The sequence below is a fragment of the Carettochelys insculpta genome, chromosome 10, assembly GCF_033958435.1.
Source record: "Carettochelys insculpta isolate YL-2023 chromosome 10, ASM3395843v1, whole genome shotgun sequence".
NCBI classification, from domain to species: Eukaryota; Metazoa; Chordata; order Testudines; family Carettochelyidae; genus Carettochelys; species Carettochelys insculpta.
Genome location: NC_134146.1, coordinates 51,019,306 through 51,162,892, shown reverse-complemented (window position 1 = coordinate 51,162,892; position 143,587 = coordinate 51,019,306). Strand labels below are relative to the sequence as shown.

The 143,587-nt window shown below is 49.2% G+C and overlaps 2 protein-coding genes and 1 long non-coding RNA gene across 6 annotated transcripts in view; 2 read left to right on the top strand and 1 right to left on the bottom strand.

Moving 5' to 3' along the window:
• The first annotated feature begins 33,470 nt into the window (after positions 1 to 33,470).
• LOC142018246 (uncharacterized) lies at positions 33,471 to 56,381 on the top strand. The gene is made up of 4 exons (XR_012646765.1): positions 33,471 to 33,638; positions 35,123 to 35,267; positions 55,384 to 55,803; positions 56,188 to 56,381. It is a non-coding gene; the product is annotated as an uncharacterized LOC142018246 (long non-coding RNA).
• Positions 56,382 to 56,534: 153 nt separating this feature from the next.
• On the bottom strand, positions 56,535 to 123,456 carry CCDC50 (coiled-coil domain containing 50). 4 transcript variants are annotated; one of them, XM_075003860.1, is made up of 12 exons: positions 123,178 to 123,453; positions 90,815 to 90,877; positions 89,498 to 89,627; positions 81,251 to 81,341; positions 78,194 to 78,311; positions 72,166 to 73,077; positions 69,693 to 69,808; positions 69,038 to 69,082; positions 67,687 to 67,791; positions 65,113 to 65,192; positions 63,344 to 63,453; positions 56,535 to 62,164 (listed from the first exon to the last, which is right to left on the bottom strand). In XM_075003860.1, exons 1-12 carry the CDS (start codon positions 123,224 to 123,226, stop codon positions 62,145 to 62,147), a joined length of 1,839 nt encoding a protein of 612 aa, XP_074859961.1. In that variant the 5' UTR covers positions 123,227 to 123,453; the 3' UTR covers positions 56,535 to 62,144. The 4 variants fall into 4 exon arrangements, 3 of the variants coding, with proteins under 3 accessions (XP_074859961.1, XP_074859963.1, XP_074859962.1); XM_075003862.1 differs by lacking the exon at positions 72,166 to 73,077 and having other exon boundaries at positions 123,178 to 123,447; XR_012646764.1 differs by lacking the exons at positions 56,535 to 62,164; positions 63,344 to 63,453; positions 65,113 to 65,192 and having other exon boundaries at positions 67,713 to 67,791; positions 69,633 to 69,808; positions 123,178 to 123,456.
• Positions 123,457 to 134,595: 11,139 nt separating this feature from the next.
• The window catches only part of UTS2B (urotensin 2B), an 11,267-nt gene continuing 2,275 nt past the window's right edge, over positions 134,596 to 143,587 (top strand). Inside the window, exons 1-4 of the mRNA XM_075003700.1 lie at positions 134,596 to 134,698; positions 137,153 to 137,254; positions 141,334 to 141,371; positions 142,345 to 142,438. Coding sequence (XP_074859801.1) covers positions 134,596 to 134,698; positions 137,153 to 137,254; positions 141,334 to 141,371; positions 142,345 to 142,438 — 337 coding nt within the window. The remainder of the gene's footprint in view (positions 134,699 to 137,152; positions 137,255 to 141,333; positions 141,372 to 142,344; positions 142,439 to 143,587) is intronic.

Sequence of the window (143,587 nt, the reverse complement as noted above, 5' to 3'; positions counted from 1 at the left end):
TCATCCTTTTTGCAGTCATAAGTACGATGGCAAGTTTATTGCCTATCGGCAATTTCTCCAATCCAACCAGTTACGATTCAATTATTTAAACTAACGTGTTGCAATGGTAGAAAAAAAACGTGTCAGAAAATTGTAGGTACTGGGGATCCCTATAACAGTTTTGATTTGACAACGGGGTGCTCTATACGAGAAGGTTGAGAAACGCTGGCTTAGAGGAGAACAAATAGACCAGCTGGGGGAAAAGGCTCCTGCGGAGGTGCATTTCCATCGAGTGGGACCACTCAGAGAAGGACGAGCTTCCTGCCCAGTGCAGGCCCCAGGCCCAACTAAAAGAGGCTTCCCACAGCACAGAGGTTGCAGCTGCAGGAGGAAGTTCTCACTTGAACCTGTTTCCACCTCCTGGAGCTCATGCAATTGAGAACTGGAACCAATCCGTAAGGTCACTGAGTCCCTGCTGCCAGTACTGCCACGCCCCGCAACACTCTGGTCAGAGCTTGGCTAACCTCACGCCAATGATTTAATTGATGAGCCTGCTCTACAGCTCCAGATGCTCTGGGGGAAGGGACCTTCGAACTAATTGTTCTCTGTCTGAAGTGTATCCTACTCCCTCCATTTATCCTCCTGGGTCCCCCTCTCCTCTCCTGTCACGGCATTCATCCAGCGCTGGAACACTTCTCTGGTCCCCGCCAACCCCAGCCTCACCTGCTCTTCATTTAGCTGAGCCGTCCAGAGATGGTGGGAGGGGGTCTTGCTGCAAATGACAGGAGCTCACCTTGGGCTGTGACTCTTGTCAGAGGAGAGCAAACACCAACTGTTCTCTCTGCAGCTGGTCGCTTCAGCAAGGATAGTAACAGAGATGTGGCCGTGTTAGTCTGCATTCCAGCAAAACAAGCCAGCAGCCAGGTAGTACTTTAAAGACTAATAAAATAATGTATTAGGTGATGAGCTTTTGTGGGACAGGCCCACTTCTTCGGCTTGATTGCATTTCCAGTCCAGACTCATTTATATAGCACAAAATAGTCTGGGCTAGAAATGCTGTCGATCCGAAGAAGTGGGCCTGTCCCATGAAAGCTCAACACCTAATAAATTATTTTGTTAGTCTTTAAGATGCTCAGTAAGGACAGTTTGTCCTGCCCCTTTGCCACCACCATCCGTGTGAAAAATATTCTTCTGCTACTCAGTGCCCAGAATCAGCCCCGGGGGGATACAGGCACTTACACAGAGCCAGGTATTTTCTTTCTTCTTTGAGAGCTCTGAAAACAGCTAGTGGCTAAGTTTGTTTATCCACACGTGTGGGGCCTGTCAACTATGGCTGCCGATGAGCTGTCATCAACACCTCTCCCTGGAGCAAATGAGAACAGATGAGAAAGACTGAAGCCTCAGCTGCTGTAACACTGCCAGAAAGTCACCTGGTATCACATGGCTCGTAGCTATTGATTGACTTGGAGGAAGGGAGACGTCTGACAACAGTCGCGGGCAGCCAGCGATGCTGCCTAGCTCACCTTCCAAGGGCAGGCCTCGAAAACAACCTTTCCAAGGTGCTGCAAGCACTGATCAATAAAACAAACAAAGTCTTGTCTTGCTCCCCTCTGCCTTCCCTGTGTCCCTGACAGCCGGCTGTGGAAGAACACAGCATGTTACCGGAAGAGGTCAATTTTGCAGCACACACTTTCAGGAAGACTGAAAAACCCACAGCAAAACCAGTAATATTAGGGCAGCAGCTGCCCCTGCAAACAACTGGGGAGACCTCCCCTGTGGGCCTCCCAAGCTGTGGGGAGAAGCTGGCTGGTTGGGGAAGAGATCTGGGGGGCACTGCAGGTGGGCTAGGCCCTATGACTGAGAGATGTATTCACACACTGAGCCACAGCCTCACATCAAGCATTACCCACATACACACTCTTCTGACCCTCCTGTGATCAGGTGGGAGTGGGGGACATGCCAAAGGTCTGCTTTACTAAATGACCGGTAGCAGGGAAGTGGAGAATTATTTCAGGAGATGGCAGCACCAGTAGCAACTGGCCTGCAGGTATGGCAGAGCAGTGTCTCAGCAAGGGTGAGTCCTTACTCCCTGGCACGACTGGACGGTGGCTCAGCATCCCAGGCCAAGGCACCATCACTGCAGACATGCACGGGAGGGAGGATGCTCCCTGGAATGATCAAGAGCCAGTCCTGCGGCGAGCTCTGCACAGACAGGCCCCTACACCTGTGTGGAGGTCAGTGCAGGACCGGGGCCATTCTGAACATGGTCTTGCAGGCTATCACGGTTCAGGCTGGATTCCCCCCTCCCCATCTGGTCAGTGATTTGTCCAAGCTCAAGGAGCAGAAACTGGGATAACAGCCCAGGTCCCCCCATGGCCTGTTCAGTGTCCTGTCTTTGCACCTTACTAGTGAGGAACTCATGGAGCAGTTGTGTTTGGACGACTTGGAGGCAATACTTAACTGGATCGTTTGAAGGTGGCGGTGATGTCTGCCATAGAAAGAGGGAGGAGCCCTCGCACCCCCAACCCCAACAAAACAAAGTCCATTATAAGGGAAGTATGTGTCTTGGTACCATGGGCAAGTACATACTGCCCTGAACATTGTGATGAATTCCATAATGCAGCCTCAAAGGGAGAATGGCCTATTCTCTCAGAGAGGTCCAGGCAAAGGGAGAGGCTCTCTGACGGGTGTGTTTTAACTTTAAAAACATAAGTAGTTTGTTCTCTTGCAACCCTCTCTCACATGCCTGTTCCTCCCACCATCAAGAACGAGACAAGCTCAGAGGGAGACTTGTCTTCATGATGAATGAGGCATTCAAGTGTAACGAGCATTTTTCTTTGTGTGTCTTATAACTTTAATTTGGCCCCTAACAGACAAGCTGAGAAAGGTATAAAGAAATCTCATCCGAAGGCAGAGTGCTTGACAGAAGTGGACAGGAGTTCTGTTTTTTAACAGTCTCTGTCAAGGGATGGGGAGCTCTCTCTCTCGTTAGGAAGTCAAAATAGCCTCAGTCTTTATGCCAGGAGAACTCCCTCCTTTGCAAAGGCGGGAGCTGCATCTTCCAGTGTGTGTGTGACATACACAGAATGTGGAGAGACAAGGCTGGGGACAGAAATTAGGGGGAATTGCAAGGCAACTGCGTGGCAAGACATATGCAGTCTATGGTAAAAATGGTAAGAAGTCTTCATTGCTAGGTGTGCCCAAATCAAAGGGAAGAGATGAAATATTTTTTCCAACCAGGTCTTCCTTGCAGTCCCCACACAACTGGGTCTGCTTCTTTTGATAGCGCATGTTACAAAAATGGGGAAATGTTCGTTTTCCACAGCATCTTGCTGCCTCTCCAAAAACAGTCAACAGAGAAATTAGAAAGGAGGAAAAGGATGACTAATTGCTGGGATTGCCCGAGTGAATAAGTCAGCTATGATTAAAGCAGGCAAAAGAGAGACATAAAATACACACTAACTCTTTCTCTCCACCTTCTGGGATAGAGTCCTGGCCAAGAACTGCAGTCCAATATCACCTATTGGCTACGTCTACACGTGCACGCTACATCGAAATAGGCTATTTCAATGAATAACGTCTACACGTCCTCCAGGGCTGGCAACGTCGACGTTCAACTTCGACGTTGGGCAGCACCACATTGAAATAGGTGCTGCGAGGGAACGTCTACACACCAAAGTAGCACACATTGAAATAAGGCGCCAGGCACAGCTGCAGACAGGGTCACAGGGTGGACTCAACAGCAAGCCGCTCCCTTAAAGGGCCCCTCCCAGACACAGTTGCACTAAACAACACAAGATCCACAGAGCCGAGCAGACCCTGTGCATGCAGCATGGATCCCCAGCTGCCACAGCAGCAGCCAGAAGCCCTGGGCTAAGGGCTGCTGCACACGGTGACCATAGAGCCCCGCAGGGGCTGGAGAGAGAGCGTCTCTCAACCTCTCAGCTGATGGCCACCATGGTGGACCCCGCTATTTCGATGTTGCGGGACGCGGATCGGCTACACAGTCCCTACTTCGACGTTCAACGTCGAAGTAGGGCGCTATTCCCATCCCCTCATGGGGTTAGCGGCTTCAACGTCTTGCCACCTAACGGCGATGTTAACATTGAAATAGCGCCCAACACGTGTAGCCGTGACGGGTGCTATTTCGAAGTTAGTGCCGCTACTTCGAAGTAGCGTGCACGTGTAGACACGGCTATTGGCTCCCCAGAAAGATGACTCCAACAGTTTGACATTGACACAGTATGAATATGAAATGAGATGTTTTCCAAACCACAAAGTCAGGACGTGATTGAAAATTCTGCAGAGGTTAGGTCTGGGGTTTGATGCATTATCGGGTGGCCACAAGTCACCAGCCATCAGCAACAAGATCAGAAAAGTGAGGTTTTAAACCACCTTTGGGCTTTTGTGTGTTCACACGCACACATGTATAGGTGCACATGAACACAGACTAGGACATGGTCAATGTGTCCAGAGAGAGGGCTTATTGATCGCTCCCTCACTAGTCATGCTACAGAGAAGCAGAGAAATGTAGGGCTGAAAGCCAATTTGCATGTTCATTAAGTCCAGACCTCTGTGGTGAGCCAGGAACTTACCTAAACCATCCCCGGGCAACATCAGGCCCTGCCAGAACAAGAGAAACAAAACTTGCAGACGTACCACCACTGCTACAATCACCAACCACCCCCACAACACACCTTCCCACATCCATGTGTCCTACATGTGCCCACAGCTGTGGTGTGCCTCGTCCAGGGCACTCAGTGCCCCAATCGCAACGATGAAGGAGAAAGCAGACAGTCACTGCACTCCTGAATGAATTCACCCAGCAAATTACATAAGACAAAAACATTCCCTGTTGCATGCAGGTGAACACTTTTCACAGCGTGATCGCTCTACGCCCGACCTCTCTGCCTCAAAGGAAACCTGCACGCCTTGGAAAGATAAGCCGGAGGGCTTAAATGAACAACTCTGCTAGACACCCAAAATCCATGGGCTGAACAGGGACCTCGGTTCATGGCTCATTACAACAATCTGCAACCCACCAAACCCCAACTCTCCACCTCCCTCTGTTTTAGTCCTAGGACTGTAGGGGTGTTAAGAAGAATGGTTCCATAGAACATATGAACTCCTTATGCTAACCAATCTGTTCCTCCTTGTATTAGGCCACGCTCTGAGTACCTGTCTTACTAATAGAAGCTGGTCCAACAGAAGATCTCACCTCACCCCCCTCCCTCTCGTGTCTCTGCTAGCCTGGGATAACTATGGCTACAACAGTGCATACACCATCTCTAACAAGCATTTGTCTAACTCAGTCTTTAAGACCTTCAGTGATGGAGATTCCATACAACCGCCCTTGGAAGCTGATTTCGAAAGTTAACTATCTTTAGAGTTAGCTTTTCCTAATATCTAACCTATATCTCACTGGCTGCTGATTAAGCCATTTACGTCATGTTCCACTCTCGGGAGACATGGAGAACTATGGATCCCTGTATAGAACAGCCCTTATCTTACCTAAAGACATCCGTAATGACAGTAGTCTTTTTGCATCTGCACCATGGCATTGGCTTATATTCAATTTGTAATCCACTGTATCCCCGATCCTTCCTAGCACTACTGTTGCATGGCCAGTGAGTCCCCATTCTGTAGTTGCGTGTTTGATTTTTCCCTCCTATAGGGTGTACTTTGCACTCGTCTTTATTGAATTTTATCTCCTTGATTTCAGACCTGTTTTCCACTTTGTCGAGACTGTTCTGCATTCTACTCTGTCCTCCAATATGCCTTCAGCTCTCCCAGTGTAAAGCCTTCAGCTGACACCCCATGTTAACATAGACAATATGATACCAGCAATCATGTGTTCTGTTCCCTGCTTTGTCACTCATTCTCTGTGTGACCTTGCTCCTCAAAAGAGCAAAGCAATTGTGCAGGTACTTAACTTTAAAACCCCACATGCTTACATGCTTGGCTGAACTGAGGTCTTGCTCTGTGTTTGACTCAGTTTGTCTGTCTGTACCAACATAGCCACACTTAGGTCACAGGAACATAGCTCCATTAAATATCTGTAACTCAGAGAAGTTACATACAGTTACAACATTATCATTAATTGCTGCCTGGAAAAGAGAAGTGTGCCATTCCAAACCTTCAGGCTGCTCATGCTTTTCAGACACTTCCGGAACATGCCAGGCAGTGGGAGGATAATACAGTCTATCCCAGAGCTTTTCAGGAAGCCCCACTGGCCACCAGTATTTGCAGTGTGCTCTAACTGTATAAGGACCATCTCTCTTACCAATATATTTCATTGCAAAGGAAGAAGTTAGACTGCGTCTTGCTCAGAAACTTATTCATCTTGCCTTATCCTGACACATTTTCAGCTTGCAATTTGAGTAGCTACATGCACAAAGTAATTACTGTAGTCTGAGAACATTTCCTGGGCAGAGGGTGGCCTGGATGCATGCATTTACTGCTGGCTTCTGCATGCCACAGCAAATCCTCAAATGTAAACCCTGCACAGCTGAAAACCCGGGGGTATCACCCACAGCGGGAGATGGATGGAACCCTTTCATTTGCATGAGAAGCTGATGTTTCCAAATGAAGAAAGTGTCCTGAAAGATCGAGCCACCTTCTGTCAAGGAAAAGGCCCACAAACTAGAGGGGCAAGAGCGTGGGTTTGACACCCTTCTATTTCTTTTCCCCACCCGGGGAGGGTTGTGTTCTCAGTGGTGGCTGTGGGAGGGGAGAAGAGGGGCTGTTGGACAGTAAAAGTGGAAGTCTGCTGCTTTGCCTAACCAGAGCAGGGCTCAGCAGCAGGGAGCAGCAAAGCAGCCTTGCAAACATGGAACGTACAATCACACTGCACTGCACCAGGTACGGATAATGGAGAGCCAGGCTAAGTCAGTGCCTGACACCGGGGCAGAACCGACTTTCCAGGTGTTGGCCAAATAGGGAAACTAACTACAAAATGAGACAAAGCCGATCTCCCCTGACAGAGAATAACTTGCAGTTCTGACAATGGCAGCAGAGGAGCAGCGCAGGAAGCAAAGACAAGCAGCTGGCTGTATTGATATGGTTAGGTCCCTATCGATGTCGCTGTTGTCGTTAAGTGTCATACTACACTAAACTCTTTCATGTCCGGCAACCATGTGGCCACGAGGTTGCCGGATATGCAAAGATGCTGATTAAGGGAGAGCAGCTGGAGAGGCACAGGCAGGGCTCAGGAGAGACAAAGCTGGGGTAACACCGCTGGGGCTGGGGTAACGCTGACAGAGCCTGGAAGCTGGCTGGGACATCGGGGGAGGGGGGGGATGCTGGCAACTCTGGGAAGCCTGCTGGGACCGGGGGAATTGCGGGAAAAACAGCCTGTTTGTGCCAGTTATCTGAGAGTTCCAGTTAAATGAATACTGGATAAAAGAGAGTTTACTGCCAATACAGCTGTGGCGAGAGGAGGCTTTATTTTTAACCCAGGCACACAGATACACATGCACTGAGGGCCAATCCCAGTCCCAGTCAAGCCAATGGGAATCTTTCCTTTGACTTCCATGAGCTGTGGATTGGGCACTGCTTGAGCCAAGCAGACGGCACCCCCAGATGTTCTTAGAATTCAGAATACCGATCTTATTCTGGGTACTTATTATTATTGCAGCCCACAGTCAGCCTGTGGAACTCCTGGCCAGAGGAGGTGTGCAGACTAGGACTATAACAGAGTTCAAAGAAGCGCTAGATAAATTCATGGAGGTTAGGTCCATAAAAGGCTGTTAGCCAAGGGGCAGGAATGGTGTCCCTGGCCTGTTTGTCAGAGGCTGGAGATGGATGGCAGAAGACAAATCGCTTGATCATTGTCTTCAGTGCACCCCTCTGGGGCACCTGGCATTGGCCACTGCCGGCAGATGGGATGCTGGGCTAGATGGAGCTTTGGTCTGACCCAGTAATGGCCGTTCTTACGTTCTTAGATCTGTGCTCTCCTCCCAACCATCTGCTCATTTGTGAAGCCCTCCTGGCCTCTTGCACATACCGAGAGGACCACAGGCACACAGACTTTAGGATAGTGGTGTCCTACAGTCATGCAGTTTCCAGCTCTACTCCCATCAGCCACTTTACTGCAAACCGGCCCAGATGGTTGCATGGATAGCAGACTTCTGAAGAAAACCCAGAGGGCGGTTTTCCGTCTGAGACTTTGTGTAAGCTGCTGGGCAATTTTTAAGCTGGTGCAAATACCTGGGTGAGATCAATGAAGTACACCAAGGTACTCTTGCTGAGGGTCTGGCTCTACCCCTACATGCTTGTCAGAGAACCCACTTACAACATGATGATAGCGTCTTGACCATGTTACAAACCAAGTTGATTTTGCAGACAGCCCGCACCAAATCGTCGTTTACGCATGCTGGTGGACTCAGGCAGGCAAACAATCATTCCCCTGAGAAACTGGAGTCCCTGACTTGCAGGAAAAGTCACAGAAACTGCAGGTGCCAGTTGTGCAATTACACAGCTCTTCTGTGCAAACAGCGACAGTGGATTTTGTGACTGTGCTGACAAGACAGCAGGGCAACCCGTTTGATGGGATGCCAGCCCTAATGCAAAGAATGACATATCTCACCTTTTACAAACGTGGTTATGCTATCCAGGTCCACATGCCTTGTAACAAAGGGCCTGCCAAACCCATTAATTGGGTTGGGTGAAAATGGGTTTCAACCAGCCATCAGCTTTGCTAAAAGAACATATTTAATCCATGAACAATGCAGCTTGGTGCAAATGTATATTATATTGTCAGCACTCCATGCTGTGAAATTGCCTGGGATTAAAGCCCATTACCACAATACAGTGCATTGAGGAGACGTCTTTAATAGGCCTCCATTAAATTTGTAGGCGTTAATCTCCCTAATCTAATTAAGTATTTGCCTGCAAATTCTACCAGCCAGAGAACTACGTGGCAGAGCAAAGTCAAAACTCCAGCATCTTCTCCTTGACTCAGAGAGAAGAATGTATTGTACCTACTGTAAGATTATTAGGAAATGGTTTTCCCCCATCTTAAAAGAGCTTGCAAGGCGCGTGCAATGGAGAGTTTTCGGTATGCCTAAGAAAACAAACCTTTGAAAGGACAGGCTGCTTGTTGCAGTCTTCCTTTCTCTGTCTTCCCTGGAGATGCACTGTGATGATGTCACTGGGAAGCTTTCAGGCTTCTGCTTCTGCCCTGCGCCATCACACCACCAAACTGTGGCACCAAGGCCTATGAGCAACATTGACTGCCAAGGGATCTGGATCACACTGTGTGTGTGTGTAAAATCAGATCAACATAGACTCCTGGTGCAATGTTGGGTCCTAATGCAATATCGCAGCAAAAGGAATAGTGCTATCCTTGGATGCATTAAAAAGGGGACTCTTGATTAGGAGTAGGGAGATTATTTCATCTCTACATTCAGCACTGGTGCAACTGCTGCTGAAATACTGTGTCCAGCTCCGGGGTCCAGAATTCAAGAGGGACGTTCATAAATTTGAAAGGCTCAGACAAGAGTGACAAGTATGATTAAAGGATTAGAAAACTTGACTTCTAATGCTCATCTAAATAGACTATGCTCATGAGTCTAACAAAGAGAAAGCTAAGGGGTGACTTGCTCACAGTCCAGAGATACTTACAGGCGGGACAAATATTTGATACTGGGCTTTTCAGCCTAGCAAAGCAAGGTCTGGGGGGAATATTGAAGTTAGACCAAACCAGACTGGAAATGAGGTGTAAAGTGCTACAGTGAGGGTTATTAACCCCTGGAACAATCTGTCAAGAGCTGCAGTGGATTCTCCATCACTGGTTTTTTAAATTGAGATGTTTCTCTAAAGGCTACGCTCTGGGGATGACAGTCATTTGGAAAGTTCTCTGGCCTGTGTTCTACAGGAAGTCAGATTATGATCACAGGCAGCTTCTTCTGGCTTTGGGATCGACTGGGTCTTTTCCAGGACCACCGGTGTTGCGGGGGCGGTTGCCCTGGGGCCTGGCTTTTGAAAGGGCCTGGAGATCTGGCCGCTGCCACTGCTACTTTGGTAGCAGTAGTGGCTGGAGCTCCAGGTCCCATTGAAGAGTGGTGGCAGCGCTGCTTCACATGGCTGTGAGGGAGGGGGAGAGGGGCCCAGCATCACGGTCTGGGCAGCACTAACGGCTGACTGCACACACAGAAGGGGTGGGGCAAAGAAAGGCTGGGGTGGGGCCAAGGGCAGAGGTGGGGCACCACCCACCCACCTTGCCCTGGGGCCCACAGCAGCTGTTGGTCCCCCTGGTCTTTACATCAATTACACTCTGAGGCCAGGGCAGACCACGGAACCCAGGACTACCAAGAACCAGTTTGCTGCTCTAACCGCTTGTCTAGTCCTCCTCCGTGGTTTTCTAATAAGGGCTGCAGAGTAGGTTAACAGCAGCAGAGAGCCTACAAAATCCACAGGCGTGCATACATCGGTGGCCCTTCATTATGAACACCATCCCTTCGAAACAGAGACATTGAAATCTAGTGATAAAACTGTAGCAGCTCTGTCCAAAAGAAATGAATAATCTGTCTAATACAGTAAATTTGATGGTACATTGATGAATCCCAAGGAATAAATTTGAAATATTACAGGAGAAGGGGACAAGCCACTATTGATTTATAATCTGTAAACAACATGCATCTTCCAAGACTCAGCAGTGAGGCATTTGCCGCTTGGGGTGGTATGTCATTGTCTAGGAGCTTTTAATTTAGCTCTTTGGCCAAGTTCTTATCATTAGCCGCACTCTCCCAGCCAGAGCAAAATGAATCATCCCTCGTGCTCAACGTGAAAATTAAAAAGCTCGGCAATTTCCCCTGCATTTGCGTCCACTCCGCCACCTTCAGCTGCCTCTTATTTCACTTTTAACTAACCATCAGCAAAGCCAGCACAACAGGCGTATGCTGAGGAAATGTTCCCTCTTATTTGTTTTCCATCTGTGGGCAGAATAAATTTTGTTATGTGCACTGAGGCATGTGAGGATGTGCACAACCAATAGAAACACACGCTGCTGGCTGTGGCCAGCTGTGGGCGCTCTGCTAATCAGCTGGGCAGCTGATGAATCTCTCCTGGTGGCCACCCTTGTGCTCAGCTTACCTGGAACATAGGTAGAGAGTACAGGTTGAACACCTCTAATCCAGAACTCTCTCAGCCACCAACCTTTGTAATCCGGCATGGTTTTAGTCAGCTGGACGACCACTTATCATGGGTGGGCCAAGTTTTCTGTGGTCTCGTAATGCTTATTTACAGCCACCAGTCCTGGCTCTCAGTGGTCTGTGCTGTTGTTTAGCTAGAATTTACCCCTCAATGTCTTCTAAGAGTGCAGTCAGCAGTGGAAATGTTTAATGTGCTAGACAATGTTAACCTCCTGTGGTATGGCAAATTCTCTCCTCCGGCACCAGTCAGGTCCCCAGGATGCCAGATGAGAGATGTTCAACCAGTAGCTCTAACAGGATAAACATCAAGCACCCAGTACTCCAGTGCTCATTCGCAATGCTCCATTGAGTCCTGACCTGGGAGTAACAGCTACAGGAGAGCTGGTTTGAATCTCAGCTCTGAATCTTGACAGCCTCCACTCAGCCCTTCATCTTGAAGCCATTGTTTGTAGGCCTGGCCTGACATTAAACCTGTGCCAGGCCTTGTTTTGTGGAAGAGACACTGAGGAGGCAACAAGACCAGCTGGCTGAGAACAGCATATTAGTGCTGAGATGATGTCAGTGAGCTGAGAGTGTGAACGAGCTAAGCTAAGGGGGAGGGAACACCCGTTCACAAAGAGCAAGAGGGCAATGGACAAAATAATCCGGGAGTGTAAAATTAAAGAGTGGGTTGATCTTGGGCCATGTAGCATAGGGGTGAATTCCTACAAAGCGGCCAAGCCAGTCCTGACACATGCAGTGTGATGGGTGGTCAGTGCAACGCAATGTGTGAATGTGGATAAAGGGAGAGGGTGGCCGTGGCATTGGAGTCTGTAAAGGGGGGGCTGACAGAATTGCTGGGCCCCTGGGCAAGGTGTGTGGGGTAGTTCCACACTCCCAGAAAGGGCGGGGCCTTGGGTGGAAGAGGCGGGCCTAGGGCGCCAGCAGTGATTTAAAGGGCTTAGGGTTCCATCTACTGCTGGCCAGGCACCTCAGGACCTATTGACTTGCCAGGCCCCGGGGCAGCTGCCCCATTTGCCCCCCTCCCACATGGGTGGGCCTGTCTATAACATACCCAGCACCCAGCCCCTATGCTTGAGTCTGGCCAGCTCACCATCCCTTTGCTGGATGCTACTTAAAAGGAACCTGAGTTACACGAATGGGGCAATTCTTGGGGATCTGAGTGGAAGAGGCCTCAGGGGGAACCCAGACAGTCACTAGAACCAGATGGGGGGGCTTTTTTTTTCCGCTCTCAGCATTCTGGGTCAGAAAGTGCCCTCTGACTGCAAAACAAAAATGTGGGAAAATGTATATTTGGATTATGCTTTCCAGCTTTCTGAAGTAAAACCAGAAACCAGGCTGAAAGGCTTTTTTTTTAAAAAAAAACAAAAACCGGGGTTACGTTTTTTTGAAATGTGGGAAATGTTGATGAAAATATAAACATTTGTTTTCATTATTCCCCACAAAAAGTAATTGGTACCATTCAGTTTACTGCCTTAGGATCTTTGGAATGAGAATTACTCTGAAATGCCCCTGTGCCATAAAGGCATCTCTGTGCCATCTGCCCAACAGGCCGTGTGTTCAGAGTCAGACCTGTTGACATTAGTGACAAAATGTATTTCTACTAGGGCAGACAGCCCGGGAAGAGTGAGCAAGATTCTGTGCTTCATGTATCTCATTGGGGAATATGGGGTGTCTGGGGTAGAGGTAGTACCTTTGACTCTCCAGCAGCTGCGCCTTTTCAGGCGGACGGAAGCACTGCTCCTCACCCACCACTCAACTCTCACTGTTGGCTCCTAGCAGCTGTTGTGCATTACAGCGACGCCATGCCCCAGGCAACTGCATCAGCTCACAGGCGAAACACAGTGAGGGGGGTCTGGTCTGTCTCACATACTGACCTTATGGAGGGACTTGTTCCTTCTCCCTTCTAATGCACGGTCTCAACGGCGGACCAGGAGGTGTGGTGCTGCAAATCGAAAACTCCTGTGAAGGTGGAGGAAGATGCCCCAGTGCCTTGTGGGTTATCCTGGGAAGGAGCAAGGCTAAGGGAGAAAACCCTGACAGAAAATCCAGAGGGGAGTCCTAAGGCAGTTCTGTGTCAACTTCTGGCACTGTCCCGGCAACTCCTGCAGCTGAGCTGGTACCAAACGTAGAGGTTATCCTTTCCTTTGGACTATATCAGACTATACCGAGAAGGGGGGCCTGGTGTCTGGGTAGCCCAGGGTCTCCATAAAAATTGCCCAGGCTTGCACCTGGAGAGGTACTCCAGCATCACTTAACAGCGTTGAACCAACATGGGAGGCAACAGATACCGGTTATAAGCTCTTGCTCGATTGGTGTAGAGAACAAGTGCCGGGGTTGCTTCTGACGGTGGGAGAGATGATCGCATCTCATTGGACAGTCACCTCCTGCCTTAAGCTGGGCAGCTCCCAGCCAGTAGGGTACTGTCTCGCCACAGTTCACCTGCCTCACTGGGTACATGAGGCTTAAGGTTCCCAAACCTGACAAGTGGCTGAAATGAGCACCAGACAAACCAACAAGAAAATTATTAAGAAAAGGAAATCATCAAAGTTTCAAGCTTGCTTGTTGGAATGTGTGGACTATGTTGACCAGTTTGACTGAAGATCTTCAGGACATCAGTGACACCCGAAAGACCACTGTCATCAATGAGGAACTGAAGAGGCTCCAAGTTGACATCGCCACTTTGCAGGAGATGCGACTGGTAGCTTCGGGATCCCTAAAGGAACCCAGGGAGCACGGTGTTGGCTTTGCCATCAGAAACACCCTTCTGCAAATGGTGGAACTAGTCACAGGCAGATCAGAAAGGCTCCTTCAGGTCAAACTTCAAACCTGCGCTGGTCCTGTCCACCTGATCAACGCTTACGCTCCAACCCTGAACGCCACATTAGAAGCAAAGGACAAGTTCTATGACAAGCTCAGTGCCGCCATAGTGCAAATACGTGCTCGTGAACAATTGTACCTTTTGGGTGACTTCAATGCAAGAGTTGGAGCCAATCATGACTCATGGTCCTCTTGCGTAGGTCACTTCGGTGTGGGAAAAATGAATGAAAATGGGCAGCGTCTTCTCGAACTTTACACGTACCACGATCTGTGCATCACAAACTCATTTTTCCGAACCAAGCCACAGCACAGAGTGTCATGGAGACAGCCATGCTTGAAACACTGGCACCAATTATACTTGGTCATCACCAGATGCGACAACCTCAAAAACGTCCTCCTGATACGCAGCTACCATAGGGCCGACTGCGATACAGATTATTTGCTAGTCTGCTCCAAGCCCAAAATGAGAACCAAGAAGCTGCACCATTCTAAACCAACTGGAAGGCCCCACATTGATGCCAGAAAGATGGCAAACTCAGAAAAAGCCGAAATGTTCAGAGAGACCCTTGAGGAGAATCTGCGCAGCAGCCCTGGGGGTGTTGATGCGACATCCAGATGGCAGCATTTGAGGGACACAATCTACAATACGGCCTTGTCAGTGTTTGGAAGAAGAGCTGGAAGCACAAACGACTGGTTCAAAGCTAACTTCAGTGAGATGATTTCAGTCATCGAAAAGAAGCGCGCTGCACTTCTGGAGTATAAATGCTCACCGAGTCAGAGTACCCAGCAAGCACTCAGAGTAGCCAGAAAAATAGCACAGCAGACAGCCAGGCGCTGTGCCAGCAACTACTGGCTTAAGCTATGCAGCAGTATCCAGACTGACTCTGGATCCAGTATCCAGTATCCAGACTGTGCTGACTCTGGTAATCTCAGGGTAATGTACGAGGGCACAAAGAAGGCAATGGGACCCATCCAGAACAAGACGGCACCTCTGAAATCCAAATCTGGTGATGTCATCACTGACAAAGCCAAACAGATGGAGCGCTGGGTCGAGCACTACTCCGAGCTGTACTCATGCGAGAACATTGTGGTTGATAACAGCCCTCAACGCCGTCGAGTTCCTGTCAGTCATGGGCAAGCTGGACCAGGAACCAACTGTGTGCGAATTGAAGAAAGCTATTGACAGCACTGCAGTAGGAAAGGCCCCAGGCCAGGATGGTATACTAGCAGAGGTAATCAAGTGTGCCGTGGACACACTCCTGGAACCCCTACATGAGCTGCTGTGCCTGTTCTGGAGAGAGGGTGAGGTTCCACAGGATATGTGGGACACCAATATTGTAACCCTGTATAAGGACAAAGGAGACAGAAGTGACTGCAACAATTACCGTGGAATCTCCCTCCTAAGCATCACTGGTAAATTGTTCGCTCGTGTCATCCTCAGCAGACTCCAGAAGCTCGCTGAGAGGGTGTATCCTGAATCCCAGTGCGGATTCTGCACCGAGAAATCTACCATTGACATGATCTTCTCCCTGAGGCAGCTGCAGGAGAAATGCAGGGAGCAGAGGAAGCCACTCTATGTCACTTTCATCGACCTGACCAAGGTTTCGACTCGGTCAGTAGGGATGGACTGTTTAAATTGCTCCACAAGATAGGCTGTCCACCACAGCTACTCAAGATGATCCAGTCTTTCCATGAAGACACGAGAGGAACCATCCAATATGACGGCACATCATCGGATGCCTTGAGCATCAGGAATGGCGTCAAACAAGGATGCGTGCTTGCTCCGACATTGTTCGGGATCTTCTTCGCGCTCCTCCTTAAACACGCCTTTGGATCCTCAACAGAGGGCATCTTTTTGCACACAAGATCTGACGGGAAACTGTTTAATCTTGCAAGGCTGAAGGCTTAGTCTAAGGTGCGGGAAGTGCTCATTAGAGACATGCTGTTTGCAGACGACGCTGCTGTAGTGACACACATAGAAAGCCAGCTTCAAAAACTGCTGGATCAGTTCTCCAAAGCACGCAAGGACTTCACGCTTACCATCAGCCTAGAGGCGACAAGAGTACTTGGTCAAGAAGTTGCTGAAGCTCCATCAATCAGCATTGACAATTACATGCTAGAGGTCGTCCACGAGTTTACTTACCTCGGGTCCACCACACCCTGTCACTGGAGACTGAGCTAAACAGGAGGATCGGAAAAGCAGCCACAACTCTATTCAGACTTAGCAAGAGAGTGTGGAACAACAACAAGCTGTACACTCACACCGAAAGGCAAGTCTCCAGAGCCTGCCTCCTCAGCACCCTCCTCTACGGCAGCGAGTCTTGGACACTGCTCCCTGCTGCTGCTAGCCATCCTCCTTGCAGCCAGACCAGCTGTGGCTGCCCTGCCTTCGGCTCTGGCCACTGGTATGGCTGGCCCCTCCTCCTCCCAGCCCCAGACTCTGGTCCTGCAAGATCCATGGTCCTTAGCTGAATCACATTGGTGACTCATATTCACTTTTTGGTCCACTATAGCCCTTCTGTACGATTTTCAGCTGTACTCTTGCACGGCTAATTAGTCTCCATTTTGTAGTTACGCATTTGATTTGCCTTTCCTTTTTGAAGAACTTTGCATTCGTCTGCCTTGAATTTCATCTTGTTGGTCTCATGTCAATTCACCAGTTTGTCAAGATTGTGTTAACTTTACTCCTATGCTACAAAGTGTTTGCAACGATTCCCAGCTTGGCATCCTCCACAAATTTTATAAGAGTCCTCTCCACTCTCCATTATTCAAATTATTAAAGACAATACTAAATAATACTGGACAACGGTCCCTCTATTTTTTCCCCCATCTGTGTGTGGAATAAATTTTGTTATGTGCACTGAGGCATGGGTGGCTGTGCACCACCTACAGAAACATATGCTGCTGGGTGTGGACAGCTGTGGGTGCTTTGCCAGTCAGATGGGCAGCACCTGAATTTCTCCTGGGCAGCTGCCCAAGCGCTCAGCTTACAGGGAACACTGGTATTGGACCCAGCACTGACCCATCTGGGACCCTACTACATACATCCTCCAGTTTGAGAGCAAACGATTTTAGAATGACTTTTTGAATACAGGCTTTCAACCGGTTTGGACTCACCTTACAGTAATTTCATCTAGACCACGTCTTTACTTTGCTTATGCAACTTGCATGCATACTATGTCAAAAGCCATAACAAAATCAAGATATATCATGCTGACAGATTCCTAAAATCCACTAGGCCAGCAACCCTGCCACAGAAGGAAATTAAGCTGATTGGCACGATGTTTGACAAATCCATGCTGGCTAGTCCTTATACTTGTATTACCCTCTGGGGGCTCACAAACAGGTTGTATAATAATTTTTTGCAACATCTGGGTATTAAAGTTAGATTGACTAGTCTATAATTCCCCTGGTCCTCTTAGTTCCCCTGTCTTAGAGATAATTGCTAACCCTTCTCCAGTCCCCTGGGACCTCACCCATTCTCCATGAGTTCTCAAAGTTAATTGCTTACAGCTCCAAGATGGTTTCAGCTAGCTGCTTAAGCATTCATGTCAGCATTCAATGTTATAAGCAAAGTAATACACCTGGCACGGAGTGATCTGCTCTGCTCCTACACTGTACCTGAGTTCTAAAGTAACTCTTTACTCAGGAAAAAGGCCCCAGCACCGCTGTTGAAAACACATGTCCATGGTAAAAACACAAATCCAAATGCTACATAAGGGAAACAGCTAAAACGTACAGACGTCATTATGCAAGACAAAGGTTCGTTCTCACACAGATTACTGGATTCAGCACTCGGCACTGTACAACACAGAAGAGAAAACAGTGTTTGCCTCAAAGGCCTTACAGTCCAGGTATAAGTCAAGAAACGGACTGATACAGACGTACAGTCTGGAACCCTACCGAAGATGATTGGTTTTGCCTCAGGATGGGTAGAAGGGTGGACAGAGAAGGACAACATGAAGACAATCGGGCTATAAAGGTGTCCTGAGAGCAGAAATTGGTCTGCAGAACCCATCTTGCCGGTGATGATGGGGAAGGGAAGGTTCCTGCTTGACCCCCAGGTTTTGTTTGCAGTGCTGGTAGTGAGAAAAAATAATTTAAGTAGAAATAATTTTCACTTGAACACTGAGCACGTGATCCAGAGCCAGTGGGCCATAACAACACGGAATTCCACATTGCAGCTTATACACACTTGGTCAGATTCTGGGAAATTCTGAGCTTCTTACCCCCCTGCTTAATTGGGGAAGAAAAACCAGGTTTTTATGAGAAAACTCAAAAAATATATGGTATGCAGAGCTTTTCTAATGTGAATGAGACTCACCTTTGCAGAGGAGATCAATCAGCACTTTATACATTCATCAATGTGTTTGCAGGGATTTGCTGCACCCCCTGCTGAATAGCAGCTGATTCTAGGATGGCATATAGCAGCTGTTCAACAACACACACAACATGGCACTGCATTTTTTAGGATACAATGTGAACAACAACAACAAAAAGCCCACTTAACTGAAAGTAAAGGGAGACTTTGAGGTTTGCAGAATATAATGAACTCCAGTGGAATATGCCCAGTGAACATCCTGTTCTTGGGGAAAGCATCACGCGGCCTTTAATGCCCTCAGAGTTGGGAAGGTCTCAGTTTTAGAGCTCCTCTCAAAGTGAGCATCTAGGACCAGAGAAATATCATCGTCTGCTAAGAGATACCCAGGCTAGTTAACACACAAATCAGTAAAGTAGTGTATTGCTAGTCTATGGAGTAGCACGGCTCTCTCTCTGTTACTAATCACCAGGCTAGTTACTGGACTTGTTGATGGAGAACTAATTAAATGGAAGACTCTTGAATGTGCACAATATGGGGAGCTCCCTCTTAAACACCATGGGCTCCCCCATCTGTGTAACTCATACCAAGAGGCCAACTTACAGTGCAGACACGTAATGAACTTCCAGGCTGTAACAGGTCTGAAAAATTAAATGACATGGTGCCAAGTCCATAGGCAGACACTGTGGGAAGCAATATACCGGGGTTGCCATGGCAACATCACAGAGTGACTTTGATTTTCTCAAGGCCAGAGCAATGTATGCATTTTAGACAAGCAGCTAAATGTCCAGCTCTCTACTTAATGCGCGCCAACTGGGCAGCCTATTTTTGCTAAATGGCTCACTCTTGGAGTTGTGCGGCCTCCAGCTACCATTGACATATTTTGCATTCATACTTTGTACAAATTCCTGGTAATGCTTCCAGCTAAGGTTCCTAAATACACATTAAATTTATATTTAATGTGACAGTTAGTGTTAGTTAAGCAAATGAGAGCTGGTTAATTAAAGCATCTGTTGAGAGGATTGTGAGGATTAATTAGTTAATATGTGCAAAGTGCTTTGAAAAATATATGCACCTAAGTTTTTTATTACTATTCCTGAGTCCAAGGGAAGAGACACAGGCTCACTATTACACAGCTGTTAATCTTTGGTGTCTAAATGGTTAGGTGCATTAAGTTTTCTCAGCTGTTACGTTGCTATTAATGGGGTAAATCAAGAAGTACAACATCATTTTGCATTGCATTGTTACAGAGTTAAGACTGAGGGAAAATTGATTTATGTCCTCAGAGTCTGGCCCAATAGGTAATGAATAACTTACCTGAGAGAGGCAGTGTGGCCGAATGCAGTGTTTCTCAACCTTTGTGATGAAGCACACCTTTTAAAAAAATGTGTAAGTACCCTCAGACTTCTCTCATGTACCCCAAAGGGTACGCACACCACCAGGGGAGAAACGTGGGCCCAAGGTAACCTGAGGTCTTGAAACAAGTGCCCTTCAACCTTTCCAGAGTACTGTCCCCTTTGCAGGAGTCAGATTTGTTTTGCATCCCACCAAGTTACACCTCACTTAAAAACTACTTACCAAAACAGGCAAAAATATCACATAAAATGCCTACTGAAAATGCTGACTTTCTACCATCTTATTTTCAAAAAAATGGATTGGAATAGAAATATTGTACTTACATTTCCGTGTAAGGTATATGAAGCAGTAGAAACAAGTCGTTGTCTGCATGAACGTTTAGTGTTCTGATTTTACTAGTATTTTTATAACAGCAGCGAAGGGTCCTGTGGCACCTTATAGACTAACAGAAAAGTTTTGAGCATGAGCTTTCATGAGCACAGACTCACTTCATCAGATGTGCTCACGAAAGCTCAGGCTCAAAACTTTTCTGTTAGTCTATAAGGTGCCACAGGACCCTTCATTGCTGTTACAGATCCAGACTAACATGGCTACCCCTCCGACAGTATTTTTAAATAGCCTGTTGCAAAACTAGGCAAATATCTAGATGCGCTGATGTACTTCCAGAAGACCTCAGTGTACACCCAAAGATACACGTAACCCTGGTTGAGAAACACTGGTCTAATGGCGCCTGCTTGGGCTGGTGGGGAAGGAGTCCTTATCTTCAAATGCCATCTAGGCCTGAGATTTACTGTAGGGCCTGAAATAAGGAGAACAAATTTTCCTAATGTAGCTACAAGTTGGGGTAACTCAGCGTTTGTATGGGCAGCAGCAGACTCTTAGGGCCAGAAGGTCAGAGCGGAGGGTACCCACAGCACTGAGAAACGTCAGCCCAAAGCACCGGGGGCTCAGCACCTTCAAATTCAGACCGCATGTATCTCAGGTGAAGGATTCAAAAACCTAAGACATTCGTTAATGGACAAGGGGCTTTAGCTACTCTACGCCTCAGTTTCCCCACCTGTAAAATGAAGGTAGTGGTAACTCCTCATCTCCTAGGGGGGTTCATTGGTATTCTGGCAATCCCCTGATTGCAAGGTGCACCACACATACCTTTAACGGTTGTTTTGTTAGCTGGTCAGTGAACAAACAGAAGGTTCAGACCACTAGTCCTACTTCTGCAACTGGCCTGCTGGGTGACCGTGGCCAGTCACATCCTCTCGCTGTGTCTCAGTTTCCCCAGCTGTACGGTGGAATGGGGAGCTCCTTCATAAAGTGCTTTGAGATCTGCTGATGAGAAGAGCTAGGTGAACTCATCACTGGTGCTCACACATCACCAGTACGCAATCACAGCACTCCTCTTTCGCAGGAGCCACTCCCAGGACAGGCAGTCACTTTTCACGCCTGGTCTCAGACAGTCGCCTTCCCCAAGAAGTGGAATCAATGGGAAGCTGACAAGCAGCAGCCCAAACAGAGGATCATCACAGAGGACAGTGGCGGGTGAGACGGGACAGCCCAGGTGGGCACACAGTGGTGTACATGGGTGTATTCCCGAGCAGGACTGGGGCGAATGAGGGTGCAGGAAATCTTTACCCGGCAGCAGGAAAGCAGCCCTCGGGCAGCCAGACAAACTCCCAGAGGAGTCAGTGAGATCAGTCATGTGCTTCCAGTTAAGCGTATGCTCGAGTGTCAGAGGTTCCTGGCCTGGCGCGGCGTCCGATGGCCCGGCTGGAGCAGCATGCCAGGAGGAGCCTGCTTTGGCCTGGTCTGACCCCATTCCCCGACTCTGTTTGGCAGCTTCCATACCGCCTCGGGCTGTCTCTCCCCACGGGCTGGCAACGGAACGCGCCTCTCCCATGCAGCTGGGGCTGCAGCTGTTAAAAGAAGGAGGTCTCCCAACCCTGGGCTATTCCAACCCTTCTCTTCACACAACTCCTTTAAATGCCCAAGGGTTTGGCAAGCTGCCCGCCAGAGCTGGGGAGCGGCAGGGGAGCTTTCTAGCCATGTCTGCCTATGGAGACACGAATCTGCTTGGCTGGTGTTAACCCTGCTGCTCCTCTGTGACCAACATTGGACTACTGGGTCATCGTGATCCTGCGCTTGCCAGTATAACCTTTGCATGGCAGCTTGGCACATGTCGTCCTGTTCTGTGGGTACCTCCCTCGGCCCTCTGCCAGGGCTCCAGGAGATGCGATCTGTGACGGAGAGAACTGCGCTGGCCCCAGCCGATAGCATACATACAGTTAGACCAGCCCTCAGGAATCCCAGCAGCACTGCTCCACCCACAGACGGGTGCTAGGAAATGACAACACATCTGGCTGCACAGCTGTATGTGCTCCCCTCCACCTTCCATGCACCAGGGCTGGAGGACCGGATGCAGAGGTACTGGAGAGAAATTCATGGCACAATGGAGACAGGAGACCCTGGATTCTGCCCTACCCACCCCAACTCCCCTCCCCAATTCCTCATCTGCAGGCCGGGTGACGGGTGTTTAAAACCTCCTGTGTTCAAGTCAGGCCACTGGAGAAAGACTGCAGGATGAAGAGAAACACGGATCTCGCCCCTGCTCCGTCATGCTCTGAACTAGGTTTAATTGACACAAGTCACGCTCATGAGTGGATCACCTTTAAAGCAAGGACTCTGCTGCTAGTGCCACCCTATGGCAAGTGCCTGCCCTGCACAGTGCAACCAGTGCTGTGCCTGAAAGGCAGAGGCATAGGACATCCCCTCCTGGCTGTGTTTTCGGTGACAGCGGAGGGAAATCCTTGCAATCCCGACTGCTGGTGAAAGAATCGGAGCCTCTGCTGAGGCCTGGGCAGGCTGCTGCCGCTCAGCCTATTTTCAGCCTCAAGGGCAGGGCGGGAACCTTTTCTGGGGTGGGGGGCCACTGATCTACGAAAAATCAGTCCCGGACCGTACAACTGAAAGTCCCCTCCTCCCCCACAAACAACCCTCAAGTGAGCTGCTTCCCTCCCTGGCTCCCCAGCCCCATGGTGGGACAGAGACTTGCGGGAGAGGAGGCAGGGAGGACCAAGCTTTGGGGCTCCCGACAGGCCAGATTAACTGTGTTGGGGTTCCAGGCTTAGTGGATTTTGTGAGCCCTGCCCGGGCTCCGAGTGAGGGAGTAGGATAGAGATGGGGGTGGAGGTGGGGTCTGGGTGGGAGGTAGGGTGCAGGAGCAGGCTGGGAGCAGAGGTCTGCCCAGGAGGGAGGGTGCTGGAGCAGGTTGAGGGTGGGAGGTCTGGGAGGCAGGGAAGGTGCAGCAGTGGGCTGGGGGTGGGGCCTGGCCAGGAAGAAGCGCAAAGTAGCAAGGGAGGGGTCATGAGTGGACTGTGACTGGGAGAGCTGGGTTGGAAGGGCTCCAGGAGTGGACCGGGGCTGGGAGAGCTGGGCAGGAGATGGGCGAAGGAGCAGACTGGAGCTGGGTTTGCTGGGCAGGAGACGGGCACAGGAGCAGACCGGGGCTGGGAGAGCTGGGCGGGAGAGGGATGGGGGTGTGGGCCACGGGGGGAGGTGGGGGGCACTCACCTGGCTCTGCACTCCCAGCTGCTCCCAGGTACCACCCTCCGCTGCTCCCACTGGCCAAAATCCAACCCAGAGAAGCAGCAGAAATCCATCCCATGAGCAGTTTCTGACATGGAGTCCCCAGCAGCACGCAGAGTCCCACTTTTCCCCCCTGCACGCTGGCTCAGGCCAGAAGGCTTGGGGTTGCCCACTCCCGCTCCTGCCCTGGGCCAAATGCCGGGGAGGGTAGCCCTGAGCCCCAGGGCCCGGATCCAGGCAAGCCGTGATCTGGATCCTGACCACAAGCCAGGGGATCCCCACCTCAGGGTTACAGCACGTCTGCCCAGAGCTGGCTGCTGGTTTGTTCCCTGGCGTGCAAACCAGTTAGCTCAAGACCCCCTCTCTCCAGGCTTTGCTTCTGTTGCGGGAGGGTGTGGAGCCCATTCTGCAATGCACAGGCCCTTCGCTGCCTCCCCCAGGGAGCCCTGTTCCACACCTGGGTGCTCCAGCCAGCACCCCAAGAGACAGCTGAATGGCTAAGTGGCAGCTGGAGAGCTCCGCTGCAGAACCGCCCCGCCCCCAAGGTAGTCTGGGGGATCATAAATTGCTCATAACAACGATGATTAATGTTAGGCAGGTCAGACAGCTACAATTTTAGACCACTTAGTCCTAATAATAACACGGCTGCTGTTTGTGTGGCTGCTGCCCATCTGCTGCAAAGGCAAAACAAGGTATTTTATTCTTCTGTGACTAGGTGGGCCTGATTTGCTCTCAGAGCAGGCACGCCAGGGCGAGCGTGTACCTGGAGGGGTCTTTCCATCAGTCTGCAAGCTGGTTAGTAGCAGGGCTGTTGCACGCGGAGACAGAGAGAAGCAGCCAGGCCGCAGTGAGCTACAGTCTTCGAGGGCCCAGTCTGGCTTTCAGAAGGGCAAAGGGTACGTGGCCATGTCTCACTTGCGCGTGTGCTGACGCTCGCTGTGGGGCGTGTATCTCAGGCAACTGTACGTGCAAGTAGATGTCATCGTTCCTCTTGGAAATCTCATGACCTGCCTGCACAACTGTGGCATCTGCACCCCAGCTGGGCCCTCAACCAGGGCTCCCTCTAGTTTTTTCCATCCACAGGCAATATACATTTTCTCACGTGCACCAAGGCCTGTGTGAATGTGCACCGAGGCCAGTAGAAACGCACCCTGCTGACTCTGGGCGCTCTGCTGATCAGCTGGGCGGCATCTGAAGCTCTCCTGGGCAGCTGCCCAAGCGCTCAGCTTACAGGAACACTGCCCAGAACATGTCTGCATCTGTGGCCCAGAGCAACTACCCTGGATGCTGCGGGGACGACATGCGCGTGGTGATCTGACGTTCTTCAGGTGCCCAGCACGCTGGACAGGATCCTGCTCTGTAAAGGACTGCTTGATGATTTACTCAGCTGCACCTTTGTACCACACATCTTCCTGCCCCCTCTGACATAGCTACTGCATTGCAAGGGAGGGTAACACTAGAGAATGCTCATTTGGAGACAGGTGCTCCAGCTGCTTAGGTCTTTGACATACCCCCCGCCAACTGGCAATGCAAATACAAGTATGGGTTATAGTTTTCCTTGTGCACAAATTGGAGGGAACCAGAACCGGCCAGCAGGCTGGAGACAGGTGGAGCTATGACAGTGGTCACTACTCAGATGGATTAAGCTCTGGGGACCGGGTGGTCCATCTGGAATTTGCACAGGTTGCTGCTCTGGGTGGGGTGGAGGGTGATTTTATTGAACACAAGTCCCTGTTAAATGACAGCAGAGGGCTCATTCTTCAAGATTTGATTTAGTGCTTACACCTAACAGTGATCCCCACTGACAAGCCATGGCTAGACTGGAGCTGTAAATGACATTTCACTACTCAAGATTTCAAACCACTTCACGCCCCAGGAAAGCACTCCCACAAGTCTCTTAGGTGTGGGGAGCAAGCACTGTAGTGGCCGAGGTGGCTGTGATGCAAGGCACAGCAATTCACTCTGCTGGATTATGAAATGTGCATCTGCTGCTGAATGTATTGGCAGGATGCTATGGCGTCCATGCAAAAGAAATTCACAGCAAAGGAAACTCAGCTTCCTGGGGCAGTTTAATAGGAAAAAGCCTGACGAAGCAACTGACGAGTGATCTGGCCAGCGTCCCACAGCACCCAGAGGCAGGAATCAAACTGTGCCCAGACTGTTTCCTCTAGGGTCTGACCCAAAGCTCACTGTAGTCAATGGGAGTCTTACCACTCACTTTAAAGAGCTTTAAATCAGGCTCCCTACCACCTCCCCGGTCCCCACTGGACCGTATGTCCTATCAAGATAACAATGAGCACCATGCAGAGACTTGCATTCAGTAAGATACTGCTCTGAATGTCAGCTCACTGCTACCTTTTTAAAATTCTCAGCAAGATACCATACATATTGCAATATTAATCAGTCACATGGCACATCCACACTAAAGAGCAGGACCAAATTTCACTGAAATCTTTTGTCTGCTCATTTCGCTGGACAAGATATCCCCTTCAAATTACCCAGATAACTTAGAGATACACCGAACGGCTGTTCTGACTTTGGTTGGCCGAAGCGACAAAATGAGGATTTCCTTCAGTACTTTTTTCCTTTCTGGTGTGCTTCAATTTCCCTCTGGCGTTGCCCATTGCTGCACGTGGAACGTAAAGGGTTTAAACAATGAGGAGTCCCTGTGGCACCTTAAAGACTAACAGATCTATTTCGGTATCAGCTTTGGCCTCTGACAAAGTGGAGTTTTGCTCACAAACGTATATGCCCACATAAATGTTAGTCTTTAAGATGCCACAGGACTCCAAATGCAGACTCATACAGCCACCCCACCAATACTTGTAAAGGGTTTCAAGGATGTTCTTCAGCCAAAGAAGACAGGAGGTATTGGTCATAAAACTGTATGGGGAGCTCTGCTTAGCCCAGGGCCTTGTGGAACAGCTTCTTAATGTGTCTGGGGATGGGCCACTGACCCTCCTTGCGCATCTCCATAGGTGCTCAGACAGGTACACTTTAATCCTTCTCACAAGGTTACTGGGAAGGCCTGGCTAATTCTGACTTCCTTCATAGAACACCTTTCCATGCCTAGCCACCAATAAGAAATCTGGAGTCATGGCTCCACAGAGCAGTGCAGTATACCAACCTGGCTTGTGCCCACATTGAGTCAGCATCTGTTCCTTTTCAATTCTCCTTATTCTAAGCAGACAAGTATCTCTTTTTGCAGCCTAGAGGAACCAGGGAAAGGAGCATTAAGTCACTATATGATAGCACAAGCTGCTCTGCCATACCTGGAGCACCCCCGCCCCCCACACACACTTCCTTCTGCAGGCTGCTAGGGAAAGGGAAATTTTCACTGACCCAGCAGATCAGGGAGTAGAAGCACACCGTGACTGAGGGAGACACAAAGCCCTGATAGCACAACCGTGCTGCTATGCTTGCCTCACTCCCACCCACCACCCCTTTCTTTCCCCATGTGCCTGAGGGAGGGGAAAGGCTCGGTGCCCCAGAAAAGGGGAAGGAGAAGTACAGCAAGTGATACTAATACAGCCCCTAGGACTCCCCCACCACCACCACTGACTAGCATGAACAGCAGCAGAAACGGCTTTTGCAATCACAGGCTTGGAAGCACGCCCCAGTCTGTGCCTTACCATGGCTGGAAGTGAACCATGTCAAGCAGGTCCCTTTAGATCTCTGTGCCATGCCCGCCGCACAGAGGATGCTTAAAAGCCAAAATCTGGCCTTGCATGGAGAACATCCCTGTTGTGATCCACAGAGGTTCTTTCATGGGATTCCGTGGTGTGTTGTTCAATTTATCTACAATAAATGTATCTCCTTAATGTCTGGACTTCATCTATGTCTTGTTGCAGCGCATGCCACAGCAGGATCTTTGACCACCCCTTCTCCCAGCTGTTAGACTGGCAGAGATCCATGGGGAAAACGAACGTGGGAAGATATGTTCCTAGAGCACATGGAAGCCGCTTGCAAGGACAGACAGAGTTAAATGAGTGGGGGAGAACCACTCTGGAGGAGAGCCCTGCGACAGCGTGAACTAGAGAGCCAGGTGGAGATGGTGCAGCTGATGAGATGGCAAACAGAGCTCCTGTGGTGCCTGGTACAGGAGCACTGAGTCCCACTGCAGCCCATGCTGAACCACACACCCTCCTCACCACGTTCCCTAATCTCCCCCCATCGGCACCCCAGGATGCAGGGTGGGAAGTCAGGGGCAGCTGGCATTCCGCTCCTAGGGGCTCTTCTGAGAGCAGAAGGCTCATGTTCCACCACCTGTGATGGCAAAATTCCCTTGCTTACCCACCCCCCAGGCACCCGCCATGAACTCCTCTTCTGCCCCCTGACTAAAATCATTAAGCTCGCACAATCAGCAGCTTTAGTGCTCGTGGTGCATGGCGGGTGGGTAGTGGGGATCTAACAGGCTTTACAGGCAGGCACGCATTCAGGGCCCAGCTCTTTAAGAGCAGACATGAGTGTCATGTCACTGTCTGGTCATTCATAAAGCTGTTTTGCAAAGCCTCACTGACGGGGCTCGTCCTAAAGGCTATTTAAAAGCTGGGATATAGCCTGGAACTAGGGGATCTGAGGTAGCTTCCACTCCCAGTGATTAGCTTTTTTGTAATCAGATAGGTCCCTTCATCAGAAATTGTTCAGTCAAGATGGGTGCAGCAATCCCCTGAGATACGTGCATTTTGGAGGCGTGTATCTCTCATTTACGCAAGAGGGGTGTGGGGGTCCGTGCCAGTGGGGTGGGGAGAACCTGCAGCCCCGCAGCTGGAGCCTTCCCCCTCTATCCCCCAACTGCATGGCTGGCAGACAGCTGAACACCTGGGTGACAGGAGGGAGAAGATTCTTAGCCCAGTTCACAGCTCCCCAGTTGCAGGAACTGGGAAGCTGACCAGCCATGAGCTGGTCAGTTTCCTGGGTCCTGCAAGAGACTGGGAGCAGGGAACCACATGGCAGCCTCCTTCGTGTCTTCCCCCCAACTTGCATGAAAATTTGAGGAATGCAACCCCCATGTAACTGGAGGGTTTACTGTACTTTACTGGTCTGCATGTGCTCTAAAAGGGCAATAGCTGGCTTGGCTTCTAAAAGAAATCACAAAGTTCAGAAGCAGAGACTCAGGCTGTGTCTACACTACGAGAGAATATTGACGTTAAGTCATTTAGCTGGATATTTCCAAGTGCCTGTCTTCACTGTAAATTCCATTAGCTTGATGTAAGGTGCACTGAAATCGACGTAATACTGACATCATAATATCGCAGTATCCTGACGGGTGTAGCGTTCAGTTTGAATTTAAAATTCCAAATGAAGGGTAGTGAGGACGCACCATGTCTTTAAATCGAATTCATTCGCCTCCAGACATGTCCTGTATGTGCCCCACAATGCCCCACAGTTCTCCACTCTGGCCTCTTCCATCATCACTGCTCTCAGGTGTGGAGGAATTAGGCAAAAGGAAGACCGTTTCAATTCGGCACCTGGAAGCCCGTGGCTGTAGGGTCATGAAAGGCTGAAAAATCTTTTAGTCTTTTAGCAGCCCCAAGCCGTAACTGTTTCAATGATTCATTGAGGTTTCAGTGCAGCACCCGTGTCTACTTAAACATATTCTTCTTCTCGTGTCATCTTTTCCAGGGGGTCTAAATCCAGGTGCAGGTCCAGACCTAGATCCAAGCCTAGGCACGCTGTTAATAAGGGCAGGTGGCAGGTCTCCCTCGGTGGTCACGATTTTCAGGTGCTGGCTTTAGCCGGGGTTTTTTCGCTGCCCCCATCCGTAACTGTTTCAATGAAGTCAATGTAGTAGCTATACAATTACCACAGTTCTCAAAGTAAGACTTGCAGCGCGAATATTCTTGTTCTGAGGGTCCTCTTTGCCAGTTCCAAACCTGTCTATAGTCTGGGGTCTTTTAGCCACCTCAGCTGTAACTGTTTCAATGATTCATTGCTACTTAAACAAATTCTTGTTCTGAGGGTCATCTTTGCCAGGAGATCTAAATCCAGAGCCAAGCTTGCAAAGATCCAGTCCTTTTGCATTGCGTTTTCAAAAACCAGTTGGTTGGGAAACCCAAATCTTTTTTCTAACCATTCCTAAGCACTTTACTACCCCTCCCTTCCCCTCGTTATAAAAAGCATGACTCTTATACAGGCAAGCCTGACCCCATCTGGGAAAAGGGATTAGCTCATTCTCTGGGGATGGACCACCGTGTTTGGTTAACACAGCAGGGGAAAGAGGGGAATGAAATGTGGGCAGATGTCATCAGATACCCACATCCACTTGCAGGGCATTTTTTTTTCCCCATGCTGCACCAGTGAAAATAGCCAGAATGCTACGGGGCTCAGGGAACTGTGGGATAGGTTCCCACAATACACTGCTGAAGCAGTCGATTTAAGCTACTTGTGTGTGGAAGCAATAAGTCGATTTTGTGGGGAGCATGTGGGAATGCGAGGATGCTCAAAATCGAATTGATAAAACCCAGCGTTAACAAATCAATTTTAAGAAAATCGATTTTAGCTCATAGTGTAGACACAGCCTACAGTCTTGGAGAGAACTGCTCTGTCCCAACAGAATGAGCTAATTATTCGAAACATATAAAGCATTAAACCCTTCCCAGCACTTTCTCTTGGAGAACTGCCGCTAGATGGAGCACGAGTCTTTCACAACACATTTGTTATTCAGAATTAATTTGCCAGCTGGTTTCTACATGTCATCCTTGTCCTCACTGGGCTCCTTTGCATGGATTTCACAGCAGGCCTGAGAGCTGAGCTGGTCTGAGAAGAGGCACAGGTCATCTGGTGCAATGTGAATCAGCTTTGTTCTGTTGAATGCAATGGAAGCTCACCAATTTATCCCATCGAGGAGAGGGCACCAGAGGCTTAGCCAGGGGATTTTGCTGTAAGCCAGTTACTGCTTCCTGTCTGTGATGGGTTACAAACAGCTTAGCATATAGGGCAAGAGATCAAGTCTATTAAAGATGAAGGTACAGGGAAATTGCTGCTCAGCAGCAAGCTCAGGGAGGGCCTTTTGCTGCAACAGCATTTGCTCACCTCACTCTGGGTGTGTGGCCCCCTGCTCAATGTAGCTGTTTTATTGCAGCCCCTTGCTTCCTGATTCACTGCATTCTGGACTCCTGACTCATCCGCATGCTTGCCAAGGCACTAGCATACGACAGACACACTCTGCAGTCACTGTACAAGCGTGTCAAAGGAGCCAGCCGGAGACCATATGACGAACAGGCTGCTTCCGATAACAAGCGAGAACAGCACTGTTTAGGAAATTTAGAACAAGGGCATGCGCTCTTCTGGCCTGTTTGTGTTTTACTCCCAGGTGCCTCTGTGCATTTTGACTAAGACACTAATCGATTTGGTGATACAGCAGTGAAAACCTCTTCTCTTGGGAGTCGACGAAGCAAGATTTTGAGGACAGGAGAAGTCTTTTTGTTACATGTGGTCACCAGGCCTGTCAGGCTGAGGTGCGTGTGTCAGTGGGTGGGTGGATGTCTCTGGGCACAACCCAATACAGAATAAGAATAACGGGACTGGAAAATGCCTTTTATGAGACATCTGCAGCCTAGCTTTGTAGACTCAGGATGTTATCACTTTCATCTCGTCTAGAATGAGCCAGATTCAAACCTGTTCATTTCCCAACCTCTGCCCAGCCCAGGGAGAGCACAGAAATGCTGTGTGGGACTTTGCAAAGAGATGGGGATTTGCACACCATCCACACATGGAGCCACACAGCCCCTGTGGAAGCTTTGTGGGGGCATTACAACCTAGTGAAGACCAATTGTCTATCTACTCCCACCAACGTTCTCATCTGAGTCACCAAAGCCCTGCAGCCCATGGTACTGAAGAGTGCTGCCTGATACAACCAGATGGTCAGTAGCAGATTATTAATCACACTCCATCTATATCACCATCAACACTGTCCTTGATTCATGCCTAAAACCAATAGGTAGAAGCCGCTCCTGAGCATAAAATGTAACCACAGTCACTCCAATTGTTCCTTCTTAATAAGGTCCCCCCAAAATGATGTCACAAACTGGGATATAAGCAACAAAGGCATTCTTATCAAGACTTTTCATGGGTAATGTTTGTTTTGTGGAACCAGGACAATTGCTGCCTGGTGCCTGATTTACCTACAGAAACCCCTTCAAGAACAGTAAGAGCACGGACATAGACGCTCCACACCTGGCACACTTCTAACAAAAAGAACTTTGTGTTATTGTGCCTGTGCAATATTTTATGTGCATTATGTTTCTGTAACTATGTGCTCTTTTTATTTTTATCTGCTGGTAAGTTATGTGTTGTATATAAAATTATAGGATCGCAATCTTTCTTATAAAAATCCAAACAAAGAATCAAACACTACACACATGCACGCACAACTAAGATCACACAGCTCCAGTTCCAACTTGATTTGGCTTTGTTTACCAAGGATCACTCCCTATCTAGTACTCTCTGCAGCAGGCAGAGACACCTAGTGGCTGAGATATATAATCTCTCTCTCTCTCTCTCTCGCTCTCTCTCTCTCACACTCACACACACACACACACACACACACAGACACACACACAGACACACACAGATGTTATAGGGAGTTTGTCCACACACACAGAGCTGTTACAGGGAGTTTGTCCATGAACGTTTATGAGAACAGTGGACACACTAAATAAAACAAAATCTGACCCCTGTGTTTAGCAGTACCAATTTATAATGCAAGAGACACAACAAAAGATTAAATTCTACCCCTGACATTTTTCTTGCAGCTAGACATGACAATCTCAATGAGCTCTACAAATCTTTTATTTTTCCTCATTTCAAGTGCTGGTCTGAATTCACTTTTAAAATTCCACATAGTGAGGATATGTCTACTCAGAAGCATTATTTCAAAATAAGCTATTCTGGAATTCTAGAATAGGTTATTTCGAAATAACACTGCTACACACAAAATACATTTCAAAATAGCTGAGCACTGTTCTGAAAATAGAGACTCTAGACAGAATAGAGTTATTTCAAAGTAGAGCCAAAATTGCATGCACTCTGGCTTATTTTAAAATAGTGCTTATTCCGTGTCTACATAGCCCCTATTTCAAAATACGTGCTATTCCCCGTAAAATGAGGTTTGTCAATTTCAAAGTAAGCCAACTGCTATTTTGAAATAATTTTGAAATAGTGGTTTTGTTGCATAGATGCTGGAAAAGATTGTTTGAAATAACAGCAGTTATTTCGAAATAACTTTGCTGTGTAGACTTACCCTTAGAGAGCTGGGTGAAAAATTTTGGCCAAAGCTTTTTTTTCCCCCAAAAAATGCAGATTTGAGACAACTGAAATGTTTCATGAAATTGTGGAGAATTCACTGAATTGTTTCAACTTTGAAAAATAATCTCCAAAATACTGAAACCATGTCATTTCATCAGGTTCAAAACAAATGTTTTCATTTTAAAATGAAATTTCCTTTCAAGATGTACTTTCAGCAATGGAAAATCTTTAAAAAAAAAAAGCTCAAAAGCAAAAGAGCACACCTTCTTTGGGACTCAGCCCAAAGCAAAAAAGAAAAAGAAAAAAAGAAAATCACTTTTCGGTTCACTGAAAAACTCATATTATACATGGATCAACCAGAAACCTTTGTTTTTTCCAGTACTGTCAGCAAACCAAATAATCAGCTATTCACTTGGCTCTAAATGAGTCCTGAGAACATTACACACCTGCTGAGATGAGAACAAAAGCGTTCTGCACATACTGGCCCTGATCCTGCAATTGGACCCATGACAGCAGAGTGGCCATGGCACCAGTGCTGGACCCGATGACCTCCGAGGTCCCTTCCAGCCCTGTGATTGTATGAAGAGAGCTCTCCCAGCATCTAGGTAAACCACCTCCTGGAGGGGAATAGTGAACAGTGCTGGAAGCTTGTGTATCCTGTTGCCTTACAGTGGTGTAACTTGTTGTGCTCGGGGAGGGGAGATTTCACACCCCTGGGAGAGAAAGTTACAGTGCAGTAAAGTGGCAGTGTGGGCAAGCCCTCAGTGGAGCCCAGCTGCAGGGACAAGGTTTCTCATGGAAGATCTCACCCAACTAAGAAAACCGGCTGTGTGACTTTGTTCTCTTGAATTTGTCTTCTCTTCCCCCTTTCCCCGCACTGTTCCTCCCTCCCCTAGGAAGTAAACCGGTTTTTCCTGAGCTCTTGCTGCACTGTTAACAGCAGCACAAAACAAACCAGAAGAAAACCCTTAGAAAAACATAAGAAACATTTGCCGTTGTCGCTGTTCTGGGGAGAACCCTGTTTTTCTCCCAGAAATCTGCAACGCTTTCCCGGCAAAATGCCTCCTCGGCAACTGCTGTTTCCTGAGCTTCCAACTTCGAGCCACAAAGGAGTTCTCTCGACTTGGACAGAAAAGCTGCGGGACCAACAGATGCTGGTAGCTCTGAACTCTGGAAGCATGAGGGTGAGGATTTTTAAAATGACCTGGCTCCAGCAGGTTCAATTTAATTCAATTCATTACCTTAATAGTAAAATATTTAGTATCTTGGCAGGTTAACAATCAGAAGGAAGCAACTCCAGGGCTCTGGCATTAGCACTGTTTTTTAAGTCTAGCACAATGATTCTCAAAGTGTGATCCACAGCCATCTTGCAGGGGGGCATGGGCTCTGGACTAACCCTACACCCTCTCCCTGCACCCTGCAATGGGAACCCCGCCCCCTGGCTTTCCAGCCCTGTGCCCCCCACCCCATGTTACAGCTGTGTATCTATGTTTTTACTCTCCAGTCACCTAATATGAATAATTTGGTATTTCAGATATTTAGAGATCAACAAATGTATGTTCTCATCAGGGGTGGTTGGCTGGGGGAGGGGGCACAAAAGAGTTTGTGCTGAGTAGGGTGGGCCAAGTGCCAAAATGCTTGAGAACCACTGGTCTAGCACATTCCAAACATGGAAGCCCTGATAAGTCTGGAATGGTGTTCACTATTATCGTGTATTATTACTATAGCACCGACAGCGTAGCAGACAGTTTACAGGGGTTATGAAGACAGAGTCTCTAGCCTGAAGAGTTTAGGAGCTGAGCAGACACTGTGCCAGTGGAGGGTAGGGCAAAGACAGACCAAAACTGGCCTAAGCCAAGTCTTCTTGGACTCTTTATTTCTTACTTGTGCCTAACAGGTGAGCTGTTACCCTGAAGCTAATGGGGCCACAGAAGGTAGGTTTAGGTCTGCTCAGAAGTTGGAGAGCTTGGGAAGGTGTCTACCATGTCAGCCAGAAATATAGGGAGCTTATGAAAGAGCTGTCCTCTGCCACCAGAGAGGTGCGGTGTCCAGGCAGCAGCGTGAGCTGCTATGTCAGGGGGTGCTCACAGCTCTGGTCTCCTGTCTGCTGCCCCCTTCTGGACAGTGAGTGCTACAGGGGCTCCAGGAGGAGCAGAGAGTGAGCTCTCAGAGGGTTCTGGCCCATCCAGTCTATAGGGATGAGCAGGTGCCCCCCTTGTCTCCCCTCTAACCCCTTCCATATCAGCTGGCCGGATATTTGCCACATTTGATCAGCACCTGGTGAGCTCAAGGCAGTTCCCTTCCTCAAGCCCTAACGAGGCAGAAGCCCAGAGTGATCAGCTAGTTCTAATGCTTCCTCAGGCCTGTGTGTCCTGCAGAGGTTCTGCTTGTCCTGGGAGATGGTTTCAAAACGAAGGGAGGGGATTTCAGAGAGCAAATGGAGCTCCCAAACTGCAACCTGATGTGCTGCCCTGGTTAAAGGTGGAACAAGCAAGCTCTGGATTTAGCTGCATTAGCAAAATGCAAGAAGTGCAGCGCAGGAGGGAACGGGAGATTAACATCTTGAAATCTGATATTGTCCCTAGAGATATCAGGTTCATAAAGGTTACCAGCGAGCTGCACACTCACAGCCCCACATACATACTTATCTTCCCTTAACCCCTCACAGCGACAGAGAAGGGCCCAAGGCAGCATCAGCCAGGGACTCCAGGTGTGCTGCGGAAGGGGCGTGAAAAGAGAGCTTGGTCCTGTGAGAAAGACACCAGTGTTGGAATCAGGACACCTGAACGCCTGGCCTCCCTGGGCATCATTGGGTAAGTCACTCTAATCACTCTGTGCCTCGGTCGGAGAATGGATTTACTGACACTTGCCTGCCCTTGTGAGACACTTTGAGATGTGAGAGTTTAACAAGTGTCATGTTGTCATTTTTTGCAAACTTAAGTGTCTCAGATCAGTCGGTGTTTGACTATGCATTACTTCGCCCACCACGGATAGGCAGCCGCCTCTGAGGTGCAACATGGCAGCTGTAACAGCAACACTCCACAACAGTCTGTGGGTAGGGGGAAAGCAGAGGTGTGTCCTTTCCAGCAGGATACACCACCATGTTCTCCCTCACTCCATGCAGCCAACCCCGTTTGAGGAAAACAAACACTGCCTCAGACCATTCTCACTAGATCCAATCAATCAAAAAGACCTGAGGCTGAATGAACCTCCCATGCAGAACGAGCACCTGGCTGTCCCTGCAGCTCCCTCCTACAGGAAATTCCTGGTAGGGATAAACTCAGCTCAGAGGTTCCTGCCCAGGGGCCCCTGGCTACTGGACTTGGCTGCTAAGGAAATGCTGGAGTGGAGGAGCCAGGCTTTGCAAGCTGACATGAGGATCCTCCTGTCTTGTGCAGGAAAACTACAGTGGCAAAGACCTCTAAGCTTCAGCAGTGTGACTGAGCGTGCTCAGTCCATGGCTATGTCCACCCCGCAGGCTTTTTGCAAGGGTACTTACTGCCACGTTCCAATTTCTAAATCAGCAATGTCGGAAAATGGCGTTCACGCAGCCCCAGCACTGGGAAGTGGAGCGGTCTCATGTACAGCCAGTTCACAGCCACCGTGTTGCAAAAAGAGCCTTTGCAGGAGCCGATAACAGCTATGCTTTGGTCACACGCATTCCTTTTCCACCCAGGCGGCGGAGGGTGGAGTGTTTGAAGAAACTCGTTTGCAGAGCTGGAGTTATTTCTTCATGGGAAAAGCCCTCCCAGCTTGAATTATCCTGCTTGGTAGTTGAAATGCTTTGCCGGGGGTGGGAGGATTGTGCTCAGGAAAAAAGGGGGAATTCAAAAAAAAAAAACCCACAGAACACAACCCAGTGTAGACAAGCCTAACGTGTGCAAGTTCAACAGAAGCCAAAACAGCAAATGAGGGTGGGGGGGGGGACCATGTGACCTTGTATTCTCTCCTCTCCCCCACCCCCACCACCCTGGGTGCATCACGTCTATGGGAGGCCAGTCACTGTGGACAGGCTAGCAATGGAGTTCTTCTCTCTGAGCTGCAGTGCTCTACCTGGCTGTGCAGACCTGCTCTATACTCCCCACCTGTTCCCAGCAGGCCCAGGAGGTCCCAGAAGCAGACTCTGGTTTAACAGGCAGAGAGGACAGTGTTCCATGCTGAGGCTTCAGCAGCTTCACAGTAGGAACCTTTATGTTCCTAAACAGGTCTTTGCCCACCAAAGCTTATGCTCCAAAATATCTATTAGTCTATAAGGTGCCACAGGACTTCTTGTTGTCTTTATATTCCTGAGACCCGGGTGCGATACCCCACTTGGCCTCCTCCTGAACCAGGCCTTTTCTCCAGTTCTCTACCCTAACACCCTGCCCGTGCTCTGTGCATGCACAGAGCAAGCTCAGAGCACCCACTGTGCTGCAGCCAGAGAGGGGATCTGAGCATGCAGTTCTCTCAAGGGCCAAAATCAGTGAGACTAACCAGCAACAGGGTCTCTCTGGGCTCCTAGGAACGTTCCCAGGGCAGAACTTCTGCTCCATAAAAACCATCGCCCCCAAGTGGCAGGAACTGACCCTTTGCCAGCCCTTTCAGCAGTGAGCCCATGAGCAGGCAGGCCATGGAAATCCAGCCACCCCCATATTCTCCCATGTGGTCCCTCCAGGGCAGAACTGCAGCAGCAGGAGGGAAGTTTGCTGTACTGCTTCCAAGGCTGTCTTCTGGGTAGAAGGAGGCCTCCATTCCCCACAGCTGTCAGCGTGGCACTTCAGCTTGCATACTGGACAGAAGAATATAAAGCTGTCTTGGGCAACTTCTTCCTTTCCTGCCCAGGAGAGGCACCGATGTTCTGCCCAGAGTGCAGCACAGACACAACGTACAGGCACAACAGGCGAATTAGCCTCTACAGGGTCACCGTTGCTCTCAGTTGCCCTTGTGTAGCCTTACTGGGTGGTGCAGGTGCTGCTGTACAAAACCTGTCCCTTTGACAGAGGACCATGCTGGTTGCACTTGGTTCCTTTGGTTGAGGCAAATGGCAGTATACCAGGATGAACACCACAGTGAGAAAGCTCAGTTAACCCCCAGGGAGAGCTGTCCTTCGTCTGCTTCAGCCTGGAATGCAGCTGCTATTGGGGACAAGGAACTTCAATGTAAGTAGATGTCATGAGACCAGCCTGCAGGTGTTTTAGAAACGGTTTTGCAGCGCTTTGAAGGGTTGTCCCACTAGGTGACTTCTGAATATAGTACTCCTGTGCCGATGTTTTGGAAATAACTTTGGCTACTAAGCCCGTGTTTCTTTTATGACTTGTGTACCAATGGCTCCTGCTTCTTTACTATATCAAATCCAAAATTCCTTAATTAAGCAAAAGCCTCATTGAAGTCAGTGGAATTGTTAGCCTGGACAAATATCACTGTCCACCGTTGGCTGCTTGGAAGCTGAGGCAGGCACACTAAGAAACTTGCCCAAGGTCACCCTGAAAGTCTGTGTCACAGTTGGAAGTTGAATGTGGGTCTTCAGAATCCCTGTCCTGGGCATTTAACTGTGATGCTGTCCTGTCACTCAACATCCTAAAGTGGGAAGAAATTCTTGACTTTTCAGTACAACAGACTCACCTGGAGCTATGTCCAGTAAATCAGTCTCCTGTTGGACATTTGTAAATCTCCGCAGACTAATTATCTTCCAGCCAACCCAACTGATTTCCACATAAGCTGGTCAAACTAGGTTAATAAATTCCTCTTTGTGTGGAATGGGTTTTCCTTACTGCCTGGCACAGTGGAGATAACCGGGGCATAAAGGTTCAAGCAAATGCTGAGATCTTTTCAAAAGAGTTATAAGTGAGGGGCATCCTCTGTGATTCAGCAACTACTGGCTTCAGTTATCCACTGCAGTTCTAGGATATCTCCATTGGCTTCCCTGGAGTTTTTCTGCATTAACAGAGTCCAGCCCCAAATTCCTGGTTTAAACAGGAAATCCCTGCGTGAGTTATTGTCCAGCCAATGGGTTTCACTAAGCGAGGTCACTTTGTGCGTTAAAGCACCACTGCAGGCATTGGTCGGAGACGCCAACTCTCACAATACTTTTGGTTCTGCTGTTCTCCAAATATCTCCAAGGACGGACCTTTTCTTTTTTGTCTGACTGGAATGAAATCCAAGCTGAATTGTGGCGTTGCAGTTTCAGGAAAAATAACATGACCAAAAATGGTATCTGTGGTTGTTCCTTTTTTCTTCCTTGTCATGAGGAGTGAAGCAGAAACTTTTTCTTTAACTGGGTAACTTTTTGTCTAAAGACAATGGCCATAGCGACCTTCAGGGAGACGTGGGTGGCAAGACAGGCCAAACTAAAGCCCCCAGGATGCTGTTTCTCATTAGCCACACTGGGTGAAATTCTTATGCAGCAGGCTAGGCCAGGGGTCAGCAGCCTTCCAACACGTGTGCCAAGAGTGGCGCTCAAGCCACTTTTTAGTGGCATGTGGAGGGAGCTCAGCCCTGCCCCTCCACTCCCATGCAGGGGGGGAGCAGAGATTGAGCTGAGTTCCCCCCACCTGCAAGCCAGCCAAGCCTCACCCACCAGCTGGCCAGCGCAGGAGCATGCTCCTGGGATCTGGGCCCGCACTGCCTCCTGGCTCCCACCTCCCTGGGGAGCCATCCAGCCACCCAGCTCTGCTGTAGCCCCCCAGTGCCTCTGAGTCTGAGAGGCAGATGCTCTTGTGTCCATGGACAGGTGGGGGTCAGGGGTGTCTCACGTGTCACCGGCACTCAGACCATATGCAGAGGTCAAAAGATCAAATTTCAGCACACCGCCTCAGTATGGTTGCTGACCCCTGAGCTAGACAAATGTCTGGGTACCCCGAGTCTTTCTTACGGCCTCCAGATAGGACTTACGTAGCGTTCAGGCAGTGCTTGAGCTTGTACTAACCTGCATGGGGAGAGTTTCACCCACTATGAAAGTATGTAGGTCTGCAGGGAAAACACACCCGCAAGATTACAAAGTGAGTTTGAATGTCAGGATGATAATGTTGGATATGTCCACTGCAGTTTTGTATCGTTCCCTTGTGTTTAGCTCCCTGCTCTGCCACGAAAATGTGGCCCCAGGTAGGTTCTCGTGCACCTCACATTACACATAAGAAATATGCACACCAATGTGATGCCAAAACAACTGTGTTACAGGAAATCCCTTCAGCTGCACCTCGCTGGGCTGCTCGCAGCCGCGGGGAGGGCCATGAAAAATTAAGAATGACACAGACCACAAATGGGTTTTGTGCTGAGAGAGCCATTAGGAGTGTGCATGTTTTACAGCACATTTAGGGCATAATTCAAGGCTCATTCATTTTAGATCACTGCCTCACCAAAGTAATGGCACTGGACATCAATATTTCAGTGAGACTCTGTGCTGACCTTGGAAGTAGCCTGCACCCTTCAGTCAGAGGATGCCTAAAAGATCCATACTGGGGAAATTCACGTGCAAAAAGAGGAAGGGGGTGTTCTGGTGCTCAGCAATTCCACAGTGTGCGCACTGACACAGGGTAACTCTAAACCATCGGAGTAGCCTCCTCCGCCCCCCATGCTGCATAGACAGGAGCTGAGCCCACATGTATCCCCAGCTCTGTAACTGTCGCTTTCATTTGCCTGGGTTACACCAGCCAGTAAGCAGAGAAACACACAGCCCCAGCAGACGCTGAAAAAGTCGTGCACAGAACCATAGAATACTAGGACTGGAAGGGACCTCGAGAGGCCATCGAGTGCAGCCCCCTGCTCTCGTGGCAGGACCAAGTACTGTCTAGACCATCCCGATAGACATGTCCTCTCTGGCCATCACAGACATTGGGCTGCTGGCTTCCTTGCTCTCTCCATGTCTGTCTCTTGTCTTGGCTGTTTAAAACAGTTGGGGCCTGGAGCACTTTTACTGTCCTGTATTGTACAAAGCCTACCAGAGAGGAACCCTGAGCCAGAACAGAGGCTTCCCCGAGCTACAGCAATGCAAGTAAACAACGGATAGCAATAATGCTGCATTCTGTCTTTGAAATAGTGACAGCCCTTCCCAGCAGACACTGTTAGCAGGAGGGCAATTTTAGAGTGACACGGCTGCTCATTTCTCGTTAATCTACAGCAGCAGCTTGTAACTTTGCTGTCGGGTATAGCCAGTGCTCCCTCTTAATTTTTGCCATCCTTGGGCAGAATAAATTTTGTTATGTTCACCAAGGCATGTGCAGATGAGCACCACCAACAGACACAAACACTGCCTGCTGTGGGTGGTTGTGAGCACTCTGCTAATCAGCTGGGGAAACAGACCCTCGGGTTTCATGCAGGCAAATTCCCAGCCATGTGATCCTCGCATAACCCAGCCTGAGGTGGAATGAGGCCCCCAGGGTGTGGAGCGATAACGACATAGCAAACAAAACACAGCGCCACTGGCCGCCTCAGTGGGGAAGCCAAGAGTTGGCTGGATGTGGGACTGGGGTTCTTTCCCACTCCTCTGGGTCAGGAGCGAGGTTGCGTGACCATTGCTCGCACTTATCGGCTCTCTGAACCCACAGAGTAATCCCGCACTTCCTGCCCTCCCCGCCCTCCCAGCATTTTGTGGCTGGTGCAAATCGCTCTCCCCCCGGCTCCCTCCCGGAGATGGGGCACGGCAATCAGCAGATCGAGCTGGGGGAGGGAGTGGGGAGATAACCAGCTGATTCGAGGAGCAGGTCAGAGTGGAGCCCTGGGGTGTGAGAGGCAAGGGGGCAGGGCTGCAGGGGGAACCCCACTGGGCTGCTGGCTGCTGCAGCCCACTGACATGAAGGAGGGCCACTTATGTGGCCCACCCGCATTTCTGCTTGCCCATCCCGGCTCCAAGGTGTTCAGCCAGGACTTCCACCCAGCCCATAATTATCAGTAATTAGCAGTAACTGGTTAAAGTGTGTGTGTGCAATGAGAACTTCTCAGGGGGGCACAGATAAGCCCTCGGCTAACAGCCATTCGCCATCAGCTCTGACCGTGGTGGCATGTGCACTTGGAGAGGGAGTGGCCACATTCTGTACCCAGCTGTCTCGGGGAGGTTCCAACAGCCCCAGCATGCAGCTTCATCACCACCCCCCGGAGCTGTGCACCGTGGAAATCCAGCGGGAGCCTTTATTTGCAACACTTACGGCTGCATTGTAGCAGGGCTTTGTGTTCTTGACACAGTCTCCTTCCTGCAGGAGTAGTGTGGTTTCTGCACAGCACCCAACATCTCTGGAGTGGAAACAGCAGAGATGAGCCAAGAGACGGACTCTGCCTCGCGGTGCGAGAGACGCTAAATGACCCCCTTGGTGATCTGAGGTTGTGCGTCCACCTCACCTGAAACCGTGCCTGGAATGACCACATCAATCGATTTCAGTCACTGTTTCAGGTGGAGTGGGTAGCCCATTGTGCCACCTATAGCTTGCAGTGCCCAGGGACACTCCTGGCACGTCCACAGGACGTCCCCACACTGGAAGCCGGTTTTCTCACCAGATGGCAAAGGACCAAACCAATCATCAAAGTGTGAGCCAAGCTCCACTGGCATGAGCTATTGCATGTTGCACTTCCCGAATGGCATAGCTTACCTGCACAGCGGGTACCGGCGGCAGCCCACTGGAATCCGGCCCAGATTTGGTGTCTAGGTGGTGGCCCCTGTGCAGTAAAGTCTCGCGGACTCTCCTCACTTCCTGGTGAGTAAATCTTCACATCCCAAAACCCACTGTCACAGCTGTCAGTCAGGAGGCCAAGAACTGAATGGTCAGCGTAGCCAAGAGCTCCTTCTCTGTGAAGGCAGAGACAGATTGGTGGAGAGCATAGGAGAAACCTGATATGGAACCTTATATTTCTGCACCTCTTCCATAGCTAGAGAGCTGCAGTATCCAGACATGCCTGAAGACTAAAGCAAGCCGCCAGATCTGTGAGGTGTTCCAGCCGATTTTTGCCGTTCTTCACACATAGTTTAGCAAAGGGACTCACTCCAGACAGCTGAGACTGCAGGACTGGCAGGCCAAGAGCAGGGACTGGGCTGTAACTCTGCTCTCAGGAGTAACTTGGAAAGTCCCTGGAAGGGACGTGGGTGTGAAGCTGGGGCCAGGGGAAGCAGGTCTCTCAGGCCTGGAATTTGCTCGAGAACGGCAGGCAGAGAAGGAAGTGGGTGCAAGGAGCCAGCAGCTCAATTGTCCACGACTGCTCCTGATGCCCAGTGAGAGGCAGACGTGACTCCGGGAGAACTCCCAATTCCTTAGTGAATAACAACACAAGATAGAAGAGATGAGAAGAACCAGTCGCATGGTTTTGGCTCAGTATCCAACCTGGCAGCTGCCTGGCTCAGACAAATCCCTCATGGCCTAGTATTTTCCCTGGCTCTGAGTGGAGGCAATACTGGGCCCTGAGGCCCGGTCATCTGAGGTGCTGCGTGCCAGTCAGCGGTTCATTTCTCTGGTGTCTGTAGGCCCATCGGTGGCATCGGCAAGTTCCAAATGCAGCGCGATGGGGAGGAACAGTCAGTATGCTGGTTCTGCACAGTGCCCACAGGACAGACATGGTGCGCATAATCCTGGATTCTCACCGTTTCACTTCTGCAGCCAGAGGGGTGTGCGGTGTGGATGTGAGATTCTCTCACTCCCATTCACTCTCAGGGTTGCTCTACACATTACCAGTGTTGCTAGCATAAGCGTATCAGTAACAGGGGTGATTTCTTACCGACACAGCTGTGCTGGTAGAAGTCCTAGTGTAGACACAGCTAGAATGGTACAAGGCCCTTTAAACTGCACCATACCACAGCAGACTGTGGCAGAAGACTTGTCCTGGTACAGCTGCAGTTATACTAGGGAAGTTTTGTTGCTCTGTCTCTGCTAGTCCCAGGAAAGTAGCAAAGATTTTCAGCACAGACAAGACCCCTTGATAGAGACAAGACCCCTTGGCGGCACTTTATAGTCCCTCGCCCGGGGCGGGGTGAATGGCTCTGGGAAGGGCACAGCAACCGTAGCAGCCCAGGTGAGAATATGAAGCAATATGGGATTCCCTCTCTCCCTGAGAGAGCCCAGCTGCATAAAAGCCAGTGGCGAGAAAGCCCACAGTAATATCTAGTAATAGCACAGATAGCAGTAAGACAGTCACGTTAAAGGCCAGTAATACTGTAATAGTGAGTAGTTAAAGACAAGTGTCAGACTTTGCATTATAGAGAACAGCTGGAGCAGACCAGCTCCCTGCACCAGACGGCTTGGGGCAGCTGCCCATTCGGTGCTCTGCATGCGCTCATCAAATCAAACACTGTTGCTCTAGTAACTCGTCTCCCTCCACAGCCGGGCTGGAGCTTCACCCAACAGGATGTTCTCTGGTGCTTTTGAACAACAGGCCGTCCGTTACCTCTGGCACGGTGGTGACAAGACCGACCCTGCCTCCCTGGCGTCACCTCTGAACGTCTAACGAGGAGCACAGCAGGCCCTGTAATGCACAGATTTGGTTCATGCATAAACAAACCCAGCCAGGTGAGAGCTGCAGGTATTTCCCCCAAGCAGCTTCTCCCACTGCAAACCCCTTTGCTCCCGCGGGGGCGGTTCCCCTTCCACCGCCACTTGGGCCGGTGCGGTGGCTGTTCTCCTGGGAGCGGTCCCAGAGGATGAAGTTGTCGAGTGTGCGGCAGTACGTGGTACATTGCCAGGCCCCCCGATGGGGCGGGAGGGAGCAGTAAGGAGCGCGATTGCCCCGGGCTGCTGTGAGATGCCACAGCAGCGCTGCTCCAGCTGTGCAGGGCTGGGAGGAAGTGGGGGCTCAGCGCCACGGTCAGCGTTGAGGGCTGACTGCCCTTAGCCCCACCCCTTCCATTCTGGGTCCTGCCCTTTCCAGAGGTGCGGAGCTGGGACCCTCCCCCCATGCCCCAGGGCCTGCGAGGGTCGTCTGCACCACTGTACATAGGATAGGACACCGCTTGAGACTGCCACAGAGCAGGCCAGAGCTCCCTGGAGCACAGCAAGAAAATAAGCCACAGAAGGACAAGCCAAGGACGAGCTGCAACGCGGGCACTTTGCATTAATGACTCTGGGGCTGACGACAGACAGGAATAGGCCAGGAGATGTTCTGACGCTGTTGGCACCCACAAGCACATGCCACCTCCCCAGGGAGGGAGAGAAACCGAGCAGCATGCACGAAGCAAAATACTGAGGCACTAGCTGAGAGAAAGGGGCTTGTAGCCTGCAGTAATCAGAGGGCCAGCAGCCATCCCAGGGCTGGAGCCAGCTCTCTCCCCCAGATTTAAAGGGCCAGCTGCCAGCGGAGCCTGCTGGGAAAGGCAGTAAACACGAAGTGCAGGACTCAGGAAGCTCTTTGTGAAAGCAAGGCGAGTCCCAGGTCCAGGGAGTTGGATGAAAGGTAAGCAGATGTTTTCAGGAATCGCAGCCCTGTGTTTGAGCTAGTTTTGCTCATTACCCTGGGTTTGTGTATTAAATATCTCAATTAGGTTCAAACAGCAATTGATTCCCTTACATGAGATTCAATTGTCACTGCATATCAAGGCTTTTCGGGCCTGGGAAACCCCTTATTGACAACGTAGCAGCGGAACAGTCTTCCTAAAAATCTCTGCTCAGAAACCCAGCACAGAAGCTCTGAGCAGGCCTATGCAACCTTAATTCTTCCACAGTGTGCTCAACCTGTGTACCCAATGACACAGGTGTCCTGGGGAAAAATCATATCTAATCACCTAATTAAAAATTGCAGCATGATGCATGCACACACCAGGGGAGGCTTAAGGCTGCAAAGGCAACTTGAATTCTGGCATTTCCTGAGTTTTGGCTGTGTCTACACTTGCAAGTACATTCAGAAAATCCAGCCCTCTTTCGAAAGAGCATGCAGAGCGTCTACACACAAAATCCAAACTCGAAAGAACGCAGCACCATTTTCGAAAGCGTTCCTCTGATCCCATAATAGGAAGCGCGCCCCCTTTCAAAAGAGCAGTCCTCCATGGCGCCAGCCAGCTGGTGTGCAGAGATGTCCTGGCTGGTGGCAGCAGAGCTCTATGTTACCTGTGTCCAACTGCATTTCAAGTTGCATAGACCCAGAAACCCTGTGACAGGAAGCTGAGAGCATGCTAGGAGCAGCAAACCCACAAGCTCCCATAGCATGCCCGCAGTGCAGCAACACTTACTTATGGCCAGCCCAGCCCAGCAGATATGGGGACCACTCACCACCCCCAGGGGGCCCAGAGCAGGAGGGCATGACAGCAGGCTGGTGAGGATGAGGCCACTCGCTGCCAGACAGAGCTGGCAGAGTGGTGCCTCTGCATGGATGAGGCCCACCATGCGTGGCAGAGGGCCACACAGGACAACCTGCTGGGCCACCAGTGGGTGATGCCTGCAGTCCTGCGGGAGCACTCGGGGCTCCTGGCCCTCCTGCTCCCCCACCTGTCCTCCCACCACGCCTGCCCCCACCCCACCATACTCCCCCCATCTCCCTACCTCCCCTTGCCGTCCAGCCCTTCCCAGCCCCACCGGGGACCTCAGACCAGGGGTGGGAGGGGATCCTGGGGCCGACGAGGACTGTGGACACCCACCCCCACAACAGAGTAGTGCGCCCCCCAGTTGAGTGCCCCACCTCACTGCCTCCCCCTTGACCAGCCCCTCATCGTACATAGCTTGCCCTCACGTGTCGCTGTAGGTAGATTTGTGTTGCTGTTTATTCACACCACACAGTTCATAGTTATCACTAAATAGTTTATTTTTGTACCACCCCTGTGTCCTGTGCTTCTCGTAGGGGAATAGAGGGGGGTAGATGTGTGCATGTGGGGGGATGGTGAGTGGTGTATGTGCAGGGGGGGCTCTGTGGGGGTCACCGTGGTCTGTGTGCAAGGCCTCCCGGAGGGCCTCCCTAAAGCAGATCCCATCCCGGCGGGCCTGGCAGCTTGGGGCAGGGGCCAGACTCAGCCGCCCACCGCTGTGAGAACACCTCGCTCTTTCCCTGCACCGTGTTGTGGAGGATGCAGCAGGTGCCCACCACCTGTGGGACCTCCTTCCGCATGCCAACCTTGAACCGCGCAAGGAGGCACTGCCACTGCCCCTAAGATGCCCAAAGGCCCATTCCACCACATGGTGGGCTTGGGTCAGGAGCATGTTGAACTGCTCCTGAGTGGGGTCAGGGTGGCCAGTATAGGGCCACATTAACCAGGGCTGCAGGGGGTAGCTGGCATCCACCAACTTGTCCCCGTGCATGGTGACAGCCCCAACTAGTGCTCCCGCAGTGGGACATATGTCGGAGCCTCCGTTCAGTGGCACAGGCTGGAATTCTGGAACACCTGGGAGTGACGTGTCTAGCCTGCCCAGCCCGCAGAAACATCCCAGGTGCAGCCCCCTGGGGCCACCAGCACCTGGAGCACCCCTGAGTGGTATCTCTTCCGATTTACGGAAGTGCCGGTGCTGTGTTCCGGGGTGCGGATGGGGATGCGTGTCCTGTCCAAGGCACCAAAGCAATTCGGGTGACCACTGCAATCTCGTCCCCCATGTGGATCACCTTGTGCAGCAGCGTGGCATTGACGGCATGCACTCTTGTGAGGGCGTTACGTGGAGTGCCTGGGACCCTGGCCCCCTTCTTGGTGCCCCCAGCTGCCCAGGGTCCCCCTTGCCCAGGAGCTACCCCCCCATGCCAGGTGCGTGCCCTGCGCATGCCTTACCTCCATGGTGACAGCCCAGATGGTGCCCGATTTTTCGAGGGGGAAGGCAGGTGGCACGTGGGCATCCTGGTGTCTCAGGGTGCAGGCGAGCCAGTGGCAGAGCTCTTTGAATGTCTGCCTGCTCATACGGAAGTTCTGGACCTGCCTGGTGTCATCCCAGTCCCCTAGCACCAGCCACGCCCACCTGTCTGTGCTGCTGGGGTGGCTCAAGAGTTGGCGAGGCATTTGTGGGGGGGTGCTGCTGAGATCACAGGTCGAGGGGAACCAGAGCTCCGGCAGGAGGGGTCACCTCCAGAAGAAAGTGGAGGGCAGCCATGAGCACCATGGCCGGCTGGCCGAGCATGGCATTGAGGGTGGCCAGCTCGGCAATGAGGAGCTGCTGCTGGGCATTCATGACAGCTGACTTCCAAGCACAGTCAGGCTCTGCGGGCCTCAGCATGTGCAGGGCGAGGGTGCTTGGGAGGGGCCTTTTAAGGAAGCGGCTGGCGTGGGGCCTGAAAGGGCTTGCCCACCATGCGACCCCATCCGGGGTGTTTCCTGGCCTGTTCTTTCAAAGGGTGCCTGGAGCTGTGTGGACGCTCTCTTTCCAAAGAGCGGATCACAATCTCGACCAGCTTTTTGTGTGCAGAAGAGCGCTTTCGAAAGGGGCTTTCCAAAGCGTGCTGTAGTGTAGACACAGCCTGAGAGTGCTTGGCTGCGCAAGCTACACAAAGCTCTTTTAACAGAGCTCTTTGGTGTGTAATTGTACAAAGAAAACAATGACTGCGCAGGGCTTCGGTGCACTATCACTGAAAAGAAAAGTGGCACAAAACCTTTGCAATTAAAAGTGTTGAGAACTAAACGGTGGTGTTGCTACCCTCTCCCTGTACACCATGTCCACAGGGTGTATGGGAAATACAAGCTCACCATCGCACTCCAGCTGGGGGCTCCAACGGACTCCCAGGGGCAAATTGTCACGGTTCCTGATCATTAGCCATAAGCCTGCAGACATTAAATATGGGACCATCTACCTGCACGTGACTGGTTCAATTACAATTACCAGGAAGCAGTCACAGGCCATTTCCATTGATAGGTATTAAGTGGCATACATAAAATGGCCTCAGTCTGGTTCCCAGATGGCCTTACTCCTCCAGGGTATTATAAACACTGATCTTGCCCTGCAAAACACACGCACAGCCCCCTAACTTCCATGGGAAGATTGAGGTCACTGTCACAATCAGCACAGTTGCTGAATATTTTCCTTTGGCAAACTCCACAGACGGCACAAGGACTGAAGGGCCACAGACAGAACTACTTTGCTGTCACCAGGGCAGCCAGCCAGATCAAATGGGAGGTTATGTTTGTGAAGGGACCCCCTAGTCCAACACCGTCTGCAAAGCAAACCCGGTATGGGATGTCAGCAGTTTGAACCCACAACTTTTCACACTGCAGCATAGGTATCTACCTCTTGATCTAAAGAAGTAACTGTATTCTGTAGTAGGTTGTTATCCTCTTATGCTGCCCAGCCAACAGAGGACATCATGATAAAGTATCTAGTGTAAATTATTCTTGTTAGGTGGACTGAAGACTTCAGCTGTTAATCTAATAACTTTCACTAGAAGAAAAGCTCTTTTGAAAGGAAAGATAAGGGCTGATGTTGCTACCTTCATTTTCTATTTCACAGGATTTGTTTTGAGACAATTTTAATTGCCTCCTCACTTCTCAGTGCAGGAAAAGTGACCACCAGTGCTGGAGTTTCTTGTATCTTGAGATCAGAGATTTGGAAAAAGCCTCTGATTGAACCAGTCCCTTGTGAAATGGTTTACTCCACCAGTGAGAAAGAATGTGAAAACATACTGCAGCAAGCCATAAACAGTGAGCAATGCTCCGATACACACATGCAGGAGGTGCAGAAGGGTGGGTAGTGAATAATTGATGGAATATATTTAGGACAAAGTTTTCAAAAGCACCTAAGTAACCTGGCAGCCTAAATCCACCTTCCAGAAGTGACTGGCGTACTTCGGCCCAGAACCTCAATGGCAGGGAATTATGGTAAATATTTAACTCTCTTCATGAACAGCTCCCTAAAAATTGTAATTTTCTCAGATGAACCTGAAATTATTTGCTGACTCATTTGAGCAAATACCTGCTGTTCTGTGGCTGGCTTGTGAGCAGTGTTTGCTATTCCAACGTCCAGCTGTTTTGACTGGGGAGGTGGGTCACACTGGATTCCTTTTCCTGACTGGATGAGCTAACTCTTCAGCCCAGCTTTCTGGCATCAACACTTCTGATTTCTTTTTTAATTCACCATTTATTTGTGGTCAGTATTTGCAGATTCTGTGAACACGCCAGTCAGTGAATCACCAGAATGTTTCCAAAAAGCAAAGTGGGTGATCACAGCAGAACACGACTTCCTTTTTAAACTTTTGCTGGGATACTCTTTTGGACAAAGCACATAATGAGCCCTCTTGCCCTGCTGAAATCCAGCTGATGGTGTCAACACTCTGTTCACACTGCTGTCAAACTGAGTTTTTTTTGAAGTTCAATTCGGATCAACTAACCTAATTTAAAAAAGCACGTTTTAGCTCGACTGATCTAAGAGTAATGATGAAAGCTCCTGATGTCCTAGGCTAGGCAAGCCACAGCCAAGGAAATGTTTGATTCAACTGTCTGTGTGATTTTACTGGGAACAACTCCTGGTGAAGAGGATACTATTAGGATGCTGTTGTCTCCTTACGTGAAAGGCACAGAAGACATTGCAAGTTGCTGCACAAGCAAAGGTCACCTTCCATCAGTTCCTTCTGTGCTAGGTTCCTCCTGAATGCTTCAGGCCAGATTCTGTACTACAACCATCACCAGTGCAGTTAGTCCAGATTTCCTGGGGTATTAGCGTCCTGGCTGCAAGGTTTTCAGCTGCTAAAATAGTCAAGGGAAGTTTCAGAAAAGGTCTACTCCCTTGTCTTTTTTACAGCAGATCTTTAATGCAAAAGTGAAGAGTGGGCTCATGTATGGATGTGAGATTGTGTACCAAAAAGTCTTCAAATTGCAAGCTACAGACTTTCATAAACAGCTGCCAAGGTACATTCTTCACATCAAAGGGCAAGGCTTTGCCACAGACAAGGAGTTTTGGAATGGAGCAGGACAAGGAGGACTTGATGTTCAAATCAAGAGAAGAAAATGAGGATGGCCAGGCCACACTTTCAGAAAATCATCATCCAGCACAGCCCATCAAGTTCTGAAATGGAACCCACAAGGAAAATGCAAAATAGGAAGACCTTGGACAACATGAAGAATATCCCTGGGATCGAAGGACAACTGGGGTACTCCTGGGGTCACCTAGAAATTTTGTCCTGAGAAAGAGTGACGTGGAGGAGACATGTAGATGTCCTATGCTCCACTCGAAGTACGAGGGTTTCAGTCAAGTAAGTCAAGCACCCTCTGAGTTTGGCCTGTAGCTTGCCAGGTAAATCCCTATTGCCTTTGTCTCAGCTACCCCATGCCACTGCCAGTCTCAGCTCACCTTGAGGCTGCCTGTAGGACCCTGCACCCCTCAGGGCTTCTGCCACACACATGCTTCCCTCCCAGAGACCCACAACAGCTGTTGTGTTGTCCAGGTGCTGTTATTATTCATCCAGTTCTCCCAGCAGCACTTTCCCTTAATCCTGTCCTCTCATCCCATAGTGTGAAGCAAAATGTTGGTTCCTGGCCAGCACTTCTCTGTGTCAGAGGCCCCCCAGCTCCCCACTGTGGGAGATTGTAATACAATAGTACCTCTAAGAAATTTAAATTATTTTCACCTCTGCAGGGTGCTCTTGACAAACCACCCCCGGCCAGCGGCTGCGCATATCTATTTCTTCTTCTTCAGAGGAGCAGAACTTGCTTTTAATTTCAGTTTACGAGCAATACAGACCTGGGTTGAAGTCCACGGTTGGCTGGGTGGAAGCTGCAGCCTAGGTCCCTTCAGCATACACTCTCCCTTATCATCTCCTCTTTTCTTGATTTGTGAACAAGATGCCCCAAAATTCAGCCCTCTGGTAACTCCTCCGAAATAAGCTGAGCTGCGTCAGCCATTCAATTGGTGCATTTGCCCTCAATGAGAAAAGTCACACTGAATCCAATGTATCAGAGGGGTCACCATGTTAGTCCGTATCTTTGAGAACAAGAAGTCCTGGAGCACTTTACAGAGACTAACAGATATTTTGGAGCATAAGCTTTCATGGGCAAAGACCTGCTCGTGGATCTGATGAAGCCGGTCTTTGCCCACGAAAGCTTATGCTCCAAAATATGTTAGTCCGTAAGGTGCCACAGGACGACTTGTTCACTGAATCCAATGGTGCTACAGCACCGCCAAAGTAGCCCCCCAGGGCTTTTCTTCCTGCTTCTTTTATTATTGGCCAGGAGAGCAACAAAGCTTGGGCAGTGGGTAAATTTTTAAACATCTTTTAATCTCTAATTATGCCAGAGCACTAGGAAGCTGTCAGCTCCCATCTCATCCCATTTCTAAGACAGTCCCAAAGGGACAGCTCCATCTGAAAGCAAGGCTTTCAAGCTCTCTGTTGTTGGAGTGACCTCTCGTGGCAGGCAAGAGGTAGAACTCCGGCAGTATTTACATAGAACTAGCATCATGTCACGCTGGTGCAGCTGGAAGTGGTACAACATGCATGCAGTTATATTCCTGTACAGCTCCTTACAATGACATAGTTTATCGTGGGTCAGAACTGAGAATGAACTATTCCAGTGTGTATATCCCCTTTATACCAACGTGACTGCACATGTCCAAGGGGTCAGCGGAGGACAATCTACATAGACTTTTTTTTTTTTTTTTTTTTAAAATCACAATTCTAAAAAGCAGTCAAGTAGCACTTTAAAGACTAGCAAAATAGTTTGTCCCACGAAAGCTCACCTATCACAATTCTACATCTCTTAGGGATACCAGTTCACACACAGGATAGAAGTCAGGCCTTAGATCCAAAACTAAGCCCAAAATATCCAGGAAAAATTGTCAAATGGGGGAACACGCAACCCCAGCCCTTTTAGTGAGCTGCATTGCTGGATTTCTCACTCTAGCATTGAGTCTTCACGACTGCTCTGGGAGGCAAGCGTTACTGAGCAGGAAATGAATGCTAACGTGTTAGCTAGTGGAGTGCTTCTTAAACTGTTCCATGGAACACCTGGTACTCTGTGACCAACTCTCAGGTGTGCCGCCAGTGTTTGGAAAAATACACTGATGGTCTCTATTTTCCGTTATTAAAACCACATACAGGCTACGTCTACACGTGAAGCCAACATCGAAATAGCTTATTTCGATGTAGCAACATCGAAATAGGCTATTTCGATGAATAACGTCTACACGTCCTCCAGGGCTGGCAATGTCGATGTTCAACTTCGACGTTGCGCGGCACCACATCGAAATAGGCGCTGCGAGGGTACGTCTACACTCCAAAGTAGCACACATCGAAATAAGGGTGCCAGTCACAGCTGCAGACAGGGTCACAGGGCGGACTCAACAGCCAGCCGCTCCCTTAAAGGGCCCCTCCCAGACACAGTTGCACTAAACAACACAAGATCCACAGAGCCGGCAACTGGTTGCAGACCCTGTGCCTGCAGCATGGATCCCCAGCTGTCGCAGCAGCAGCCAGAAGCCCTGGGCTAAGGGCTGCTGCCCACGGTGACCATAGAGCCCCGCAGGGGCTGGAGAGAGAGCATCTCTCAACCCCCCAGCTGATGGCCGCCATGGAGGACCCAGCAATTTCGACGTTGCGGGACGCGGATCGTCTACGCGGTCCCTACTTCGACGTTGAACGTCGAAGTAGGGCGCTATTCCGATCCCCTCATGAGGTTAGCGACTTCGACGTCTCGCCGCCTAACGTCGAACTTAACTTCGAAATAGCGCCCGACGCGTGTAGCCGCGACGGGCGCTATTTTGAAGTTAGTGCCGCTACTTCGAAGTAGCGTGCACGTGTAGACACAGCTACAATGTTACTTCTTCATTGCTGTGACACCTAATTCAATTACTATTGACTATTTGATTATTTACAAAAATGCTGGTACAGTTAAAAAAATCCCTTTTAAAAATCAAATAGTCATTTCAGCCATGCCTGGTAGGTGATTTTTAAGGCTGAGAAAATTCACACTGGAGAAGAAAAAGCCAATATTTCCTAGACTGCGTGATTTTTTAAAAATTAAATAGTGTCCTTCTAACATTCCAACCTACTAAAATCAGTCCCAGAGATGTGCTGGTGGTCAAATGGGCATGGTATATTTATTACAGCTGACATTTTATCATGTGGACCTCTCTTCTCCTGACACAAAGCGTATTGAGCATTCCTAGCTGAAAACCCCATGCTGGCTCAGGGATGTAGTTCACAAAGTCACATGTGTTTAAGACAAACCCTGTCACCATACACATCACTGCATTGAGCAATCATAGCACACTAGAACTGGAAGGGACCTCCAGAGGTCAGGTCCAGTCCCCTGCCCTCACGGAAGGTCCAAGCTCCATCTAGACCATCCCTGGTAGATATTTATCTAACCTGGTCTTACATATTGCCAATGATGGAGATTCTACAACTATCACAGGCAATTCATTCCAGTAATTAACCACCCTGACAGTTGGGACATTTTCCTCTCTTCCTGCTAGTTAAGCCCTTTGCTTCTCGTCCTATTTTCAGAAGCTCAGGAGAATATTTTTTCTTCTTCCTCCTTGTAACACCCTTTTCGGTACTTGAAAGCTGCTGTCATGTCCCCTCTCAGCTTTCTGTTTTCCACACTAAACACACACAGTTCTTTTACTCTTCCCTCATAGGTCATATTTTCTAGCCCTTTAATCATTTTTGTTGCTCTTTGCTGGATCCTTTCCAATTTCTCCACCTTTCCTAAAATGTGGTACCCAGAACTAGACACAATACGCAAAGAGGCCTAATCACAGGGCTTAGTGAAGCAGCAGAAGGACTTCTCGTGTCTTGCGCACAACACGCCTGTTAATGCATCCCAGAATCATGTTTGCTTTTTTGCAACAGTCTCACTGGTTTCTCATAGGCAGCTTGTGGTCCAGTGTGATCCCTTACTTCCCTTTCTATGGTATTCCTTCCTAGGCAGTCCTTTCCCATTTTGTGTGTGAAGACATAGCATAGATACACTCATGCGTTGAGGCACATCACTCGAGAAGTGAAAATGGCTGAGAATTGAAAGCTTAGATCCTAACGCACCTCAAATCAGTTAATAGTTAAATAAATAATTGGAGATAGACATCTCTAGGAGCTGAAAGGGACCTTGGAAGGTCATCTAGTCCAGTCCCCTGCCCTCCTGGTAGGACCAAGCACTATTCCTGACATCTATTTGCCCCAGGCCTTAAATGGCCTCCTCAGGGATTGAGTTCACAACCCTGAGTTTAGCAGGCCCATGCACAGGCCACGGAGCTATCCTGCTCCTGTCCCCCACTGTGGCAAGTAGACATTCTGATTTCCTGATTTCACAATTCAGGGCAGTCTATAGGGAAGGTGAGCTCCTGACCGCCAATAGTTATAGGGTGGCTTAAGCTGCAAACAGAACAAGCAGGGAGATTTTAGAACCAATACAAAATTACTCACTAGCAGATTCTCTGCACCAGGTTAATGCAGGAGAGAGACCAAAGGCCTGTGAAGATCGCTAGTACTACACAGAGATAGTTCTGGGTTATTTCCTGCTGTTTGCTTTCCAGTGTAGCCCCCCGCACCCCCATGGCTCCACTGGCAGCAACATCTCTCCTCTGTTTTCCTTCCATTCTATTTTCATGACACCCTCAAAGAGCTTCCCTCTTCCTTCCCATGGCGGACGTCCCCACAAGGCAAACAGCAAAATGCCTGACTGGAGACAGCAGGGCAATTCTGAGATGTCTCGTCCAAACAGTCTAGCTCCTCCATCCACTCCCCTGCCCCCCAGGTATAGTTACACCTTTTGGACTTTATTGCGCCAAGAAGCAGTGTCATATCTGAGCACCTTCCATACAAAAGTGACAGCCATCAAACCCTGCTGGCCTGCCTGGCTCCATTTACACACACCCACACACACTCCTTCCCTCCCCAGGCACAACAGGCTGCAGCTGCAGTTTGCTGCTCCAAGCCCCCCAGCTGACCCATTGCCAGGATACATCCCACATGCCCATAGCACAAGGCTGTTTAAGACAAGTGCTTGGAGAAAGAAAGGTGCATTTCAAGGACAAACACGAGGCTGACAATTGGCAAGGACATGGGAACGCTTGATATTGTTAACAATGCCATTTATTTACAGCCAGGTTACTTCCAGCTTGTAACCCATTCATATTATTCTCATTTTTTCAGCACTTTGGCCATTTTTCCTCCACAGTCCCCCATGGGAACAGGCTTCAAAGGGAACCCTAATTTGCGGCAGTGGTTGGAGCTAGGAAATCGCAAAAGTACACAGCCTGGGGCTGGCCAAAGGACTCTGGACTATTGAATTAAGATGGGGGTCAGGATGGTGGAAGTTGTAAATCAGCATGGTACCATATCAGCAGAGGACTTGGAAAGGGTCTAAACCTGAACCCATCTGAAATCACTGGAAGGTCAGTGCACCCAGCACCATGCAGGGCCAGGACCTTAAACTCACAAAGACCCGGAAAGGAGGAAAATTACTCTGGTTCATTCTGAAAGGGCGGATGTGAAAGGCAGTCTCTTATGGATCAGCATTCTGCCGCGAATGAAGCTGGCAACGACCCAACGACCAAGAGCTACGATTTTCTGGTACAGGAGCACAATTAATTCTCTTAGCAGACGGGGAAATGAGTGATCAGATGATTAGGGTTTATAGTTTGGACTCTACATCTTGGCAGTATCTTTAGGAGCCTCCCATTTATTTTCGCTTGTTCAGCTACTAATCAGGTGGTGACTTGGGAACAGCTTTGCTTCTGCATGCAGGTTGCAGACGCATTTGGAATGTAGCATTGCTGCCTGTAAGGGGGCGGATCACATGGCTTTTGTCAGGTTTCCTCCCCCTTCTCTGCTTCCCTAATCCCATTTTAGGTTTCTTTTTTAGTCAGCCTCAGAAAGTTTCAAATGGGCTATTTGCAAATTATAAACCACACTTAAAAAACCCATGTGAATAAATCCTCTGCTTTATTTTTCCAGTATCACAGTGTCAGTTAGTGAAGCAGCTCAGATTCCTTCCACAACATTACATCTCTCTTCTGGATCTCTCTGGGCACAATACAATCGAGGTTATATATAAACCCACATTTGCTATTTCTATTAATTTGGAAGAACATAATCATTGGTATTGTAAATTAAGCACCAAAAGCTGACAAGGACGGAAGCACCTGGAAGGTGAAATCCCATACTGCCCAGCTCTTACCAAAGCAACCAAAAGCGGACACTTGACAAGGAAGTGTACTCAGCAAGCCTTCTAGCTCCCAGCAAGAAATATTTAAGTTCAATGGCCTTATGAATCCCTGCAGAAGGACACTGAAGGATGCAGGTGGGTAACAAAAGACTATGGTTTATTGAACAAGATGGACAACGTAATATTCTCTTTACATTCAGTGAGTACAGGGGAAAAGAAGCAAAACATGCTATGCACACAAACATGATGCTTTGGTCAAATATCATTCAGAAGTTCTATGTTACACCTGCTAAAAAACTAGAGGGTGAACAGTCAAGAACAGAGTTGCATAGATGGATTATTGTCAGTGTACACTTTACATTTGTGGGTTAGCAGTTAGAACACAGGGTACGCTCGCAGCTTGGAGAGATTTAGCCACTTGACTAATTCATTTCACGGTATGGCTAACATCTCCTGGCCCCACATTGAAAGCTTACCCAGGAAGCGCTACATTAGTTATTTCTGTGAGGTGGTTAGCTGTATTGCAGTGCATAAACACAGTGGGAGAGATGCAGCAGAATCTACTTAGAGAGCACTGAGACAGTGAAACTGTTTGCTGTGATACAGACAGTACTGTAGGTAAGGAGGCAGTGTTTCTGTACAGCACTGCCTTTGCTGGATAGAGTCTGACCTGCATCTCCTTTTAGGCCCTATGCTGCCAGTTGCGAAGGGAGAGAGATTTTTAGCTCAAGTAGCAGGGCCTGGGTTTTCTGCACAAAAGGGCTGCGTCTACACAGGCACAAATCTTCAAAATAGCATTTCGAAGATTACTAATGAGGTGCTAATTGAATATTCAGCACCTCATTAGCATTAGGACACTTCTGGCTGCAGCACTTCGAAAGCAGCTACACGGGGGTCCTTTCGAAATCCCCTTATCCCGCTCACTGATTGGAATAAGGGGATTTCAAAAGGTGCGGGTCCTTTAGAAAAGGACCCCTGCATAGCCGCGCCGAACTGTGCGCTTTTGAAAGCGGTGCTTTCGCAGCGCCGCAGCTGGAAGCATCCTAATGCTAATGAGGCACTGAATATTCAATTCAGTGCCTCATTAGTAATCTTCAAAATATGGCTATTTCGAAGATTTGTGCCCATGTAGACACAGCCAAGGTGCACAGTTCTAGGCCTGCTGGAAGCAGGAATGCAGCACAAGGACAATGACCTTAAAATTACTAGAGCCACAGGTCTGTTACAGCATCATAAAAATAAACCATGGAACTGCTAATTACAGTGATTACAAATATCTTCTCCACAGAAGCAACCAGCTCGCAAGTGGTAGATAGCGCTCCAAGATGCCCTGCCGAACCTCCCATCATAAATCAGTGCTGCCCCGTAGATGTCTTCCTCACCGATAAAATCAGAGGAAGTTGAGAGAGTTTCAGAACTTGGGAGAGACAAAAGCTGTCCCCTGCACCGACTGAGGGGCAAATTCAACTGATGGGCAATGGGCAATGATGGGCCAAGTGCAAATTCAAATGTTCTTCGGTGTTGCAGCATCCCGTACGTAACTCTGCATGGATCAAGCTTCCCAGGGGCAAGGCCTGTGGGACAGTTCAGCTCCCACCTCCCTCATATGTATTGCGGTATTTGAGCACAGCCGCATTGGCTCTGCAAGGCTCACAACACTCAGCCTCCCTGGGGTGGCAGATACCCAGGATGAGACGCTGTGTAAGGCCACTTTTGATTATGTTACTGATTGGCCACGCTGGGTTACAAGAGCACGAGGCAGGCCGAGGATTCTGCAGCCATGTAAGAACTGTCTCTGCACTGCCTCCAAAACCTCCCCACTCGTGGAAATGATCAATTTGCAATCCACAGTCAGTTGGCATACAAGTTAATAGTCATTAAAAATTGAACCCTGAATAAAAACATCATCATATGTGCATCCATCAATCCAGTGTGGTACGTCAAAGAACTGCCCTATTCCGGAGCAGCTGGTTAATTTGGCACAAAATGACAATCACAGAAGTTGAAAACTATTAAAAAAAGAAACACGTTTGCCCCTATACGAAAGATAAATTGTCTCAGTTCCCATCTTAAAAGGCCTGCCCTGCTGCAATATAAAAACACTGTCCAGACAAGATCCCTTTGTGGAGCTAAGCACATTTCCGCTTGTGTAGATGCCACCTTCCCTCCTCCTGAGAGAAATCCAATGATTAAAAAGAACCTAACAATTGGGGTGGGAAGGGGGGAGTTTATTTTCAGAAACTAGGAGGTTGCCTCTGTCTCCCATCGGCCCCCTCCCAGTCTCCTTGTGGTAAGATGGCAGGCTGGGTTTATTTCCTAGCACAGTGGTCAACAGGCAGGGCTAAGCTGTCGACAACCCTGGGTTTAAGGCACAATCGCTCAGTTGGCCTCACCTCACTCCTCTAAGAGCACTAGGTTAGGAGGGTGGGGTTAGCAAGAGCATCATCCAAGACCAGGCATGGGTTTAGTTTGCTTCCTGCTCCTGTTGCATGCTATGAGCTGTGTCCATCAAAGCTTCAGGCAGCATCAGCTATGTGTACCTGCTACGAGCAACGTGCTTTGCTGTGATGGACTTTGGTACTCGCCAGCAAGCACACAGAAAGGTGAGAATGGCACCGGCAGCTCCTCCCTGCTTTGTGCCAGAGGTGTTTCAAATTGAGAGCAAGGCAATAAGCCACGCTACTTAACTGGGGCAAGAGTCAGTTCCCTGATTTTTCCTCAAGGAAAGAGCCCACGGCCTTGTCTGGGCCTTATCAGCATAATCCCTGAGATGACACCAGTCAACCAGGGGGAGCTCGCGCTGTAAGGGGCAAAGTTAATGTCTGGCATAAGAAGCGACCATTGCTGAGAACAGTGGAGTCATTGCTGCTTCGGCCTGCAATGAGTCAGGTCCTCGGTCTTCTACCTATTTAGACCTGACCCTTGCTCAGCAATGGAGGCCTACTGCCTTCAACAGGAGCAGGGTTGGGTCCTTCGAGCCTGATCCAGCTTCTGCTGAAGACCATGGAAACTTTGCCACCTGAATAAGCAGGTTATGTCCCATTGTCTTCAGTGGGACTTCAGCAGCCTTGCTGAATAGGGATGCTTTCCTGAATCAGGCACTGAAATGGAAACAGGATGGGGCCCTGGAAGACTTTCGTAATGTGGGTGGGGATGGTGTGCTCTCCTCCCAGCTGAGGTGTGGAAGGGGAAGACATATTTAGCTGCCAAACCCCAACAGGAGCTGAACTCCAGGGGTTGGACTCTCCCTGCCTTGTGACATCATTTATACTTGCACTAAGCCAACACAAAAAGCAGCCACATCCTGATTTGGCAACTTTTTATGCCGAACGGATGAGCTGAGGGCAGGACCTGTTCATGGACTTGTTGAGAAACCCTCCCGTTTCCTTTCACAATGCATACAGGGTGGGGGTGAAGATGTAGGGAAAGGCAGAAACGAAACAGCATCTCAGCAGTAAAAACAAAAACATCGACTGTTCCACGAAATATAAAAATAAACATTCAAAACAAAAACCTTGCAAGTGGCCCTGGCACATGTGCCGGAATTATCAAATAAAAATACCCAGTGCACCTTGGGATCTGGGTCCTTTTAACACTTCTGATGGAACAGATGCAAGGCAATTAAAGGGCCAGAGATGAGGGCAGTCAAATCTAGCCACAGGCTGGGCTGTTTCCTGAGAAGAGGAAGAGAGAGCTTCCAAGTGCCTCTGAGAGAGGCTGGGGGAAAGCAGGCACGCTCAGATGTAGTCTGAAGACATCGATGTGAGACCATTCAACAGCGTGGGATACCAACGATGCAGAAAAAACCCAAGTTACGTGCAACTCACTGACTTTCCACTCACAACAAAGTGTGTGCTAAATGCACACTAGCAAATACAGGCAATGTGGCCTCATGCACAGATCACTGGACTGGTACTCAAGAGATTGTAGGTTTGAGTCCCTATTCAGCCACGCACCTGTTGGGTGACCTTAGGCAAGCTGCCTCCTCCTCTCCGTGCTTCAGTTTCCCTCTGAGAGCTACTGATGAAAGGTGCTGCTGTTGTAACATAGGTACTCATCCAAGGTAAACGCCAGTGAAGGAAAATCCAGGCAACCTGTAGTTTCCATACGAGTGCCAAGGTCACGGTAAGCACTAGGATGCCCTGTAGCCTTGAATGTCACCCCTTTGTTTGTGGGACAGCAATGAACTGCTGTGCCTCTACTAGGGCTTACCTCAGCTGGAGTTAACTAGCCTTTGCCCTTGCACAGATGGGGCCGTGAGATCGGGTCACGGCACTTCGTGCGGGCTGCTACAAAGGAGCAGAGGGGGCAGAAGCATGCTAGCACCCTGTCCCTTTGCTTCATGCAAGCAGGGTCTTGACAGCTGCTGCATTTCCACTCTCTCAGTGTGCCCAGAGCTTCATGACCCTGAGAGGTCAGGGTACCATGTGATCCACCCAGTAGACTTCATGCAGTTTACTGCCTCTCTAGGGCAGTAGTGACTCAGGCAGGTTCCCTCCCAGGCTGCTTGATAACGCACTGGCCCCAGCTCCTAGACTGGCCCACTAGCTCTTATGGGCGGGATAGTCTTAAGAACGTCCTGCCCATCTATGGTCAGCTTTGCAAGTCAATGCATTGGCATAGAGTGACAAAACCACTGAGGCTGCAAAATGGGGAGGTGGTTCAGGGGACACCCACCTCCCCTAGGGAGGAGGGAACAATGGATCAGTGCAGGAGAGAACTTAGGTGGGCATCTGCAACTGAGAGAGGGTTCCCAACACTCCAGGAAGCAATTGTTTCAGAGACCATGTGATGACAAGAGAGACTGGGTGCTCTTTGAGAAGATACACTCTTGTTCAGCCTCAGTTTGTTGGGCTCAAATGGTGTAAAGAACAATAATTCCCTCCATTTTTACTGGCTGAGGTTCTCTGACCTGTGCTGTGCATAAAGTCGGACTAGGTGACCACAATGGTCTCTTTGGTCCCCATTTTCCATGAATTTATATTTCCCATCTGCTCCCCCACTGTCTCATCCTAACATTGAAAACTTCTCCCTGGCAGGACATACAAGGTGGACAACATGAGCTGAAGCTTCATAGCCCCTCTCTCTGACAGACAAATGTTACATGCTTCACCCAAAGGAAGTTCTTCTTAGACATGACAGCACAACTGACATGCTGTATTTGCAACAGGTTTTCCCCAAAGGGTGTGATGTCCAAGCGGTTTGCTGGTAAGTGTACAAAGAAGGGTTCACCTTCCTGCCAAGTACCATGGAAAAGAGCAGTGGCTCTGTGTTGGTTTTCTCGTTCAGGACTCAGGGAGATGTTGCATTTCTGGTTACGATGAAAAGCTGTGTGTCATCTCAACCACACATCCTAGTTCCTGATTTCTGCCTGGCCGCGATCAACCTCACACCTGGGACTTTTCCCCCAGTTGTCTCTCTCAAAAAAAGGACCAAGCTGCTAATCATCAAAGAGGCAGCCAGAGTTGGAAAAAAAGAGATTTAGAGGACTGTAAAGATACTGTCAGGTCAGCTAGCTGAGCACTGCAGGCCAGCTATGCAGTGGCTAGATTTTATACTGTGCTACTGAAGTGACCACAAACAATGGGGAGAAGAGAATGAACATACGCTACTTATTGACAGGACGTTGAAAAAGGAAGTCTTGAGCATGAAACTGGAGCTGGGTAAAGGAAATGAGAAGAACTCCTGGGAATTCCAGTAACGTTTGCTACAGAAGAGAGTCGGTATCAATGCAAAGTCCGGTTTTTTACTGCTTGTAATGGACGCCTGTAAAACACAAGGGGAAAAGTCTGTTAGCATGGAGCAAGAGTTCTCACGCGGGCGTGTGACCCCTCAGGAAGGGGAGAGTCATAAAGCTATAATGGGAGGGTAACCAGCTGTTAATCCCTCCTCCTCCGACTTTGCCTCTGGCATCTATAACAGTGTTAAATGTAAAAAAACCAGAACAAAACAAAACAAAACAAAAACTGTTTTTAATTTGTAAAGGGGGAGGGGTCACACTCAGAGGCTTGTTGTGAGAACGACTTATCAGTACAAGTTTGAGAACCACTAGCACAGAGCGCTGTGAGGATTACTGAATCTAAAGCGGTCTAGTTTTTCTTCCAAACCCCGAGGTTTGTTTAACTGAGTGTTGGTGCATTCAAAAACTCGGGAGTGGGGAAGGTGTAATGGCAGGGTCAGTAAAAGGTTAGGGGAACACTTGGGTAAGTCCAGAGAAAAGCAAACCCTTCGATTGCTCTCAGTCTGTGACTGGTCCCTTACAGTCCTACGAGTGAAGATGGCACTTGGCACCAATTGAACATCTAGTAATCTCTATGAAGTGCCATTAGCATTTCTCCTCTCTCACACATAAGCTAATCCTCCTCTCCCCTCCTCTCTGTTGTCCTGTGCATCTAGATGCATATGGTGGAGGATAAAAAGACCCTACTTCCATGAGATTTCAGAAAGCACAGGGCTCTAGTAACAAGGCCTAATGAAATACTGTAGGCAGACCGATGCCTATGGCAAGAACAGCTCTCTCTGGAAAGGCCTTGGCTTTCTCCTTCACCCACCAGACAACTCTCTGAAGGCTTCACAGTTCGTAGGATTGTTCTGTGTAACCGGAGGAATTTGCTAAAGCCCATTGTTTTGCTGCCTTCACACCATTTCCTTCCTTCCTGCACCGGGAGTCCCATGTGATTATGAAATTGTCAAACCACTCTGTGGTCATTTTTAATGTGGGCACTCGAGAGGCACAATTTAGCCCTTAGACGGAAGCTCTTTGGGGCAGGAGCTTGAGAACAGATAGTTTAATGGGCAGGATTGCCTCCGTAGGGCGTCTGTCATGTGCTAGTCTCTTTCTGCTCACACCCAGCAGCCCTCAGAGGAATGGTTTTGGGCTGATAATCTGAACTGAGTCACTCACAGGAACAAAGTGCTGAAGTAGTAACTGGCCCCTCTTCTTACCTTTTGGAGAAGACTCAGGTTTAGAAAACTGACGCATGGAAGTAGGCTGGTTCACATAACTATGAGTGTGATCAAAGTCATCCAGTCCTGCCACCGAAGGAGGCGGTGGCCTGCCACAGACAGAAAGGAAGCAAAGTCAGGAAAAAGTTACAGTAACGACGAAGCGCCTGCAATAACACCATTGAGCACAGCCTGTATGTTTGCATTCCTGACCTGAACCATTGGCCTGTAGTCACAGATCTTAATCACCAATTCCAAGGCCAGAACGGAGCTTTGTGATCATCCCACCTGACCTTCTGCACGGCAGAAGCCAGAGACCTGTCCCGCAACAAGTCCTAGAGCAGAGCTTTTAGCAAAGCATCAAGCTTTGATTTAAACATTGTCAGGGAGGAGGAATCCACCACCACCCTGGGTAATTTGTTTCCAACAGCTGATTACTCTCATTGTTCCTTTAGACATTACTTCCAGCTTGTGAACTGTTTAAATAGTCCCCTTTTCATAGATGTGGTCCAAACGCACTGAAGAAAAATTGTGTCATCTAAAAACAGGCTTCGGGGATAAATGAGTTAGTTTGTATCTTCACAAACAACAAGAAGTCCTGTGGCACCTTACAGACTAACAGACATTTTGGAGCATCAGCTTTCGTGGGCAAAGACCCACGAAAGCTGATGCTCCAAAATGTCTGTTAGTCTGTAAGGTGCCAAGGGACGACTTCTTGTATTTAAAAACAGCCTGTTTTTCACAAGCATGTCTCAATGTTCTCCAAATATTTTGCAATTACCAAATTAAAAGTTTTCACTGGACAGTGGTTTCAGGGAGTTTTCAGCAAACGAAAAACATTTTCTTTTGCCACAAAAATAGACACACGTTGAATCCTGCAAAGTGAGAACAATTCTGAAATCCTAAAGTTTGTACATTCCCCGCTCCCCCACGTGCACAACCAGCTCTACCCATTATTCATTTTAAAAGAATAAAAGTCTCATCCCATTAAGAGGGCTTGAAACCGCCAAGTTAAACCCAAGAGCTTGATCCTACCTTGCAGGTGCTGTATCAGCACATGGGAAGGTTGTAATATGAGCCTGCATCCACTCAAGCACAATGTGGTAAATCAGTGAGATTCACCCAGTTGCAACAGATTGCCTGTACTCAGGCAAGAGTGAGTGAGTGAGTGAGTGAGTGAGTGTGAGAGAGAGACACACACAATACACGTCTCCATTTATCACTGTACATGGACAATCAGACAACTGTCTGATTTCACAAAAAACAAGTAGTTCTGTACCACCTTCAAGACTAACGAGTTTATTTATTAGGTAATGAGCTTTCATGAAGATGAAGGTGCATTACCCTATAAATAAATGTGTTAGTCTCTCATATGCCACAGGACCATGTGTTTTTTGTGAAGCCACAGATGCACATGGCTCCTCCTTTGAAACCATGTGATTTCAGACATTCAGGGGGAGCCATTCAAACTCCTAAAGATCCTTTACCCACTCAGAGCTGTCTGGCCCCTTATATAGTGTCGCTGCACTGGCTCAGCTCTCTTTGCCACTGTTAAGAGGGAGACACCTTGGTGGCTAAATGTCATGAACTCACAGAAACAAACACCAGACCTGATGGAGCACCGCACAGGACCCTGCACCTTCCACCCCCATTCAGAGATCAGGCCCTGCATGCCCCTTACACCGTGTGCTATCCCTGCATTTGCTGTCTAAGGTTCCATCCCTGGTTGGTTTTCCCAGTGGACTCGCCCAGTTCTACAGACTACTCACCGTGCAGGTTTGTCACTCTTGGGTCTCGGAGGTTCATGCCTCTCTCTTGACCTTGGACGCGCAGACTCATGGGTGTCATGCTGAGAGGGAGAAGAGAAGAAAGCATGTCACTGAGAAGCCACGTACTTCCCTTGTGAAACCTAGGCCAGATTGTCCAAAGTAGCCACTGGAGACAGCTCACACTCGTTTGGGTGCCCCTAACTGGTGCATGTGAAACAAGCCATGACCACATCTGTCCAGTCACCAGGGAGCACGTGTGACCTCTGAAGACAAAACCACAGGCTTCTGGAGTTCAGATCTTTTGGCTGTAAAGACAAGGCAGGCTGTTACACTGCTGAAGCCCTCGTGCGTCACAGCCGTATGTGTGAAGCCAGAGTATGGCACAAACAGGTCCACTACACACTTGACAAAGGCCTGGCTGGGATGAATTAGGTGGGGTTGGTTCTGCTATGAGGGGCTTGGATCTCCTGAGGTATCTTCCAACCTTAATGTTATACCATTCTACATGCACAGCACACTGGCAATCAAGCAGCTTGCACGACAAATATGCATCATTTCCACAGGCACGTTGGGACAGGCCCATGCAAATGCACGGCTGCTAGTGTGTGAACTTAATTATGAAAAACTGGCCTAGCTCAGTGGCAGACATGGGCAGAGGTATGTGCATATAAGACGCATGCTATAACATTTTTAGCCTCTCCAGAGCCAGCTTACACAACCGGGAGCTTTGCTACTTCCTATCACCACCCAGTCAGTCCTTCACAGCTTTACTTCCAAGGAGGCTTCAATAGCCTGGTTATGTGGTGCTTCTTTAGAACAGCAATGCAGTTCCTTTTGCTTCAGAATGGCCAAAAATGGAACACATCTCTGGTGCACATAATTTATCACCTGTACCCAGCAGCGGCCAGCACTGACTGCTGCAGAAAGAGACATCAAATGCCTGTGACATTTCACAGTGCAAGTCATACTTCTCATCGGGATACTCTCATGGCTTCCCCCCACCCCCGACTCGAGTCACATTCCCCATTCTTGGGGCCACGGCAGCAAATACTGCAGGTGGAAAAAAGAGAACAGGGGAAGTATGTGGGGATTTTGCAGCTGAAAACCAACAGAAGCCAGCACCGAAAGGGAAACTTCCCTCTGACTTCTACAGCAGATCAGACTGTGCCAGCAAAGTTTCTAAATTAACCAGCTGCCTCGTCTCACTGCAAAGCCACTTCATAGTAATTGAAATAGGTACCTCTAGGCTGCGCTTTCAGACCCGTGCCAGCACGTCTCGGAGCACAGATCTAGTCTGGGGCTGGTGCTATGGCACTAGAAGCAGCAGCGTAGACATTACAGCTTGGGGAGTGGTGCCCAACCTCTTCCCCTGGCTTCAGAGCCAGAGCTACAGCCTGAGCCCCACTGTCTGCCCAGCTATTCTCAACCCTTGGAGCACGAGCCTGAGGCTACAGATCTGGACCTGGATTCGCTGCCGCAGGTTTTCAACAGCGGCACAGACCGACCCTATGCTGTTTATTCCTAAGGGGCTGCATGCACAGCATTGCACCACATCACCCCATGCAAAACCACACCACAAATCTGGCCCCGCTGAAGTCCCATCTGGGTCTGCAATTGGCAGAGCACAAGGCAACACGGCCACACTATGCTGGCAGCTTCTGGGTGGTCAAATGCAGAAGAGGACGGATTAATTCCTGGCCAGGCTGGCAGCGCGGTTTGAATCCTATCATGCTGCAGAAATCAGGAGTGCTGGTAAGAAAAGCTCCTGTCACTCACTTCATTGAGGCTCTTCTTTCATCAGCCCATGTGACCAATGACAGAGCCACACTGCTGTTAACGCCTCGGTCCCAAACACAATGAGTGGAAGAATGGCCAGACTGGGTCAGACCAAAGCTCCATCTAGCCCAGTGTCCTGTCTTCCCACAGCAGCCAATGCCGAGTGCCCCAGAGGGAGAGAACAGAACAAGGAACTATCAAGTGATCCCTCCCCTGCCACCCATTTCCAGCCTCTGACAAACAGAGGCTAGGGGCACCAACCTACCCGTTCTGGCTAACAGCCATTGACTTAACCTCCATGCATATATCCAGTTCTTTTTTGAACCCTTCACCATGTCCTGTGGCAGGAAGTTCCACAGGTTGACTGTGTGTTGTGGGAAGAGGTACTTCCTTCTGCTGGTTTTAAACCTGCTGCCCATTGATTTCACCTAATAGGTGACTAGCAGAGCTTTGTAGCTGCTCTCGATGCCAGTGGAAACTTGCAAGGTTTCACACACAGCCTACACAGCTGTTCAGGGCTTGGGGACAACAGGAGACACTGACCACCCACAGCGTGAGAGGGGATTAAACTGACAGTGGATCATGGTGTTCAGCACCTTGCAGGGTGAAGATCTTTGATTTCCCCCCATCTATCTAGCCTCCTATTCTATCCCTCCAAATACTGGCTTCTCCAGCACGTCCTGCAGTCAGAGCTGCCACCGCCGCCACGTGTCCCCCTTCACCTCTCCATCCACTCCCCCTCTGGGAGATGGAAATGCCACCTCTCACCGTGCAAGGCGCTGTGGCACCACGCGTTACCTTCCACTCGTGGTCCTGCCTTCTCTTGTCAAACGAGGACTTCTCTCGTTCCTTTGTTTTCTTGTAAGCCTTCTTTTCCTCTGCCATCAACAGGCGAGCTATCTCCTAAGAGGAGACATGCAACACCCAGGTAAGAGAGCTCTCGCTTTATCTTGGTTTCAAGCTAATTAAATGCTTTCCTGCTCTTTTAAAATCACAACGGTTATCAGATGAGGTAAGGGAAGTGGGTTTTGCCCATGGCCTCCCCTGGCCATCCGATCCCCCATCTGGTTGGCTGCAGAATGAGATAGCTGCAGAGTCCCTGGGTTTGAAATCCACAGTACAGCTGACTAGCCGACAGCCCAATGGCCTCTGGCTTCAAATGGCCAGACTGAGCAGGAAGCTTGACTACCCGACAAACCTGCGCTTTGCTTCCATTCATGTTATGGGTATGCCACAAAGCAGAGAGTCGGCAAAGCGAATGACAAAAGGAAGGTGAAATCCTGACCCTACCGGCACCAATGGCAAAAGCATCCATTGGGTCTGCAGGGCTCAGGACTCCAGCGTCTGTCCACACCCAGAGATGGGCCAACACTGCAGTGATGTGGCAGATCACACGCTGCATGAGGTGGTGGTTTGGTGGCAGGCCAGCCTGGATGGGAACTCCCTTTCTGCCCTCCCTGCCCCCCTGCAAGAAGGGACTGCTGGTTTCTTTCTCCCTTGGGGCTGCTGCTAACGGAATCACTCTTCAGTGGCCACCAGCAGGCGCTGGCAATGGAAGAAAAGGCTGGTCTGCAATCGGGCCATACACTTTACTGCCCAGAAGCCTCAAGAGCTGGGATGGGCAAAATTATAGCCAGAGGTCAGAATCAAGCCTTGCAAACCACAGGATCTGGCCCAAGGACCCAGCAGGGAGCCTCAGACAGGCTCCCTGCCTCTCTCTTCTTCTCCTCCCCTCCCCACCATCCCTGCAGGCACACCACTCAGAAAAGCAGCTGTGGGGCCCAGTTTATCTTTCAAGAGCTGCTACCCCACCTAACCCAAACTCTCTGCCCCCGCCGCCCCTTTCCCAGTCCCTGAATCCCAACCCCCTGCCCCAGGTCGCAGCCCAAACCCCTCAGCCCAGGCCCCTCGACCATGCCCACACCCACTCCCTCACTAGCACAGCAAAGCACAGCCCGTGACCATTTTCCAGTTCTTGGAGTGGCCCATCCAACATGATCATCTCCCCCACCCCCCGAGCGTGCAAGGAGGTGGGGAGCAGATGTAGAGAGGCAGGGCATGTGCCGCTGGCAGGCAGCTGAGTCTCACGAGCCATGGTTCTCAGCCGTTTGGGTCAAACAATGAAGCTCTTCATGGGACAGGTGCTTACCTCATCCTGGGCTACTTGTGCAGCCCTCTTATCAACCTGGTTGGCCTGGAAAAGGAACAGCACACCAAGTGCCATCTGGAGTCAATCAAACTCAAGCAGAGACTGCTGGGGGCCTGCCTAGAACCCCACTGCTCCCCCCCACTGCATCCCCACTCCCAGCAAAGCCAGCCTCTCTGCCTCCTCCCACCACCAGTGAAAGTGATCAGCTTCGGTTTTATATCATGGTGGGGCCTTACTCTACTCCCTCCCGCCCCTCCCAGCCACATCTCATCCTGCTTCCTTCTCCCCAGACAGATTTCTCTGCCCCTTCCAGCCTCCTGCATCTGTTCACTTCCTCAGCCCTGCTCCTGATCACACCTCCCTTCCCCTCCCATCTGCGCCACCAAAGCTGCACCTGCCTCAGTCAGTGCCACACTCTACCCAGGGCTCAGGGAAAGACTGTGTGCAGGAAAGAAACAGTACCTGCATAAGGCCCCTGTCCTAACACGTGACACAGGACCCAAAGCATTTAGGGACAGGTTGTTACACTCCCACTGTGCCAACAGACCTTTAAAAACCCCGGCCCCTGCTGTGACAGCTGCGCACGACTTCTCACCCAACGGGCGGATGGGTTAATTCCCCAGTCTCTCGTCAGTCAGCTGCCCTCTCTGCTCACCAGAAGCTCTTCCTCTTGCAGTCTCCGAGCGATCTCTGCATCGTACAGCTCCTGGTCCTTGAGAGCCGCTCGGGGCTCAGCATAAAGCGCATCTTTTGTCCCTCGCACCCTCATTCCTGGAAAAGCAGGAGAGAAATCACATCCCTCCGTGCCCAGGGATCCCCATCTATCTAACTGCACTGGGTTACTCTCCTGGATGCCCCAAAGAGCCACTACTGGACACGGTGATGCAGAAAAAGCCTCCCTGAAACGCAGGGCTTTGCAGAACCAGCCTGGGACTGGCTCTTGTCAGATTGCTGGCCATTCCCGCCTGGCAGAGTCAGGAATTCACCAAGGCCAGACCTTTGTATGGACTGAAAATAGTCACACGCATATCTCAGACGCTCACCCAAGCTCCAGGTCCAGTTCTGGGTGGAAAGTGGGGTCAAATCACCCCTTTATCACGGCTTCCCCAAGGATACTTTTAGGTCCCGTCCAAGCTCCCTTGGAGGAGTTGGAGAGGGTCAGAGGAAGCTCAGGGACTCTTCCCATTCCTGTTGGACTGGGCACAAGGGAGCGGCTGCTAATCAACCAACACCCTAACTAGTGGCCTTCTCCAAGTGCTGGGCTCCAGGACTCTGATCTCAGGGTCATTCAGTGAGTGCCTCTCTCAGAAATGGAGATCATCTCTCTCTACCCTCACTTCAGCAATGAGGGTCTCCCCCAACCTTAACAGCTCCCAATGGCTTCCGCAGCGCAGACTCTGCCTACAGGGTTGGAAGGGCTTTTCCCTTCCATGGGGGTAACCCACCTCTTCAAGTGGCAGTACCTGGGTTGATGAAATATTTCTTCCTTCAACATTGCCATGGCTGCACCAGAAGTCACAGTGCAGTGCTGGCACTCAGGCGTACTAAGCACTCGCACCCCTGAGCAATGTAGCTCAGCCAATTAGAGGTTAAGGGTAGACCAGGGCTTAGCCAGCCTTTTTGTGCTCAGAACACAAAAGAGAAAAACATTTATTTCTCAGACTCCAAGGGACCAGAGTGATCCTCCAGGCTTACCTCCTACAGAACACAGGCCAGAAACCTACCCTGCAAAAATTCCTAGGCCAGAGCATTAAGGAAAACCATCCAGATTTGATTTAAAAACAGCCAGCAATGGAGAACGCACCAGGACCCTGGCCATGCTGTTCAGTGTTTACTTACGCTGCCTGTTAAAAATGTACACCTTACTTCAGTTTGAATGTGTCTAGCTTCCATTTCCAGGTATTGGATTGCATCGTCCCTCTGTCTCCCATTGTTGAACAGTGGTTCTCCAAGAAGGTGATGAAAGCCTGTAACCCAGTCACCACTTAACCTTCTCTTTGTTAAGCTACACAGCTCAAATACAGAAACAGTAATTTCCATATTTCTCTCAGCCCCATGAAGCAGAAACCTCTGTCCTCTCCATCTTACTGCGAGAGAAGCGGTCATGCGGACCAGTCAGGTGACCAGCACAAGCTCCTAAGTCTGGGGGGTTGCTCACAATAAGACCCCCAGCTCTCCACACTCCTGCCTTTTTTCTTGAACAGCAGGACCCACATAGCTCTGCTGGCATCGGAGGCGTTAGAGTGGGTGCTTAAATTCTAATGGCCTGCTGGGATTTTAGAGTGCACCTGATTTATGTTCCCTACATCCACATACAGTGACAAGCCACAGAATGAACAAGGAAACACTTCTCTATTAAAAAATAGAAATTCTCTCGCTGTGGCCCTTTGCTTTTTGTCAGAGTTCCACTAGAGCTCTGTGTCTCCAGCTCCTATTTAGGCAGCTTAACACACAGCTAGACTTTCAGCACAAAGAGCTGTGGGCAGCCAGTGGCTCAAGGATACTGGGAACTGCAAGGTGCTGAGAGCTTTTGAAAAGCTGTGGCCAGGGACCAAATCCCTCCCCCTGGGGGCCAGATCCTTGCCACCCTCTTCTATTCACCTGGGTTGTAAATGAGGGCAGGAGGTGACTGAGGGCAGAATCCCATTTCTTCAGCTTAGAGATTTGCCCCTTGGCCCCCCTCTTAGTTCTGGTGCAAGCGGACTGCAGAGACAGTCATTATCGTTATTAGTAACACACTGGGAGACAAGTTTATAGCAATTTCTTTTCATCTGTCCACTCTTCTGTGCCAGAAAGAGTCCAAATCGGAACAAAGAGAGTCTTGAGCAGCTGCCTTCATACAGAGAACAAAAGTAGAGCTTTGCTAAGACCATTTTTGGGCTAGGTATTTGGGCAGTATCCAACCACTGCGTCCAACGAGTTGACGCAGAACTGTAACATACTGGAGTGGTAGCAAATGGGGGACTTCCCAATAGCATTTCTAACGCAAGCTTGGGAAACAAACAGGAGGCTAGTCAGATGAGGCCCAAGTTGATATTCTGGACAGGGGCACTGAAGAGAACCAGAACAGCCCCACACGGATCAGGCTCACACTGTGCATCCTTTCCCCAACCCCCTTTCTGTGTTACCTGGGTCTCGGTGGCAGCCTCTGTCCCTTTCCCAGTACTCAGCGTGAGGGGAGGTTGACGTTCTTGGCCTACGTCCTGCTCTGTGAAAATCGCTCTCCTCACCCCGCCTGTGCAATTCCTCTGCGTCACGGAGCCTCACTTCACAAGTCCCCGCTGGGGACGGACGGTCTTGGCACTGTGACCTGTGGTTCTCTGGATTTGATAACCAGCTGTGGCTCTGGTCCCAGGCTGCCTCCAGATCAGGACTGGGAGGTCGCCTCGCTCTTTCTTTGCTCACCGGGTTCCTTTCCCTCTTCTGCTGGCTTTTGCGAGGACCCCGGGCTCCCTGCTCAGTCTCCAGGTCTAGCTGAAGAGCAGGAGGCCTCCAAGGCCTTTCCTGGCTCAGCTGCCTTCTTTCTTCACCCTCCCAGTTCGCACACCTGGGTTCTGTGCCCAGGTCAAGGCTGGGAGGTCGTCGCGGCCTCTCCTGGCTAGGTAGTTTCCTTTCCTGCCGCTCCCAGCTGCTGCTGTGGTCCCAGGCCTTATGTTCCTCAGGTCTGTCCAGATCAAGGCTGGGTGGTCTCCTGGATTTCTCCCGGCTCCATGATTTCCTTTCTAAGTTGCTGCTATCATCCCAGGCCTCATAGTCAGCGGTCCTGTCCAGATCAAGGCTGGGAGGTCTCCGAGGCCTGTCCTGGCTGCGTGGTTTCTGCCGCTCTCGGCTGCGCTGCTGGCCATCCCGGGTCTTGCTCTGCTGAGAAGAGCTCCGAGACTCCTCGGGGGCAGGGCGCTCATGTTCAATGGCTTTATCAGACAGAGCCAGGGATGCTCTTTGGGGATCTCTCTGCTCACAGGCGCGCCTGTCACTGCTGCGGGCTCTGCGGGGCCTCGAGTACTCAGAAACCTGCTCTCTGGCGCTCCCCCTCAGGTGGTCTGGGGGACGGAGGGATGGGACAAACGAAGCAGGTTAGTGACACACAAGTTCATGCCAGAGACTAGGCGTGAGCTCGCACAGCATGCGGCAGCACAGGCTCAGCATGGGACAAGAGCTCCACACAGACACAGGTAAGACGGGCAGCACAAACATGCAGGATCAGAACAGGAGGCTGAGGCACAGGCAGGTAGCTGAGAGTAGCACAACACGACAGGAACCTAATCAAGCAGCTAAATGAGAAGCATTAATAGAGTAGGAGAGGTAAGTGGAAGATGAGGGCTTAAGACGTTGCAGGTTTGGTTTGCTAAACACCCAGTCACCTGAATCCTCACCTACAACCTGAGCAGTTGAAAAAAAATAGGCCGAGTACCTCACGAGATGGGAGGGACCTCTTGCTGCTGGATGGGCTACCAAAGAGCATGGGAACAGCCCCTTCCATGGTATTTCATCTGTTCCATTGCTCCTGGACCCAACCACAACCAGGCTGGCAAAGGGCAGCTGGGTGGAAGGGAGGGGAAGAAGGGAATAGGATGCCAGAATCTACTCCAGCCTCCAGAAATATTTCAGCTTTGCTGTCAGTCCTGAAGAGCGCACGAGACCGGGTCTCAGGTCTTTCAAACACTGCTCGCCCAGCCCTAGCTTTGGCTATAAGAACTCAGGACGGGGCAGAGGAAGACCACTACCATGTGCTTTCATGTAGGAGGAATAAAACTCCACGCTGTGAAATTAAGGCAGCCTGGAGACAGCCCACTTGAACCTTTCTATAAGCTCACCCTCACAAGGGTATGTGAGCACTAGGCATGCAGAGTAGACGGGGGCCAACAAATCCTGCTTTGGTGAACCAGAGAGCACAAGACCTGAGGGCCTTTGAGTCTCGACTGGAGCTTTCCAACGAGGGAACTAAGTATCACTGTGTAAATTGAAGGGCCGGACGGTACTACACAGAACTTAGACTGAGTTCACAGAACGGCTCACCCCTTCCACAGTGCAGGTTTTAAGAGACTCTCTTGGGGCTCTTAGCAGATTTGCTTCACCTGGGCTTCCCACAAAGTGGGTGGCAATCCTCTGGTTTTCATTCACAGTGCCAGACATGAACGTGTAACCGCTGGGGAGTCCGAAATGTGCCTGCCTACAATCTTCTGTTCCTCTTAATTTCTAAAGCGAAGTCATGGGGCAGCGTGAAGTGCTAGACCGAGCAGGGCACTAGAGCACAGCTGGGAAAAGACTTCACGCTGAGCAGAGATGACTGTAAGCAGGACGGCAGCAAGATGCATCAGCGTGGGACTTTCCTTCTCCACTGGGGGGACAGTTTCACAACAGCTAAGACAGACAAGGTGGGGGAGGGGAGATCTTTGGTTGGGGTGGACTTCTGCTGGTGAGAGAAACAAGCTTTCAAGCTAGGCAGGGCTCTTCTTCAGGCCTGGGAAATGCATTCAGAGGGTATGTCTACACAGCCATTAAACACCTTTAGCTGGCCTGGTCAGCTGACAGGGCCTCGCAGGGCCTGGGTCGTGGGGTGGCAAAAAAGACTGTGGAGATGCTCGTGGTTGGCTCCAAGACCCTAAATTGGCCTCTCCCCCCATCACACCAAAACTATTGTTTAGCCCCATAGCTCAAACCACCGACCTGGGCCAGCCTCAGTCATCCCCTAGGTCTTTACTCCAGTGCAGGCACACCCAGCGTGCCCCAGTTAGCTCCCCAGTGCAACAGAGAGTTAACACAAGTACTTAACGTGCCTCTCAAAGAGCCCATTCAAGGTGAACTGGCCATTCAACTTCTCTGCCCTCACAGGAGGGGGAGGGAGTAATTAGCAATTGCAGATTGTTGTACTAACCCATGAATCCAGCATCTCTATTCAGTCTCTGAGTTTAAGGCTACGTCCACACTAGCCCATGTGTCACTCAGGGCATGGGGGATGGTGGTGGAGGTGAAAGCCACACCCCCCCAGTGAGATAAGTGTCACCACCACAGCGCCAGTGTGGACAGTGCTGTGTTGGCTACGCAAGGGATGTTCCAGAGCTGCCACTGCAGCAATACGGATGTATGGTCTGCAGCGAAGCCTGAGTGTCTAGCAACGTTATAAAGTGACGCTGCCAGGCTCGGCTACGAAGGCTTCCTCTAGGCAGAGGCCGGAGAGGCTGGCTGTAGGAAGTGCAGAGTGATCCTCTGTGAAGGATCCGTTGTGAAGTATTCACCCAGGCTGGTGGGGCGAATCTGTCTCTTGTTATTTTGCAGTGAACCCATTCAAGAATGCAGAGACTGCCTGGTTTCACTGGCCACTCCCCCTTGAAAGGAGTTAACTATTTACATTAAACCATCAGTCCTGCCTTGTGTTTAGCTGTGGTAGCACTACGGAACCTTGTGCAGCGCCACCCCTGTAGCGCCTCTAGTGGAGATGCTCTCGCTGGGTGACTTCAGGTACCTCCCTCACGGCGGTGGAGGTACACATCAGTGGGACAAGCCCTACAGCCAACACAGCACTGCCCCCTCAGTGCTTAGCTCAGCGTAATGCACGTCATTCCGGGGTGTGGGTTATTCACAGCCATGAGCCATGCAATTTACACCACAGTAACCTGTAGCATAAAGACAATGAGCACCTTTCCCAGGCCAGGGGAAGAGCTCTGCGGAAGCTCCAAAGCTTGTTTCTCTCACCATCAGAAGTTGGGCCAACTAAAAAAAAACAAAAAAACCTTTTCTCTTTAATATCCCAGAGTCACCACGACTACAACAATATTTGCATATAATATGTAAGGTCATTTTAAGTGGGCTCTATTGCACATTGTTTGTATTCTACTTTAAAGTTACTGGACTTTGAAACAAGTGCCCAGATCTGGAGACTCAAAGCAACTGGGTCCCTTTAAGTCATACTGATTAGGAATTTTCTTCAAAGTCATAAGAAATAGAGCCTTCTGCAAACCTGTGAGATTGTTTACACACTACATGCGTAACTTTAAAAGCAAAAACAAAAACCCAAGAGCTGAAAGGATGGCGTATGGCAGTGCCTGTTAAATGAGGTTCCCAGGACAATTTGAAACGGTGAGTGAGTGTTATCTGCAGATGATGACTAGAAGTTTTAAAAAAAATGTGGATGATTTACTGAAATTAAATGAAAGTTAAATCTCGAAAAAAAGGGGTGAGTTTTTACTCAACACAAACAAGTGCTTCCAATCCAGCACACTATGATTAGTTTAATCGGGTCTGCACAGCTCAGGAAAAACCAAAACCAAAACAAACCAACCACCTCTGAAAGGGAGAAGCGGAGGAAGGATGGCGTGAAATGCAGCAGATCAGTTGGGAAAGGATGGTTTTTGTGTGGGTAACACCACTAGGTCAGACAACCTGAGCAGGAGATTTGGTTTCAGGAACTCTCAGGTCAGTTAGCTTCCACCCAACCTGCTGTTATGGTGGTACCCTACAGTAACGGCAACATATTAAACACACGCCTGGGGGAAATGGCAGTATTTTCCAAGGCACAAATATCTCTGCTTATGTTGTTATTTTTTTTCTTTGAAAAGCAAAGCCAGTTCTGAACCAGAATCCCAGGTCCACACCCATTCTGAGCACTGGGAGTGCTTGGCTTACACCCACATCAGGTGATGATAATACAAATTAATAACCTGGGGCCTTATCACCTTGTACGTAGACACTTCCCAGGTGCCACAGCAACATACCAGATGCTCTTGCTGCTTCTAGGAAACCCACTACTGTACTACCTGGTAGCTAAACACAAAGAGGCAAAAAAAAAACAAAACAAAAAAACCAAACCAAACAAAAAAACCAAACGAACAAAAAACTGCCCTATTAATGGCTGAGTAAGGACTATTTACCCTGCCCCTCCCAGTGTTGGATCATATTTCTATACTGTACACCACGGATGGGTGGAAGGAGTCTGGCAGATGGGAAACAGCCTCATTCCATTTTGCAGCTTATTTTATGATGTCCTGCATTCCAAATGCACCACACACAATGCTACAGATCTTCTTAGCATATAGGCTCAGGGACTTAAAGATCTGTTCCATCTCTGACTTCTGCTGTGAAGTCTAACCTATCCACCCACCCCTGCAAGCGCAAGATTATTCCACTACAGTGCATCCCTTAGCGACTTCTCAAGTTTAATTCTCAGCAATTCCAGCAGGAGGCTGGTCACCACTTTTACTGGGAGAACACTCTGCGTCCAGTAGCTCTCACCAGTCTGACTCATCCATCTATCTAGCAGCTCCTACAAACTTTCTGGCCATCCTAAAGCTTATTTCTTGCAGAATTTTAGTTCAAGTATTTTACTTTTGAGGCTAGATAAAATATTTAGTAATCAGACGCAGATCTTAAGTTTAGAAATCAGCAGCCTGCTCCTCGTCTGTGGAATCCCGGAATCAAAAATGGCAAATCCTTTCCCAACACACATTTTTTGCAAGAAGAACGTAAGAAAGAACCATCACCAGCAAACAGCAGAGCAATTTTCACGCTGTTCAATAATCAACCATCCCCATCCTCTCCTGACCTGGAAGAGTTTGTGTTTGATTACAAAAGCAGATCCCCAAGGAAAAGCAGCCCAGCAGATTATATTTTTTTCCACAGTTAACAGATCAGAGTGATAATCTTGAGGAAGATGTTCTTTGGAACCATTGCTGTTTGTCAGTAAGTCATACCAGTTGAATAGGTTTTAATGCTGAATACCTACCTGATAGGAATTGTCTGAAAGGCACTGTGGGTTTTTCACACAACCACATAAAATGTGGAAAAAATTGTAGCATCTAAATCGCTTTCAGCTTTCTTGCTAGTAGACTCCATGTTAACACATAGACCCACACACTGTCCGCCACACATTTTCTTTAACCACAAGTGGATTTTACACATCTACTATCCCCGCCTCCCCCATTTTAACCCATTTCACAGAAAATTAAAATAAAAATAGGGACAAGAGCTTCATTTAATCTCATTCTAGCCTAGAGGCCAACAAGGTAATGACAAAACCCTAAGACATCAGTGGGTCGTGAAATAGAACAGGAGAAACGAGCTTGAACCAAATCCCAGTTCTCCTGGCAGCAGACCATATGGTCTAGTTCAGGTTCATCAGCACCACAGAGCAGGCAATCCTGGCAGTAGAGGGAAGGTTACCTCTGCTCTCTGGGTAGTAACTGTCCTCATGCAGGATGTGTCCCTGAGATTCTGGGTAGTGCTTTTTCCGCTTCTTTTCCTCCTGCAGTTCCTTCTGCTGTAGGATGCGGGCAATGTCCTAGAGGAGACGGAGAGATGCAGTTGTGATATTTCTGGAGAATGCTGGGAATTCTCTTTCATTTCTTATTGCCAAGATGCTACATTGTACCTGTAGCAGCTGTGGATGCCTTTGCTGATATTACCATGGACAGAACGTGGTAAGTCACAAACCTTCGCACTTCCCAATGGGCACCACAATGAATTAACCTGCATAACATCCCAGGGATTTATTTCACTAAACTCAGTTTACACATGGGAAAACGAAGGCATTGGGGGATCTAGTGACAGCACTCACAGCTCCCTGTTACCAAAGGGAATGAATGCAGAGACTACAGGGCTCTGTCCCCCGTTCTTTGCCTTGGGGCTAATGGATCCTATAGGACAGCCTCTTCCCTATCACCCCACAGTGATGCAAGGGAGCATGCAAGGAGTACCAGGGAGTGAATCAGCATCAACTATGCTATGATGTTCTACTCCCTTGCTAGACTTGCGAATAACCCAGAACTCCCCATTCACGTAAATTTTAGCTACTGCAGGCAGTAAGTATGGTAATTGCCTTTGTAGGTAGGTGGGGCACCAAGCAGCATTTATAAAAACAACCCTTTGCCTGGCTGAATTAACAACCCCTCCTCCTCTATTGAGTAGAGTAAGTCTGTAAGGAGAGAGGTAGCTGTGTTAGTCTGTAACTGCAAAAACAGCATGAAATCTTGTGGCACTTTATAGATGAACAGATATTTTGGAGCCTAAGCTTTCATGGGCAAAGACCCACATTTCACATGGAAGCTTGTGTTCCAACATATCCGTTAGTCTATAAGGTGCCACGGGACTTCTTGTTGTTTCTATAAACAGATTAACTTTAACCTTTGGTCTGTTGGACAGGGACCACCCTGGACTTGTAATCCACTTACGCCAGTTCTCAGAAAGTGGAGTTGTGACCAGGTAGACCAAGTGTCTCTTTGCAAAACCCTGTGTGATAGACACTAGCAATGCCTTTAGCACAGGGCCACTACTGTGTTACTACACAATCACAGAACACGATCAGCAGTTTATTGAGTATATGTGGTAACAGAACACCCTTCGGTATAGTAGGAACATAAATAGTCTAGCATGGGTCCAGTAAATTTACATGCAAAGCCACAGCACAGGCTACAACAGTACCAAGACCCTGATCCTGTAGAAACAGACCCTGTTTATTTAGGGACACGGGTTTAAGGCAATCTTGTGTGTCCCTGAGTCTCCTGCAATACAGGCAGCCCCATCTTAAAACCCTCTTCATAAATGTCACTGGGGTTTTACCCAGGTAGGTCAGATTGCAGGATCAGGGCCCATATCTGCACGTCAGAGTATTCCACAATGTGGTCTGGGTCTGTTCTTCCTTTGCCCATGGGGTTATGCAGTTAATCGCAGAGGGGACAATTCTGTCATGTCTCCCACCGCCCCACAAGGAGCCCCACTGACCTCCACAGGGGGCCGGTGGAGTAGGAATTCAGAATGTGGCATTCTGACCTTCACCCAGTCCACACAATGGAGACGAGTGCCAATAATATGCCAATATAAATACGCCCAAGGACACCACATATCCAGAGCATCTAAACAGGGCTCGGGTCTCTCTTAATCCTTTGTCTGGGAAAAATACCAGGAAACCCACACTCATGGTCAGGAGTTACCCACAGCCATAGGTACAGGTTAATCCAGCGCTTAGTTAATTTCACCTATACTCAGACCAGGTCTACACTAGGTCGAAAAGTCGATTTAAGATACATAATTTGGAATCAATGTATCCTAGACCTATTTTTCTGGCCATCCCACACAGCAACAGAAACTCTCCCATCAGCCTCCCCTACTCCTCATGCCAATGAGGAGAACCAAGGCTGGTGGCAGAGCCATGATGGTTCGATTTAGAGCATCCCCACTAGGTGCACTAAATCAAACCCCAGAAGATCAACCCTGAATGAGTCGATCTTCCCGTAAGAATAGATGTGCCCTCAGGTACCTCCATGTGCCAGGGACTGGGAAGTGGAGTAAGGGGAATGACAGAGACCATGATACCACCGTCACTTCTTATCTTCCAATTTCTCACCCATAAAACTTCAAAATGCTGAACACAGCAGGCCAGTGTTAATTTGCACGTATGATCATTTTAAACAGACTGTTAATTGCTGCCCTGACAATGGCCCAGAAGGTAACTGCTGCTTTTAGCTCAGTTCTGTTTTTAACGCAGCTAGCAAGGATGTGGTCTGAGAGAGAGGAAACTATGCTGCTTAGCTTCCACATGTGTCTGGTCAACTGTTCAGTGTCATGGGCAGAGAGGATGCCTTGGAGTCCAATAAAGCAGGAAAATCCTATTCCCAGCCAGCTGACAGTCTAATTAAAGGGCGAAATGCTGATCTTGGACATTCTCCCAGAAACTGTACAGTGACCAATGTGATAATTCCCCAGTGAGCAGAAGCTGTGAGCTATTGACACCTCTGCCATTCTGCAGAACAGAAGTTGTGCCTCAGAATCCCAAGGGAGCTGGTTGTCAGTTCACTGCAGAGCTTCTCCCTTGTGCTACAGCTTTCCCAAAAACAGAGGCCGGAAGTCATCCTGAGGAACGCTATTTTGGGCCAAACCCTGGAGCAGGTGGAGACTCATGGCCCAGCTGTTTTCTCGCCCGTTGGCTGTTCTGGAAGCAGTGTGATGTCACACCATTCCAGCAGGCACCACATGCATTGTGTTTCACGCAGGTAGCCTACAAGGGGATTTGTGCAGCTCTCACTCACCTGAAGCACCAAGATGGATTATGCCCCACTTTTGCAAAAGGGGCTGCATGGAGTCCCCTTGTCCATCTTGCACATTCACACAGGGTCCACATAATTCAGCCTCCACTGGGCAATCACATTCTTCAGCACTGCTTTGGCCAACGGCCAGAAGGTGCCATAAAAACTGCCCCACTTTCCCCACCTCTCGAAGGGTTACCTCGTCTTTCTCCTCTTGCTTGCGCCGCTGCTCTGCTTCAATCACTAATTTCACCTGAATTTCCTGAGCTATCTCGCAGTCCTGCCGCTCTCTGGAAGGCAGAAGGAGGAAGAGGTTACGTGCAATGAACATTGCGAACATCAGCCCGACTGCTGAGGCAGAGGAGGAAAAAGGCTCCCAGGGCATCAGCGCTGTTATTTGTTCTGTGTATTACTGCAGTGAATGGAGCCCTGGCCCGTCACTGGATCTCCTATCGAGCTAGGTGCTGCAGAAACACAGAACCAAGGAGCAGAGGGTCAGCTCTGTGAGGCAGGGACTGATGGTACGTCTGTGCTTAGCAGGAGCTCAACCCAGGCAGGGTCAGTCATCTGGGGTTCAATTCCCTGTGCCTAGTGGGGAGGTGCGAGACTGAACTATCAGGGCACAGCAGCTGACCCCTGTACGCCTCATTATCAGGAGGGGTAAGGGAGGTCGTTGGGAGAGTTTGTCCCATCCACCATCCTTAGTGAGGACGGCCAGATAAGCCGACCTTAGATACGTCAATTCCAGCTACACAATTGCCACAGTTGGAATTGTGCATCTAGGATGGACTTTCAGGGCTAGTGTAGGCCTGGCCTAAGTAGGAGATGAAAGACGAGAGGTGGTAACAGACCAGGCAGCACCAGGATACTACAGGACAGCACTGTCCGCATGAGAGGATGTGCTCCAGCTGGTGCGGAGCTTTTCTGCTGGCGTCCTGACAAAGGAGAGTGCTGAAGTGCAGTTGCTTTGTGCATGTTCATGGAGCGCTCCTCCCAAGCGGGAGCCCAAGTCTTGGAGAAAGCAGGCAGGTGTTTGGAAAGGTTACAGCTGGGCAGCAGACACAGCAGCCTAGGGCAATCCCAGGGGAGCACCAGCAGCCTGAGAGTGAATGGGATGTGACAGAGAGGGTGGGAATCGACTCAGAAGGGCCTTGAAAGAAAAGATTACGAGTAGTTTGGGGGACCTGATGAGGGTTGCGGTGGAGGGCAAACTCAGTGGTTTAAGCACTGGCCTGCTAAACCCTTTGTGGTGAGTTCAGTCCTTGAAGGATCTCCGGCAAACGCAATTTTAAAAATAATCTGATAGGGATAGGTCACACTGCGAGTGCAGGGGACTGGACTCAATGACCTCTGACGGTCCCTTCCAGCTCTGTGAGATAGGTATATCTCCATATACTTCAATTTATACAGGCCAGGAGAATAATCTTTGCCACAGCATTCTGAATGGATGCGAGCCTGCACAACTGCTTTTGTGTAGCCCAGAGACAGGCACTGCAGTGGTGTGAGATGCCGAAAGCCTGCACGTGAGATTTAACTGAGCAGATGGCTCTTAGAGGGGTTCTTGCCCATTTTTTTCTGCATGATTTAGATATGGCTTGGCCAGGAGGACCTGGAGAGATCTGAGTTGAAGCAAACCCTGGTTGTTTGCTAAGTGACAAGGGTCTCTGTCCACAGTGCCAGAGAAAGAAGGCAGGAGAAAGGATCTCGCAGAGGGACACAGAGATCAGGGCTCTGTTTTTGTCACATTCAACCTGAGCTGGCGGCTAGACATCCCCAAGGAGAGCTCAGGGACAGGCTGAGTCTCAGTTTGGAGGCTGAGTCTCAGTTTGGACTGAAGGAGACAAGTGTGTAGCAGACATGTAGATCTGCAAGTTCTCTGCAGAGATGGTAGCTGAAGTTGTGTTTGTGGATGAGATTATCCAGCAATAAGGTGTAAAGGCAGAAGCTACATCAGTATGAAACAATGGAAAATACAGGTGTAAAATTCTAACGGAGGCTTGTACCTCACTCAGCTCAGACAGTGATGCCAGCCACCTGTGAGAGCAGGTGTCTCTGTTCACCTTCACCTTCCAGTTCTCCTGCACCAGCAATATTTAATTCAGAATTGAGTGGATGTGACACTTTTCACCTGGAGTTAAGGGCTCCAGAAGGACTCATCCCTCTGCAAGCTTGGGCCACAGTCTCGTTCACAGATGGGGAGCAAGAGTCAAGTCTTGGGCAAACCTGACCTGAGCAGGGATGTGCAATCTCAATGGACTCCCATGCAAAAGTGCAGCCCAACAGGCTCCAAGTATTGTGTGCAAACACACGGCTGATTTTGAATCCCTTAGTACAGGTTGACCCTCTCTCATTTGGCACCCATGGGACCTGACCGGTGCTGGATGAGAGAATTTGCATGACCATGGGAGGTCAATATTGTCTAGCAGCATTACCAACATTTCCACTGTTTACTGGGCTCTTAGGCTGCTGCTACACTACCATTCTCCCATCGGAGGTGCCATGGTAATGAGGCAATTCGAAGCAGGCTAATGAGGCGCTAATGTGCATATTCAGTACCTTATTAGCATAATGGCAGCTGCGCGAACACGCTTTGAATTGCAGACTGACAGCGTAGATGGGGGCAGCTTCAAAATAAGCACCCCACTTCGACATTCCCTTACTCCCATAGATCTAGATTGGAGTAATTTAAATCGTTTAAATGGTTTAAAACGTGATGGGAACTTTCTGAGTCACTATAGTGGCTTGTCTGCATACTTGGCTCAGTCTAATTCTTGACCTTCCCCCCCACCCCTCCACTCTCTGATTTGCTCACCTTGATTATCTTTTTCTGATTTGTCCTCCTTGCTTACTGTTTTTGGTTCTCTGTGCCTTAAATATTGAGTCTGTTCTGGTCTGGCTATGGTCTGAAGAAGTGGGTCTGTCCCACGAAAGCTCACCTAATAAACCATTTAGCTAGTCTTTAAAGTGCTACTTGACTGCTTTTTGTTTTGATAGTGTATAGACTAGCACGGCTTCCTCTTTGTTACTACTCATTACCATGGTACTTCCAACAGGAGAATAGTAATGTAGCAGCAGCCTTAGAAGACATTTAGGGGTAAATTAGAGCTAAATAATAGCACAAAGCCAAGACTGGTGACTGGAAACAAACTTCATAGAACCACAGGAAACTTGGCCACACCCATGATAAGTGGTTGTTCAGCTAACTAAAATCATGCCAGATTGCAGATCTTGCTGCATGAGACAGTGCTGGATTAGAGAGGCTCAGCCTTTACTTGACACTCAATAAAACCTCAGAGAGCAAGGATCCAGGAAGAGCAAAACCTAAAAAGGGTCAGATCCCAATCGCCTGCTGTTCTCCCTGATGCTGGTGAGCAGAACTGAGGGGCTCCATTCACCAATGTCAAGCAGTCTGCTAGATAGGATAAACACCCCTTCCAGCACATGGGTCAGAGGCTGAAGCACTGCTCATCCTTTCTCCCAGCATGGAAGGCAATGTCATAGAATCCTACAGCTGCAAAAGACCTCAGGAGGTCATAGAGTCCAACCCCCTGCCCAAAGGTCACTGCCTCTCTTCTCACAGCACTTTCTACAGATTGAACCTCTCTAATCCAGCACCCTCAGGACATGACCAGTGCTGGATGAGAGAATTTACCAAACCACAACAGGTCAATATTGTCTAGCACATTAGCAACACTTCCACTGCTTACTGTGCTCTTAGAAGACATTTAGGGGTAACTTACAGCTAAACAAAAGCATGGAACAGAAAGCCAGGACTGGGGGTTGTAAACAAATTTCATGGGACTGCAGGAAACTTAGCCCAATGTCCGTTAATCATGGAGGTGGCCAACTATAATTATGACGGACCATGGACGTTGCCGGACCAGAGAGTGCTGGACTAGAGAGCTTCAACCTGTCGTGTGCTCAGCTATGTGTGAATAACAAAAACAGCACAAAAGCATTTCCTTGCCCTGATGAGACGTCTTTTGGAATGCAATACACTAAATTGTTTTAACCACTAAATTTCACTAACAGTATAAGCTCTCTCTTTCATTGCTTGGCTGGGAATAACTGGGAACTTGGTTTAGTCGCTTGACAGAGGCCCATCTTTTAAAACTTTTAATATACTGGAGAACTTTCCATTTCAGTTTGAGAACACTGCAGCCCTTACACGTCCATGGAAGCAGCAGGTGCCAGCACCATGGGACGTTAAGTCCAACTCTCTTTCCTCCCCGATACTCGGAACCGCTGGGTTTTGTTCTGAGAAACCCTACATAGGTTTGAGCTCCTGTTTCCACTGCATTACTTTTAAAAACCAATTTCCTGGAAACAATTCTGTTCATAGCAGAGCTCCATCAGATAACTCAAGTGGGGTGGAGAGGCCCAAAGAGAAGGAGGGATGAGGGAGGAGGGCTAAATTAAAATTTAAATGGTCCATTTCACAGACGGTTGGGGTTGGGAATAAGGTTATGTAAAGCAAAATTACAGACCAGCTCAGGTTCTGCAGCTGGGTGTGTGTGCACTCGCCCACACTTAGGAAGTGCTCTGAGAACTAATGTAAACAGATTTGATGGCTCATTAAAAGCTGGAAACAAACAAAACAAAAACAAAAAAATCCATTTCCATACGTTTCTGTCCTTGCTCTTACCTTCCTCAAGTGTTCCCAACTAAGGGAATACAGGCTTTACAAAAGCCTCAGGAAGCTAGGACATTAAGAGAGTGATTTCCTAGGAGAATAGGGAATAAGGAATGAGGAACCGACAATCTCCTTCCAAAGGGGAAAATCCTGCTGGGTTAGCTGTGGCAGTGAAGTCATTCTGTAGACAGAGCCAAATGTTCACAGGCAGGAAAGAGGCAGCAGGAGCAGACAGAGGATTAAGAAACAAAGGGATCCAATTGCCGGCACTAACCACCCCCAACCTTGCACAGCTCTCCTTACAGAGAGGCTCCAGTACACAGGAGTGTAACTGCTACTGACTCAATGCTTTTCCAAGCTTTAGCGGGAAGTTCAGCCCTTCCACCAGAAAAGCAACTTGCTGGGAAGGCAATTCCATTGTTCAGCATCAAACCCTTCAGAGAAATGAGGCCAGTGGGCAAAGAGCAATGATTGCTGTAGACCAGGGGTCAGCAATCCCCAGCACGTGTGCCAAGAATGGCACAAGAACTGATTTTCACTGGCAGGCAAAGCGGGAGCTCAGCCCTGCTCCTCCTCCTCCATGCAGCCGGGAGCTTGCTCAAAGCCAGGCCAGCTGTGGAGTAACAAAAGACCAGTGAAAGCTACTAACCAGCACATACATGGGTAAAGCTCCGAGTCTGAATTTCTTTATTAATGAAGCTGTTGCAAGTAGGACTATTAGCGACTTTAAGTATCACTGGCACTCAGACCCTACACAGAGGTCAAAAGGTCAAATTTCAGCACTCCTCTTGGGAAGGTTGCTGACCCCCTGCTGTGGCACATGCATGTAATTTACAAATGCAGAGAAAATAGCTAGTAGAAAAATAAAAGTCTATATTGTCCAAACACACATCCACTCTTCCTGCTCTGTTGTGTGGCCGATGTGTTTTATAGACACCAATAAAGGGAGAGCAGAGAGTGACGAGCCTAAGGCAGAGATAGACTTGCGTGTGTCGAGGTACAAAGTGCAATGCTTGCTTTCATTTAGAGACTTATCTAATATTAAGGAAAATAATTAAAAAAAAAAGTCAAGTCTCCACAAGAAAGTACAAGCGTTCTTTGAAACATGCTGCAAGACCTTCATCACAAAACAGCCACTGCCCCTGCCAACTCCTACAAACAGGAGGAGGGGGTACACAGGAAGCCAGGTCAGAAGATGAGCCGCTACCCCCACTACTCAGTAGCACAAGCACTCAGAACAGGAAACATGCTGCTATCAGCAAATCTTACAAGAGGGGGAGTCATCGTACTACATGGCATTTTTGTAGTGATTTCTATGTTCAAAGCTATTTCCAATGTTAATCAGCTGTGATGCAGGTGGCTAAGTTATCCCCGCTTCAGTCAGATTGTGACGTCATATTCCATTTATGAAAATATGCTTATGATATGAACGTGTCAACTGAGATGCGCATCATGCAAAATGGCTCACATAACCTATCATAGCACAGGTGCTGATTTCTGGAACAGGATTATTCCATTTGCATGCATGTACCATTTTTGTAGAAGTAGCTAGGAATATTGACCTGTGCATCTGTACTTGTGCTTTGGGTAGCACCTGCTGCTGGCACTGTGAAAAAAAAAATAGCATAACCCTCTGGGGCACATGTGGATCAGCCTGGGAAGAATGGTTACAGCAATGTGACCATGTCACTGGATACTGGAATCCCCCTAGATTTCTGTAATTTTCCATGAGAGGCCAGGAGGGAGTTAAACTACGAAAAAAAAGGATGCCTACCTTATGCAAATCTTACTTAAGGTCGGCGAGTGAGGACATCTTGATCATTTCTCCCCATCTACCTCACCCAAGATGATTGCTGGAAGTGAGGCTGAACTGGGGGAAGGAACTGGGCCCAGGCAGGAGGGTGTCTGGCCCAGGAAGACAATTATTAGAACCACATTTAGGGTGAGATATTACAAATCACCAGTTTCTTCAGTCTACAGTTTGAACCTTTCTAATACGGAACTCTCTCATCCAGCAAACTCTGTAATCAGACAAGATTTTAACAGTAACAGGCCGCGTCTACACGTGCACGCTACTTCGAAATAGCGCCCGTCACGGCTACATGTGTTGGGCGCTATTTCGAAGTTGAAATCGACGTTAGGCGGTGAGATGTCGAAGTCGCTAACCCCATGAGGGGATGGGAATAGCGCCCTACTTCGAAGTTGAACGTCGAAGTAGGGCACGTGTAGACGATCCGCGTCCCGCAACATCGAAATAGCGGGGTCCGCCATGGCGGCCATCAGCTGAGGGGTTGAGAGACGCTCTCTCTCCAGCCCCTGCGGGGCTCTATGGTCACCGTGTGCAGCAGCCCTTAGCCCAGGGCTTCTGGCTGCTGCTGTGGCAGCTGGGGATCCATGCTGCATGCACGGGTCTGCAACCAGTTGTCGGCTCTGTGGATCTTGTGTTGTTTAGTGCAACTGTGTCTGGGAGGGGCCCTTTAAGGGAGCGGCTTGCTGTTGAGTCCGCCCTGTGACCCTGTCTGCAGCTGTTCCTGGCACCCTTATTTCGATGTGTGCTACTTTGGCATGTAGATGTTCCCTCGCAGCGCCTATTTTGATGTGGTGCTGCCCAACGTCGAAGTTGAATGTCGACGTTGCCAGCCCTGGAGGACGTGTAGACGTTATTCATCGAAATAGACTATTTCAATGTAGCGTGCACGTGTAGACGTAGCCACAGAGAGGTAGCCGTGTTAGTCTGTACTCCAACAAAACAAAGCAGCAGAAATGTACTACTTTAAAGACTAACACAATGATTTATTCGGTGATGAGCTTTCATGGGACAGACCCACTTCTTCAGAAGGGTCTGTCCCATGAAAGCTCATCACCGAATAAATCATTGTGTTAGTCTTTAAAGTGCTATATTTCTGCTGCTTTGTTTCGTTGACGATTTTAGTTCGCTGGATGACCACTTATCATGGGGGTGGCCAAGTTTCCCAAGGTCCAGTAAAGCTTGTTTCCAGCCACCAGTCCTGACTTTCAGTGTTCTGTGCTGTTAGCTGTAATTTTCCCCCAATGTCGTTTAAGAGCCCAGTAAGCAGTGGAAGTGTTGGCAATGCTTCTAGACAATATTGATTGCTGGTGGTCCAGAAAATTCTCTTATCTGTCACTGGTCAGATCTTGAGGGGCCAGACAAGAGAGGTTGAACCCGTATTAAGATTAGCTGGCGCGTTTTTTGACCAGTTACCTACTTTATTCTATCTGCTACTTCTTATAACCTCTTAAATCCTACAGTTTTATACTTAAAGAAATCACTTTTGTTTAGCAATAAACCCGGTGTAAGCAATTAGTATCTGGAGGAGCAAGGAGCCTACGTGTAGCTCTGTTTACGTTCAGAAAGAGGGTAAATTTCATGAGATTACATCGTTATCCATAATAAAACGGACTTATCTAGGGTTCCGCTCCCAGAGGGGCTGGGTACTTGAGTGCTGTGCTGCTTTCAGGCTTTGTCTGCAGCCTTGGGGGGTATGGCCCAGGCTGGACAGCGGAGCCCAGGCTGTCAGGGGACGCAGGCTCAGTGGTGTCTCAGCACATCAGATGACCATCCCAAGGGGGACTGGACCAGTCACAAGCCCCACTTCACAGATGCCGACCATATGCTATTGATGCAGCTGAGAGTGTACAGGCATTAATGTGTGCTCAAAACCAAAGAGAGAGAAACAGGGGCATGAGAAGAGCAAAAGGCTGAGTGTCCTTGGCATGGGTTCTACTTGCTCCCCATCACTTGAAACCCCAGTAAAAAAAAAAAATGCTTGCACAGCTGCATCTCAGACTCACATGTCTTTGTGTCGCTTCTGGATCCGGGCTCGTGCTTTGAGATCCTCCTCTTCCTGCAGCTGCTTGGCCACCTGCAGGTCATGTTGCACTAGGCGGCTGCGCTGAACATTTGTTGCCAAGTGATGTTCAACTGGAGAGAAATGGGAAAGGAACTTCAGAACTGACCCAGGTAAGCAAATGGGAAGGAGGACTTCAAAGAGGAAGTGCTCTGCACCAGGGAAACGCCATGCAGCCCCCAAAACTGATGGCCCATCTACATGTGAAATGCTGCTGGAGCACAGCTGCACTGCTGTTACAGTTCAGTGCCAACACTACCTATGCAGATGGGAGGGGTTTCCCCATGGGTGTAGGTATTCCACCTCCTCAAGAGTTGTAGCACGGTTAAGGGAAGCATTCCACTTGTCTATACCTAGGGTTAGGGTGGCTTAATTATGACCCTCAGAGGTCGGGGCTGACAACCTTTAGTTTAGACCAGGCCTAGAGTAAAGGGAAGCAGGTTTTGGACTGGAAAGTCTCAATTTGTTGGCGAGTTTTTACTCTATTGAAGGGGCTATTTATGTCCTTTCCAAAACGAGATGGGCTCCTCTTAGGGCTCCCCATACAGCTCAACACAATCTCTACTAGATTAACCTCTTCACCTTCACTAGTGCCATTTACGTGTTTTCTGTAAAGTGACTGATCACAAGAATTGCTCCCGCTGCAAAAACAGAGCTGCAACAAGCAACTGAGTAATAGGTAAACCAAGTGGACAGTGTCAAGGTAAGAACGATTTTCATCTACGATTTTCAGGACTCACCCTGAGACATCTCAAAAGGCAGGTGCTCCACACTTCAGAAGAATGAGACTCCTTTAAGGTGCCTCAGATTGGGCACCTCAAACTTGAGGCTTCAGAAATCATTAGGCACTTTTGAAAACCTTAGCTAATATTTAAAACCAAAAAACACACCACGTCAGTAGTGTAAAGTTTTACCAGAACCACTGCAAAGAGATTCAGGCCCGAACAGATAACTTCACCCACCACTGAAATGCAGCCATCCCTGGCGTGTAACATAGCAGCTGTTTAACAGTGCACAGCAACTGTTAAAGGTAGGAAGAATAATCTGATTCCATTTAAAAACAGTTTTTATTAGCACAACTGATATTGTAAAAGAACATTCAACAGCAAAACATTTAAAGCCCTTCTAGAAAACCCACCCTTGCTTCAGTATTAACTCCAGTGACCCTTCTGCCTATTTCACTTCCCTGCTCTGCCCTCTGGACCCTGCTGGGACAGACTCAGTGCAAATCAAGCATAAGGGACAGACACCCGACACTTACTTTCCTGCTCCTGAAGACTGTGGGCAAGGGTGTGATCCTCCAGCACAGCAAAATCTCGGCAGACTGTATGGGGGAAGCAGAGCAGCAGACGGTCAATATCATGAACACAAAGGGTCCAGGACCATGGGGACAACAAACAGTTGTGAATACATCAGACACAATCATTCCTTTTCTGCTGGGCTCCTGGGCCAACCTTCCTTTCCCACTCAGTGAGCTATTGCAGCATGCACGTCCTTCGCCCGTCCTCACCTTCAGCTCCTATCCATTCCAGAGTCAGAAGCTCTGCTCTCCTTTCTTACAAGGTCCTGCCTGGCTCATGCTTTCAACTCGGCCAGCCCCAAGCCTCAGACAACATGAGACAAATGCAAAGAGAGATTCATCTGATGCTTTTTTTTTGATTTTTAAATAAATTTGTCTTCTGGTTTTTGCACCTTTTGGGGGTGAAGAGGAGACATCTGTAAGTGTTTTGCTCTGCAACCATGTGCTACAGGCTGAGATTCTGTTGTACTCACCTAGCTTCAGGGTCTAAAGGGTTAAGACAAACAATGACCATCATACCATAAGAGCCAGGAATGCTGCTCTCTTCTGACACTGCCTTCTTTGCTCCCTTCACTTCCTTCTTCCACTCTGCACCTTCTTCCACACCCTGGCTCCAACCCACTTCTTACAGACCACTCAGGTGCATGTGGTCTCAGATGTCCATGCAGTGGAAACAATTGTGCAAAGGAGTAGATACTCCACTTACAGAGATTCTTGTCCACAGACAAAGCAATCAACTGGGCACTACCAGAGGAAAGGCCTAGTGACACTGAGGGTACATCGACACTTACCAATACAGCGACATGGTAGTGGTCGATGTTCTAGGGTTCAATTTAGCGCGGCTAGGGAGGCCATGCTAAATTGAACCATCTGGGCTCCACCGTCCACCCTGATACTCTGCGCTGTCGTGAGGGCTCCCACTCTGTCGACCTCCTACTGTTGGGACAGCAGGAAAAAAAAAATCGATTTATGATACATTGACTCCACCTACGCAACTCACGTAGCTGGACTTGTGTATCTTAAATTGATTTTTCATCATAGCGTAGACCTGGCCTGAGGGTCTGACGCAGCCTTGTCGCTAAAAATTAGCTTGTGTGAACGCTGTTTGTTGGCAGTGTCCTCTACAAAAATACTTCCATGCACAACAAGCTGGTTTCACTTCAACAGCAGGGCCAACAAAGCAGGGTTCACACTTTCACTTGCTGCAGCAAAACACTGCAAAACTTGGTCGTCTGCAGGTCCTTTTTTTTTAAAAAAAAGTTCCATGAACAGCAAAAGTTTTGTGGATCAAGTGCAATTGTAGCCAGACCCTGAGCGTTCACCAAGAGCCTATTTTCACTGCTGTTGGGAGGGCAGCTTATTCTTCCTATTTCCTGCTCTCCTCTAGGGCACTGACTGAAAACCCTCTCAGGCTAGATGGCTGGACACTAGCCTGACCTAGCGTCATCTACATTTCAAAGGAAATAGCACACATGCCACACACAGGAGAGCTGAAACACAGCCCATATAAGAGAAGGGCTTCAGCAGAACACAGGTTTAACCTCTGTAGCACTCTCTTTCCTGGCAACACCCAGCATGGTTTTAGTTAGCCGGACAACCACTCATCATGGGTGTGGCCAAGTTTCCCACAGCCCCATAAAATTTGTTTCCAGCCACCAGTCCTGTGCTTTTGTATAGCTGTAAGTTACCCCTCAATGTCTTCTAAGAGCCCAGTAAGCCATGGAAATGTTGGTAATGCTGCTAGACAATCCTGACCTCAAACTCTCTGGTTCGGCACCCATTAAGTCCAAAGAGCGCTGAACTAGAGAGGTTCAACCTGTACCGGTACTTTCATTCTAGTTTTAAAATCTAGTTTTCCTTTCAAAAAGAAAGAAAGAAAAAAAACCTTGGGGGTTAAAAATTCCCGTGACCAAGTCCTGCTTTGCTCAGCCTGTCTGACTCCCCAGGGTGAGAAAGCACGAAGGGGCCTGAGCCTCACTGCCAACCCAAATGTTCAAAAATCATGAGCCAAGCTCCCCAGAAATACAGCCTTATAATCTGAAGGTCACATAAAACAGATTTATTGTTTATTTACCTTTGTTTTGAGCCTCTGGAATGCACTGGGCTCACATTATGAAGTTTTCTCCATAGCTACAAGCGCTAGAAACTCACTTTTTCTTTAAGAAAAAAGGTTGAAACTATCGCACAGGCACTTGACTCCAGAAGCTGGGGCTTTAAGGAAAGTGCTAATTCTTACCAGAGTTGGCAACACTCCTGAACCCCAGTGCTAGTCGAAATTTGTCCATCAAAACCATCTTTCGCGGCAAATTGGGTTTTCAATAAAAAAAAGATTTCCACAGTATTTTAGTTTTCAGCCCCAACATGGGAAAGTCTGTTCACAAAGGCCATGTCTACAGTTAGGAAAAACTCTGAAATGGCCATGCTAACGGCCAAATCAGAGAATACTAATGAGGCACTGAAATGAATATGAAGCACCTCATTAGCATGTTGCCAGCCGTGGCATTTCGAAAGTGCCGCGTTTCACTTCCGCACGGCTCGTCTACACGGGGGTCCTTTTCAAAAGGACCCTGCAACATGGAAATCCCCTTATTCCTATCAAAGTGCTGCAGCAGACAGCATGCTAATGAGGCACTGAATATTCATTTCAGCACCTCATTAGTATTCTCTGATTTGGCCATTAGCATGGCCATTTTGAAGTTTTTTCCCAAGTGTAGACGTGGCCAAAAAGTGAACATTTCCTGCAGAAAAAGTGACAGGATACTTTTTTTTTTTTGGTGGGGTATGGGGAAAAAGATGAGAGAGTGGTGTCTTTTCCCTCTCTGCATCTGATGAAGTGAGTCTTTGCCCAGGAAAGCTTATGCTCCAAAATATCTGTTAGTCTATAAGGTGCCACAGGACTTCTTGTTGTTCTCTCTCTCTCTTTAAAGATTTCAGCAGAAATAAAATCTTATTTTCCAGCCCATTGAACTCAGCACCCTGAAGGATCAAGCCTGCAGGGGCCAGCTCCTACAAAATTAAAGGCAAAATTCTCTGTAAGGGCAGGATCAGGTCCTTAGCCTAAGAAGAAGGGCGTTATCAGTATAAAAACAAAAAGCAGTCACGTAGCACTTTAAAGACTATCAAAAGAGTTTATTAGGTGAGCTTTCGTGAGACAGACCCACTTCTTCAGACCATAGCCAGACCCTTAAATATTGAGTCTGTTCTGGTCTGGCTATGGTCTGAAGAAGTGGGTCTGTCTCACGAAAGCTCACCTAATAAACTCTTTTGCTAGTCTTTAAAGTGCTACTTGACTGCTTTTTGTTTTGATAGTGTATAGACTAGCATGGCTCCCTCTCTGTTACTGTTATCAGTGTAAGTTCTTGAAAAGCAACTGAAAATGGCCTGGAGACAAATTAAACAGGAAGAGGCTCTCTGGGGCCCTCCCTCTGGCTCCCGTCTGGGAGGAACATGTTTTGCCTGTCACAGCTCTGGAAATGCCTGACACTTTCACACTTCATATTTCAAAGGGATGCTATTTCCACGCTATGGGAAAACATGGGGTTATTTTTAACTTGTTATGTTAGCCAGCCAACTGGGTAGCAATGCACTCTCTCTCTCACACACTCCATTCTCTCCATGGCACTCAGGTGCCAACATCTGCACAAACTGAAAATAAACTGTGACTTACTGCCCTGAATGTGTAAAACATGGGCCCAATCCTGCAGATCTTCCATGCACTGTGTATCAGCCTAGATTTGTGGGAATCCCATGCAGATCAATTTGCAAAAATCAAGGCTAAAGAATTACATTACTGGCAGACCCAAGTTACAAACACCCGATTTACTAACTTACGCACATACAAACAAAAGCTTAACTGCAGCCTCAGCTCAAGGGAATCTCCACGCTAACAAAGCGGGTCTCTGCCCACAAAAGGTTATGCTCCAAAATATCTGTTAGTCTATAAGGTGCCACAGGACTTCTCGTCATTTTTGCAGATACAGACTAACACAGCTACCTCTCTGATACAGCTCAAGGGAGCTGGCAAGAGGTGCTGGTCGTGGGCAAAGAACTCAGGAGGAGCAGGGACCGGTCAAGCAGCCAACAGCTGGAGAGAAAGTGCATTTTAAAGGGGAATCTACTGTTTCTCTCCAGCCGCTGGCTATATGGCCACTCCCTGCTCCTTTACAGTTCTCTGGCCTGTGCTAGCGTTGCTCTCTGACTCCTGGTGAGTCGGAGCTGGGGCTGGCCACAGAAGCTAGTGCAGAGGCCCTGTGGAGTGGTGGGACACAGCCAGGGAATGCCCCAAAGTCCCCTTCAGAATTTTCACCAACTTCTAATTAATACTGATTTTCCTGAAACACCCATGTTCAAGTTTAAATAAAAGATACTTCTACTACTTTTCACTGCAAATATACAGGAGTTCAGCCTCATTATGGGTTAAGTAGGCTTTTGTGCATTAGCCAGGGACCGTAACTTACCACTGATAATGTTGGTTCTATAGGAAAATACCTTCCAAGTTCTAAACAACTGACTCACAAATGAACTTTTGGAACACAACCTGTTCATAAGTTGGGGACTTGCCACACTTTGATTGTTCCCCAACAGGTCAATGAGATGGACAATACATGGCCACATAAGACATAGAAGAGGAATTTCTTCCATTTATATGCTGCCACTATTCCAAGGAATCACAACCATAGATAGGCAACATTTGTAGTGAGTAGTAATTTTTGAAGAAGATGCATTTTCCAGACCATCAAAGTTATGCAGCATTCCATTCAAATCTGTGAGAATAATTCCAGAAACAAACTCAATGTAACGGATGCCAAATATCGCAACACAAAATATAAAAATGAAAAAACAACCATCATTTTGGGTTGAACAAAACATTTTGTTTGACACGAAAGAGAGAGATTGCCCTCCTCCCCACCCATAAGCGTTGGTTTGACGCAGATTATCTATATTTTTTGTCCTCGGAACTGAAAAGTCAATTGTTCATGCAGCAATAAGCACAGCAAACTTTCTGAGCAGCCTACGAGCCACCACTCCGGACAGTGAAATGCTGTCACTTCCCCTGCAGAACATAACCACACCTTTGCAGACCATAGGAGCTGTTCAGAATTGTTTTGAAGAGGAAGTGGTACTTACACACCTAATACCACAATGGGACAGGAATAGCTTGGCTGGAGGCTTCATCTGTGAACTAATGCAGCCAGTGGTGCTGTAAGTTGATGTGCTTCACACGTACCATCTGAACCTCTCTGGTCCGGCAACATCCGTAGTCCAGCAGATGCCAAAAGTTGCTGGAAGAGAGAGCCCAAGCCACAGAGGTTGCCAGCAGCTCACCTGGTTTGGCAGGAGGCAGCTTCCCACCTCTGCAGGACAGGGAGCCCCTACGGCCAGGGGCACAGAACCTCCTCTGGTTGGGACAGGGAGTGTTGGGCAGCTGGGGGGGAGGGAAGTGCAGAGACAAGGGCACAGCACTCCTGAGGGGTAAGGAGCCTGTGCTGGCCAGAATGGAAACAGCTGTGATTGGCCCAACCTCCCCTGGTCTAGCAAACTACCTCCTTTGGGATGGCTCAGGTCCCATGGGTGCCAGACCAAGCAGTTCCAATCTATGGCAATTACAAACAGCCAATAGGGAGTAGGCTTTGGAGCAAGCGCTGAACAAAAATGGCAGAATCGGGTGGGGATAAGGACAAGGGTTACAGCAGTCAGATCCCACTGTGACTCATGATTAAGTGACAGATGATGCAGGAAAAGATGAAGTACTCAATGCTTTTTTTGCCTCAGTCTTCAGACAAAGTCAACTTCCCAATGATGGTCCTAGATGATGCAGTGCGGGAAGGTGAAGGGCAGCCATCTGTGGGGAAGGAACAAGTTCTGAGCTATCTAGAAAAACTAGATGTGCACAAGTCCATGGGTCTGGATTTAATGCACCCCAGGGTACTGAGGGAATTGGCAGAGGTCATTGCTGAACCTTTGGCCATTATCCTTGAACACTCTTGGAGATCGGGGGAGATACCGGATGACTGGAAGAAGGCAAACAAAGTGCCCATCTTTAAAAAAGGAAAGAAGGACAATCCAGGGAACTACAGACCCGTCAGCCTTACCTCAATCCCTGGGAAAATAATGGAGGGAATCCTCAAGGAATGCATTTTGAAGCACTTGGAAGAGGGGAAAGTGATCAAAAGTAGCCAACATGGATTCACCAGGGGCAAGCCCGGCCTCACCAATCTGATCAGCTTCTATGACGACATAACAAGCTCTGTGGACATGAGGAAGTCAGTGGATGTGATATACCTTGACTTCAGCAAGGCTTTTGATATGGTCTCCCACAACATTCTTGTCCATAAGTTAAGGAAATACGGATTGGATCCCTGGACTATAAGATGGATAGAAAGCTGGCTTGATGGTCGGGCCCAACGGGTAGTGGTCAATGGCTCAATATCTGGATGGCGGTCTGTTTCAAGTGCAGTGCCGCAAGGCTCGGTTCTGGGGCCGATGTTATTCAACATCTTTATTAATGACCTGGATGAGGCACTGGGTTGCACCCTCAACAAGTTTGCAGATGACACAAAACTAGGGGGAGAGGTAGATATGTTGGAAGGTAGAGAGAGAATCCAGAGGGACCCGGATAAATTGGAGGACTGGGCCAAAAGAAATCTGATGCAGTTCAATAAGGGGAAGTGTAGAGTCCTGCACCTGGGGCGGAAGAATTCCAAACATTGTAACAGGCTGGGGACCGACTGGCTCAGCAGCAGTACGATGAAAAGGGACCTAGGGGTTATGGTGGATGAAAGGCTGGATATGAGTATACAGTGTGCCCTTGTAGCCAAGAAAGCTAATGGCATACTGGGGTGCATTAGGAGGAGCATTTCGAGCAGATGTAAGGAAGTAGTTATTCCTCTTTATTCGGCACTGGTGAGGCCACATCTGAAATATTGTGTCCAGTTTTGGGCCCCCCAGTATAAGAAGGATGTGGATTTGCTGGAGCGGGTTCAGCGAAGGGCAACAAAAATGATTAAGCGTCTGGAGCACAAGACCTATGAGGATAAGCTGAGGGGTTTGGGCTTGTTCAGTTTACAGAAGAGAAGACTTAGAGGTGATTTAATAGCAGCCTTCAACTTCCTGAAGGGGAGCTCTAAAGAGGACGGTGAGAAATTGTTCTCAGTGGTGTCAGATGGCAGAACAAGGAGCAATGGTCTGAAGTTGAAGAGGGGGAGGTGTAGGTTAGATATTAGGAAAAACTTCTTCACCAGGCAGGTGGTGAAGCATTGGAATGTGTTGCCTAGAGAGGTGGTGGATTCTCCATCCCTTGAGGTTTTTAAGTCCTGGCTGGACAAGGTCCTGGCTGGGATGACTTAGTGGGGGTTGATCCTGCTTGAAGCAGGGGGCTGGACTAGATGACCTCCTGAGGTCCCTTCCAGCCCTTTGATTCTGTGATTCAATTAGTTTTTTATACCAGTAAATAGAAACTAAGGAAGATGACGCAAAACACTCACTAGTTGTGGACTCCTTTCCCGGGGACAGTTATGTATAAATAAAATCTTTCTGTAGCTTCCCTGTTGGCCAGATGACTGCAAAAATAACACAGTGCAAGTTTGACTGGCAATGGGCGTGCAGGGGAGGCCCAGGACTGGGACAGCAGGGGCTGTTCATGTAGGAGTAAGCCATCTCTGCATAAGTCTGCCGGCTCAGTCCCTCATTTTCATATGTGCTAAATATACACCAAATTCACAGTGCCTTTGCAAAGCAGCAAGCCTGCTCTGCACTGACTGCATCACTGAACCAGCCAGCGGAGGGTTTTCAAGCACTTCACAAACACTGGAGAAACAGACGCAATGCTATTCATTACCCAACTGGGTAAATCAAAACACAGAACAATAGTCCTGCTCTCCACAGATCCTTATACCACACTTAAGCTGCGTCTACACGTGCACGCTACTTCGAAGTAGCGGCACTAACTTCGAAATAGCGCCCGTCACGTCTACATGCGTCGGGCGCTATTTCGAAGTTGAAATCGACGTTAGGCGGCGAGACGTCGAAGTCGCTAACCCCATGAGGGGATGGGAATAGCGCCCTACTTCGACGTTCAACATCAAAGTAGGGACGTGTAGACGATCTGCGTCCCGCAACATCGAAATAGCGGGGTCCTCCATGGCGGCCATCAGCTGGGGGGTTGAGAGATACTCTCTCTCCAGCCCTTGCGGGGCTCTGTGGTCACCGTGGGCAGCAGCCCTTAGCCCAGGGCTTCTGGCTGCTGCTGCTGCAGCTGGGGGTCCGTGCTGCATATACAGGGTCTGCAACTAGTTGTTGGCTCTGTGTATCTTGCACTGTTTAATGAAAGTGTGTCTGGGAGGGGCCCTTTAAGGGAGCGACTTGCTGTTGAGTCCGCCCCGTGACCCTGTCTGCAGCTGTGCCTGGCTCCCTTATTTCGATGTGTGCTACTTTGCCGTGTAGACGTTCCCTCGCTGTGCCTATTTCGATGTTGGGCTGAGCAACGTCGAAGTTGAACATCGACGTTGCCAGCCCTGGAGGACGTGTAGACGTTATTCATCGAAATAGCCTATTTCGATGTCGCAACATCGAAATAAGCTATTTCGAAGTTGGGTGCACGTGTAGACGTAGCCTTAGAGTGATAATTATGTTTTCCTTCAAATTTTCTTTAAAGCTTCTGGAAACACTGTGTGATTTCAGACTTGCTCCTTAAATTAAAAATGAGTTTCTAGCCCTCCTGGCTGCAGGGAAAACTGCAAAATATGAGCCCAGGGCATCCTATAGGCTCAAAAACCAGAAGGTAAATAACTTCCCTAAGGCCCGTATCTTTTGGGCCAGAGCAGGGGACAACAAGCAAAATAGCAAGAGCCATTTTTTTTTCAAATCTGGTAAAACACTGAATAATTCAAGACCTGCAATGCATGTGAATATGACATAGTCCTTAATAAGAAATGCCAAACCACACTTTTTGCAGCCCCTATTTTAAGAACACCACACATGCAACGATTTGTAACGCGATACATGTTTACCGCAGGACATTCACCAACTTCTTACATATTCTATTTCCTCACACTTTACATGTGTTTACCACGGTCTTCCTTTCATTCCCAAATCTATTTTAGTTACAGCAATTTTATTTCACATTTAACTTCAGTTTTCTTTCTTAAAGTGTGTTGTCCTTCACAGCAGGAATGCCACAAGCTTCCTTTTCAAAATCAAGACTTTATTAGCAACATGATCAAAACATAGATTCAGTATCGTATCCCAAAACACACTGCACATATTAAAGAGGGAGTTATCCAACGTTTTGAGATCACATACTGTCTGCTATTTAGATACGTCTTTTTCATTTGGGGGCTTTTAGAAGTTCACTGTTTAGCAAATAATCAGGAGGGACTTTTTTAAACTTTGCGATGATAGCACTGGGAGCCACAAAGAAGTCCTTAAAGAGCTGCATGTGGATCGAGAGCCACAGGCTGATGACCCCTGCGCTAGAGGAAGGGAATTGTTGACCACAAGTTTAGCTGGTCTAGGCAATGGGCAATGGACCGTCAGGCCCTGCCCCCTCTGGTGCCTACCCAAGAACACACTCTGCCAGACCAGCTTCATCTCCCTGGGCTGGAGGGGCCAGGGGCTGCTCTCTGAGCCCACACCTCCCACTAGAGCAGGTGAAAGGGCCTCAGCTCCTATGCTGCTTAGCCCCACCTGGCTCCAGCTTCTGGCCTGGTAGCAGGGTCTCAGGGACCGAACAGCCAGAGCCACATCAGGGTAAAAGCCACCCAGGCAGCTGTGGAGCAACAGACCTTCCACCAGCCCTAGGCTGGGGGCCACACACAGGCCAGGGGCTGCTCCCTATGCAGCGAGAGGGTCTACAGCTCCCTAGACCTGCCCAGTCTCCCAGTCTGGCTGGAGGGCGGACCAAGGGGCAGTTGGGTCTGTGGTGAGAAGTATATGGGCCAGGCCCACCTGCTTTCTAAAGAGGAAGGCCCAGGTCTCCTTGGTCCCTCCAACCTAGGCCACAGAATACCATGAAGGAAGGCTGGAGACCGCGGATGGTGGGTGACCCGATGGCTTGGAGAGGCAAGACCACACCCAGCCACACCCCTTCTTCTCAAGGCCCCACCTCCAGTGTGGCCACCCCCACCCCAATGCACACACAGTGGAGCTGCTAGCCCCCAGCCCATGAAAGCATAGCCCCAGAGCCCAGGGAGCTGGCGAGGGGCATGGCTGCAGCCAGCCCCCAGCCTGCCTTCCCCAGCTTCTGCAACCCACGAGGGCAGCCTGGGGGAGGGAGCCTGGGCCGCACCAGGTGAGACAGTTCAGGAGAGCATTGCCTGCCCCTGCCCACATTACCCACCGCCCATGAGAGAGACCTTCAATCTGGAGAAGGCAGCGTAGAGAGCAGAGGGCAGGCATGATGTGCTCACAGTTAGCTGGTGTTGCTAGGGAGATTCCAGTGTTAGGAAGTAGTCCCCGAGCCCAGCTTGAAGAAGCCAGCCATGCACACCAGGGGGACGTGGCAAAGACAAACCTTGTATTTGCTCAAGCATGCAGTTGGATTCGTTCTTGCAGGGCTGAGGAATCAACCCACTAGCCTGTAGATGAACTGTCAGCGCAGTCAGAAGAGCAAACGAGCGCACTACAAGTAAAGCTCGTTCTCTGCACTGCCAAAGCTGCTGGCCACCGCTGAGGCCAGAGGAAGTCTTTGACCGTCATCTGACACCAGCCTTGGCTGAAGGCCCCTGTAACTGGGCACTGAGAATGATGTGAAAAGTAAGACAGAACAACCCATTACAGAGAAGGGCACGGACTAGCCATGGGCCAGATGCTGAACACCTGCAACTGCCAGCAAAGACAGGAACAACTGCAGGGCACAGCACCCTTGAAGATCTCGCCCTGTCTTACCAGAATAAAGTCAATATGACAGCAACAGGCAATACAGTCAAGAAAACCCGCAGAGCCTTCGCTATGGGCACGCACCACGTTCTGAGGCAAATACAAATGATTAGTTCCATGTGCCATTCTCAGTCCATGCATGGCCCTCTGCAATCAACTTCCCCAATTTCAATCTACGCAACTCAAGCTCTATGAAATACCCCCAGTGTTACGTATCATTTGCATTGCAGCTGTGTGCAGAGTTCCATCTGGGGAGGAGGGGACAGGGTAATGGTGAAGTTCATGCTTCCATTTCTGCAAAGAAACCTAAATCAGCAAAATGCCATTTCCCTAAGTTACATGCGTTAACGACTACAGACAGCATTTATGAACATTCCCTGTCATCCATGACCAAGACTTCACCTCGGTGGGCCCAACTGGGGCTGTCAGCCTGTCCCAGAAACAGCAGGGATACAAGCAGAAATGCTCTGACAAGCACGTTTGTCACTAGCAAGTAGACCTGCAGCACCTTAGAGGCTAACACATGTATTAGGTCATGAGCTTTTGTGGGTAAAGACTAACTTCTTCAGATGCTAGTTTGTATTACGTTTCGCCAGGCAACAGGGTTACTTTCCTCCAAATAAGGTGGCTTTGTCACAGGAAGGGGCTGTTATGCTAAATCGCTCCCCACCCAGCTGGGAAGAGCAGAGATGTCGGTCTAGGAATCCCAGATGTTCTCTTGAGCTCCCACAGCTGAACAAAGTGCCCTGATGGGGGAGATCTCCAGAGACACAGCAGGGTGCATTCCCCACAAAGGACAAAGCAATGGCATTCAGGGTGAAACTGCCCTCCTGCAGGGATCACAAAACAGCCTGATTGCCACCTAGTCCCCAAGTAGTGGGGTGAAAGAAACCCTAAGCACTGAGACCCCCACTGAACTGTTCATCGTTGCTCAGCACCTTTGTTTATTACACCATCACTGGGGTCTCTGCTGAGATCTCCACCTGCCAAAGAGCAGAGACAAAACACAGGCACGTGCACATATGAATTTAAACAATTCAGCTTTCTTAGCTTTGCTTATTGCCTCCACTTCTTAAGTCAGTGCTTCCAGTGCCAGTTTGCAGTAGAGAAAACAAGAGAAGTAAGCACAGGCAACAGGCAAACTCAGGCCTACCTATTTATTTACATAAACACAACAAAGAAAGAACAAAAGTAAAGTGCAGGATAGAGCACAGTGTGTACTTCTTCCCTCTATACCATGCTGCACCCCGTCTGCTGCATAAAATGGCGGCTGCCTTACCAGGTCCCAGTACACTGACAACAGCTCCCAGTGTTACACATAGCTTCACATGCTGCATAAATGCCCAGAAACCTCAGACCCTACAGGTATATCCATCTGAGACAATCCAGTGGCTCACACGGTGGCCTCTCTGTTGTGCTCTGAGATATTGCCTAATTCTGGGGCCAAGGGATTCATCAGCCTTTCCCCAGACACTTATTTCTTTCTGTACCACAACCCAGCTCTCTTTTCTTGCCACTTTTCTTTAGTTGTCCCATTCACAGAAGTTCTGTTTACAAAGCACAGGAGAAGCCAGCAAGTCAGTGTTATGCTCAGTGCACTACATCTGCACTTCTCGAATCTCAAAGCTGGGAGTGAGGGGAAGAAAGAAGGGAGAACACAAAGCCATTTAATCAGCTAAAACCACTGTGCAAAAGCCCCCACAGAACTGTCACACTGTTGACAAGCTAGATTGAGAGCAGCAGGTGCACCCACTTCCAGCCCCTGGGTTTGGAAAGATGCTGAGTTATTTAAAAAAAAAAAAAAAACTCTCCTGAAAGTCTCTCACAGGGCAATAACAACTGTGCACCTTTTTCAATTTGGCAGCTTCTCTGAAGGCTGCAAATTGCTTCCTTGAATCACTGAGTGAAACAGGACTGAGAAGACGCCTGCTCCGAGATAAGAGATCTGAGAAAGAGCCAGACGGCAGTTTCCAGAAGAACATGCAACGCACTGAGTTTCACCTTCAAAAATGAACACAAAAGTCTGCAAAACACTTGTATGGATCTCACATCACATCCTCTCTCTGCCCCCGCTGAACAGATAAGAACCACGGGCTGGCACACTGATGCACGGTATGAACAAGCACCTCTTTACGCTGGCCCTGCCAATCCCACACAGCTTGAACCTGGGCTAGACAGATGATATTAACACCTCCTTGTTTCACGCAGTCCGTGCCAGGATGAAAAATCAGGATACTGCTGCAGAGGGCAACTCTGCTTTGGGGGGAGCAAGGTACAGTGCCGACACAAGGCTGGACAGCTCAAGGGAGTGGTAGCTCCTGCTGGCAGTAACTGAGCAGAGCCACCAGCTGAGGAGGTTGGCTGGCCCTCAGGCAGAGTTTAGGGTCGTAGCCCAAAGCAGGGTCTGCAATCAAAACAGCAAAAGCCCATTTTTTCCCAAATTTGATAAAAACCCTCAGCAATTCAAGAGCTGCAATGCACACGAACACGAGACAGGCCTTAATACAAAATGTCAAACCATACTTTTTGTAACCCCTATTTGAAGAGCAGTGCACATGATTTGTAATGCCACATGTTTACTACAGGACACTGACAAAATTTTACATACTCAATTTCCTCGCACTCTGTGTGTAGGTTTGTGCCACTATCTTCCTCACTTCTACTCCCCAACCCACCTGATTTATGTCAAGTTTACTTCACATTCAATTTGTTTTCTTTCTTAAAATGTGCGTTGCCCTCCACAACAGGAATGCTCCAAGCTTCCTTTTCTTTTCCAAAATTAAGACTTTATTAGCAACACAATCGAACAGCTACAGTATCATATCCCAACAATGCACAGCACATATTAACGGGGGAATTACCCAACATTTTGAGAACACCTATCGTTTGCTATTTAGATATGAGTTGTTCACTGTTGGGCTTTTAGACATTCACTGTTCATCAAAAACAGTCAGGAGGGGTTTTCGTACTTGGCCATTATAGCACTGGGAGCCACAAAGAAGTCCTCAAAAAGCCACATGTGGCTCTGGAGCCACAGGTTGCAAACTCCGGCCCAGATTCTAATGGACAAACATCCACTACCGAAAGTGCCTTTACAGTCATTGGCCTTATTGACAATCTCAGCAAACACGAACTGGGACACGGAGCGTGAATAACATTCTCTGCATTAGTGTTAGTGGCTTCAGGTCAGGGCTATGGGGCCAGGCTCAAGCTCTGTCCACAAAGCCTTGGAACAAGCCCTCCCCTCTGAGGAATGCTCTCTCTGGGTACTCGTGAGCACTCACACCTCAGTCAGTGCATCCTGCACACCAAGTCTTGCAAAACCTCCAGCAGGTCAGTGCATGCCTGTGACACACGCCCAAAGCTCAAGGTGGTGCATTTTAATTTTAAAAACAGGAGACCAATGATTCCCTGGGTTCCCAAGAACGAGAGATCTGCTTTTTCCAGCCGTTTTCTGGGGCATGGGGTGGGAAGAAAAGGTTGGGAATGAGACTTGAATGCTTTCTCCTCTTCCACCTCCTGCCGAAGGCCATGGAATTTCAAGACCCTAGCTGCACAGGTTTTCAAAAGTGAACCTTTCTAGTCCAGCACCGCTGTGACCTGACCTTTGCCGAACCATGGGAGGTCAATATTCTCTAGCAGCAGCATTACTCACACTTCCACTGCTTGCTGGGCTGTTAGAAGACATTTAGAGGTAAATTGCAGCTGAACAACAGCACAGAACTCAGAACCAGGGCTGATGGCTGTAATAAGCTTTATGGGACCGCAGGAAACTTGGCCATGCCCATGGTTAAATGGTCATCCAGCTAACTAAAATCATGCCAGATTACGGATGCTGTCAGACCTGTTCAACTGGCCAGAGAGTGCCAAACTAGAGAGGTTCAACCTGTAGTAGTTACTTGGGACACTCCCACTGTTGGATAGCCAACTCGAGGCCAGTAAAAAGGAGACATTTTCCAGAGGTGGATGCCAAGAGGTTGGCGAAAATCAGCCCCTCTTAGGGGCAGTCCAGCTGGCCCCCAATGTCACTAAACCCTCTGAAAACCCTGGTTTCCATGGTAGCTGCTGCCCACCACCTCAGAGGTGGCTGCAGCTCCCTGTTGGCGTGTGCACCCCAATAGTGTCTAGGGACCCATGCGAAGAAAGGTGCTAGAGAAACCATGATACGTTAAAGTCTTTATTGTCCTTCAGGCATTTACTCCTAACCAGCTAAGGACATGCACCACCTTCTGTCTTCTATCTTTCCTTTTTGGCTCCCTCAGCATCCACCAGCCCAAAGACACCACTCAGCACAAGTGGGAAACAACTTCCTTCCACTTGAGGTGCAAAGGAGGGAAAAGAACACAGGTGGAAGGGGTAGGTGGCTACAAGAACAAGCTTACAATTTAACATTGGCATCCCCAGTGGGATGGGAGATCCCAGGCAGCCCACCTTCAAGAAAGACTATGAGGATTCATCATTTCAGCCTACACCAGAGGCAAACTGCTCCCATCACTAACTGCAGCAGGCCCTTCACAAGGTTGGATTTGGGGGAATTATATTCTTGCTAAGGCCTCAATCAGCTGTCTTGGAAGTCAAGGACCAAGCTCCCATTCACCTCTGTGAGGCAGGACTGGAATCCTGATACATTATACTACACAAGCCAGTGAAACAGCGAGAGCACAGAGACGCTCTGTGAGGAGTCTGAGTTACTGCGGCCTTGTGCCTCACCTGGCTGTTCATCCCAGGGCAGATCAGAATTGGTGACCTTTTACACCCCCTTCGCACTGCGTGAGGGGCAGGGAGGAGTGAACCAGGTACAGCGTGTACCGACACCAGCCCCTGGTCATGCCAAGAGTCATGCAGGTTTCCACAGAAACCAACCTGAGAAGAGAGTGCTCAGCACTTAATAACCAGTGGTTCATTCCATGTACAAACTGGCCCTCCAAAAACAGCAAACAGGACTGGTTCTGCTCCACTTGTTTTTCGTGGATTCACTGCGCACAGCTCAGCACCCACTGCCTCCCTTTAGGCTTCAGGTTAACGCTGCATGAGTGCAGAATCAGGCCCTTCCCAAAGTGAATCAGAGCACTTCTGTGCGCACCCCAAGATACCACACAGCACAAGGAACAGAGCTAACACCTCACTGAACGTCTGCATTCTAGGGGAGCATTTACTTCCTGGGCCCCCAGCAAATGCGTCACATTGTAGTCCAGCGCAGTCCTACATTAACATGCCTTTATTTCAGCATTTCAAGTGATGCGTGCCACACAAGGCACATGCAGGATTTCCCCAATAGACTGTGCTTCTCGTTTCTGTTAAATCCAAAAATAAACTCCCCACTCAAACCGCTGCTCTCTCCTCAAACCTGCAGGCCTGGTGCCTCCCCAGAGCAGCTCCAGCACAAAGCTCTGAGGAGACAGGGTCATGCACCTTGGCTGCTGAGCTAGCGTTTTCAAGCCCTTGGCCCTGCAGCTTGACAAAGGGGATTATGTGGCCACTCAGGAGAGAGATGCAGACAGATGTAAAGGGGGATGGTAAAGAGGTTAGCGGATAACTTGAAGTGTCAGCTCTCCCAGCACGTCAACGCTGGCTCAGTCCTTAGAGATAAAACTCAGAAACAAACCTAAAAAGGACAGGCTCCGACATATAAGAGTGCTGTCTGCACTCCTCTGCAAGAGATTACGGACGTCATGCTGAGTGATGGCATTAAAGTTTGTACAGACCCTGCTCTGGTGAGTGCAGATGAGCACTTTAGCAGTGTGGATGGATAGGAAAGGCTGTACACTAGAGACATTATACAGGCAGAATTTAGATGTACCCTGCAGTGAGGATGTAGCATAAGGTCAGCATTGAAGTAGACACCCAGGCTCTGGGCCAGAGTGACATGCAGAGTTGTGGTGTTGTCTACATGGCTGAAGAAAGGATGTAGCAGGCAGAGTTTGGGGCAGATGGAGAAATAGGGACTCCGGTTTAGCCAAGATGAGCTCCAGCTGATGGCTAGACATTCAAGAGGAAGAGGTGTTGGAGACACAAGCAAAAATTTTATTTGGAGAGCAGGAGACGGGTTTGAAGTGGTGAGGTAGCTCTGTCAGTTGTCAGTACAGAGATGGTAGCTGAATGTGTTTGCACACGAGACTGCCCAGGACACAAGATACTGAGAGAGAATAGAGAAAGGACGTAGCCCCACAGAACTCACACAGAAATCTGGAGAGGGGATGGGTAAAATCCCCAAAAGACGTGTCACAGGAGCAAAGAGAGAGGTTGGAGGAGAACCAGGAGAGGAAACAGCCACAGAAACCCAGGCAAGACTACAAGAAGCAGCACAGTCATAGATGATCGTGCAACAGGCCGTTGGCAGGCCACAGAGGATGATGATGTAGTGCTGGTCCTGAGCTCTGGCTGGAAAGAGGTCATCTGAGTCTTTGTCAACAGTGGTCTCAGCTGAGTGCAAGGGGCAGAAGCCCAACTGGAAAGGGTCTGGGATGGATCTGGAGAAGAGGAACTCCACACAATGACTAAACATCAGGTCCAGTCATCTCAGAGATGAACAGGACAAGGGGCAATAGCTGCTGAGCCATCACGGTCACAGGTGTGTGGGCTTTTTTAGAGGGGAGGAGCTATCACACTTTTGCATGGTGAGGAGAAAGAACTCCCCACCCAAAGGTTAAGGAGAACACTGATGCACGTGGGAGAGAGTGTTCCACTGAAACCATAACCACTCCACAGAAGTCACACCTGAAAGGCCATCCCAGCCAATCTCTGTAGGAGCATTTCCAATAGGGACCTGCTTTAGTGTCTGACAGCTGGACTGGACAAAAACAATATCCACCATGTCCTTTGGGAGCAGGGTCTACAGGACTGCCAAGGAACTTAATATTCGGTCCAAGTTCTTCTTTGCTTAATTTTATCCTGTTAGCCTATTAAAAGGGGCCAGAACAAGAACTGAGTAATTCCCATCTCTCACTGGTGCTGATATATTTCCAATATCTGCAGTGTTATGTCCCTTCCCCCTTACTTGTCACTTTGTATCACCACAGCAATCTCACAATTGTTTCATAGAATCACAGAGCCTGAGGGCTGGAAGGGACCTCAGGAGCCCATCAAGTCCAGCACCCTGCTTCAAGCAGGATCAACCCCAACTAAGTCATCCCACAAGCTTCTCCTAAGCAGTCCCTCCCGCTCTCTGGTTCAGAGAGTTGGTGGGGGGAAACACTCACCCACGTACATGTGGGCCTCATACTTTACCACACATGGTTTTATAAAAAACAGAAGTTAATGGAAAGTGACTCACTCCTAACCCACTTCGGCTTTCTCTCCCGCACAGCCATGACCACAGGGGAATCTCAGGGGCCACAGATTAAGTCCACAACTGCCCGCCCAAGCCAAAGATCTTTTGAGGATCTCAAAGCCCCTTAAAACACTAAGTAGTTAGTGCTCCCAGTGCCACGTGGCATAGGGTCCCTTTAAAGCAGGGGGAATCACTGATGCACAAAGACCCATGATGTCATCGGCCCATCGGGACAGGCGCTGGGATGAGAATGTAAGTTATTATTACCCTTAGAGCGGGTGTTGGGGTCCTGCTGTGCGCAGCACGTGGGGACTCTCACTTACAATCCCACAGGCACAGACCTGATACCAAGAGACTGAATTACCTATTCCAGAGACACAGGTGTCAGGGATCTTTCATCCCTCAGGCATAATCGTCCCCGTGGGCCAGGGGAAACAAGCCTTTGGCCATTTAACATCATTACAGGGGCAGGTAGACTCTAAAAGGTACATAGGCTGCCAGTTAGCAGCCCCCTGCAACGGTCACTCTGTGTCGGTTGGTTTCCCTGGTAACCTGAACTCACAAACACCTCAGAATCATGGATTTGAAATCCAGGCTCCTCATTGGATACAGGTGAGGCGGCTTCCAGAGGCTTCCCTGGCCCAGAGGACCTGTTTGAAAGCATGCGCTTAGAACTCTCATATGTAAATAGCCTCATGAATTATGTATAAGATCACGGAATATAAGGCAGCGCCGCACAGCGCTCGCCGGCCCTTGGCGCGGATACGACTCCGCTATCTGCACGGGGAGGTGCTGGCCCCTGAGGCGTCCACCAGCCCCTAGGCCAGCTGCCTCAAAGGCAAAGCCTCTGTGAAGAGCTCCGGCTAAGAAGCCTTTGTGAAGATTCTTTGAGACACCATCGTCGCCCAGCAGGGCCCGTCCGCTGTGGTGCTAACTGCACCTCAGCCCTAAAAGAGCAAAGGCAGCTCTGAGGTAAACTAGGCGAGAGGCGAACTGGCCTCACCCCTAGGGTGAGGTACTGCGCACTTGCCTGTTAGAGCCCAGAGCCTGCCATCACTGCGGCACCCTCGACCCCGCCGTCAACAAGCAGCTCGGAGGCGGATCTGGTGAGCGGCGAACTGGCCTCACCCCTAGGGTGAGGTACTGCGCGCACACCAGTTGAAGCTCAGAGCCTGCCACCTCCGCGGCACCTACGCTCCCGCCGCCCGCCATCTTGACATCTCTTCACCGGACTGGACTTTAGCTGAACTGGACGTAGCACAATCGAACTGGACACGTAAACCTGCTTTACTTTTTATCTATACCCACTCCCACCTGGGAACTTGGGAGGCCTCTACGAGGGAACAGAGGGTTGCTCCTTCGTTGTTCCCTTCCCTGACGAGGGGAGGGAAGTGCCCAGGGGCTCGACTCTCTGAGGCCGGGCCTGGACATCCCAGGCAGGGTTTACTATTGTAGCCAAATATCGGCACATATAATTAATAATTAGTGATCATTGTTAAGTGTAAGCTTAAGTTGCTATAGTTATATTACTCTCAATGTTTTAAGGTAAAAGTTTCAACTAACCTTTTCCCCTTTTATCCTTCCCCCCTTATCCTCGTTCACCCCCTCTCAATACACTGCCGGAGAAGGCACTGCCTCCCTGCCTCCCTATCTGTTAATCCTACCCAGTGACCTGAGGAAGAGCACAAGCCTCCCAGGATCAATAGTTGGGCCCACTAAGAGGGTACCAGGGACCCCCTCAATATAAAGGGACAGCCCCAACTGGCCTTCGGGTACCAACCTTTTGGGTTGGGCCAGCAACCTGACCCCGCATGGAGGTGGGGTTTAGCACCCCCACCCCGGCTCTGCAAGGAGACAGCAGGGATTTCTAAGAACCTAACAACCCTCATCCCTGTATCCCTCTTTCCTCCTTCCCTTATCCCAGTAATCAAATCTTTTTCTTTTGCGGTAAAATAAAATCAGTTCAAGATCTAAGAACAAGTTATCAAATGGATACAGTTATCAAAATGAATGTACGTATCAATAGAACATAAGAAAGTTTGCATTTAAGAAACTGTTACTTGTTATAGTGTTAATCTTGTTGTGTTCCTTAATAAAATTTTAATTACTTTGTTTTTAAACTTTCCACCCTTGTCCTAGTCTCACTGTTCCTGCTAGCCACTCCTCTCCAGGACGCTTATTGGGCGGAGTCCAGAGGCTCACCTGGGTGGGCATTATCCAGGTTGGGTTTCGCAGCAGGGATTTGGCCCGGGTCCCGGCGTCCAACGCACAGGGAGTCTGCTCCCTTTTTCAGGGACTCATTAAAATATTCTAATTACTCACTCATCCAGAGAGTCCCGTCAACAGGGAGAGTCTCTGAAGCCAAATCTCCTAAGTCCTAGTCCAGGGTTTTACACACAACAGCCACACCTCCCTTGCTCTTGAGACTCGTGTTTTGAGCTCGGGCTCACTCTAGATGAGGAAGCAAGTAGGTGGCTGTGAAACTGGCCAGGTGGGTGGCACCCATCCACTTCGCTTGGATAGTCAAATTTGTGCACATGGGACTAGAGCTATGAGGAAGTTACCATGTGAAGCTATGAAGCTGCTCATCTGAACATTGCCTGCCCTAAACAAGAAGCATATGAGCCTTGCAGAGGATTTAACCTGGGCTAGATACATACCTGGTTCCTAAGTATTCCAAGTACTTTTCTCTGAAGAGGTTCAGCTCAGAAAACTTAAAAAAGCATGAGGGGCACCCATGCAAAATGGGGCCACTTCCTCCTGAGCTGAAAAGCAACACCCCCACCCCTCCCCAAGGAGGAAGAGGAGGGGCACCCGAATTTTCCCTGCCCTCCTTTTAGGAACAGAGCAGGAGAGAGGCTGCTTCCCTGAGCCTCAGGTGCCCTATACAGAGGGCCCTTCATTTTTACATTCTGTTTTATTTTTCCTGGGAATTTAATCAGTGTTTACTATGACATCAGTAAAAACCGATGGAAAAATTTAGTACTTCCCTGGATATTCAGGTTCATTTTGGTGAAGGGAAGGTGGGGGAAGTATTCAGTAGATTAACACTTTGATGAATGGAAGTCAGTGTGGTGTTCCACAGAACTAAAACAGAACTCAAACCACAATCCCATGTCCAAGTATAAGAAAACAATATAGCCCTGATCTCCAAATAAAACTTTCAAATTGAACAAACAGTTTACTGTTGCAGGCACAGAACTATGAGCCTAGGGATATTTACATATAATAGCTAGGCCTCACCATTTGCAGTGAGTACTCTCAGCTTCACCCTTTTCTCTTGTTTTTGTTCTTTTCTTAAACTTTCCAGTACTTCCTTGCATTCTGAAACCTCTTTGGATACACTATCAAAAAAAGCAGTCAAGTAGCACTTTAAAGACTAGCAAAATAATTTATTAGATGAGCTTTCGTGAGACAAACCCACTTCTTCAGACCATAGCCATACCAGAACAGATTCAATATTTAAGGCACAGAGAACCAAAAACAGTAAGCAAGGAGGACAAATCAGAAAATTTTCTGTCTGCTAATAGAACAGACAGAAAATTTTCTGATTTGTCCTCCTTGCTTACTGTTTTTGGTTCTCTGTGCCTTAAATATTGAGTCTGTTCTGGTATGGCTATGGTCTGAAGAAGTGGGTCTGTCCCACAACAGCTCACCTAATAAGTTATTTTGCTAGTTGTTAAAGTGCTATTTGACTGCTTTTTGTTTTGATAGTGTATAGACTAGCACGGCTCCCTCTCTGTTTCTCTTTGGATACAGATTGCCATCGTCCTCCCATCTGAGGGGATCAGACCTTTAAACCTTTCTATTAGCAGACTGAAATGTGTACAGGGAGGGCATTCATCAGTCTGTTCAGATGTGCATGCATGTCTGTTCACTAGTCTAGAACAATGATGGGCAACCTGCAACTCAAAGGCCACACACAGCTCATCAGGGTAAGCCACTGGCAGGCCACCAGACAAGTTGTTTACCTTGTGTCCGCCAGTAGGGCCACCTGCAGCCCCCATTGTCTGCAGTTCATTGTTCCCGCCCAATGGGAGCCTTGGGAAGTGGCACAGGCTGCAGGGGCTTTTGACTGCTATAGATTTTTGGGGGAAATCTGTTTAAACTGAAGATGATGGGCCTACTTATACCCTACAACTGGCTGCCAGCAGAAAGCTTGGGAGCCAGGGGTGAGGATGCACACAGCCCTTAGCCAAAGGCTGCCTGTTCTTCTTAGTGCAATGGTCCTCCCTAGCAACAGACACAATCCCTAGAGTGGTCAGATGTGAAAAAGAGGAACAAGAAAAGGCACTTGAGTTCCTTTGTTTGAAGAAAAGGGTTTTTTTGAGTCAGGGACCAAGTATTTCTACCCCAGGCCAAACCCTCTACAATACTTGTGTGAATATCATGCCCAGGCCAGCGGCAATGCTCAGATGAGTGGTCTTACAGAAACTTCCATAGCTCCAGTCACAGGTGTGATGAGTCCCACAGGCTCAACCAAGCTCCTACTGAACATGCACTGCAGAAAACCAACAAGAAGTCCTGTGGCACCTTGTAGACTAACAGATATTTTGGAGCATAAGCTTTCGTGGTCAAGGACCCACTTGATCACATGCAATGCAATGGAAATGCTAGAGGTATAATTGTAATTAGCATAAGTATAAATATAATCAGACATCTGGAATCTTCACTACATTGTATCTGACAAAGTGGGTCTTTACCCACAAAAGCTTATACTATAAAATATCTGTTAGTCTATAAGGTTTCACAGGACTTTTCACTGTTCTTGATGAGCATTGTTTGGGCCCCCATATTGAACCTCTGAGAAATCCCAAGGCATTTCTTCTACCCTGGCCTCAGTTACCAATCACCTAGAATTTTCACCCTACAGTAAGCCCTTCATTCATGAGTGTTGCATTTCTGCAATCCCAGCGTAACTCAAATTTTTGTGCAAGTCAAGAGGAGATGGGAACCAGTCTCCCTGGGCTTGCAGGAGCCATGAAACTCTCCAGCCCACCAGGGCTGGTCAGTTTCCTGGCTCCCAGAGCCAGCCAGGAGCAGGGAACCAGGGGCAGTCTGGTTCCCATCTCCCAGCTGCTTGCCAGACTTGGGAAACTGACCAGGCAAACTGACTAGCTGGTCAGTTTTCCAGGTCCCGCCCCTGGAGCTGGAAACCAGGCAGCAGCCTGGCTCCTGGCTACCCTCCTCTCCTTGGAGCAAGGAAGCTAACCAGGTCTGCCGCCCTGCTCAGTTTCCCAGCTCTGCAAGTGGAGGGGTGCCTGGAGCCAGGCTGCTGTCTGGCTCCCAGTTCCCCACACTCCGGGGACCGGGAAACTACTCCTGTCAAGGACAGCAGCCTGACTTGTGGCTGCCACCCCTGACAAAAGCAGTTTCCTGGTCCTATCGGGGCAGCAGTTGCGTTAACCAGAGACACATGCAGCTTGGTTGCACATATTTTGAGGGTTTAGTGTATTTCCAGTCCTGAAAGGCGTTGCATTGTTTTCCCTCTGTTCTCATTTACTTACAGAAACACAGTGCAGGCCAGAGGCTCACTGAAGAGCCTAACATAAGCGAACAACATCAGGAGATCTGGGCAGATTCCATGAGTGACTGAGAGACACTGAATGTCTGCTCCATCAGCTGCCTTCAGAGCAAGGTGGACTGATTTACATCAAGGTGATTTAAATCACCAATACATGTATCATCGATTAAATTAAGTTACCAAGAAAGCTAAGACTGACTGTGCCCAAAGTGCACTTACTCCAAAATTAAACCCCATTGAACTCCCTGGCACTTCTGCTTTTTGAAAGAAACAAGTACAGAGTGGGGTTCCCTTGGAAAAGCTGAATTATGCTGAAGTAAAATAGGAAACCAGACTTATGGCACCACTGTCATGGTCTGTGGCCAGGATATTGCAAACTAAGGGGCATGTATTGAGTAATATAAAATAAGAAAATGAAACTCTGCGCTAACTGGCAAATCTAGATTTCTATAACTGCAGCTTTCTGTATTGTGTACTTGAGTGATAGATTCTAAACCTTGTTAATGGGTTAAACAAACCACAAGGATTAACGAAGCTAAACTTTTTTTCCAGCACCATCCAACACAGCAAACAGCTTGGGAATTTACTTGTCAAATCACACTTACACTAAAAGGCAGAGAGAGAGTCCTGAAGAATGATGCATTGCAAAGTGAACTATTTAAGTGATTAACCCTTTGATCCATTCAGCCATCGCCACATCTTCACCTACATCATTGTATCCCAATAAGCAGTTTTCCTTATGTTTCATTCTTGCAACTAGGCCCTGCATCTTCTTGCATCACTTGTATTTGAGACCTTTTCCGGAATGAATCTTCAAAATATTCCCAGCTAAATTCTCTCTTATGCTCAGAAGCCAGGACGGTTTTTCTGTGGCAAAAGCATAGGGGCACACCGGTAGCAGTGTATGCTGAATAATGTCTTCCCATTCCCTTTCAGTCCACTCTACTGTTCCTGTCTGTGCCGCCTCCATCCTTCCCTACATATTCTCTCTTCTTAACACAATGGCTGTTGTCTACACTGGCACAAATCTTCCAAATAGCTATGCTAACGGCCATTTCGAAGATTACTAATAAGCCGCTGAATTGAATATTGAGCACCTCATTAGCCTTAGGTCGCTTCCGGCCACGGCACTTCGACAGCACTGCTTTCAAACGTGCGCGGCACAGCTACGCGGAGGTCCTTTTCGAAATGTGTGGGTTATTTCGAAAAGGTCCCCCATGTAGCCATGCAGTGCATGTTCGAAAGTGGGGCCTTCGAAGTGCCCTGGCCTGAAGCGACCTAATGCTAATGAGGTGCTCATTATTCAATTCAGGGCCTCATTAGTAATCTTCGTAAAGGCCGTTAGCATGGCTATTTCAAAGATTTGTGCCAGTGTAGACCCAGCCATTGTGTTAACTAACTTCTGTCCCATTCTTGAATTACATCCACCCCCACATAAGTGCAGAGCAAAGACAAGCCTAACCAGCTTGTTGCACAGATTACCTTTTTAGTCTGCTGAGAAACAAACTAAAAACTCAGATCTGTCAAGAAGCAGAAGTAGATAGTTTGGCTGGACCCTGGGGGTCTGCAGGGTGTTCATGAAAAAATATAAATAAATAAAAATGATCATAGAAAATAAGTTGTAAATATATTGCAAAGTTATAATCAATACTTTTAAAATCAAATCTCAAACTAAATAATGCTATTAATTGCTGTGGAAAAATCTACTTTGTGGCTTCCTTTTTCATTTAATGAAGTGTACACAGCAGCTAGAATTGGCTTTCACGGGGGGGATCTGTGAATGATCTGGGAAGGGCTCTTGGCGGGGAGTCCACGAATGGTTGCAGGGGTAATTGGGAGTCCATACCAGTGAAAAGGTTGGGAACCACTGAACTGGAGCCATTAACTCACTTTATCTGACTGTAAGTGCATGTGTAGCATGTTTGTGATGAGGTTTAATTGTAACTTATTTTAAAATGAGAAAATTCACATTTTATCAATGATTTTTTAAAAAATTCAAAAAATCTGATTTAAATTGAAAAATCCAATTTTTTTTAAATCATCAATTTTTACCCATCCTGCTGCAGAGTTGGTAGCCACGTGGCTCTCCTAGTGAGGGTCTCGGGAAGGTCAGGGTGAACTGCAGTGGTCAGAGGGCAGGCACTGACGGAGGAGGAGGAAGTGGAAGACGGGGCTGATGCGCAAAACAAACTAACATTCAATCGTATAAAAGAGCTGTGCACTGCGAGCCAGGCAGCCCGCCTGCTCAGAGAAAACCTTTGCCAAGGCAGAATGTATCCATACAAGTTCTTCCTATTCCCCACAGGCAGCAGCTGTGCCTGCCACGGGCACGTGTGGAGAAGCCAGCTGGCTTCGGAGCAGAATGACCAGCTTGTAGACCAGGTTGTAAAATTACAGTGCGGTGCTCTGTAAAGAAGTCACATTCGAGCTCTCAGTGAGACCTGCATTTGCAATGCAACCTTTGTCCCTGCCACCCACCCCTAGAGCCACCCTGAAACAGTCAGGCCCTGTCTACACTCAGGAAAGCTGGGGGAGGGCAGAGAAAGCAATGGAGCACAGGTGTGAAATGACACTTGACCCAGTGAGGCTTACCCCAGGTCCAGGTGGGGGGACGCAGCTGCAGAGGAGCCTGGGGTCTGGAGAAGGCAGTTCCTTTCAGAGGGCAGGTGCCTATTGGAAATGCTGGGGGCAGGTGAAGGTAAATAAATGATGAGCTGGCGTAGGGGACCGAGAATAAACTAGACAGCTGTTCATGGGTTCTGATCAACTCGGCATCAAAGGCAGTGAATGAACATTTTAAATTGAGATGGGCTCAAGGCTTCATTCCAGGGGAGTTCTGGGGCCTGCATTGTGCAGGTCAGATCAGGAGCCGAGGAGTACCTTCTGGACTTGGCCTCAAAGCTGTGGTCTCTTTACTGCCTGGTCAGTTGCCTGCGGCAGACAGAGATCTGAGTCTCAATCCCATGCAACAGGTGCCTGCATCACAGCCCGGCAGAGGCAACCAAAAGGATCACAGGGACTCATGTATCCTGGGAAGAGCAGTTGGATCTGAGCAGCTCTGGGGAATCCCAGTGGACACTGCAACATAAGCCCAGCATTAGCAGAAGCCATGTGAGCCAACCCTGGATTTGTTAACCTAGGGCTTGAGCACCTATGCTCATTTGCAACCCCAGATTAGGAAGATTTCAACTTTGCGTCCCACACAGAGGCTCCAGTCTGTGCACTGTGTTATGCTGATCTAAATCCAACTACCCATTTCCCAGACTTCCTAGCACTCTCCCACAACATGGCCACTCTAGCTCTAGGTTTATGGTGCAATGAGGAAAAACGTGATTGTTCACTAAATTTGACTGTCCAGAGAATAAAGTCAGCCAGCCCGTGGGATGCTTTTGGCAGACTGGGGCTAAAATTACACTGCTAGAACAGCAACGAAGGGTCCTGTGGCACCTTACAGACTAACAGAAAAGTTTTGAGCATGAGCTTTCATGAGCACAGACTCACTTCATGAGTTTGTGCTCACAAAAGCTCATGCTCAAAACTTTTCTGTTAGTCTATAAGGTGCCACAGGACCCTTCGTTGCTGTTACAGATCCAGACTAAACACGGCTACCCCTCCGATACTTGACTGCTAGAACCCTAGCTCCCAGACTCACTCACGGTTAGACCCTCCATCCCTGCAGGGTCCTGGGACCCTTGGTCCACACCCTGACTTAGTGGGATGTGTGTAGTCAGAAGGAAAGTTAGGCATGAGCTTGAGTTCAAACCCAGGGCTCCTGCTGCAATGTAGACATGCCCCAAGAGTCAATAATTTATATCTCCCAGTGAAATCTGGACTCTGACACACCTGCCCCTTAGGATATACATATAGGTGCTGTGTCAATCCGGTGATATGAAATGGTTAAAATAGATTAAGACAGGAGGAAGACCAGGAATGGGCTGGTTACTTAAGTCAGGGAGGAGAGGGGGAGCTGTGTTTTGCCCTCCAGACAATCCCCTGGCTTTAACATCTGGTATCATGCAAAGTGATGGGGGACTGGTCTGCTGTACAACTACTTGCATCACAAATCAGTTTCTTTTAGCTGCTTAATAAGTAAACAGTGAGGACCAATTCTGTCTCCAGCATGCTTTTGTCCCAGATCTGCATACGGATTTTTCCACTACCATTGTGTGGCCATCTCTGAGATGCAACAGAACAGCAGTCAAACAGCGGGCAGTAACAATGCCCAGCAGCTCAGGACAGGAAATGCAAAAGACTATTATCCTCTTAAAATTGCAGCTATGCACATAGGCAGGAAAGAGCTCAAGATAACACATAACCAGAACACAACCTCTAACACGACTATTTCTGATACACAATACTATGGTTTCTTTGACCACAATGGCCAGGACCTTCACTTTCCAGCTCATATGACAAATGGCACCTTCTGCAGCAAAGTGGCTTCTAATACAGATCTGAAGCAGCGAGGCCTCGGCTACACGAGCAAAGCCTCCTACCAGCAAGAGTTCTGGTTCAGCCTATGCCCCCTCCCCAAAGGAGATAAGCTATACAGTAGACCCTCAAGTTACACAGAGGTTGTGTTCCTGGGCAACCTGCCGTAACTCAAATATTGTGCAAGTCGAGAGGAGCCAGGAACCAGGTGGCAGCTGCTATCTCCCCTGCACTTGTGGGAGTTGGGAAACTGACTAGCGCTAACTCCCCACCACTCATGCAAGTGGAGAAACTGACCAGCTGCTGTGCTGGTCAGTTTCCTGGCTCCTGTGGGGGCAGCAGCAAGAGTCAGGCTCTTGGCTGTCACCCTGACAGGAGCCAGAAAACTGACCAGCACAGCAGCTGGTCAGTTTCCCCGCTCCTCTGAGTGGCGGGGAGCTGGCTCCTGGCAGCCCAGAGCCAAACGCTAGCTCCCCACCACTCAAAGTCATGTTAACCCAACATATGCTCAAGTTGAGTGTGTGTATCTCGGGGTTCTATTGAGTGCCACAAAAGTCCTTTTCTGGTCTCACTGCACTTACCCTAGTGCTTTTACTGGTTTAAAGAAATCACAATCAACAACTACAATCAAACCCTGAGTTGACTGCTATTGATGCAGAGGTTCTACAAGCAACGTATCAGAGGGGTAGCCATGTTAGTCTGTATCCCTAAAAACAATGAGAAATCCTGTGGCACACCTTACAGACTAACAGATATATTGGAGCATAAGCTTTTGTGGGCAAAGACCCACTTAGATGCAATCGCAAAGGGACAAGAACATCCCTGTAGAACAGAGCAACAATGACAATTCCCCATCTATAATCCTATTTTTAGAGAGCTTTTAATTCAGGTAATGTATACCATGTAAGATTTCTGCGAGACATTTTGACTTGATATTCCACAAGTTTTCGATTTATAAACTATCACCCAAATTTGCAATCTTATTAAAAAAAGCCAGATCCTGTAAACTAACTTCCTATTTTCCCTAAATCTATGTTGATTGGTATTAATTATACAGCTGTCATTTAATTCTGCCCCTATAAGCTACTCCATTATCTCGCCCAGGATTGATGTCGGATGACCAAACATCTAATTACCCAAGATCCTCCCATTTAAACGTTTGCTGGTATTTGGCTTACATTTAAAAAGGGTAAGTCATCTGGCGATTTGGTGGCCATCCAAGTACAGAATCAGCCTAGCATTTCTTAGTTAAGATGAGATTTTATATGACCACAACCCTAAAATGGCAACAATACCCTCATTCTTCCATCACACCTTGTACAGACAACCAGAGCCTCAGTGATAATCCTCATCTGAGGGAGAGTTAATAAAAATAAAATAACTAAACCAAAGAAAGTAGCAAAGTATTATCCCAGACTATTAATGACTCACACAATTGAACTTTGCCCAAAATAAATAGAATGGATGTTCCTCTAGAAAATGACAATGTTTTTCTGGAGCTAGAATGTAAATATTTCCCTGGCTGAGGAGGCTGTAAGAAACCAAACCTTTGTGTGGTATCGTAAGCAGAGGCTGAAATAACCATCTCAGCAATGAAGAGATTGATTCTAAACAAAGCACAGTTGGGAGTTCAGTGCTTTCCATCACAACAAATACCTGATGTGTTGTGTTTCCAGTAAATTACAGGTACTGAACATGACTTTACAGAACACAAAGACCCCACCTTCTCCCCACCTTTTAGCTGTTCTGTAACACCCCCTACTCCAGCAGTTAGCTGGCACTAAAGATGAAATCTTGACTCCACTGAAATCGAAGGGAGTTTTGCCCTTAGCTTAACTGGAACAGGATTTCACTTTAAATCTCCAGCACCTGAATGCTAACCTTCTCCCTAGGCAACAAACAGAAGCATTACAAAAAATTTGTTGGGCTTGGTTCGTTTCCCCTCATTGACTCAAGTTTTTACAACTAAACTGGCTCCTCAGAGGCATGCTTGCTATTCTGGATTAGCTATAAAAAACACACTCTTGGCTGCAGACTTGGAAATACACCTACGATGTTTTGGATGCATTTAAACAGTAATTATAACATTCACCATTCTCCTACACTATTTTAAACGCAGAGTAGCACCTTTGCCTGGTGAAGTTACTCAAGATTTACATGGTTGTAAACCAAAACAGCAGCTGTCCCTTAATATGGTTCATCATAAGACCTCAGAGCACATTAACTAAAGTCCAGCTGCACTCTTTTCAAGCAGGCCAGTATTGTTTTCCCTGCCTTCTAGATAGAGAAACTGAGGGACGTACTGACTGAACTGGGCACTGAACCCAGAACTGTCAATTCCCCGTCCTTTTGTGCAGTTACTAGAACACACTCCCTTTCCAGATCTGAAGAAGTGGGCCTGTCCCACAAAACCTAATGAAAGTGCTACAGGCCTGCTTTTTTGCTTTGTGAAAATACAGACTACCAGAGCTACCTCTCTGAGACTGGGCACGCCCTCTGAGTAGGAGTTAAACTGTAATTCTCAGCAAAATCTGAACTATGGATATTTTCGTTCTAGAGCAATGCAAACCTCAGAAAGCCCAGAGAAGTAAAATCCCAGCTACGCTGCACTCTGATTCGGTATTTGACCTGCACTGGGCACGGATAACACCAGTGACACTGGGAGACCTGTCACCACATGGCTATCTCAGAAACTGTGGTGAGAACAAATTTGTCCTTTCAGCAGAGGCATGGCTGACCCGTAATTGAACCATGCCTTTGAACACTGACACATGGAGCACTATTAAAACATGGTTAAATCTTACAGCATAAGAGGGAACAATGCATGTTGTGGGCCAATGTTTGTTGTAAAATCAAATCGCTCAGGAAAAGATGATAAACCTCTTCACTATCTGCAATCCTGCCTTTTCCCTCTGCTCCTGGGCAATGCTCAGCCTCTAACCTGCCAGAGGCAAGAGCTGTGAGGAGTGTATTTGCATATCAATGGCGTGAACAGGCTCCCAGCTATTCCCGAGCATGGTTTATTGTCTGACATGCTTGCAGATGTGCTGGAGTCCCACCACCAGCTCTCACGCCCCACCCTTTCCTGGGGGCAATAATACAGAGCCATTCTAGGGGACTGATACAAAAGGTTCTGCCTTCTGGTCCCCGTTTCCGCTGATCACACAAAAGGAAAAGTGCTTCTTCCTTTGTCTCCAACCAGAACCCTGACACGTGGAGCATATTCAGGAAAGCAAAATTGCCAGGGATGTGCAGATCTCTAGCAAGCTCAAAGCATTGTCTAATTTGCCTTTGCTGAATCCCACCCTTCTGCCTTCAACGTTTTATGACCAGCAAAAATATCCGAAATAAGTTTAAACCAATTCCGAGAAACAACAGGGAATCCACCGGTGTTCCCTGTATGCCTGGACCTGGGGCAGCCACTCAAGAGAGGTTCCAATGCCACCCAGCTCATCAGCAGAGCACCTACAGCCAGGTTTGTCTTTCTCTCAGTGGTGCACCTTGGCACAGGCCTGGGTACACATAAAGTTATTCTGCATATGGATGGAAAAGATTAGCAGGAACATTGAGGCAGCCTAGAGCTACAAATCGTCACCAGTTTGTAACACACAGGGTTCGTTTTACATAGGTGTTTCAGCGAACCACATTACAGCCCACTGACACGTCTTCAGGGAGTTCTTATGGGGTCTCTGCTCACCAGAAAGACACTGACTGAGAAAAAGGAGAGGGGGAGCTCAGGGCCGACTGCAAAAGCAAGATCGGTGCCACACGACGGGGTGCTAGAAGTAGGGCTGCTGCCACAGCCCCGGCTGGAAGTGGTTCCCACCGTGGGCAGGGTGTAGCTTCCCCAAGGCACAAACCCTCCCAGCCCGCCTTGCACCAGAGCAGAAACATTTCTCCCTCCCTCCCGGCCTAGGAAGCTCCTGGCTGGACGCAGGCCCTGGCTGTGGTAGCGGCTGGGGTTTTCCTCCTACCCAGCCTTTGCCAGCCAGCCCGCCAGCCCGGCCCAGCAGGAAAGAGAATCACATTTCAAAACACAGGCAGGGCATGACACGCACTGACCCCCGCCCCATCCCGGCCCAGGCAGCCCCCCCGCAGCAGTAGCCCCCTTCCCAGGCTCCTGGGTGTATCCCCCCGCCTCCCACACCAGTTCCCTCCAGCAGCGGGAACCAATCCCGCTGGGCACCCCCGGGGGGCGGGGCAGGGCAGCCCCCCGACGCCCCTCACCTTCCTTGACGCCAGGTAGCTTGGACTGATCGATGCTGACTTCAGCCATGTTGGGCTTTCGCTCTCCTACGGCTGCGGCTGCGGCTGCCCCCGGGGTGGGGTGGGGGCACTCGTGGGGCCGGGGGCAGGGGAGGCAATCCGGGCCGCCGCTCTCCCCCGGCCGCCGCGCAGCTCCAGCTGTTAACCCCTCCGCCACCCCGACCGCGATACAATGTAACCGGAGGCAGGAAACTTCCACTGCGCGTTCCGTACGGAGCGGCAGAGAGGACACAAAGCGCCTGGGAGCGGCGGGTTCCCGACCGCAACTGCTGGGGCCTTTTCCCCTCCGCGTAACAGCCCGGGGGGAGGGGTGGCTCGGCCCCTCCTGCCGAGCCGAGCCGAGCTGAGCTGCGCCGCGCCGCTGGCCCCTGAATGTGTGGCGCTTCCTCGCGCAGGAACGAGCCTAGGGCACCGGGGGTGAAGGGCTGTGCGAGCCGCTCTCCGCGGGGGGGGGGGGGGGGGGGGGCTGGCGGCTGGCGGCTGCACACGTGCTGTTCCTGGAGCGGGCTCAGAGAGAAGCGGCAGCCGGGAGGGTCCGGCAGAGACAAAAGGAGCCCAGGGAACGGGGATCCCGAGGCTGCCGGCGTGGGAGTGCTTCGGTTCCCACCCTGCAGACGTTAGGGGGTTAATTCAGAGCCACAGCACAACAAGAGAGTTGTCTCGCCGCTCAGAGGCAGAGACCCTCCAGTTCACTGCGGCCTCTCTGCGAACACTGCAGCTTGGCCGGGTTAGGGTTTTACAAGTCAGCATCAGTTTAACGCACGCACACGCCCAGACTGATAGCAAACCATTTCCGCCGAGAAGGATCAAAACACGCAGAAAGGGAAAGTACGAAAACCGCCGTTTGAGAACTTATGAGGGTCCAAATCCAGGGGCAGACTTCTGCACAAGGCCTGGTACAAACGATCTGTTGACTTAAGGGTAGTGACGTTGTGTACTTTGGCGTGCAGTGTTGCCAGTTTGTGTTTTAGCAGTTTATGAAGCTCTAATTTTGTGTGTCTGGGCGTCTGTTGTCATCACATAACTGTTGCAGGGTCTTGCATAATTTACCACAATTGAAAAAGTGAAATTGTAAACCTCAGAAAAACTGCCTCAGCATTGATCATACTGATAGGTACAATCAATAACAGTAAATTCTGCTAACCCTGCTTATATTTAAGGACACCTGAAAACCAGGTGCTTAGGCTGTTGCTATTGCGATGAGCTTACTAGGGGGTGGAAAGTGAGGATTGGGAGGTGTAAATAACTGTGAGTATAAATTTCCTCTAGGCAAAACCAAAGCATGTGTGACCCCAGAGGCCGCTCAAGACAACCAGCCACCTTAGCAGTGTGCGGGCTGCTGCAGCCCCCCTCCTCACCGGACATTCAAATTTGGCCTGGCTGCCTCCTAACAACAGAGAAGCTGCAGGACAAATTTTAAGCGAGAGGCAGTGTGCTTCACTACCACGAGAGACGGGGCACTGGGCCGAAGTTGAGTGAACAGTATTGTGACCTGGATCCCACTCAGCTGGGCCGCCTAATCAGCTGCCTGCACATCTGTGGCCTCAGGCAACTCCTCAGCATGCTTATAGCTGCAGCCACAGATGCCACCTTTCCAAAGGACTGGGGGGATGCTCAGCTCCTGACTTATTCCACATTTGCCCCGGCTACCCCACTCCACCCCGAGCATGCTGCATCCTTGCTCCCTTCCCCTCCCCCCAGCCTCCTTCCCACACACTACAGAACAGCTGATTGTGGCAGGCACTGGGGGAAGGGGAGGCACAGACCACAGGGAGATGCTGTGGGGGTGGAAGGGAAATGCTAGGGCTCTGCCAGTGGTGGCTGAACTCCCCTCGAACCATTCTTTCCCCTATGGGTGCTCAAGCCTGAGAGCCCCCCCCGAGTTATCATCTCTGGCTAGAGCTGCCTCTGTGTCAGAGGTGGGAAAAGTACCTCAGAAGTTACTTAAGTAAAAGTGCAGCTGCTTTCACTTCTGAATACTTGAGTACAATTTAGTGTGGTGTGTGCACTTTTACTCAAGTAGGTTTCCAGAGTGATACTGGTAGCCACACACACACACACCCCACCCCAAAAAGCTGCACTTTTACTCAGGTAACTCACTGGGTACCTGTTTTACCTCTGCTCTGTGTAAATGGTGGTGTTTTTTTTTTGTCTGTTCGTTGGCTGTAGGGGCATATGGATCCCACAGGAACTAAGGGCTACACATCTAAGACTGCAGCAGCATGTCTGTAGCACTTCAGTGAAGATGATGGGAGGGTCTCTGTTGGTGTAGGTACTCTGCCTTGCCCAGAGTCCATAGCAACATTGGCAGTAGAAACCCATAGCTGTAATGGGTTTTGCACAAGAATTTACAGCCCTTAAACCGTCCGTCACTCAAGGGCACAAGGATTTGATACGCCCCTGAGCAACAGAGTTACATTGACATAAACTGCTAGCCCAGCCCAAGCCTTAGCTCAGACCAGAGAGGGAGAGGCCAGACAACCCAGCAGGAGCCTGTAAGCACAGGGTGGCCAAAAAGGAGCTGCTAGAGAGAGCTTTGGGGTCTGATAGTTGCTAAAGAAGCTTTTTAGGCAGTAAGTTAAGACGCTGCTGCCCTTGTTCTTGGTTCCTTCTCGGGGCAGGAAAGCAGAACTCAGCATGTTCCTTGTCAGTAACAAGAGTGCATCAGAGACTACACTAGATCAGCCCTTCTTGCAGCCATCTGGAACTCCCACAGGCCCTGAACTTTGACCTGCCACCTGTGCCCTAAAGGAACAATGCTGGTTCAAGTGCACATTGCTGCAGCTTGTTCCATGTGAACATTCCTGCTGTGGTCTTCACTGATCTCCACCCAGGCGTGGCCGAGGGGCTAACCAGGTGCTAGCTGGAGGCCCAAAATACCAACGTAAAGCAATCAGACACAAGAGACGCAAATGCTAACTTAACTGCTGAAGTGTTGGTGCCACTGGTCCTGGAAGTGACTTAGGCACATTTCAAGTGCTCCGTGCCAGTATAGATAAAGAGTCAGTGGATGATGCTTGGTGCAGCTCTTTGCATCCACTCTCAATGGCCTTGAACCCTCCAGCCTATTATATCCCTGTAGCAAGGATATAATACCTGCAGAGACCCATGGAGGCTGGATGAGGGGACACAGGGCACTACTGGCAGTTGGTGGCAGAGGGCAATAATACACTGTCAGGTTGCATCCAGCTGGTGAAACAAGGCATTTTCTTTTAACTGCTCCATCAGTGTCCTGCCTCTTTCGGCCCTGTGCACCATCATGTGCTTGGTGCTGTGATACGTGTTTGGGCGAGGACTTTGAGAAAGGAATAGGGAGCTAAAAGGTAATAAAGAGAACATGACCACAAATGGGGATGAAATAAATAGCAAGCACCATTGTAATAACAACTGGTGGTTCTGTGCTGCATTTCACCCTGCAGGATCCCAAAGCACCTTACGTGGTGGATATTGGAATCAGCGCTCTCCTGTGCATGCTGGGGCTTGTCGCCACATACAGTGCTACGGTGGCCACTGTCATGCGTAACTCAGCGGCACTGAGACCACTGACAAGGGAGAGGGAAGTCTCTGCTCTGCAGCGTGGGCTGAGGGCCAGCTGGCTTTCTGTTCATGCTGTACAGCACAGGGTTTTAGCCCCTAAAGCCACAGGTTCATTTCCCTCCTGCCGACCACCTGGGTCTGTCTGTCCTTTGCATGCTTTAGCAAAGATGCTCCTATGTGGCAGGAAGAGCTTTTCCCATGGGAGTAGTTAGTGCACCTCCCTGAGGAGCCTTCTGTCACCATAGCACAATCTTCATGGGAGATCATGAGTATAGCAACATCACTCATGGAAGTGTGAAAAATCCACACGGCAGAGGGAAGGGGAGAGCTCTGCCTGTGTGCCAGTAACGCAGACCTGGCCTGAGGGCGGGGTGGGAGGAAGGGGGGCTGCAGTAGTCCCCCGAGCAGAGCCGAAAGTAAAATTATTTTCTTCCTTGTATGGGGGGGCAAGGGCACATGAGCTAAGGGTGAGGGGCATGTGACCTCCCACATGACTCACCCTGTCCCAGGGCCCTCGCGCTCTTCCCCTCCCCATCCCACATTACCTGGGAGGCCCCACTGCAGCCAGACGAGCTGCTGGCGGTTCTATTGCCTTCCTCGTTCTGCCCCTGCCAGTGAGGAAAGGAGCAGAAATTCCAGCCAGGGTTCCCTCTCAGTTTCTCCATCCATTGGTGGAATAATTCTGTTATGTGCATCAAGGCATGGTGGATGTGCACCATCAATGACACTGCCAGTGACACTTCAGTTTACTGAAGGGTTCCTGTCACCATAGCCCAACCCAGAGCCCAAGCATCATTTTTTATTGGGCCAGAACAAACTTGTAACATCCCCACTCCCACAAGTATACCACAATTTTCAGGCTTGGCTAGGTCTCCCGGGGCTTCTGAGCCCTGGTAATGGGTTCCCTTTTCCCCCCACTTAACGTGGGACCTGGTCCAACCTGAATAATCATTCAGCACTTCTAAAAACACCCCAATACCTTGTCAGCTGAGAATGTTATTTTCATTTCTGGACTCTTCTCCCACTGCACAATACAGCTGGCAGCTATGTTCCCACCACCACTTTCCCCCCAAGAAGGTGGCTGCTTTGCAGTGGGGATGAGGGAGCCCTAGGGGCTGCATTGTGCCCAGCACTAAAGCTCAGCTTTGGCTGCCTAAGTTTTTGCACCAGAAAAATTTCAAATTCACACAAAATCAAACTTCTGTGCCTGAAAATTTTCCCCCTCATTTAAGAAGCCCTCTTTCCCCTGTCCCTGTGTGATACACACACACACACACACACACACACACACACACACACACAAAAACATGCACCTGCAGGTGCAGACACATTATTCAGAGAATATTATAGGTTGAACCTCTCTAATCCGGCAACATCCATAATCTGGCATGATGTTAGCTGCTGGATGACCACTTATCATGTGTGCGTCCCATGCTCCCGTAAAGTTTGTCTCCAGTCACCAGTCCTGGGTCTCAGTGTTGTTATTTAGCTGTAATTTATCCCTAAATGGCTATGTCTACACTAGCCAAAAACTTTGAAAGGGCCATACAAATGGCCAAATCAAAGTTTACTAATGAAGCGCTGAAATACATATTCAGCACCTCATTAGTGTGCGGGCGGCCGCAGCACTTCAAAGTTAACACAGCTTGCTGCCACGAGGCTCGTCCAGACGGGGCTCCTTTTCGAAAGGACCCCACCTACTTTGAAGTCCCCTTATTCCTATCTGCTTATAGGAATAAGGGGACTTCGAAGTAGGCGGGGTCCTTTCCAAAAGGAGCCCTGTCTGGATGAACCGTGCAGCGGCGAGCTGCGTCAATTTCAAAGTGCCGCGGCTGCCCGCACGTTAATGAGGTGCTGAATATGTATTTCAGCACTTCATTAGTAAACTTCAAAATGGCCATTTGCATGGCCATTTCGAAGTTTTTGGCTAGTGTAGACATAGCCAATGTCTTCTAAGAGCCCAGTAAGCATGTAGGTAATGTGCTAGACAATATTAGCCTCCCGTGGTCCATCAAATTCTCTTGTCCAGCACTGGTCAGGTCCCAAGGGTGCTGGATGAGAGAGATTCAACCTTGCAAAGTCAAACACTGACAAGTTAGAAAAACAGCAGAACTGTGGTGGCCCCTACTACACATGCATAGCCTGTTTGCAAGCATTTTGTACTTGTCTTTAATGACATGTTCCCATACTATTTTTCCACACAACTTTGCCTCATTCAGGGCACTAGGTGGATGCTGTTCATGTAATGAGTGGTATTCAGTAACTTGTTTTATCTTTACTGTTCAGTGTAGGACCCAAGGCCTTATTTACTGCACACTATTCAAACTCCGTTTTGCATATAGAATGACCTGTTGGGCTCACTGCTGCAGTAGCAGATTGCTTCACGGACAGACATTAATGTATTTTCACAACTCCCCTGTGAGAGGCATGGGTACTATCATCCCCATTTTACAGATGGAGAAGTGAGGCTCAAAGCACCCACTAATTTTAAGTGCCTAACTTGAGCTGCCTAGGAAATGATTTAATCTGAGTACTCACCTTTGAACGCCATGTGTTCCCAGCTCAGCCCCCAGCTCTCACTAAATGTAAATCAGACCCCAGGGGCCAAAGTGAGGCTCCCAGAAAACGGGGACCACATCCTCCTACCCCACCTCTTTAGCCTGTTCCTGTCCCACTTGTCTCCCTTCTCCAGCCCCAGCTTTCCATTCCAGTCCTCCTGAGCCCTGGTCCAGACTGCTGGCTCAGCCAGGCAGGATTTCTCCCTCCCGCATCCCCATGAGACAGCCAATAGTCTCCGAACCCTGAATCCTAGTTGTAGTCTATCTTCTTAGGTTCCTCATCCCAGTTTCCTCTCCAGGACTTATTACCTGCCCTCAATGCCCTGACGTGATGGGGAGATGTTGGAGAGGGGAGGGGATTTCCCCATTGACTCTGACAGGATAGCTACCAGTGAGGCCATGGGGCTCTTTAAGGCCAGTCACTGCAATCCAATAATGGAGCAGCAACTCATCCAACTGGATCGTTAGCAGTAGATGGGCGTGTACAGATCCACCCCACTGCTCATTAAGCACCAGCCTGTCGCACCCACCACATGGGGCAGACTGGCTGGTCATTCACCTTCACCTAGCTCCTTCATTTGGCCCAACCCTGGAAAAAGCGGCCCTGTTGACTCTGAGCCTGGCAGAAAGGAGGAGGTAGCTGAGCATGCTCTGCCCAGGGATAGCACGGCAGCACCACACCCCACATGCCCATGACGCCCCAGAGATGACACTGGAGGTGCAAGAACACCTTGGGTGGCTGATCAGTGGCAGCAGCCCAGTGCAACCCCTGTGGGATTTCTCTGCAATGAAAGAGCAAAGCTCTGTGAGGAGCTCTTCCAGCATCCCTCCACAAGGTACTACAAGATGTCAGCAAAGCCTCATGGCCGCTGGCACCAAGGGCTGCTGATAGACCTAATGCAGGGGTGGGGAAGAGGACCAGGCCCTACTGCTGCAGCGGGGAGAGCTTCGGGTGCCTCTTCCCAGCAAAATCTTTCTGCTCCCATTGGCCCGTTTCACAAGCTAACCCCCACTCCCAGCAAAATCTCTCAGCTCGGAAACCAGCCAAAGGGAGCCGAGAGACCTTGCTGGGGGAGGGAGCAGTGTAGCACAATTTCTCAGCTTCCGTTGGCCAGCAGCAGAGAGATTTTGCTGGTGGGAGGGCAGTGCAGGAAGCCCTCCCTCTCTCCAGTGCAGAGAGCCATATGGAAGAGCCAGTGGGCTGGGGCTGCTGGCAGGCAAGGAAGCCTGCCCAAGAGTGCTGCCAGCCAGGAGCTGCTTAGGTCAGGGCCTCCCAGTCATAGTCTGCCTCTGACGCCTCCTCCTGCACCCCAACTCCTGCCCAGACCCTGCACCCCCCTCTTCTAAGCTTGAATCCTCTCCTGCACCCATACCTCCTCCCAGACCCTGCCCCAGGTCACAGCCCCCTCCTTCACCCCAGATCTCCCTCAGATCGCCCATTCTCTCCTGTGTCCCAATACCCTACCCTGACCTCCCTTTTGCACCCAATTTCCATCCCAGATCCCTCACAGCCCTCTGTAGAAGTGTGGGCTCTTGACCACTTACCAAAATCTTGGTGTGCCCTCCCCCCGAAAAATTATTGCTCACCCCGACCTACTGGATTCAGCAGAGACACTTTGCTCAGATCTGAAGAGCCACATCCACCATCAACATCAACACAAGTCTCAGTTCCACACCAGATCTGGAGACAAGTGGAGAGAGAGCCAGAGAGCCACCTGATCCACATGTTTCTGTAGCTGACCCATCCCTCTAAAAGGGTGTTTGAGCCAACTATGATTGATGAAAAGTCGCAGAGGGGGAGCCATGTTAGTCTGCAGCTCCACAAACAAAGCAGTCCTGAGCTTTGTGGGTGTGATTGGCAAGATTGCCAACATGCACAGTTCCTGCTTCAGGTGGTGCTACTTCAGACTGAGAACCACTTATAGTAAACCAATCTGAGTTAAACCGGTGCCCCAGGCTAACCTGTGTCTTGTCAGGAGGCACACGCTCACTGCAGAATGTGGCAGTCATCATGTCTGAATGGAGTTATAGCTCTGGGGGCAGTGAAGGGATAGATCTTACAGCTAGCAGATGTACTAACTTCTGACAAGGGAGAGAGCCCTGGCTTGTCTGGTTCCTATGGCTATCTAGACAGTGGACACCATTTCAGGATACAGCGGGTACCCAAAATAGCTGCCTGTGTCTATGCCCATTGTCTCAAAACAGTTCTTAAGATAACACGCACGCTTTTCTGGCATCCCCATACACCTCATCACATGGGTACAGTGATGCCTCCAAATAACGCCACATGCTGCAATAGCCTATTTCGAAATCTACTTGAAATAAGCTACACAATTTGTGCAGTTTATTGTGAATTTACAGCACCATGTAGACATAGGCTTAGGCTATGTCTACACTACAGAGTTATTTGGAAATAATAGCCATTATTTCGGAATAATGTTATGAGTATCTACACTATGCACATGCTATTTTGAAATAACATCATAATAGTGGATGTATTGTTTTGAAATCAGTAAACCTCATTGGAAGAGGATTTTGAAATAGATGCTGTTAACACACGAAATAGCGTTATTTCAAAAAAAGCCGTAATGGTGTGCGATGGCACTATTTTGAAATAGTGCTATGTGTCAGACATGCTATTTCAAAATGCATTTTTGGCTACGTCTGCCCTAGCCCCTTCCCTTCAGAAGGGGCATGGTAATGAGTGAGTTGTGAAGATGCTAATGAGGCACTGCCATGAATATGCTGTGCCTCATTAGCATAATGGCAGATGTGGGCAATTCGAAAGTGTTGCTTTCAAATTGCGCACCACCCATGTAGACGGGGGCCTTTCGAAAGGGCCCCCCCGACTACAAAAGCCCCTTCTTCCTAAAACCAAATAGGAAGAAGTAGCTTTCGAAGTCCAAGGAGTCCTTTCGAAAGGCCCCCATCGACATGGGCGGTGTGTGATTCAAAAGTAGTGCTTTTGAATTGCTCACGGCTGCCATTATGCTAATGAGGTGCTGTATATTCATAGCAGTGCCTCATTAGCATCTTCCCAACTCGCTCAGGGCTAGTGTAGACGCGGCATTTATATGTAGCTGTGTTATTTTCGAATAGCTATTCCAAAATAGCACAGCTACACCAAGCTATTCCAAAATAGCGTATTTTGAAAAAAAGGCTGCAGTGTAGACATAGCCCAAAAGTTCTGAATTAGAGCTAGTGGGAAAATGCTTTTTGTTTTTGCAAGAAGTTTTGAAATGTGATTGCAGGAAAATTTCACATTTGTGTAGAATGTTTTTCTTTGGTCATTAGTTATTGAAATCTTGAATTTAAAACCCACTTTTTTTTCAGCTTTTGGCAATTTTCATTGGAACAATCTCAGAAAATCAAAAATGAAATTTCTCCATTTTGACCAAAAGCCATTGTTATTAAAATTACTTTTTGATGACAACAACAAATTTAAACCATCTGTAACCTGCACTGTCCTTGTTTGAATGCTAGGCCTCCAGATGTCCAGGTAATAAGTTTCTAAAGGCACTCATAACATTATTGAGTTGCAGGATATCTTTCAGCTTCTCTGGTCTTGAGAATCAGCCTATCACTCCCTTCCATGAGCATTCCAAAAGACAGATTGATTTCCCCTCTTGTTTTATGGTATTGCTGAAGTCCGAATGTTGTGTTTCACCTCTTCTGGCTACAGGATAATGGTGTGACATGCCCTAGAAGACTAATTGCACTGAGCTATGACAGCTGAAGATAAATACCCTGTCATGCAGGGCACATTGTGTCTCTCCTGTCACAGAACTTCAGTATAAGCCAGCATGACGGATCATGTTTGCTCAGCTGAGTCCAGGCAGTGGAACAGCAAGCAGGGGTAGATCAGATCAAGACCAAGCAAGAAATGTTCACTGCGCACCCTTCCTCTGCTATGGGCCCAATACTGCAAGTACACACTGAGTTCTGTCAATGCAACTTCCGCTGACGTCACTGCGAACGGAGGTCCATTGGCACCTTGCTGAACAGCATCTTGTGGTTTCGGGTCTGTATGTCTAGCTGAAACCAGTGTCATGACGAGCAATCTCTGTCACTGTCTGCACTTACATAGCACTTTTCACCCAAAGAGCTAATGGGCTTTACCAGCATTAATTTGTTTAGTCCCTGTTGCATAGCTGTGTCAGGTGGGACTTCCAAAGTGGCTGGTTCAAGGTCATGCAACTAGTTGATGGCCAAGCTGGGAAACAAAGCCTAGAAATCCCAACTTCCTGTTATGTCAAGGGGCGTGAGATGGCTAATTTGTGACGGTGTTGCGGCAGCCATGACATCAGGTGAGTCAGTGGCCTCGTGCTTTTAGATCAGCTCTTTGCCAGGGCCAGCTGGGAGTGACTCAGTTCTGCAGCTCATATTTACAGCGTCACTGGGGGAAAGTAGCAGGGGCTGAGAACAGAGTTGACCGTGATGGTGGTTATTGCCGCATCTCTCTGAGGATTATCAAGGAGCAATAGGAAATGCATAACAAGTCATCGAGATAGATGGGAAGGCAATACATACAACCTGAATAAGCTGGAGTCAGGCCCTGAAGGGGCACAGTGAATCATACCACATTTTAGCTTAATAAAGTGTGGGCTTTTGCCTAATAAAATGGATCATCCAAACACCCTTCCTTCTCCCGCATGCACAGTTCTGAAGGGATCTAACTCCTCTTTGATGTATGTCAAATTTGATGTTCAATTTGACCCCCATGCATACTCTGCCCTGAAATCAAATGCAGCATTTTGCTTGCTGATGATGAAGCCAATGCTCAAAAAGTCACTGTGCTGGAGCAATGCACCTGAGTGCCAGCAATCAGTTAAATTAAATGAACAGCTCTGTGTTCCCCACCAACATTCTGGCACTTTCTACATCTCAGGTTAATTAGTGCAGGCTCCGAAGAGTGCAATAATAAATTGCAAAGCTCCCTTCAAGCCAGCTCACAGAATACATTTCTATAATATAGCCACGGAACCCATATGCACATGTGCGTGTATGTGTGAGAGGGAACATTCATTGGATTGGTCAGGTAAGAGATGTATTGACCAGGTTCCTTCTGACGTCTGTTACTGGGTTGATCTGTCCATTACCTAAGGAGTGAATCATATTGACAGGTTGAATTATCTTTCAAAAGATTTTCTTCTCCCCCTCCTCCAAAGACCATTTGTAGTCATTGCACATCCTTTGGCTTTTAAAAGTGAGCTCCTCTGGAGTTGCGCTGCATTGAAGTCCTCTATCCAGAGTGAAGGAAGAGTTTCTTCTGGGGAGTGGGGACATGGACAAAATCTATTCAGTTCAGCTGTGCCTGGGGCTCCTAACCGTTTTCTCCATGATAGCGTCGATACCATCTGCATATGGAAAACCTCTTGTACGACAAGGTAAGCTGAAACACAGCAGACATGACACAGGTAAGGACTTACCTTTTCTACGTGGTTGGTTGGTTTTCCTTTCTGCTTGATACACCCATACAACACTGATTTTTACACAGGAACCCAATAAGGTTGCTCGCTACTGCTTCACTGTACTAAACATTTGACCGACTAGAGAGCTACTGAGAGGCCTCATTATTTTAGTGTGACCTATGACCATCTCAATGTCTTGTTCTGGTTTTATAATACACCACATTAGCAAGAAACATTCTCCTCAAATGCATTCCTTGTGATGAGACACTGACCCTGACTAGTCATGAAGAAAATCCCTTATGAAAAAAAAATCTCTTGGCATTATCCAGTGATGGTCCTGACACAGAAGGTGGGAGATCTGACCACCCGTAGGTGTAAGCTCTTGACATTTTATCTGAGGAGGGCTGTTTTTCATATATATGTTCCTGTCTGATTGCTTTAAGTGCACCTTGGCTTGTATTTATTCTGCAGAGAAATGATGTCATTAAATTCCTTTGTCTAAGAGTCTGGGAGGGGAAAAAAAGAGCAGCCAAATATACGCTAGAAAATAATATTGCTTTTAAAATGATCTTTTCTTTCACGTTGCCGGCTTGGGTTTATAATGCCTTTTAGTTTGGATTGTGCAAGTATATTCTTTTCTAAAGCAGACGCCAAGATTTCAAAATTGTAATAACCCACATTGCCTGCAGACTGACCATGATAAATGCCTCTCTTGTGACTCTGCTAACTTCTAGGAGGTTAATTTGGGCTTGTAATGCAGATCAGAATCAGGCCCTGTGACACCAGTTGAGGTAGCATCCTAAATTATTAGAACTGGAAGGGACCTTGAGAGGTCATTAAGTCCAGTCCCCTGTGTTCACAGCAGGACCAAGCACCATCTAATCATCCCTGGCAGGTGTCTATCTAACTTGCTTGCAAATATCTGCAGCGACAGATTACCACACTGGGGATGAATTTGGCCAACAGTTACAATCATCCAAGTGGGCACAGATCCTCAGCACCCTCAGATCTATCCATCTGTGTCTAAATAGACATGTCCTGCCCCAAACCCTCCACTGGGCTGCATGAGGTCAGCTAGAATTGTTGTCCCACCTGTGTATGTCTGTTTTGCTTTAATTCCCTCATTGTTAGGTATGGGTGAAACCATGCTGATGAAACCTTTGCCTCTCTCCTCCATGTATGAGGGAGTGGTCACCCGGAGAAGTAGGAAGAGAAGGAGGCTGCTCTTCTGGCACCATTCTGGCCTGTCGATGGCCTGTACAGAAGCCTCGCCATAGCACTGGGATCTGAAATGGGTGTCTCAGGGCAAGGGTTTGCACCCTGAGCCTGCTCCTGTCCCCTCAGCTTGCCCCACTGAAATTCCTTGCAAAAGTTAACACAGCCTGTGTGTGAATACCTCCCACCCTCCCATTTTTGTACGCCTGGCTCCTTGCTTCAGGCTATGTAGGAGCCTGGCAGGGCAGAGCTGGGAGTTCCAGGCCTTTGTGGTACTATAGGGCCTCTGTGCATTTGGTTTGGAGCTGCGGTGGCTGTCCTGGGATCAGTGCAGGTGCTGGTGGATTGAGGGGGTTGAGCTGGAGAACAATCTTTCCAGGGGGCAGCAGCTGCCCTATCCTCCCTAGGGAACAACACAGAGTACACTCTGTATGGGGATTTCACAGAGGGCCCTGGCCCCTTTCTGGCAGCAGCCGTTTGATGTAACAGGCTCTGGGAAGGTGCCCGTCTGCACCGAGAATCCCAGGGTGGTCTTGAGTCTGTGTAGGTGGATTTCCTAGGAAAAAGAAAGTCTGTCTTGGACATCTGTACAGGCTGGCTCTGCCTGGCAGCTGGCACACGGTCCCTGGCCCCATGGGCAGATAGGCATGACTTTGAGTGGCTCTGAAGCCAGCCTGCCCCCTGGCTGGCTCTAAACTGGGAGGACTCAAAGGTGTTTTCTCGCCTGCTCCTGCAGGGGCGTTAGCCCAGAGAGGGGGCTCTCAGGACGAGGTTGGCAGGAATTCCTGGAAGTGTGCACCAGAGATCACCCCTGTATTGGCCTCGGGGAGATGGGCTGAATGGACGAACTGCTGCTCCCCTGCTCCCGTATGGTTCTCTGGGGGCAGCTGGGGCTGGGAGTCCCCTGTGGATTGGTGTCTGAGTACTCGATGCCACTGTCTGACACCCTGCTGCCTCACAGGGAGGGACCCCATAGTCCAGGACCTGTTATAAGTAGACGCAGCCGTGAAGCAGCTGTCCTGGGATGGGGGGTGAGGGTTGCAACCCCCACCTCCACATGACACTGGGAGACCCCTCCACTAATTCTCCCCTTTCCTCCACACCCCTCCCCACTTGCTGTTAAGTGGTGGCGAGGCATTTCCCTCCTCTGTGGTTGTGCAGGGGAACCACCCACCCTGCCCACACAGCCTGAGAGTGGTGTTTCATGTGCTGCAGAAAACCCAGGCTTTCTGGAGAGAGGAGATACCAGTCACCAAGACGCGTTGCTGACACTGCTGCTTATCAACAGCCTTGGATGGAGGCAACCGGCGGAGAGCGGTAAGTGAGGGGGTGAGCAACACACTCATCAGTCTAAGTTCCCATCCCAGATCCTCAGAGCTCTGCTTATTGCAACTCTAAAGGCCTGATCCTTGAGGGCTGAGCACCCTACTGAGTAGGGATGGCTGACAGAGTGGAGACCACTCAGCACCCAGTAGGAGTGGGACCTACCTACGGGGGATCAGAGCTGCAGGTACGCCAGGGCTGCTTGATGCTGCTTTTCCATTGCCAGTCTGAGCTGCTCCCAGAGGCTCTGCCACACAGGGGAATTCTCAGGTGGCAGGGAATTGCTGTAGACGGCTCACCCCACCCCTCCCACATCATGTTCCTGTAAGAAGCAAAAGTACCATGGCTGGTGACAAAAAAGAAGCTGAGCACCCAGGGGTCCCTAGAGTTCTATACTGTGCCAGCAGACTGGTCCAGCTCTGAGCAACTCCTTGGCCTCCCACTTCCCCCTTTCCCCACCCCCTGCTGCCGCTCAGAGTCTCTCCGGAATGTTGAAACCTAGGCAGTGTCTTCAGCAGGCGTTCCTACACAGCTGCTCCTTGTTTATATCCAGGGGTCAGAGCTTTACAGAGAGCAAAGGAAGTGACTGGGCTCTGCTGCAGCCCACCACTAGCTGGGATTCTCTGGGTGAGCCAGGAAATGCCCAGAAGAACCTGCTGTATTGGTAAAGGTGGGCGACGTTCAGCCAATGGGATTTTCCTTGCTGTCCAAGCTCTCAGCAGTTCTGGGGTTGATGGGGGTTGAAGGCAATGAGCTATCACCTGGGATGTTAGCCCACCTGCAGGGTCTGACAGGACCAAAAAGCAGTGGGTGTCATTGTACGTGTTCAAGGCTTTCCTATCCATTTCTACAGGCACCCCCCCACTGAATGTGTCAGGGTACAGTCAGACTTGTCAGGAACATCATTCAGATTTATGAGATAGTGTTTGCTCCCTGAGGGCTCAGTCCAAAGCCCACTGAACTCACTGGATGGGTTCTCACCAGCAGTGCAGGTCCTCAGAGCAGGATTCTGCTGCATTCTCTTCACCGTGACAATTCCCACCAAAACAAGAGAGCATTGTGGGGGGAGGGCAGTGATGCCACAGGCAAAGCCCATATGCCAGAAGGATTACAGTGATCTCCACCCTTCCCTTTGCTAGGCCAGGTCTGCACTACAAAAGAAACTCAACTTGAGAAATGCAGCTCCAGCTGCAAGGATTGCCTAGCTGGAGTCCCAGTACCATAAGTCGAATTTCTGGCAGGGCTGCCCTGCAGGAGGTTGACTGGAGAAGCTCTGCCATTGGCCTGCCTCACTCCCTGTGTCTGCCAGGAGCACTGGGGTTGACAGGAGCACCCTCATGCTCAATTTAGTGCATCCCTTCCAACTGAACCCTAAAAAATCGACCTCCAGGGAGTCAATCTTCATGCCCCTAAACTGAGACAGACAACTGTCCTTCTGAATGACTGAAGGACCATCCAAATCAAATCAAGGTCTTCTGCTAAGGAATTCTGCTTACCAAATTGGATGCATTCAAGAAAGAACAGGATCACGGGTTAATGTACTTGCATTCTTGCATTGTTGGATGTTGCCAGCACAAAATATCTCAGGGGATGTGCAGGCAGAGGGTTTACACCAAGGCAAAGTGTTGTCAGTAAATTAGATGTTTTTTTTTCTCCAAAAATTCCTCCCCTGAGACCGTCTGTTCCAAATTTCAGCAGTTGTTCATTTGTGGTATGCCGCAGTCCGTGGCCAGCCCAATGGCTGGGGAGAACTGTAGCCAAAGCAGATGACTGAAATGCTGAAAGGGGTGGAGAGGTTTGCAGTAACAGCCGTAAGCGCTTGGGAAGCAGTTTTCATCTGTAGATCTCTGGCTGGTTCTGCGATCTCGGTTTCACTGATATCAAAAGTGGGTCACAAAGCTTTGAAGGGATTTGTCCAAGGTCACACAGGAAGGAGATCCAGGAATAGAAGCCAGATCTTCTGAATCCCAGCGTCTCCACCGGACCATGCTGTCTTTTAAAATCAAGCTGGTTACAATTTTTAGCTTTAGGTATGTTGTTGCTCCTTTTAGCCTAAGCACTTAGTCAACGTTTTGAGTCTTGCAGGTTGTCTCCATTAGGGGGAGAACTTGATGGTGGAGCCAGAGGTTTCTTTGGTGCAATCCAATTTATTTACAGAGGATGCACCTAGGCCTGTTTCCTGGAAGGCAGTCAGAAAAAATTAGGTTTGGTCCTGCCTAGGACAGGGGGCTGGACTTGATGGCTTTTTTAGGTTTCTTCCAGCTCTGTTCTTCTATGATTCTATGATTCAAAGAGCAGCAGATAGTTTTCCAACTCACTATTCCATGCACCTTTCCAGCTGCCACTCTGCGTGAAAGCAGCTCTGTCTCTTGGCTTCCTCTCGAAGTCAAGTCACTAGTGCTCCTCTGGAAGTCTCCTGGCCTTCTGGCCGCTTTTCTGCTTCTCCCAACGTTAGTTCACACTATCTGTATCTGCTGGCATAGCTAGGGTCATCTAGGAGTGTAGAGCTGCACTGAGGGTTTCTTTTACCACAGAGGAGTGCCTTTGGCAGCATACCTCATGTCCTTTGGGGAGATGTGTAGAAATACCAGAAGAGCTCCTTTCACTGGCACCTGCAGCATCTCGAGTGTGGGACCTTGCTGGTGTAGCTATAGCAGCAAAGGCTGTATAGTGTAGAGATCCCCCATGCAGCTACTGTGTGTGCATGGAACCACCAGGAAAGCCCCTCTGGCCATGTAGTTCAGCTTCTGACTGTCTTTGGTTATAGCCTCGCCGCTCGGACAGGGTTTTCTATTGTTTTCCTGATGTTACTCCATAAAAGGTGTTTACTTGGTTCTTACTGTCCTGGGTGCACCACTCACAGGTTTTCTGGCACCTCTGGGGATTAGCTGTCACACTCCATGGCCCTTCCGGAGTTGCACACCACCACGCTGTCTCTCTCAGGTCTGCAGCGCCGCTCTCGCCCTGGGCATCGGGACATCCTCTTTGTGACTCTTCCAGCCAGGACACTTCTGGGTTACAGGTCTTCAGTTCTCTGCCATTCACACAATGACCCAGGCAGGCTTCCCATTCACTTCCTCTCTCCTGGTCTATGCCACAGCCTTGGTGGCTGGTAGGGGAACCTGGGCCACACACTGCTCTGGATTACAGTTCATGGATGATCTACCCCGGGGCTTTCCACTGTCAGCCCTCACTGCTCCTTCCCTGGATTGCACCCCACAGCTCCTGGTTCCTCTCCTTGCTCTGGTGAGTGTGTGGAGAGGGGAGAGTTCGGGGATGGTGACCCCCTGCTGTGCCCTGACTCAGGTAATCCTCCCGTACTCCTGTCCAATGGACAGCTGGGGTGGCCACCAATCGGACAACTCTGCTGCTTGCAGTCAACTCCAATCTCCCTGGCTGTCCCTCCGTGTGCAACCTGTGGAGTCAATAGCTCCACCTGGCCACCATCACCCCATCCAGTCCTGTGTGGGGTGGGCACCCCCCACACTTACAGAATGAGGGGGGCTAGATGTGCATCAGACACAGCAAGGTCTGTGATTGCCTATAAAACCAAAGACACACCTACTGGGAGCCACTGGTGCTCTCTGGCATAGCCATAATGGCCACCGCGATGGCTCTCTCCTGCTCTGGCTCATTACCAGCAGATACATAAGTACCCTGTTGCTTTCCTCTAATAAAGCCTGAGCTACTGGCCTTTGGGGCAAGGTGCTAGGTCCATTTGTTCTGACTTTCGCCCAGCCAAGGTGATGCGGGGTGCTGAGTGTGACCTTATTGCAGGTTTGACCTCATTGCAGCTGTTATATTTGCACCGGTCAGCTATGCTTTATAAGTTACCACACAAACATGACATCCTGTTCCCTTTGTCATTTAGCATTCAGGGAAAGTTTCACAGAGTTCGTGGGGCTTTTCCGTTGGGTTTTCAACTAACCCGTATTTCAAGAGTTATGTAGGAATTCGATAGTCAAGAGGCCTCGCAGTGGCCCCTGTAAAAAAACAGGCAAATTCAGAAATTCTGTCTCCTGGGGGTTTCCGGAAGCCAAACAGCTGTTCACACTCTGTGTTATTCCTTTCAGACTTGGCACTGGCAAAGAAATTGGAAGAGCTTGAACAGGTGAGAGGCGCATGTGTTAATGCGGGAGAATGGGTCAGCAGCCGCTAGGGCACCAGCAGTACCCAGACCGAACTAGTGGGCACACGATCCATTCTTAATCATCCCCACCCTCTTTTGCATCACTGACTCTGGCAGCCTGTCCAGAGAACGCACCATCTGCCAGGTAGGGAGCAGCACGACTGGGGATAAAAGTACTTATTAGGCAGAGGAACAAATTCATAGATTGCAAGGCAAGAAAGGACCATTATGAACCTCTTGTATAGGCACCACAGGCCCCAGGACGGCCCCACACTAACTCCTAAATCAGGTTCTTTAGGAAAGCAGCCAGTCTTGAAAAGTGGCCAGTGAGGGAGACCCTTAAGATTGTTTGTGCTGCAGCAGCTCCCTGTCTGCCAGATTTGAAGGGCCAGCACCCAGAAAGGCATGCTGGGGAAAATGTTCTCACGAGAAGGCTCCTGTGGCCTCCAAGATGTTTTCTGCATCTTCTGATCCCCACAGAGCTTCTCTTACTTCTTCCCCAGGAACACTGCCTCACTTCCATGGACACCAGCAATGTACCTCCAAGGGTCTCCCTGTGGGTGGCAGCTCAGGGATCCCCACCCATCCCTGTCTCCATGCAGCAGCACCCCACTGATGTCCCCCAGCAGCTGATTTCTTCCCTGGCAACCCAAAGGCTTTGACAGCCTCTTGTGTCTGGCTGTGCTCTCCGACCAGCTGCCTGGTGGCACAGGGAGGGAAGGGGCTGGGGGATGGTCAGGAGCAGTGTGCAGTGTAACCAGCAATTCAGGGGCCAGCCAGCCGATTGGCAGAGCACCCACAGCACCCAGAGCCGGCAGCATGTGCTTCTACTGGTGGTGCACATCCACACATACCTCAGTGCACCGAACAAAATTTATTCCACCCATGGATGGAAACAAGTAGCGAGAGCCCTGGTCAGGAGAAGTGAATCTAACCCTGTGCTTCTTCCAAACAGTTGGGAAAGCTGAAGGAGCAGCTTGTGGCTGAGGAAGGCTCCCAGGAGGCCTATGCTGGGGTGGGCCTGTTGCCATCACACCCTGAGAAACGAGGTGGGTTTTGGTTTTTAGAGCAGCCGCCAAGCGGTTGTGATCTGTCTGCCTGTGGCCATCCAACCCCAGCTGCCCCTAGAGCTGTTGTCTCTGCTCCCACGGGGGTTATATGCTGAGAGCCCCAAGGTAAACAAAGCTCAACTACCCATCACATGTCACCGGGCATCCGAGGGCTTGGCTATTGCTTGCTAACTAACCCCCCTTATTGACTGCACTAATAGCATGATTCCCGCTAGCCTGATCTGACTGGCTGCCACTTGTCCCTATCACCCTTGGGCTGATAACACATTAGGTGGCTTTGGCAGCATCCTCAAAAGATCTTGTTATGGCCCCTCTGGAGGAAAATCAGTAGATTTATGAGCTCGCTGCTTCACAGATGCTCTGTGGCCCATGTTCTCTGCAAGCTGAGTGCTCGGGCGGCTGCCCAGGTGAGACTCAGGTGCTGGCTAGCTGATTAGCAGAGCATCCGAAGCAGCCACAGCTGGCAGCCTGTGCTTCTATTGGGGGTGCACATGCCTCGGTGCACATCACAGAATTTATGGAAACCATTAGAAGGCGCATTGACTGTGGCCCCAGGCTGCCAGCAGGGACTTAACACTGATAGCCCTTAGGAACAAAGGAACTTTAGCAACGGCAGCTGCTCCTCCTGGGAATCCTTACATGCTTCTACAGTCCATGTGAAAAGGCTTAGCCCACCCTGCCCGCTTCATGCAGCCTCGCAGGATGTCTCTTTTCATTCAGGAGAGGACACAGGGCAGGTTGGTACAGCCCAGCTCACTATGCTGCAGAAACCCAAGCTGGTACTGAACGTGTCTCCTGAGTGCTTCTTTCCCTGTGCCTCAGTGCCTGATCTAGGGCTGTAGACCTAGAGATGCCTACGGCTGGCCTGTTTTCCCCTTTGACACGGTCACTGCCCCCTTGAATCTCCGCAGGGGCCAAACAGGGAGTTTGTGTGTCTGAGACAGTCAGGAAGAACATGGAGATGAACCCACAGGGAGTTACAGGTGGCAAGGGGCTAAGGTGTCATTCAGCCCATTCCCCGGCAAGTACGCAGGACTGCTGCCTCCTGCATTTTTCAGCCCGGGAGTGTTCATAGGAGCTTGCACCAGCAAGCCTGGTTTCTGAATGACTAATGGCTGCTGTTAATGT

Coding starts and splice junctions, on each gene's coding strand:
- CCDC50 (XM_075003860.1), bottom strand. CDS start 123,226: ATGGCTGAAGTCAGCATCGATCAGTCCAAGCTACCTGGCGTCAAGGAA. Junction 78,312..81,250: donor AGCAAGAGGAGAAAGACGAG/GTAACCCTTCGA, acceptor CGTCTCCTCTAG/GACATTGCCCGCATCCTACA. Junction 65,193..67,686: donor GGCAGGACCACGAGTGGAAG/GTAACGCGTGGT, acceptor TCTCCCTCTCAG/CATGACACCCATGAGTCTGC.